The 144,179-nt window shown below is 34.2% G+C and overlaps 5 protein-coding genes across 8 annotated transcripts; 1 reads left to right on the top strand and 4 right to left on the bottom strand.

Annotated features, from left to right (window-relative positions):
• Positions 1–50,695: 50,695 nt before the first annotated feature.
• On the bottom strand, positions 50,696–53,138 carry CYB-1 (cytochrome B561-1). 2 transcript variants are annotated; one of them, XR_005482572.2, is made up of 5 exons: positions 52,728–53,138; positions 52,301–52,349; positions 51,624–51,823; positions 50,893–51,258; positions 50,696–50,804 (listed from the first exon to the last, which is right to left on the bottom strand). XR_005482572.2 is itself a non-coding variant. In XM_039035341.2 (4 exons), the coding sequence occupies exons 1-4, from the start codon at positions 52,869–52,871 to the stop codon at positions 50,953–50,955; spliced, it is 699 nt and encodes a 232-aa protein (XP_038891269.1). In that variant the 5' UTR covers positions 52,872–53,138; the 3' UTR covers positions 50,696–50,952. The 2 variants fall into 2 exon arrangements, 1 of the variants encoding a protein (XP_038891269.1); XM_039035341.2 differs by having other exon boundaries at positions 50,696–51,258.
• A 21,807-nt stretch (positions 53,139–74,945) lies between these two features.
• On the top strand, positions 74,946–81,685 carry LINC1 (little nuclei1). The gene is made up of 8 exons (XM_039035130.2): positions 74,946–75,716; positions 76,200–76,409; positions 77,060–77,313; positions 77,427–77,697; positions 77,778–77,861; positions 78,231–80,362; positions 80,652–80,808; positions 81,067–81,685. The coding sequence occupies exons 1-8, from the start codon at positions 75,435–75,437 to the stop codon at positions 81,313–81,315; spliced, it is 3,639 nt and encodes a 1,212-aa protein (XP_038891058.1). The 5' UTR covers positions 74,946–75,434; the 3' UTR covers positions 81,316–81,685.
• A 1,532-nt stretch (positions 81,686–83,217) lies between these two features.
• LOC120079961 (Proline-rich spliceosome-associated (PSP) family protein / zinc knuckle (CCHC-type) family protein) lies at positions 83,218–97,947 on the bottom strand. Of its 3 annotated transcripts, none has more exons than XM_039034442.2 (9): positions 97,668–97,947; positions 95,961–96,664; positions 95,700–95,781; positions 95,042–95,117; positions 89,186–89,272; positions 88,244–88,377; positions 85,796–86,042; positions 84,495–84,558; positions 83,218–84,230 (listed from the first exon to the last, which is right to left on the bottom strand). In XM_039034442.2, the coding sequence occupies exons 2-9, from the start codon at positions 96,565–96,567 to the stop codon at positions 83,689–83,691; spliced, it is 1,839 nt and encodes a 612-aa protein (XP_038890370.1). In that variant the 5' UTR covers positions 96,568–96,664; positions 97,668–97,947; the 3' UTR covers positions 83,218–83,688. The 3 variants fall into 3 exon arrangements, with proteins under 3 accessions (XP_038890370.1, XP_038890371.1, XP_038890372.1); XM_039034443.2 differs by having other exon boundaries at positions 95,961–96,629; positions 97,668–97,881; XM_039034444.2 differs by having other exon boundaries at positions 95,961–96,591; positions 97,668–97,880.
• An 8,072-nt stretch (positions 97,948–106,019) lies between these two features.
• On the bottom strand, positions 106,020–110,673 carry LOC120080575 (uncharacterized). The gene is made up of 9 exons (XM_039035285.2): positions 110,294–110,673; positions 109,725–109,845; positions 109,502–109,605; positions 108,451–108,576; positions 108,170–108,290; positions 107,923–108,007; positions 107,238–107,351; positions 107,075–107,114; positions 106,020–106,610 (listed from the first exon to the last, which is right to left on the bottom strand). The coding sequence occupies exons 1-9, from the start codon at positions 110,468–110,470 to the stop codon at positions 106,458–106,460; spliced, it is 1,041 nt and encodes a 346-aa protein (XP_038891213.1). The 5' UTR covers positions 110,471–110,673; the 3' UTR covers positions 106,020–106,457.
• An 8,831-nt stretch (positions 110,674–119,504) lies between these two features.
• On the bottom strand, positions 119,505–127,199 carry PERK8 (Protein kinase superfamily protein). Its single transcript, XM_039033985.2, has 8 exons — positions 125,352–127,199; positions 124,136–124,543; positions 123,666–123,752; positions 123,239–123,309; positions 122,724–122,800; positions 121,666–121,813; positions 120,200–120,361; positions 119,505–120,084 (listed from the first exon to the last, which is right to left on the bottom strand). Exons 1-8 carry the CDS (start codon positions 126,427–126,429, stop codon positions 119,815–119,817), a joined length of 2,301 nt encoding a protein of 766 aa, XP_038889913.1. The 5' UTR covers positions 126,430–127,199; the 3' UTR covers positions 119,505–119,814.
• Between the last annotated feature and the right edge of the window lie 16,980 nt (positions 127,200–144,179).

The following is a 144,179-nucleotide window of genomic DNA, read 5'->3' as shown; positions in this document are numbered from 1 at the left end:
ACACATCAAACAGAAGGTGGAAGAGATTGGGAGTTGGCAGGATGCGAGGAATACACCTGGTTATGATCAATGGAAAAGGTGTCGGCAAAGAAGAAGGGTTAGACACCTATAAAAGGGGCAGAGCGCCTCACTTCAACTCACAAATCAGTTAAGTACGTAAAAACCACAAAGAAAGGAAAGAATAAGAGATATTCGTAGAAGGAAGGAAGGCGTTGTTCGGGCGAAGGTACAAGCAAAGGTGCCAAAGGGAGCAAGGTGTATGGATAAACGCCTAGGCTAACTTCAAGCAAGAAGCTTTTCCAAACTACTCGTGTAAATCAGGTGATTTTTAGACCAAGAGTTTCTAAATTAAATGTAGATTCAGTGTGAGGAATGCCTTAATAAAATTCTAACTCTAAAACTGTTAAATTCAAGGAAAATCGAGAGGTGCTCACCAGTAAAGAAGCAGTCGGGCCACAGGAAGTAAACTTGAGACTTCGAACTTTTGCCAAAGAGTTTCAAGGCGAAACTTTAAGGTAACTTAGTTAAGACATTTTCACACATTTTTTAAGAAGGAATTGTCTTGAGATAAGACACGAAAGAGTGAGTAATCTAAGCTTGAAGTTAAATCTGAAATAGGGTCCAGCGAAAGAAAAAGGGAAACTGGAAAAATATTAGTTAATATCATGCCTCTCCTCGGGCTTAGGAGTGCAGGCTCGGGGCGGGGCGTAACAATAACTTCTATAATACGTCCATTATCCATTATATATATATATATGTATGTATGTATGTATGTATGTATGTGTATATATGTATATATGTATGTATGTGTATATATGTATGTATATATATATAAAGATGAAATGTATGTTGAATCCATTTATATGTACTGGATGATGGATGTATTATACAAGTTGATAAGATGAAATATAATCCATTTAGTAATTATACATGATCGCACACAATCGTTTAGTAAATTACTATGCGATCATTTAGTAAATATACACAATCGCTTAGCAAACTATGCGATCGTTTAGTAATTATACACAATCGCACACAATCGCTTAGTAAATAATCCACGATCGTTTAGTAATTATACACGATCATTTAATGCATCATTTGGGAATATTTTATTTAGTAAATTACTATGCGATCGTTTAGTAAATTTTACACGATCGCATACAAACGCTTAGTAATTTATACACGATCGCTTAGTAAACTATACACGAAATCTTCAAAACAACTTGAGTAAATACATTATACTTTTTCCCACCCTCGAAATCTCTAAAACAACTACAAATCTTTAAATACTTTCAAAACAACCATATTTCACTAAATACTTTCCCTAACCACAATATTTTTAAAAAAAATCTCCAAACACGTTAAGAGAAGATACAGATGAATAGGGAAGGAAGATAAAAGAATTTTTTTTTAATTTAAAAATGCCAGTCATAATTAAATTAATAAAAAAAATAGCAATAGATAGAAAAAAGGGGATTCAAATCATCTTGAATAAAAACGTTGAATTTTAATGTTATAGTTTTAGTATTGTTTTTCTTCTCTCTCCAACATGATTTAGAGTCAACACGCCTAGACTAAAACCCATTGGATAAAAGCTACTACTCGAGAATCCTGGAAAGCGGGATTTAAAAAAGTCTGAAAATAGGAAGAAAAAAAAAAAGTACACACCACCAATCAGTCATAATAAAGACTCAAAGAATAAGAACCCAATTGTCAAGTTTTGTTTATTTTAGTACAATTCCAACCACCAATAATAGTATAACTATCCAATCACTTTTTTTTCTTTTCGTTTCTTTTTTTCTTAAAAAAAGTCATTTTCCATCCAATTATCCCAATTCTTGTTTTAACCCCAAACTCCCTTAATTTGCTACTTGTGTTATGTTCACATAACTTTCTTAAAGAACATTTGCAGTCTTCTCTATTGATAGATATATTCAAACTCGCAATACCATCGTAAATTACATTTTGTGGAATTATTCTTCAATGATATTGTTGCCAACAACTTCTTTTTTTCATAAGGAGTTAATTAAGAGGAAAAATTACATTTAATAAAAATAATCTTCCTCAAGCTCTTCTCCCTTTTCCCACTCACTCTTCCTTTCCCCCTCTCCTTCATCATTCCCATCTCTACTTGTTCTCTTCTCCCCATGGTAAACATGGATCTCAGTCTCATCCTCACTAACGCCACGAACGCCATTCTTCATGCCACTACAGTTGTACGTTTCGCAAATAACAATCAACAAATTGAAACAACTGAAGCAGCAACCCAAGCTGATGTTTGTGCCACAAATGCCTCTGAGGCTTCTGACGAAATTAATGTTGTTATGCCTAACACCTCTGATGCCTCTCTCACAATGGCCGCAGCAACACTCAACAGAGCTGCTGCTCAAATTGCCTCCATAGCTTCTAATATGTTTGATATGCTCAATCGGATCCGATGCCAAATGTCGATCCCAATCTCTCCAACCCTATTGATCAAGAGCCAAATGTCGATAAGAATCCCAATGATGATGTCAATCTTCAACTTCAACAAATTTATGTAAACCTTAATGTTGATCCTAATGCTGACATTTACAACTGTGGATGTACAAAATCTTCTTGTAATGATTGACGGTGTGGATGTATACAAAAAAAGGAAAATATGCAACGATGATTGTGCTTGTACGTATTCTACAAAACCGTGCCAGAATAGAAACGCCCCCAGGTGTAATTTCATATATTCTACTAAATTACATTTTGTATCCGTAAAAAAAGAATTTTTAATTTTTAGGTTTAACAAAGAATTAATATATTTTCACATAGTTTAGTTTTTGTGTTTTAATATTATCTCTTTCCCTCCCGCATGATTTACTGTATAAATTCGTTGGGTAACAACTACTACTCTAGACAACTTTTCATGAACCTTGAAAAAGGGCTTCGTGTATATATATATATATATATATGTTATGGAAGAAAAGCCTAAAAATAAGAAAACGTACACACCCCACCCCCCATCATCATGATAAAGAGTCTAAGAATAAGACCTGAGGTGTCAAGCTTTTTTTAGTACAATTCCAACAACTTACCAGACAATTTTAATGTACTCTGAAGGAAATTGATATAACTATTCTATTATTATTTTTTGATGGGACACACTTCGAGTATTTTAGGGTTAGGGTTAAGGTTAAGTTTCCAATTTTATAGCTTCATATTTTAGAATTAGGGTTCGGATCTATTGGTTTATCACTCTTCTTTCTCTTTTAAATACATTGCCTTCATACCATTTCAAGTCTCAAATCTCTCTCATTGCTTTTTCATTTAAGTATACATAATTAAATCAACCATGCCAATTTTTTTAAAAAAGAAAAAAAATATGTTAAGAGAAGATGAAGATGAAGAGGGATGGAAGATAAGAAAGTTTTTATTTTTATTTTTAAATAAAAACGTCAGTCATAGTTAAATTAATAAAAAAAAAATAGCACTAGATGGGAAAAAGGGATTCAAATCACCTTGAGTAAAAATATTGAATTTTAATGTTATGGTTTTAGTATTGTTTTTTTTTTCTCTCTCTCCCACATGAATTAGAGTTAAGACGCCTAGACTAAAAACCAATTGGATAAAAGTTACTACTCGTGAATCTTGGAAAACGGGATTTAAAAAAAGTCTGAAAATAGAAAAAAATACACACTACCAATCAGTCATAATAAATACTCAAAGAATAAGAACTCAATTGTCGAGTTTTGTTTTTTTTAATACAATTCCAACCACCACAAATAGTATAACTATCCAATCACTTTTTTTCTTTTCTTTTCTTTTCTTTTTTAAAAAAGTCATTTTCCATCCAATTATCCCAATTCTTTTTTAACCCCAAACTCCCTTAATTTGCTACTTGTTTTATGTCCACATAACTTTCTTAAAAGAACCTTTGCAGTCTTCTCTATTGATGGATATATTCAAACTCACAATACCATCATAAATTACATTTTGTGGAATTATTATTCAATGAATTTGTTGCCAATAACTTCTTTTTTTCATATTGAGTTAATCAAGAGGAAAAATTACATTTAATAAAACTTCAATATTTTAATTTTAATATTTCTCAACATCTATATATTTTAAAGTTTAAAATACCATTTTGGTTCTCATGCTTGTAGAGTTTGTTTAATTTTAATACTTAAACTTTCAATTGATCAGTTTTAGTCTATGTATTTGTAATTAAGGAACAAAAAAATATTGGCAATAAGAACTTAGTTCAACTTGCACAGACCATGATATAGTGTCAAAACAAATGGGCTAAAAACTATTACTCTAAATATATTATTATTTTTTAAAAAAGTTCAAAAAAGGTCTAAAATTGGGAAAAATTAAGTACACTTCACCACTAAATCATAATAAAGAGGCTGAGAATAAGACCCTAAACAGACATTTGGGACAAGAAATTGGTTATTATAATAGTTTGTGTTTGGGTAGATTATTTTAGTTTGGATTATAATTTATATTAGTATGTGCTTCAAGTGTAAACTATTTTAATTTGAGAAGGAAATAGTAAACACTGTAGCAAAAAATAAAAAAATTGATTAATGTAAATAGTAAAAACTGTAGCAAATAGTATATAGTGTAACAAACGAGGGTTTTGAAATAGTGCTTGAAACTACAAAATAGTACTGTACCAAGAGGAAGTTATTATAGTCTTTAAGATAATTCTCGTCTCAAACACAATCTAAGTGATAAGTGCTTTAATTACAATTCCAACAACTTAAGACAAAATTTAAATATACTCGTAGGAAATAGATACAACTATACTATTTTTTTTTTCCTTTATCCAAACTCCATTAATTTGCTACTTATCAAATCTTTGAATATATGTGTTTGATTATTTTTTAAATGTATAACTTTCTGAAAGAAGTCTGTGCATTTTTCTTTGTTGATGGACACTCTCTCAATATTTTAAGGTTAAGATTTTAATTTTACAGCTTCATATTTTAGAGTATTGTTGTGAGATGCAATCAAATATTAGTAATTAGATAAAATCGAGTATGATATGAAACATTTAAAATGTTATACATAGCAAAGGGGTTGGTGATCCAATCACATTAGTGACCTATCCGATCAATCAAAGTCACAACCTTTTGTAATGATGCACAATTAAACGAAAGTTTCTGAATATCCAAAAATTTAATGTGGTGGAGATTTAGATAATTAAAAAATGTCCAAAGCGTCCAAACCTTCTCCTACCATTGAAGAAAGCAGCTGTAAAGAATGAGATAGACATGAATGAGGAAAAGGGAGAAGACGGAGTGTCAAATTTTCCATTAAGAAACAAAAAGAGAGAGAGATTGCAATGATATATATATTTTATTAAGAATAGATTGGATGAATTGTAGGGTCAATGGAAGAATAATAAATGTGAGAAGAGGTTGCAGAATAAAACTCCTCAAAAGATGAAGTGCAATTGTATGTGATCAATGACAGGTAGGGACAACTTTGGGCTATAAGCTTCATATTTTAAGGTTAGGCTTTGAGCCATTGGTTTTATAATTTTTTTTCCCTTTTAATTACATTATCTTTAGCTTGCCGAAAAAAACTACATTCTCTGCTAACCATTTTAACTCTCTAATCTCTCTTTGCCTCATTTAAATATGCAATCAATGAAATGAATTCGTGTTAACTTTTTAATTTCATCTTAAATCTTCATTTACCTTTCATTGTATCAACACCTCTTATGCCTCTCTCGAAATAGCGGCAGCAACACTCGTCAAAGCAACTGCCCAAATTGCCTCCACAGCTTTTGATATGTTTGATGATGCTCAACCTGATCTGATGCCAAATGTTCATCCCAATCTCGCCCACCCTGTTGATCCAGAGCCAATTGTCAATCAGAATCCCAATGATAATGTCAATCTTCAACTTCAACAATTTATGTAAACCTTAATGTCGATCCTATGGCTGACGTCTACAATTGTGGATGTAAAAAGACTTCTTGTAGTAATCAATGGTGTGGATGTATACAAAGTGGGAAAGATACAATAATGATTGTGCTTGTAACCAACCTCCATTGAAACGCCCCCCACATGTAAGTTCATATATTCTATGAAAATTCATTTTGTATTCGTAAAAAGGGAATTTTTGATTTTAGGTTTAACAAACCAGTAATATATTTTCACATAGTCAACTAATGTATTAAAATTGGCAGAATTGAACATGAAACCAAACTCAAAGAGGACAGCAGAACTACTTAAACTAATGCTTCAAACTATAATTTAAATACAAAAAGATCATATAATTATCTTCACCATTCAGGACTAGTCCAATCGTCATAAGCAAAAAATGGACCTGCAAAACAGGAAAAAGGAGAATTAAAATGAAATATTATGATACTGTAGTCTAGTTTTTGTGTTTTAATATTATCTTTCTCTGCTCGCATGATTTATTGTCAAAACCCATTGAAAAAGAGGATTCAAATCTCATCATAAGAACCATTTTGGTTTAAAACATTTATATATTTTAAATTTTATGAATCTAATAAGAACCAATCAGTCATAATCAGTCATAATCAAAAAGTCATTCCCATTTCTACTTGTTCTCTTCTTCCCATGGCAAACATAAAACTCAATATCATCCTTGCTAATGCCACAGATGCTATTCTTCATGCCACTGTATCTGTACGTTTCGCAAATAACAATCAACAAATTCAAATACTGTAGTAGCTACCAATGCTGGTGTTTGTGCCACAAATGCCTTTAAGGCTTCTAACGCAATCAATGCTGCTATGTCTAACATCTCTGATGCCTCTCTCGCAATGGTCACAGCAACACTCGCTAGGGCAGATTCGAATCTCGCCCACCCTGTTGATCCAGAGCCAAATGACGACCAGAATCCCAATGATGATGTCAATCTTCAACTTCAACAACTTTATGTAAATGTTAATCACAATCCTATGGCTAACGTCAACACCTGTGGATGTGAAAATTCTTCTTGTACCAATCAATGGTGTATACAAAGAGGGAATGATGCAACAATGATTGTGCTTGTAACCAGCCTCCCTCACATGTAATTTCATATATTCTATAAAAATGAATTTTGTATCCGTAAAAAGGGAATTTGTGATTTTGGGTTTAACAAAGCAGTGACATATTTTCACATAGTCAAGTAATGTATTAATTGGCAATATTAAACATCAAACTACCTTCAAAAAAGAGTGCAAAACTACTTAACCTAATGCTTCAAACTATAATTTAAATCCAAAAAGAACTTATAAATTATCTTGATCATTCAGAAGAACCAGTCCAATCATCATATGAATAAAATGGACCTACAAAACAGGAAAAAAAGAAATAAAATGCAATATTACAATACCGTGGTCTAGTTTTTGTGTTTTACTATTATATTTCTCTCTCTGCATGATATAGTGTCAAAACGCATGGGGTAAAAACTATTACTCTATACAAGTTTTCATAAACCTTAAAAGCAGGATTCAAATATATTCTTATTTTTTAAAAAAAAAAATCAAATAAGTTCAAGAATATAGTCAATTTTTAAAATAATGACAAAAATGGGTATATGGGAAAGAATTTTTAAAAATTGGTGAGAATGGAAAGTATTGACAAAAATAGGATAGTTTTGGTGGGGAAGGAAAATCGTGTACCCGGTACACGATTAAGCTTTAGCATCGTGTCAGCACAGTCGGTGGACTGCTCAACCATGTACTCGTGGATCAGGTTCATGATTTTCGTAAATACTCATTTCCTCCAAAATTGACCATCGTTCACATGTTGAATTAGCAATTTTCCAATGTATTTGGGTGAAAATATACCAACTCAAGATCTTGTTCCTCAATTCTATCATTTCCAAAAAGGATATGTTTATAGAAATGGGCAATCAAATCATTTATTTAATCTTCCTCAATCTACTCTTTCACTCTCAAGCCCTTTTCTCTTTTCCCACTCACTCCTTTTACTGCTCCTTTCCCCCTCCCCCATCATTCCCATCTCTACTTGTTCTTTTCTCCCCAAGGCAAATATGGTTCTCTGCCTCATCCTCGCTAATGCCATGAACGCTATTCTTCATGCCACTGCAAGTGTATATTTTGCAAATAAATCAACAAATTGAAACGATGAAGCAGCAGCCAAGGTTGATGTTTATGCCACAAATGCCTCTGAGGCTTCTGACGCAATCAATGCTGCTATGCCTAACATCTTTGATGCCTCTCTCGTAATGGCCACAGCAATACTCGGCAGAGCTATTGCCCAAATTGCCTCCACAACTTTTGATATGTTTGATGATGCTCAACCTAATTCGATCCCTTGATCCCAATCTCGCCCACCTTGTTGATCTAGAGCCAAATGTCGATCGGAATCCCAATGATGATGTCAATCTTCAACTTCAACAACTTTATGTAAACCTTAATGTTGATCATAGGTTCGACGTCTACAATTGTGGATGTGAAAAATCTTCTTGTAGTAATCAATGGTGTGGATGTATACAAAGAGGGAAAGATGCAACAATGATTGTGCTTGTAACCAGCCTCCATTGAAACACCCCCCACAAGTAATTTCATATATTCTATAAAAATGCATTTTGTATCCGTAAAAAGGGAATTTGTGATTTTAGGTTTAACAAATTAGTAACATATTTTCACATAGTCAAGTAATGTATTAATTGGCAATATTGAACATCAAACCACCCTCAACAAATAGTGCAAAACTACTTAACCTAATGCTTCAAAATATAATTTAAATCCAAAAACAACTTATAAATTATCTTGATCATTCAGAAGAACCAGTCCAATCATCATATGAATAAGATGGACCTACAAAATAGAAAAAAAGAAAATTAAAATGCTATAGTCTAGTTTTTGTGTTTTAATATTATATTTCTTTCCCCGCATGATATAGTGTCAAAACGCAAGGGGTAAAAACTATTATTACTCTATAAGTTTTCATAAACCTTAAAAATGGGATTCGAATATATTATTTTTTTTTTAAAAAAAAAGGTTCAAATAAGTTCAAGAATATAGTCAAATTTTAAAATAATGACAAAAATTAGGTATATGGGGAAGAATTTTTAAAAATAGGTGGGAATTGACAGAAATAGGATAGTTTTGGTGGGGAAGGGAAATTGTGTACCCGATACACGATTAAACTTTAATCTAGTCAGCACCACGTCAGCATAGTTGGTGGACTGCTCAACATGTACTCGTGGACCGGGTCCATGATTTTCAAAAATATTCATTTCCTCCAAAATTTACCATTGTTCACATGTTGAATTAGCAATTTTCCAATGTATTTGGGTGAAAATATACCAACTCAAGATCTTGTTCCTCAATTCTATCATTTCCAAAAAGGATATGTTTATAGAAATGGGCAATCAAATCATTTATTTAATCTTCCTCAATCTACTCTTTCACTCTCAAGCCCTTTTCTCTTTTCCCACTCGCTCCTTTTCCTGCTCCTTTCCCCCTCCCCCATCATTCCCATCTCTACTTGTTCTCTTCTCCCCAAGGCAAACATGTTTCTCTGTCTCATCTCGTTAATGCTATGAATGCTATTCTTCATGCCGCTGCAATTGTACGTTTCACAAATAACAATCAACAAATTGAAACGATGAAGCAGCAGCCAAGGTTGATGTTTATGCCACAAATGCCTCTGAGGCTTCTGACGCAATCAATGTTGCTATGCCTAACATCTTTGATGCCTCTCTCGTAATGGCCACAGCAACACTTGGCAGAGCTACTGACCAAATTGCCTCCACAACTTCTAATATGTTTGATAATGCTCAACTAATCCGATCCCTTGATCCCAATCTCGCCCATCCTGTTGATCTAGAGCCAAATGTCGATTGGAATCCCAATGATGATGTCAATCTTCAACTTCAACAACTTTATGTAAACCTTAATGTCGATCCTATGTTCGACGTCTACAATTGTGGATGTGAAAAATCTTCTTGTAGTAATCAATGGTGTGGATGTATACAAAGAGGGAAAGATGCAACAATGTTTGTGCTTGTAACCAGCCTCCATTGAAACGCCCCCCACATGTAATTTCATATATTCTATAAAAATGTATTTCGTAGAATTTGTGATTTTAGGTTTAACAAAGCAGTAACATATTTTCACATAGTCAAGTAATGTATTAATTGGAAATATTGAACATCAAACCACCCTCAAAGAAGAATGCAAAACTACTTAACCTAATGCTTCAAACTATAATTTAAATCCAAAAAGAACTTATAAATTATCTTGATCATTTAAAAGAACCAATCCAATTATCATATGAATAAGATTGTAACAACAAAGTATGTGCATATATTACAAGCTGGAATTTTTTATTTTGTAAGACTTGTTAGAGAAGACCAATTTTAGATTTAATATATAAGGTTAAAAGTTGGTCCATAGATATCCTTGAATAATTGACAAATAAAATCTTAATTATACAAATTTCTAAACAAGTAAATATCTAAGAAATAAATAAAGATGACATAGAAATATTTTTTTAACAAGAACAATCTAGTAAGTTTCTAAAGCAAAATAAATTATTATATGACTATTTTCGGTTAAGTAAATAAATAAATTAAAGGAAATAAAACTATATATGTATACATCTATGTCGGTTAAAGTAAATAATAGTAAGTAAATAATAATAATAATAATAATAAATAATATGTAGAAGGTTTAAGATAATAATGATATATTTAAAAAAAAGAGATAAATATGAAAGAAGATAAACATTAAAAGAGAGAGAGAGATAAATATAAAAGTAGATAAACATTGAAAAAAAAAGATAAATATAAAAGAAGATAAACATAAAAAATAAAAAAATAAAAAAATAAAAGAAGATAAACATTAAAAAAAAAGAGATAAACATAAATAAATAAATATAAAATAAGATAAACATTAAAAAGAAAAGAAAAAAAAAAGAAGAAGAAAAGAAAGAAAGAAAGAAAAGGATAAACATTAAAAATAAAAGAAGATAAACATAAAAAAAAATATATAAAAAAGAAAGAAAAGAAAGGGAGGGGAACAATTAGGATTGTAGTAAAGGTAAGTAGTTTATCTCATATTTTCTTTAAGTGTTTTATGGTAGTATACCTTTGATATGATGCTTTATTATCTTCTTATTGTTATGTTGCATTACATGTTTAAAACTCGTTTCTCTACAAGGGACCCCATGCACTATATTTGTTCACAATTATGTTACAATCAAGTTTTAGTTAGGTATGGGTTATTCTTCCAGGGCTGACAGGGCATGTATGGTTGCACCCTTCTAGGCCCAATCTTATGTCATGTTTATGCTAGGGACTAGCAGGGTATGTATGGTTGCACCCGCTAGTCTAACCTTACGTTTATGCTAATGGTTGATGTTGGATGCAACTTTGGCCCTACTGACTATATGACCCGCTAATCATCAAATGGGTTAGTTTCCGCTTAAGTCCTCATCTTCTTACCAGGGCGGAAGAACTTACGTTGGAAGCATAATCGACCACTTGGGTCCCAATCATATGTTTTCATGACATGTTGCATGCGACTATGCATTTGGTCACTACCTTAAGTGAGAACTACTTACTGGGTATATTATATACTCATCCTATTTTACAGATTTTGTAGGTAAAGACACAATGTAGGTGGCACGATTGGACATCGCTCAAAGGGCCAACCATCAAACTCACTATTTTTGTCATATAGGCACACTATGCTAATGTTAAGGATCTTGATATTTTGTAAAATAAACTTTTGTATATTTTTACTACTTAATTAATAAAATTTTAGATATGTTCTTTTGAATTTTTTTACCAAAACGCATCCCATGATAGAAAATCTAAGTATACATGTCGCAGCGGTCGGACCTTATTATGTAAGGATCTGATCGTTACAGTTTGGTATCAAAGCATTTGGGCCAAATAGGCTATATTATATTAGAAGAGTCGTGATGTTTGATGGTTTGGTCTATTAAGTGATGCCCATAGCTGTGCTCAATACGCTGGTAAGTGAAATTTTCAAATAAGTAATTTAGTAAATAATTAATAAACATAAGTACGAGTAAATAAATAAATAAATAAAAATGTAGGATTAGATTGTTTCCTTGTTATGAAAGAATGTGTGTACCAGATGGTACCACAACGAGTTCCAACACGACAAGGCAGATCTCGAAATGAACTCAGAGGGGATCAAAATCTAGGACATGGACAAATGCCTTATATGTTACTTACAGCAGAAGCACTACAGATACTAATACAAAATATGGGTAATGGAAGCAACCTTGTTAATTGTACCAATAATCAATGATACAAATGACTCGAAAATCATTCGAGAATTCAGGAAGTTTAATCCTTCAATATTTGACGAATCATCCATGGATCCAGCTATAACATAGAATTGAATAAAAAAAAATAGAAATAGAAACTATTTTCCACCACATGTACATCCAGAAGAACAGAAAGTAAATTATGGCACCTTCATGCTAAGAGGTGATGCAAAGTTTTAGTGGGAATCCACACAAAGAACAATCAAAGGTTCAATCTCGTGGTAGCAATTTAGTCAGGCCTTTTACAACAAGTATTTCTTATTGACAGTAAGATACCTGAAGGAGGTGGAATTTCTTAATCTTCATCAAGGGAACATGTCGGTGGCAGAGTATGAACAGAAATTCGATCACCTGTCTCGTTTTGTTCCCGGACTAGTAGACACAAAAGAAAAGAAGGTGGAAAGGTTTATCTGGGGCTTAAGAGAAGGTATTCGAGGCATGGTCATTGCCTTCCGACACAAAGAGTATGCACTTGCCTTCGATTCGGCCTTACTCATGAGCGTAAATCTCGCTATCAAAACCTCTATTCCTGAACGAGGATTAATGCCAAATCAAAAGAGGAAATTCAACCAATAAATCTTCCAACATTCACAACGACAAGCTAAAGATACCCAAGGCACTCAGGGCATACAGTCACAACAGAAGAGCTAAATTTTCTCATATGCTAAGTATGGAAATTGTGGAAAATACCATCAGGGGCAATGTCTCTGAAACTTAGGAGTATATTTTCATTGTGGCCAGACAGGTCACTATGCAAAGGCTTGCCCAAAGCTCGTCACCCAAGTATCAACTGCTCAGACCACCTAGCCTACCAATAATAAGGTTATCCAACAGTAGAAAGGATGGGTGTTTGCTATTACACGTCAAGAGGTAGAGAACCAAGATACAGTTGTTACAGGTATATTACCCATCCTCGGGTATTATGCCTTCACTTTATTTCGGGCTCTAGTCATTCATTCATCTCTACAACATCTGTAAAACATGCTCAACTAACATCAAAGACCTTAGGCTACTTTCTATCCGTAGCTATTCCTGTCGGAGTATCTATGTTGGTCAGCTCACCGGTGGAAAATTGTAAGTTGTCAGCATCAGGAAATAAACTAGGCGTGACTTTTATCATCCTAGACATAAGTGATTTTGACATAATACTAGATATGGTCTGGTTAGCAGCAAACTATGCAAGTATAGATTTCCATAATAAAGAGGTCATTTTCACCTTTCCAATAGGAACCAAATTTAAATTTAAGAGTTCTAATATACAATCAGCCCCAAGAATAATTTCAGCCTTAAAAACTAAGCATTTGCTCAACCATGGGGCTTGGGCATATCTAGCAAGCGTGATGGATTTATGAAAACAAAATGATGAAATTAAGGCCATTCCTGTAATAAAAGAGTTTGAAGATGTATTGCCAGAAGAGCTTCCAGGTTTACCACCTAATCGAGAAATAGAATTCTGTATAAACCTAATTCCTGGAGATGAACCACTATCTAAAGTACCATATAGAATGGCACTTGCAGTGTTAAAAGAACTCAAAATACAATTACAAGAATTGTTAGACAGGGGCTTTATATGCCCTAGCGTGTCTCCATGGGGAGCACCTGTCTTATTTGTTAAGAAAAATGATGGATCAATGCGTTTATGTATAGATTATCGGGAGTTGAATAAGTTGACAATAAAGAATAAGTACCCATTCCCGCACATTGATGACCTATATGACCAATTACAAGGAGCCTCAGTATTCTCCAAAATAGACTTACGATTTGGATATCATCAACTATGAATCAAGGAGTCTGATATACCCAAGACTGCTTTTCGAGCAAGATATTGGCATTATGAATTCGTTGTGATGCTTTTGGGATTAACTAATGCCCCAGCAACCTTCATAGACTTGATAAATAGAATTTTTAAGGACTATCTTGATAACTTCGTGATCGTATTCATATATGATATTCTGGTCTATTCCAAGTCTGAAGCAGAATATGAAAAACATCTTAGGGACATCCTTTCCATATTAAGAAATAAAAAGTTGTATGCCAAATTCTCCAAGTGCGAGTCTTGGGCGCGACAAGTTGCCTACCTAGGGCATATTGTAAAACAAGAAGAAATCTATGTCCGAGTGGCTCAATCACGAATTCCGCTGCGCCATCGCTGGTGCATCCCTATCCTTACTTGAAACATCAACATAAGAAAGAATGAGTATGAAATACTCAGTAAGTAGCCCCAGCACTGGGGTCAGGCTAGGCATCTATGTCCTCTAGATACCCACATATGGCACATAAATACATGTAACAGACAAGAGACTGAGTTCTATCCTATTGTAGTTAAGTATACCCACAAAACTGGTGAATCCCGAAGGAAACACAAAACTGGTGAATCCCGAAGGAACCACAAACTAGTGAATCCCGAAGGAAACACAAAACTGGTGAATCCCGAAGGAAACACAAACTGGTGAATCCCGAAGGAAACACAAACTAGTGAATCCCGAAGGAAACATAAAACTGGTGAATCCCGAAGGAAACAAAAACTGGTGAATCCTGAAGGAAACACAAACTGGTGAGCATCTAACTAATCAATGAGGATATTCAAGCAGTCTTAACGCACTAAGATTCAACATTATACAATTTTAAAACATACATAAAAATCCTTGATACCATGGCTTCATCACATACACATAATTCTTAATAACATATTATACATCATCCATGTATAACTTACAGCATAAATCCACAACATGCAAGTATGCCTCAACACCAGCAAATCAGACATCGACATATGAAAACACATACTATCGATCAAGTACTTAGGTGTGTATGTAAACAAATCATAATTCGTGCCAGAATATACTTTGATTCAGGTCATACTGTCAATCAACATGCTAACATTTACCATAACATACACTTATCATGCTACCATACAACTAAAGCATGACCCGTGGCAGTTTTAGTGGTAAGATTACTTACCTCGGAATCAAATTCCGATTTTAATCCAAGCTAATGATCTCCCACCAAAAACCCCTTAACTAAGTCCCCTAATACAGAACATAACACAAATTTTAAATTCTTGGAACCAAGATCCATACATACAAATTAAATTTAGGGATCACCAATGAACTTACCCAACGAAACTTGATCAACCAACACTCGCGAGATTTCAACTCAAAATTTCCTCTTAGCAAATTTTAGAACCCAAAGGACGACGAGAACCTTTGAGAAACTAAAACCAAACTCTCCATCAGTCCAACAACCAAAAGGTGCCTAACAATCAACAAGGGTCACAACGCTTACCAAAAATACTTGCCGAACGAACTCAAATCCACTAAACAGTACACTGCACACTCTGAAGTACTCCAATCTTGGATCTGGATTCCAAATATAGAGATAACAAATTTTTAACCCAAAATCCAAATGAGTAATCAAACTAGATCAACTAAAATCTTGCCCAAAAATACTCAATCGCTTACTCAAAACATAAGTCTAGTGGAGTAGGCGGGTCCTGACGACAAACAGGGTTGGCGGCGCTAGAAGCAGCCGGCAGCGACACGGTGGGTGGCGGAGGAGAGACTCGGCTTGGATCTGGGCAGAGGAGGATGTCGGTGGCTTGAATCTGGTCGGGCTGAGAGCGGCGGACGTGCGGCAAAGGAGTCGGCTAGGCAGAAGCTTACACGGCGAGTGGCGATGGAGACTAGCTTGGGCTCGGGCGGCGGCAGTCTGGACGAGCGCTCGGCTAGAGAGCTGGGTGACTGGCGGCGTGTCTGACCGGCGGGATCTGGCCAACCGGAACCCACGAACGGCGGTAATTGGATGGCTGAGAGGCGCGACACAGTGAGGCGACGTGGAAGCAGAAAACGGAGGGGGGCTCGCGTGAGGGAGAAAACGTGAGGGGGGGTCCTTTTTATTTTAAAAAAATACTAATACTAATAATAATAATAATAATAATATAAGGAAAATAGTATAACTCTAATTAAATCATTTCCTTAACCCACTTTATACTATTTAATTTCTTTCCTTTTTTAAAAAATAATTAATTCCTGCCATAACTTTTTAAATTGAATAATTTTTTAATAATTTCCACGACAACACTTAAATCTTCGCACTTATACTTTAAATTCAAAATTCCAAACATGTCCTTCAACTAAGGACAATTACTGAAAAAGGAAAAGTTTTACATTATTAATAAATAAATAAAAAGGTGTGGGACGTTACACTTCATGCCACTGCAGTTGTAAGTTTCGCAAATAACAATCAACAAATTGAAACGACTGAAGCAGCAACCAAGGCTGATGTTTGTGCCATAAATGCCTCTGAGGCTTCTGATGCAATCAATGTTGCTATGCCTAACATCTCTGATGCCTCTCTCGCAATAGCCACAGCAACACTCGCTAGAGCTGCTGCCCAAATTGCCTCCATAACTTCTGATATGTTTAATGATGCTCAACCTAATCTGATGCCAAATGTCGATCCCAATCTTGCCCACCTTATTGATCTAGAGCCAAATGTCGATTGGAATCCTAATGATGATGTCAGTCTTCAACTTCAACAACTTTATGTAATCCTTAATGTCGATCCTATGGTTGACATCTACAATTGTGGATGTGAAAAATCTTCTTGTAGTAATCAATGGTGTGGATGTATACAAAGAAGGAAAGATGCAACAATGATTGTGCTTGTAACCAGCCTCCATTGAAACGCCCCTCACATGTAATTTCATATATTCTATAAAAATGCATTTTGTATCCGTAAAAGGGGAATTTGTGATTTTAGGTTTAACAAAGCAGTAACATATTTTCACATAGTCAAGTAATGTATTAATTGGTAATATTGAACATCAAACCACCTTCAAAGAAGAGTGCAAAACTACTTAACCTAATGCTTCAAACTATAATTTAAATCCAAGAAAACTTATAAATTACCTTTACCATTCAGAAGAACCAGTCCAATCATCATAAGAATAAGATGGACCTAAAATACAGGAAAAAAGAGAATTAAAATGCTATATTACGATACGGTAGTCTAGTTTTTGTGTTTTAATATTATATTTCCCTCTCTGCATGATATTGTGTCAAAATGCATGGGAAAAAAACTATTACTCTATAGAAGTTTTCATAAAACTTAAAAGCGGGATTCAAATATATTATTATTTAAAAAAAAGTTCAAATAAATTCAAGAACATAGTCAAAAACCTTTAATTTTATTTTAAAGGTATAACTTTCTAAAGAACATTTGCAATTCTTTTTTCATTGAGATGGACATATGTAACCTTTTTTAAGAACATCACGAAATACATTTTATTGAAATATTATTCAATGAATTTGTCGCAAATAACTTCTTTTCATAATGAGTTAGAAAGATTCAATGAAACTTTAATATTTTAATTATAAATTTTCAAAACAACGAAGTTTTACCAAAATTGATTAAATAATAATAGAAATTTCATGAAAAAATGTATGATTATATGTTTTTAAAATTTATAGTTAAAAAAAATTAAAAATCAACAATATAAACTAGTATTAAAGACTAAATTTAAGATTTATTGAAACTACAAAAACTAAAATTTATAATTAGAAAGCCCCTCAACAAGTTCTTTTCGCCATCGTCGACAATGTTATCCATTCCCTCCCGTTCACTCCTTTATCTCGTCCCTTTCCTCCTCTCTTCTTTCACTCCCATCTCTACGTGTTCTCTTTCCCTTCTGGAAAATTTCAATATTAGCCTCACCATCGCTGTTGTTATTAACACGACACTTCATGCCATTACAGATGTGTCCCGCAATGGTCGCAATATCACTCGTCAAAGCTACTACCCAAATTGCCTCCGCAACTTCCAATATTTTTTATGATGCCCAACCTGTTGATCCGATGCCAAATGTCAATCAAAATCTCACCTAACTTATTGATCGGGTGCCAAACGTAGATTAGCTTCATCAAATTAATGTTGATCCTTTGGCCAACGTCTACAACTGTGGATGTGAAAATTCAAATGGAAGGAAAAAAGAGGGAAATGTGCAGTGATGATTATGGTTGTAACTAGCCTAAATATCCATGCCACAATAGAAAGGATGATGTTTAGATTGTGTCACACCCCACCCCAGATCACCTTCTTAGCCTAGAGAAGGGCGTGACTGCAGTAGTTATCAACCCTTAGGCTGACACTTACTACCTAAAAACTCTTGCGGAATAACTCTGATACCAAATACAAATCATATGCAACGGGAAGGTTGTAGGCCCACAATTTATTAACTTAGAAACTTAATATGTTTAGAATATTTACAACATTGGATTTAAGTCCTCAAACCCACAAACCCTAGTCCCTATATGAACAATAGTAACATGTGTACAATATTAACAGTAACTACCTAGCAAATGGTTACAAGTCTTTTCGTCCTTTAGTAATAGAGCAGATATTGAGCTGTCTTTAGAGGATTTGACCGCTACCTGTGGGGGGAAAAAAACATTTGAAAACGGGGTGAGGTTACACCTAGTGAGTGACCGAGAAAACATAGTAAATTCTCATGCATGATTTCAGTAATGAGTTTTTAACTTAAACATAAACTTTTACAGTACTTGTACTGCAGCATAAACATTTTCCAAGCGTAAAACATGTAAAGCTATTTTAAACATAAAATAATAAAATCATTTCTCAAATCAAAGTACTTTATAACTGGTAAAATAATCCCAACACCAACTACTAGTCCAGAGAGAAACCTTTTGCTCAATCTTTGACTTTATTCACCTGTGGCCACATTAGGTACTACTGCTCAGATCCCTTCTCCTTGTACTTCAGTATCGAGCAACTAGGATACCTTCTCCAACGTACTTCAGTATCCCGTTGGCTTGGTACCTTTCAAACGTCCTTCAGTACCAATAGATACCTTCTCCTTGTACTTCAGTATCTAGTTGGGTGGATGCCTTCTCCTTGTACTTCGGCATCGCATTTTATCAAAATTATTTATAAACAACACTTCTCTTTAAAGCATGTACAGTATAACACATATACAACATGGCTTTAAAGATGGTAACGCATGTTGGATAAAATCAATACATATACATATGTAAATAGTTTTTCAACAATATGCATGCGTTCAAATCACAATTCAAACTTGCTTGGAAACTACTTTATAAAACTAGTAGGCATGAGAATTATTTTCGCAAACAAGCTTTCTGTAAAACGTTTGTAATCAAAACAGTCTAAAAATGTTTTAGTTCGAAAACATTTTAGCCACTCACCTCGAACTCTTAGGAACTTTTCACTCTAGTAGCTTCTCGGGTCCCTTTTTCACCCCTAGAATCCAGATTAAAATTACAACTTAGATTACTCATAGTTTCGAACTTAGTTGGAAATACTTCATTCTACAAACTTATTCTAAAATGTCTTAGTAATCTTATCCTAAACTTTCAGCTTAGAATTCCTCGTGTTTGGCCGGAATCTCAAAATCTTCAAGACTGGCTCAGACTGATGAGACAATTTGACCCTTTTGCCTTCTTCTCAACCTCCAGCCCAGTTCCTTTGAGCCTTTTCCTTCGAAAGCCCTACTCTGAAAACTAGACTTCCAGAGCTTTTAGATGGCTTTGGAATCACTCCAAACGCACGAGTAGATTGGAAGATCTTCTCATCCAAAATTGACACATTCCTCTAAACCCTCACTACCCTCTACTTTCTCTACGAAATTTATGATTTTTGTGTGATTTGAAAATGAAATCCCAACTCCCTATTTATAGGAGTTTAGGATTGACAGCACCTACTTGGCTGTATAGCCAAATGTTTTATCAACGTAAGCTGACTTCACCTTGGTTCAATTGTTCTTCCCAAACGCAATTTCTTAGGGTTTAATAATTTCTTTTAATCGGATACCTAGATTTTAATTGACGTTTGCCCTTACGTCTTCAAGCTTTGTTTGTATTCAAATTAGGGTTTTTAAATGCATAATCCACCCCAACGCGTCAAAATACATCGCCCAGAAGCTTGCTCGGTCGTTCAATGCATAGGCGAGGCGTGGGCGTGACATTCGAATGCAGCACGGACCAGGCGTGGCAGGCGCACAGGCTGCTTTTGCTCTCTCCCACTTTCTCGTTCAAAATCTCGCTCTCTCTACTCTCGCTCTCTCCCTCTTTTTCGCTGGTCTTGCTCTCTCCAATCTCGCTCTCTCCCATTTTCTCTCTAACTTTCTCTCCAATCTCGCTCTCTCCAATCTTTCTTGCTTAAAATCTTGCTCTCAATGATCTCGCTGGTCTCGATCTTAATGATCTCGCTGGTCTCGATCTCAATGATCTCGTTCTCAACGATCTCACCGATCTCACTTTTAGCTACTGCGAACATTGTTTGTCTCCGTGCAATTACTACACGATTGTGCCACTAGTCACTTGCCTTCCAGTGCTTTGTGCACAACACGCATTTCACATAAATTTTCCATACTTAGCTAATTTTTCCCAAATTTCCCAAACTCAATATCTATATTTTTCTTTTCAAATCCTCATTCCTTCTTCACCATTGCACACTAACTTTCTCATCAACCTACTCAACTTATTTATACAAATTTAAATAGGGACACACAATTAAGTGAAAAATTAAAACAGTTTAAATAAGAAAACACACTTAAGTGTAAAATTGGGATTCGGCATTCACAAATTGGTCAGCCTATGTGCTTATTTTATGAATCCTATTCATTACCTATGGAGCAATGTGGGCAGCAGCTTTGACAAATGATGTTGTGGCCAGTGCCAGAAAGGCATTAAATGTGTCAGACATAGCAACAATGACATTAATAGAACCCTGATAGAACCCTGAGAGGTATTTGTGGCACAAATAGTAGCATCCACAGCTCATGTAGTTGTTTCAACCTATTGATTGTTAGCTGCGTAAGATACTAATGCAACGGCATGAAGAACAACATTTAATATCTTTGTTTGTTTCACTTCACATCATTCCACTTTTAAAGTTCAAGATATTATTTTCCATAGAACTTTAAAACCATAGCTTAATTAATTATTAAATTAATATCAAGTATTTATTACTACTAATTTTAATTAATTACTAAATATAAATATATTATTTAGACTTAGTAAAATTCAACTAATATCTTTACCATTAATATTTTATGTTATCTTAACTATTTAATATAAATTATTATGATTAATTATCAAAATTCTAATTAATTAATTAATTAAATTATTTTTAGTTATTAATTTATTTTATTAATTAAATATTTAACTAACATGACAATAAATAAATTAATGTTTAATTTAATTGATCTCTTACATTTAATTAAGTATTGATTTCGATGGATATTTAAAAAAAATAAAAAATTTAAATTAGTAAATGAACATTTTATCATTTTAAAATGAGTAAATATTTCTATTATTTATATTAGTGTCACTATTATGCTTATTTTTTATGTTTTGTAGATTTTTCTATGATATAATGGAAATATCAATTTACCTCTTATATCAATATCGAACTTAAGAAAATTTAAAAACATCGACACGTTAATGAAAATTTAATACTATAATGAAAAAATTACAATATATTCCAAGAAACTTCGGACAAAATTTTAATAAAAAGCGGCAAATAATATTTTCCAATAAGAGGGGAGAAGACCATTTGGGCACTCGTGGTAGAGATTTGTTGTCATTTTCCTTATTCATGTTGAATGAGTTGGCAACTAAATCAAAGGTGTGGGCAAATATGAAATTAAGTTGTCATTTAATAATATTTAAATTTTATAAATATAATAAAAACATAAAAATGTCTTAAAATATGGAAAATACTTTTTTTTAAAAGTTTTATATTTATACAAACCAAGGTTTTCTGTCTTATTGAGATGCCTTATAAAGTAAAGTTGTATGTGATTAGTTTTTATAAAAGTTAAATCCTAATTATTTAAAGGTTTTATATTATTTTAAGCCTGTTTTTAAACCAAATCAAGCTAAATGGGTTAATGATCTCACCTTGGAATAAATCTAAATGAAATCTCACCTTCTTGCATCTTTTACAAAAAAAGTGCTTAGAACGGCGGCCTCTCAATACCTTCTTCAACAATGTTATCCATAAATGGGTTGGTAAAGAGCCAAACCCAAAAAGGAAGATTGTATGCCCATAGAAATGGGCAATCAAATTATTTATTTAATCTTCCTCAATCTTATCCTTCACTCCCAAGCTTTTCTATTCCCTCCCATTCACATCTTTCCCTCGTTCCTTTCCTTCTCTCTTCTTTCACTCGCATCTCTACGTGTTCTCTTTTCTTCATGGAAAACTTCAATATCAGCCTCATCATCTCTGCTGACATTGACGCAGTTCTTCATGCTGTCCCAATTATATCTTACGCAACTAATAAGGAATAGGTTGAAGTAACTACATCAGTTGTGGATGCTAACATTTTGCAACTAATGCCTCTTAGGTTTCTCGCAATGTCATTGTCGATATGCCTAACACTCCTAATGCCTCTCTTGCAATGGTCGCAGGATCATTCGTCAAAGCTGCCTGTACAACTCTTGATTTGATGCCAAATGCCGAACAGAATCTAGCACGATTTGATGCCAAATGTCTATCAGATTCATTAACTTTATATAAACCTTAATGTCGATTCTTTGGCTGACGTCTACGGTTGTGGATGTGAAAATTTAAACGGTAGGAATAAATGGTGTGGATGTAAAAAGAAAATGTGCAACCATGATTGTGGTCGTAACCAACTTAGATATCCGTGCCACAACAAAAACAATGGTGTTTAGATTGTCCAGTTTATGTGTGCTTATTTTATGAATCATATGCATTTGCTGAGCAGGCAATCTAGGCATCTATGGCAAGTGATGTTGTGCTCATTGCGAGAGAGGCATTAGAGGTGTTAGGCATAGTGGCAATGACATTGTTAGAACCTGAAAGGCATCTGTGGCATAAATAGCAGTATCCACAACTCATGTAGTTACTTCAACCTATTGATTGTTAGCTACGTAAGATATAGATGCAACGGCATGAAGAACAGTGTTGGTGGCTACAGCAATGATGAGGTTGGTATTGATGTTTTCCACGAGAGAAAGAGAACACATAGAGATGGGAGTGAAGGGATGATAGAGAGGAAGAAAGGAACGAGAGAAAGGTGTGACTGGGACCTATGTGCTTACTTTATGAACCCCAAATGTAATTTCATATATTCTATAAAATGAATTTCGTTTCCCATAAAATAGATTTTATGATTTTTAGCTTCGGCAAAAGTATTATTGTATTTTCACATAGTCTACGTATTTATTCAAATTGGCAATATAGAACATCAAAGCATCATCGAGGAAGAATGCAAAACTACTTAAACTAATACTTCAAACTATAATTTAAATCCAAAAAAACATATATATTACCTTCACCATTTAGAAGAACTAGTCCAGTCACCATAAGAACAGGATGCAAAATAAACAAGAAAACGAAAGGAAAAAAAAGAGAACTAAAATGTAATGTTCCTACCTTACTATACAAGATCATCATGTATATGTTATTTAAGTTGAGCCCATTCTAACACAATCAAACAAACTCCATTGAGATTGTCATCATAGAGAAAATAAAAGGATACTAAACTAATTTGAAACATACAAATACAAAATTCTAGGCAAAATGGCATGGAAAAATAAGGTTATGTTTGATAACCATTTGGTTTTTTTAATCAAGTCTATTTCATCCATATTTCTTATAATAATTTTCATCTTAAGTACAATGGTTGAATTCTTAGCCAAATTCCAAAAACAAAAATAACTTTTACCATTGATGAAAAGTAGATAAAGAAAAAAGATATTTTGAGACAGAAACATTGTCCATAGGCTTAATTTCAAAAATAAAAAATCAAAAACAAAATAATTACCAAACGGGACCTAAATTAATAGATCTCATTAGCATAAAATACTTATTAAAAAAATAAAAAATAAAAAATCAATAATTGAAACCAAAAATAATAATAATAAGATTAAAATTATTATCAACCCATGCCTTTAATTTTATAAATACACTAATAAGTAATAACCTAGTTATGAATCATTATAATTCTTCATCTCTTCAATTTAAATATAATTACTCTATTATTTCTTTTATGGGACATTCTCTTAGTATTTTAGGGTTAGAGTTAGGTTTTCAATTTTATAGCTTCATATTTTAGAATTAGGGTTTGGATCCATTGATTCATTGAATTTTTATTTTTATTTAAAAATGTCAATTCATAATTAAAGTAATAAAAGATAATAGTAATAGATGAGAAATATTAGAACCAATTGCACCTATTATTCCTTAAAACTCAATGATTAAATAAATATTTATTTTATTTTATTATATTTAGTGTGTTAGTCAAGTTTAGAATGCCGATGTCGATAGAAATATCGAGATTTTAATTTTATAGAAATATAGATAAAATGTTGATGTCGACAAATATTTTTTAGAAAAATTAGGAAATAAAAAAAATTAATTTGTAAATAAATATTTTGTTATTTTTAAATAAGTTAACATGTTTATTATTAGTTTACATTAACGACATCTTTTTATTACTTATTTTTTTTATGTCTCATAGATTTTTTTTTATAGAAAATATCGATTCATCTCTTATATCGATATTGAAGTTATTGAACGACAAATTCTAATATTATAGATTTAGTATCGTTTTTCACTCTCCCACATGATTTAAGGTCAAAACCACTTAGTAAAAATCCATTGGGTAAAAGCTACTACTCATGAATCTTTTAAAAAATGGATTCAAATCTATTCGTTGTTAAAAAGAAAATGTCAAAAGAGTACACACCACCACAAAGAATCATAATATTTAACCCTTTTTATATTTAGTAAAATAATAATAATAATAATAATGGTTAATGCCTCATAATTTGCATGAGCAACACCAACCACCTCCTCTCGCACCCGCCTTCGACTATCGTTATCGGTCAACTTTATTTAATCGTGTTGGCCAATCACCAACCACCATTTTTTAGAGACGGGCGTCGGCCAACCTCCAACCACCGCTTCCAATGACCTTTGTCGACCACCTCTGACCACCATCCCTAACAACGTCAACCAATTTCGACCGTCACTTCCATAAGAAAATTCTTTTATAGTAGCTTGAAATTAATAAAAATACTTTTAATATATAACAAACCAAACAAACTTCTACATAAAAACATTTTTTAAAAAGAATTATCGAATACATATGTGTTTTTATCAAAAGTGTTCAAATGAAAATGCATTTTTAACAACATTTTTTTCCTAACTCATTCCAAACCAACTCTAAAAGATGAGATTTGATCACCTAAAAAGACAAGATTTAAAAGTTAAAAAAAAATACTATTGTTCATAATGGAAAAATAATAAAATGTAAGTTAAAATGTCTATATCAATGCAAATAATTTAATGTTGTTCATTCATTTTTTTTTAAAAAAAAAAATCAATGTATCCCGTAAGGCAGACATTGTCTTCTATTATTTAATATTGATAACAATGAATTAATTAAGAATATATAATAATTTTAATTATAAATATTTAAAAATTGAGTATCATCCCACATCATGGAGATTGGCTAACAATGGCAGTTGAAAAGATCAAATCTTTAGTGGAAATGTATGATTACTTTTGTTTTGGTTTTGAGTCGGCGGCTCGGGTCATTCTCACCCATGCATCATCATCCTAATTATTTAATTAATTGATCTCGAATCATTAGATCTAGATCCATTAGGTCCCCTACTAGCTCATTAATGGGTTAAAATAAGGATCAAAAGTTTGGAATAATTTGAATTGTTCAAATTGTATGAAAGGAATATGGATTAGTTGTACAATATTCCATTAATATACATAGAAATATTATAAAGTTAATTATGGAACTTTGATGAAGCTAATTATTTGTGACCGTCGTGAAATGATTCCTCGGTTTGTTTTTCGGATCTACCAGATACTGCCCTAATATTTGTCTGCAATTGTAGAAAAAAGAAATAGCTAAATGGAAAGCAATGACATTAGCTTAAAAAATAAATAAATTCAAAAGATAATGATTTATAGATTAAAGAGTATTAAGGCTTTAAAGAAAAAACAACATCTAAAATATATAAATGAATATTAAATATAATTAAGGGCAAGAAAAAAAAAAGGAAAAAAATTCATATTCATGCAATTGAATGGCAAAAATTGTAGAAAATAACAAGGTATTTAAGTGGGTTTTATTGGGTTTTTTGGAAATTTAAAGGCCCAATGACATTCTTGTAAATAATAAGCAGTGGCATTCTTGTAATTATCCCTTTCTTCTCCAAAATTAGGGGATTGTCGTGTAATCTTTTAATAGGAGAGAAAGGCAGCCGCAAGCGAGAAACAAAACCGGAAAACAGCCGCCTGAGGTTTTTTGTTGAAGCCGAAATCGTGCCCCTTGGTTGGCTTGTAGATGAAAGCAGCTGCTTGTAGCTCAGTTCCATCTGACGAGTTTGTCAGAGAGACAGGTGTTCTCGGTTCCGGCGAGATTGAAGGCAGTAGCTGCGGCATGAGCGTGGGTGACGGGTTGGAGATCGTATCGATCTGGGCAGTCCGGTTCTGAGCAAGTGGTCGGACAGTTTCGGTTCAGCGTGGGTTTGCTGCAGATCTAGTTTGGTGGTTCACCGGTCAGAGGTGGGTAGCACATAGTTTTGGGCTGTTTTACAGCGGGTTGTTCTCAGTTTTCAGAGGCGACGTTGTGTCAGATCTCTCGGTATCAGTAGATACTGAAATTACAGATTGGTGAATTTGTTGATTGTCTGTAATTTATAAAATTCTTTTATTGCTCATTAATAAATTAATTCAAGCTGGTTCTCAAAGTGGATGTAGACCAAAGTGGTCGAACCACTATATATCTTGGTGTTCTTTAGTGCTTTCGATTTATTTCTGCTGATTGTTTGCGTTCTGTTTGGCCATCTAAGTTAGGTTCAAAAACTCTCACAAGTGGTATCAGAGCTCCAGTTTATCCAAAGAGGTTGTGCGGTAGTGTGTGCTGACATATTCTTTGTTCAGGTTTTTTTTTGTTGGATTTAGTTTGACGAATGGCTTCGATGTCTATACAGTTCGAAGTTGTTAAATTTGATGGGAAAAGCGATTTCGGGTTATGGAGGAAAAAGATTAAGGCTATTCTGGTACAAAAAAAGATAGCCAAAATCTTAGACGAAGATAACCTTCCACCAACAATTACAGAAGCTGAAAAAAGGGATATGGATGAGATGGCCTATTCAACAATAATTCTGTATCTGTCAGATGGAATGCTTAGGCTAGTAGATGAGGCCACTACTACAACAGAGTTGTGGAAAAAATTGGAAAGTCTTTATTTGACTAAGTCCTTGCCAAATAAATTATATCTAAAGGAAAATTTTTTTGGATATAAAATGGACTCAAGTAAAGGCTTAAAAGAGAACCTAGATGAGTTTCAGAAGATTATAGTTGATCTCAATAACATCGGTGAGAAGATGTCGGATGAAACTCAAGCAGTTATTCTTCTAAATTCTTTGCCAGAATCGTATCGAGAAGTTAAGGTAGCTATTAAATATGGACAGGATTCATTGTCCATGGATATAGTGTTAGATGCCTTGAGAACAAGAAATCTCAAGATTAAAAAGGAACGCAAGGATGGAGAGTTACTCATGGCCAGAGGCAGAAATGAGAAAAAGAATGGAAAAGGAAAAGGGTCGAGATCCAGGTCGAAATCAAAGGGGAAAAGCAAAAAGTGTTTCCTATGTCATAAAGAAGGACACTTTAGAAAGAATTGCCCTTTGAATAAGAGCAAGGAAGCATCAAGTAGCAAGCATACAGGGGATTCTAGTGCAACAAATATTACTGATGGGTATGATTCAGTAGAGGTTTGGATGGTGTCTAGCAAGGACATTCAGAATGCTTGGATCATGGATTCAGGGTGCACGTTTCACATGACTCCTAATCGGGATTTCTTGATTGACTTTCAGGAAAATGATGGAGGGTCAGTTCTGCTTGGTGATAATGGTGCTTGTGATGTAAAAGGAATTGGGTCAGTTCGAATTGCAACACATGATGGTATGATCAGAATTCTTACAAATGTAAGGTATGTTCCAGAACTTAAACGAAATCTAATTTCTTTGGGCAAATTAGATAGAGCAAGTTATTCTTATAAATCTGAGAATGGAGTTCTGAAGGTTATCAAGGGTTCTTTGGTCAAGCTAAAGAGGACCTTGAGAAATGGTCTTTATGTGTTGGAAGGTACTACAGTTTCAGGTAGTGCTGCTATTGCATCTGGGAAAGAAACAGATAAATCTATGTTATGGCATAACAGATTGGCTCATGTGAATGAAAGAGGTCTACAAGCTCTTTCACAACAAGGTTTGCTTGGAGGAGTTAAAGACATTGAACTCCCATTTTGTGAACATTGCATAATGGGAAAGTCTACCAGAGTGAAGTTTGGGAAATGGAAGCATTCTACTAAAGGGATTTTAGATTATATTCATTCAGATTTGTGGGGTCCTACAAAGGTACCTTCTATGGGAGGTTCAAGATACTTTATATCAATCATTGATGATTTTTCAAGAAAGGTGTGGATGTATCCACTAAAACAAAAGGATGAAGCTTTTGGGAAATTTCTTGAATGGAAAAGGTAGGTTGAGAACAAGACAGGCAGGAAAGTAAAATATCTGAGGACAGACAATGGTTTAGAATTTTTGAATCACAAATTTGATAAATTTTTCAAATCTGAGAGAATTACGAGGCATTTCACTGTTACGTACACTCCTCAGCAGAATGGTTTAGTTGAGAGGTTTAACAGAACAATTATGGAGCGTACTAGATGTCTCTTAATAAATGTTTCATTATCCTTGAAATTTTGGGGGGAAGCTGCCCAAATAGCTTGTTATCTTATCAATAGGAGTTCGTCTTCCGCTTTAGGCCTAAACACTCCTCAGAAGATATGGACAGGAAAAGCTCCAAGCTTGGATCATCTCAGAGTGTTTGGATGTTCAGCTTATGCTCACATTAAGGAAGGGAAGTTGAACAAGAGGGCACTGAAATGTATGTTTATTGGCTATCCTCAGAGTGTTAAAGGATATAAACTTTGGTGCTTGGAAGAGGGCAGAAATAAATGCATTATCAGCAGAGATGTGACCTTTAATGAAACCGAGATGCCATTTTGTGTCAAAGAGCAGCAAAAACAGCAAACGGTTGATCATGTTGAGGTAGAGGTTAGAATTGATTCTAAAGCACAACCATCAGTTAGTTCAGGTGATTACAATGATCAATCATCCAGTTCTGATGGTAGACAGCCTCAACTGCAGAGAACTTTGATTGATGAGGGAGCTTTTGGTGAAGAAAGCTCAAGTGGCAGTGACCTACAGAACTATCAGCTTACACGTGACAGGCCTCAACGGGTGAGGCAAGCTCCTACGAGGTATGGTTATCCTGATTTAGTTGCTTATGCTCTTACTTGTGCAGCTGACAGTATTGAAGCAGAGCCTCTTACTTTTGAGGAGGCTATTGTATCTGATTCGAAAGAACAGTGGAAAGCTGCTATGGAAGCAGAGTTTTTCTCGTTGCAAAAGAATCAGACATGGTCATTGGTTCCAAAGCCTCCTAATCAGAAACTCATTCAGTAAAAATGGATTTATAAAATCAAGCCAAGTACAAGAGGTGATAGCAAGCCTAGGTATAAGGCTAGACTGGTAGCCAAGGGCTACACTCAAAAGAAGGGAGTTGACTTTCATGAGATTTTCTCTCTGGTGGTGAGGCATTCGTCCATTCGATTAATTTTGTCTATTACTGTTCACTTTGATATGTTTGTTGAACAGATGGACGTTACCACAGCTTTCCTTCATGGTGAATTGGAGGAAGTGATCTACATGGCTCAACCTAAGGGCTTTGAGGTGAAAGGAAAGGAAGACATGGTTTGTCGTCAGATCCATCTATGGACTGAAGCAATCGCCGAGACAATGGTATATCAGGTTTGACACCTTTATTCTGAAGCAGGGGTTTCACAATAGCTCTTATGATGCCTGCGTGTACTAGAAACTATCTCAGAAAGGTACATATACTTATCTACTTTTGTATGTAGATGATATGATTCTAGTGTCTAAGGATTATTTTGAAATCTGTGATCTCAAAAAACGATTGAGTAGTGAATTTGAGATGAAAGATTTAGGTGAACTGAAAAGGATCCTTGGCATAGATGTGAAAAGAGATAGGGAGAAAGGTTTGTTGACCATTTCGCAGGAGAGTTATGTGCATAAACTACTTGAGAAGTATAATATGTCTGGTTGTAAGGCAGTTTCGACACCCGTAGCATCTCATTTTAGGCTTTCTTTATCTCAGTGTTCTGTTATTGAACAAGAAAGGTTAGAGATGGCTAATATTCCCTATTGTAATGTTGTTGGAAGTATTATGTATTTGATGATTTGCACTAGGCCTAACTTGGGATATGTTATGAGTATGATAAGTAGGTTTATGTCAAATCCTAGGAAGGAGCATTGGAATGCAGTTAAATGGGTGCTTCGATATTTGAAAGGTAGTGCCAGTATATCATTGTGTTTTAGCAGGGATTGTGATAAATCAGCACTGTTGGAAGGCTTCACAGATGCAGATTATGCTACAGACCTTGACAAAAGAAGGTTCTATCAGGTCACATTTTTCGTTTGTTTGGTAATGTGGTCAGTTGGAAGGTTGCTCTACGGTCAGTTGTTGCCTTGTCTATTACTGATTCAGGGTATATTTCAGTGGGTGAAGCTATGAAAGAGGCAGTGTGGTTGAAAAGAATAATTAGTGAGTTGTTGTCGCAGGAGTTCATTCCTATCGTCCGTTGTGATAGCCAGAGTGCTATTCATCTTGTGAAGAATCCATCTCATCACGAACGGTCTAAGCATATCGATGTCAAATTTCATTTTATCAGAGAAGTTGTTGCCCAGAAAGATGTTGAACCGATCGAGGTTCATACAGTTGAAAATTTGTCAGATATGTTAACTAAGGTTCTTCCAACCCATAGATTCAAATACCTATTAGATAGGCTGAATATTAAATCTAGATGATAGAAATATTGGAGAATCAGCTTGACACTTAAATATTCTTGTTATGAGGGAGACTTGTAGAAAATAACAAGGTATTTAAGTGGGTTTTATTGGGTTTTTTGGAAATTTAAAGGCCCAATGGCATTCTTGTAAATAATGAGCAGTGGCATTCTTGTAATTATCCCTTTCTTCTCCAAAATTAGGGGATTTTCGTGTAACTCTTTTAGTAGGAGAGAAAGGCAGCCACAAGCGAGAAACAAAACCGAAAAACAACCGCCTGAGAAGAAAAAACCGAAGCAGTTGCCTGAGGTTTTTTGCTGAAACCGAAATCGTGCCCCTTGGTTGGCTTATAAACGAAAGCAGCCGCTTGTAGCTCAGTTCCATACGACGAGTTTGTCAGAGAGACAGGTGGTCTTGGTTCCGGCGAGATTGAAGACAGTAGCTGCGGCGTAAGCGTGGGTGACGAGTTGAAGATCGTATCGATCTGGGCAGTCCGGTTCCAAGCAAGTGGTCGGACAGTTCCGGTTCAGCGTGGGTTTGCTGCAGATCTGGTTTTGGTAGTTCGCCGGTCAGAGGCGGGTAGCACACAGTTTTGGGCTGTTTTGCAGCGGGTTGTTCTCAGTTTTCAAAGGCAACGTTGTGTGCAGATCTGCAACATTGTGTGCGGATCTGCAACGTTGTGTGCGGATCTTTTGGTATCAGTGGATACTAAAATTACAGATTGGTGAATTTGTTGACTATCTGTAATTTGTAGAATTTCTTTATTGCTCATTAATAAATTAATTCAAGTTGGTTCTCAAAGTAGATGTAGACCAAACTGGTCGAACCACTATATATCTTGGTGTTCTTTACTGCTTTCGATTTATTTCTGTTGATTGTTTGTGTTCTGTTTGGCCATCTAAGTTAGGTTCAAAAACTCTCACAACAACAATCACAAATAATACTAGTAGGGACAACTTTTAGGGATTGGGTTTTCAATTAATTTCATAGCTTCATATTTTAGGGTTAGGGTTTTAGTTGTTGGTCATCACTCTTCTTTCTCTTTTAAGTGCATTTGTCTTCAAACCATTTCAAATTCTAATCTCTTTCACTTTTCCTTTTCATCTAAGTATACAATAAATGAAATCAAAATCAAGTATTAAATTATCGGTATCAATATCGATATTGAAATTTTAAATTTATATGTATAGCGACGAATATATTGATTAAAAAAAATATCAATATAGATGGATATTTCTGAAAGTCATGAAATTTAATAAATTTTATATAGATTAATAATTAAATTATTTTTACTCCCACATTAAGTTATAGATATTGCTATTAGTATCTCCATTCATATTGGACTAAAAAGATGATATATTTTGTATTTTACAAGCACTTATATATAATAGATGTTGGAGATATCCATGAATTATCAATATTGAACTTTTGGATTTACAGATATCTTCATGAATATATCGATGGATATTTTAATTCTTGATCAAAATTATGTTAATTATTCTTTTTTTTTTTTTTAAATATGTTAAGAGGAGGGGGAAAGGAAGAAGAGGGAAGTTTGAGGGAGTAGAGAAATGATAGAAGAACAATGGGAGATGACAGAGAATTTTTATTTCAAATAGAAAATATGAAAATTTCCCCTACTAATGATGCCATATACATCACTGAAACAATGAAATATACTCATGTGCCACTAAATGAAATCTCGCCTTATTGCATCTATTTATAAGAAGAAAGGCCTCTCAACCTTAATGTTCTTTTCACCCTCTTCAACAATGTTATCCATAAATGGGTTGACGAAGAGCCAAAGCCAAAAAGGAAGATTGTATGCCCATAAAAATGTGCAGTTGAATTCTTTATTTAATCTTCCACAATCTTTTCCTTCACTTCTAAGCTTTTCTATTCCCTCCCATTCACTCATTTCTCTCGTCCCTTTCCTCCTCTCTTTTTTCACTCCCATCTCTACGTGTTTCTTTCCCTCATGGAAAACTTCAATATCAGCCTCACCATCGTTTTTGTTACTAGCGTGGTTCTTCATGTCGTCGTAGTTGTATCTTATACGCAACTAACAATCAATAGGTTGAAGCAACTACATCAGTTGTGGACGCTAACATTTTTGCCACAAAGTTGCTGCCCAGAGATTGCCTCCACAGCTTCCAATATTTTTTATATTGCCCAACCTATTGATTTGATGCCAAATATTGATCAAAATCTCACCCAACTTGTTGATCTGGTGCCAAATGTCGATCAGCTTCAGCGACTTTATATAAACCTTAATTTTGATCTTTTGGCCAATATCTACAGCTGTGGATGTGAAAATTAAAACCGTAAGAATAAATTGTGTTGATGTTTAGATTCACCCGACTTATGTGCTTACTTTATGAATCGTATGTGTTAGTTGTGGAGGCAATCTAGGTAGCAGCTCTGGCGGCAATGACATTGTTAGAAGCCTGAGAGGCATTTGTGGGACAAATATTAGCATCCACAGTTGATGTAGATTCTTCAACCTGTTACTGTTAGATGCGTAAGATACAGCTGCAATGACATGAAGAACATAACAATCATTGTCTGGCACGACGACAGTTTCAGTAGTAAAATTACTTACCTCTAATCGCAACTTTTAGAAACTCTCAAGCTTAATCTCTTCCTTGCCCAACGAAACCTCGAATCAAAACAAAGTAGCAAACAAACAAATATGAAATTTCAATATCTAAGCACAGTCTCCAAAACCACCAATCCTAAACCACAAGCTTTTCAACAACTTAACGAAAACCCACGAGATCAAACTTAAATCACCCACACCGAAAACACCAGGAAACCTCAAGATTCTCCCCGAAACTTGAATCTGAACATCTAAACATAATGGGTAAGTGTGAAACGGAATCAATAGTTTGATTGGCTTTCAACGAAAACCCCACACACTTACAAAATCTTATAGAAAATGACGATGACGACACTGACTCTACGGCAACAGCGCTTAGGATGGGGCGAAGGAGCGGCAGCGGATGACTGGAACTTGTCGGTAGATGTCAGACCATTTACAAACTATAGGACCCTACGAGATTTAGGGCATCAACCCCAACAATAATCTTCCACTTAACCTAAAGCTAGTGGAGTGTACAATATAGTCAAAATACAAATTACACAAACAATAAACTAGTGCATAAACACACTCCCACTAGACTCATACTCTGTAGGTGACCCTAAAAAACCTTAGTTATAAAGGCTTTTATTAACGGATCAGTAACGTTGTGCTCTAAAGCTATCTGCGTGATGATCATGTCTCCTCGATGCATAATCTCTCGAATGAGATGATACTTTTGCTCTATATGCTTCCCGCGTTTGTGACTCCTAGGCTTTCAGTGAAGGAATGCTTAACGAAGAGCATCCGTGAGTGCGTTCGGATCTTTTCGATTTCATTGTGACCGAAATACCACACACACAATCTAATACACAGTTATGCGATTTAACACTAATTAATAACATGCTTTCACAAATAAAATACAAAAGATTGAGTTCACATACTAGTTGAAGACTCTCTTGACTTCGAACTCAATGTAGCGGAAGCAACCTCTACGTTCTTTATTGCCCAGAAAACAGTCGGCTACGGCAACACGATTGTCTACACGAACAACAGCAACATGAATAAGCACGAGCAAGCAGGAACGGGGATGACACCAACACTTAGAGCACTTCGTATTCTTGGAGTGAGAATCCAAAGAGTGGTCTTTGTTGAATTTGGTAGAGGAAGGAGAAACAAGCTGATCGTGTAGAACGATAAGCAAGTGGGAGAAGGATATTGTATAATAGGGATGCATATCATTTAGATAAAGCTACACGATCGTGTAGGTTTTACTAAGCAATCGTCTAGTAATAGGTAAACGATCGTTTAGAAAACACGGCACACTAAGTGATCATATAGAAAAGCTAAGCGATCGTTTAGAGACTCTGAGCGATCGTTTAGAGACTGCGTGTGATCATTTAGACGCGAGGTGTGTAATCGTTTAGACGATAGGGCGCTATCGTATAGGCTCTCAGCTAAGCGATCGAAACGTTTTCACACCATGAGCAATTTTTTCGAACTCCTTGCAAAATGAAACAAATTTTCATTTTATTATTTAGTTACGATAACCGAATAAGGATTCTCCCACTAACGCATGATTGAGGAGAGGTTTTCGGCTAATTATCACATAATTAACAAATTTAATTAATAAATGAATATAATCATATTATATTCTTATCCTATAGTTTGATATCATATATCTACTATAGTGATTTCTCCTCCACTTGATATAAATCATATTTATATCTAATTTCCTCCAAAATAATGTATCTCATACATTTAGCCAATTATATCATATATAATTAACATATATAACCGAACTCCCTCTTGTCAATTTGAATATTTCAAACTGACCATTCTCGACTTTATCCAAGCTACCTAGGGGACCTTATGGACCTGTCGCTCGAAGCTCCAACAGTACATGAATAGCTAACTAAACTCTTTAGCCACGAGATCCACCATCCGTTAACTGCTAGGCATTCCACTAAAGACATAGCTGAACTCTTCTTACCACAAATATATTTTTGTGTCCATCGAATATAACCAATCATAAGTACGAAGACCCTTTACAGATGCTCGTAAGTACAGCTAGGCCAATTTATCATTTTGCCCATGTAAGTACATCTCACTCCTTAAGTACCACTGATTCATCTAATGAACAATACAACATAGTCCAACTATGTGTGAACACCTCTCGGGCCAAGAGAAGGTGTGTGGCGCCACATCGTTCAAGCCTTGAACATTCATCTAATTAAAATATTATATATTTTAATATTATATTGACTAAATTAAAAGAACTTTATGTAATTTTTCATCTAATTACCTATTTTTCAACTCTTTGTTGTATACTTTGTGAACCACTGTGTGATATACATTCAATTTAGAACAGTTCTTTTGGTTTCTTTCACACATCTCCTATATTCCAAAAGTAGAGTATGAGCATCAATAGAAAAATTACAATAAGTACAATTTTTTTTTATGTACAAGAAAAAGATATTAGAATACAACTTGATATTCAGTTGACTTCCACAACTTCGAAAGATATTCTGCATCTTCTCTTGTAATTCCTGGTGGAATATTTACTAAAGCTTTTGCAGCTGTATCATATTTGTACAACTATTTTTTCTTTAAATTGTCTCTCAAATTATTATAAGATCGGTGAATTTAAAGCAATACTGAAGCCTCATGATCTTCAACTTTAAATCGTTCCTACAAAAAAATGGTAGTTGTAATCTAATTATGTAGAAAGTAAATTAAAGGGGGAAAATTATTATTTTTTCATATACCAATGTAAGCTCAAATAGTTTTCTTTTTTTTATTGTATCAATATCTCTCTAACTTTTTACTTGTAAAGGAGTAAAGTTGACTTGTCTAGCTAAGATAGTGCATTGGCTTTTAAAGATATCAACATTATCTCCAACGGGTCGTTTCTTCCTCCATGATACTTCAAATCTAATCCCATGAGGTAGTTTAACTAGTTTGAGATTACATGTGGGACCACGTACTTTTCTTACTTTAAAGAAGATTCTAAAGTAAAAAGAAAGAAAATAAAGTAATTTACTAACAAATCAAAAACAAATAATATATATTATAAAAAACATGTTACCTCTATTAAGAAAATTTTCATGACTAGTAGTTGATCTAATTTCTCCTGTAAACGATGAAGCTTCTAAACCAACTTTAGATTTTGTTGAAGATTGTTGATCTTCACCTATTTGGTTAGATGTAGATGCAATCATAGTATTCTCATGACTATCTATACTATTATTGTTTTTGAATCTGCTTCTTACTTTTTTCATCCTTTACAAAAATAATGAACTTGTTGGAAAAAAAACAAGTTAGATAAATAACATAATAAAAATTGAGAATTATTTTAAGAAATAATAGATCATATATTATAAAGTTAAAAAGAGATTACCTAACATAAATGATAGACAAAAAAAAATTAAGAATTAAATTGCTCTATTTACATCTTCTTCGTCATCTTCTTCTTGACAATCTTCATCTATGATCAAAGGGATATTGTAATCTCTTGGCTCAACTTTCAAGATAAAATACCAAATCGGGTTTCTTCTATCTTCAAGGTAAAAAACTTGTTCAGATTGGCATGCTAATACAAATGGCTCATTTGTAGCCAATGTGTACATTATATTCACATTAGTTAGTCCATGATCATCAATTCTAATTCCTTTACCAAAACCGTTGATATTCCACCATTTGCATTTAAACAAAACGACCTTGTTTCCACCCATATATTGCAATTCAATAATATCATGCAATACACTAAAGTACTCTTGATCATCAGTTCTTCTCACTACTATCCCACTATTTTGTGTTTTTCTTAAATCATCGACATCCTTGATACGAAATCTAAATCCATTAACAATGTACCCTTTGTAGCATGTTACTTCTTGTGATGGACCTCGAGATAAATCTAATAACTGTTTGTCAACTTTATTGCTTCCATTGATATATAATTTAGTAACCTACATAGAAAATAGTACCAAATTTTAAAATGAATAAAAATAGTATAGATGAATAAATATCATAACTGTTGTCTTTTCTCACTTACATGATCTTCAAACCATTCTACAAACTCTTTGTCATGCTTTTTTTTTGTGCGTTTCTAGGGTCAAGATGTTGTAATCCTTGTATGTGCTCACTAAAAAATTAAAAAGTTACTTTAGATTCTATTTAAAAATATTTACTGCCTAAAGACCACCCTCTTAGCCTAGAGAAGGGCGTGACTACAGCAGTTATCAACCCTTAGGCTGACACTTATTGCCTAAAAACTCTTGCGGAATAACTCTGATATCAAATACAAATTATATGCAATGGGACGGTTGTAGGCCCACAATTTATTAACTTAGAAACTTAATATGTTTAGAGTATTTATAACATTAGATTTACAAGTCCCAAAACCCACAAACCCTAGTCCCTATATGAACAATAGTAACATGTGTACAATATTAACAATAACCACCTAGCAAACGGTTACATCTTTTGGTCCTTTAGTGGCAGACAGATACTGATCTGTCTTCAGAGGATTTGACCGCTACCTGTGGGGGGGAGGGGGGGGGGGAACAAAAATATTTGAAAACGGGGTGAGCTTACACCCAGTGAGTGACCGAGAAAACATAGTAAATTCTCGTGCATAATTTCAGAAAATAGTTTTATCTGAAATATAAACTTTTGCAGCATAAATATTTTCCAAGCGTAAATATATAAAGTTGTTTTAAACATAAAACAGTAAAATCATATCTCAAATCAAAGTACCGTATAATTGGTAAAATAATCCCAACACCAACTACTAGTCCAAAGAGAACCCTTTTGCTCAATCTCTGACTTTATTCACCTGTGGCCACATTAGGTACTACTGCTCAGATACCTTCTCCTTGTACTTCAGTATTGAGCTACTAGGATACCTTCTCCAACGTACTTCAGTATCCCGTTGGCTTGGTACCTTCTCAAACGTACTTCAGTACCAATAGATACCTTCTCCTTGTACTTCAGTATCTAGTTGGGTGGATGCCTTCTCCTTGTACTTCGGCATCGCATTTTACCAAAACTATTTATAAACAACTTTTCTCTTTAAAGCATGTACAGTATAACACATATACAACATGGCTTTAAAGATGGTAACGCATGCTGGATAAAATCAACATATGTAAATAGTTTTTCAACAATAGGCATGCGTTCACAATCACAATTCAGATCTTGCTTGGAAACCACTTTATAAAACTAGTAGGCATGAGAATTATTTTCGCAAACATGCTTTCTGTAAAACGTTTGTAATCAAAACAGTTTAAAACGTTTTAGTTCAAAAACATTTTAGCCACTCACCTTGAACTCTTAGGAACTTTTCACTCTAGTAGCTCCTCGGGTCCCTTTTTCACCCCTAGAATTCAGATTCGACTTACAACTTAGATTACTCATAGTTCCGAATCTTAGGGTTTAAGAATTTCTCTTAATTGGACATCTAAATTTTAATTGACGTTTGTCCTTACGTCTTCAAGCTTTGTTTGTATTCAAATTAGGGTTTTTAAATGCATAATCCACCCCAACGCGTCCAAATACATCACCCAGAAGCTTGCTCGGCCGTTCAATGCATATGCGAGGCGTAGGCGTGACGCTTGAATGCAACACCGGACAAGGCGTTGTTGACGCACATAGGCTGCTCTCGCTCTCTCCTAGTTTCTTGCTGATCTCGTTCTCTCTACTCTCGCTCTCTCCCACTTTCCTGCTCAAAATCTCGCTCTCTCCAACTTTCTGGCTCAAAATCTCGCTCTCTCTACTCTCGCTCTCTCCAACTTCCTAGCTCAAAATCTCGCTCTCTATACTCTCGCTCTTTCCAGCTTTCCCTTCAACTTTCTTTCCAAACTTTCTCTCCAATCTCACTCTCTCCAACTATCTTTCTCTCCAAATTTTCTCTCCAATCTCGCTCTCTCCATCTTTCTCTCCAACTTTTCTCTTCAATCTTTCTCTCCAACTGTTCTCTCCAATCTTTCTAGCTCAAAATCTTGCTCTCAATGATCTCGCTCTCAACGTTCTCGCTCTTAGCTACTGCGAATTGTCTGTCTCCGTGCAACTTCTACACATTTTTTTTCCAGATTTTCCCCAAAATAATTTCCCATATTTTTTTCAGTTCTTCAATCCTTTCTTCATCCATAACGCATTTCATATAACTTCCCTATACTTAGCCGAAATTTCCCAAACTCAATTTCCATATTTTTCTCTTTCAAATCTCTATTCCTTCTTCACCATTTCACACTAACTTTCTCATCAACCTACTCAACTTATTTATACAAATTTAAATAGAGACACACAATTAAGTGGAAAATTAAGACAATTTAAATAAGAATACACACTTAAGTGTAAAATTGGGATTCGGGGTTCACATTTACCTCCTTCTTATAAAAATTTCGTCCTCGAAATTTCGCCACAAGTCCGTCAGTTAAACAACTGCGGATACTTATTTCTGATTTGCTCCTCAACTTCCCATGTTGCTTCTTCTATAGTATGATTCCGCCATAGCACCTTTACTAATGGGATTGTCTTATTCCTCAAGACTTATTCCTTTCTGTCTAAAATCTCCACTGGTTCCTCCTTATATGACAACTTTCAACTGTACTGGTTGCTCAGATAATATATGAGTAGGATCTAGCACATACTTTCTAAGCATTTCCACATGAAACACATCATGAACACGAGATAATTCCGGAGGTAAATCCAATCGATATGCCATTGGACCAATTCTTTCTATTATCTTATAGGGTCCAATATATCTTGGGCTTAACTTCCCTTTTTCTATCGAACCTGAGTATTCCTTTCAACGGAGATAGTTTCAGAAATACTTTATCACCCATTTCAAACTCTAATTCTCTTCTCCGCTTATCAACATAACTTTTCTGCCTATCTCGAGCCGTCTTAAGATTATCTCTTATAATCTTAATGTTATCTGATGTCTGTTGTACAAGTTCTGGACCTAGTAATTTCCTTTCACCAACTTCATTCCAGCATATCGGAGTTCTACATGGTCTTCCGTATAGGGCTTCATATGGTGCCATTCCGATACTCGAATGGTAGCTGTTGTTATACGCAAATTCAATTAACAACAGATGCGTATCCCGACTTCCTTTGAATTGTAACACACATGCCCTCAGCATGTCTTCCAATGTCTGGATTGTCCGCTCAGACTGACCATCCGTCTGTGGATGAAAAGCGGTACTGAAATATAACTTGGTCCCCATAGCTTTCTGCAAACTAGGCCAAAACTTTGATGTAAATCTGGAGTCTCGATCTGATACAATTGAAATTGGAGCTCCAAACTAACTTATGACTCGATCAACATATAGCTTAGCTAGTTGGTCCTGGGTATAAGTGGCTTCAATAGGTAAAAACTTAGTTGTTTTTGTCAATCTATCCATAATTACCCATATACCATCATAGCTTGCTATGTCTTAGGTAATCCATACAAGAAATCCATTGTAATATGTTCTCACTTCCATTCTGGTACTGGGAGTGGATTAAGTAATCCTGCTAGTTTCTGTCTCTCTAGTTTAACTTGTTGACATATTAGACACTTGTTAACATACTTCGCTATTTCTTTTTTCATACTCAGCCACCAATACGATTTCTTTAATGATCTGAACATCTTCGTACTGCCTGGGTGCATAGCATATGCCAAACTATGTGCTTCTTCTAGGATAGCTTGCTAAGAGTTAAGTCCTTAGGTATGCAAATCCTACCCTCCTTTAGTAGCACTTTGTCTGTTCTTAGTTGATAGTCCGTTCTCAATCCTTTATCCACTTCTTCAGCTACTTCTTCAGATCAGAATCCTTTAATTATTCACGTAAAATATTTTCTACAAGAGTAGGGCGCACTTGAAATGAATCTAGTAACCCTCCTATTTGACCGACTGATAATGCTGCCCTAGCATTATACAACTCATGAATCAGTGTACCCTTCACTAAATTGATATTAGCTCTAACTGATCTAGTTTTTCGACTTAAGGCATCAGCTACCACATTTTCTTTACCTGGGTGATAGTCAATTGTACAATCATAATCTTTAATCAATTCAAGCCATCTTCTCTGTCTTAGGTTTAGTTCCTTTTGATCAAAGATATGCTTTAGACTCTTATGGTTTGTAAATATATAACATCGCTCATAAAACAGGTAATGTCTCAACAATTTTAGAGCTAACACAACTGCTGCTAATTCTAAGTCGTGTGTAGGGTAATTACATTCATGCTTCTTTAACTGTCGCGAAGCATAGGCTACTATTTTTCCCTCCTACATCAGCACACATCCTAATCCTTGTCGGGATGAATCACAATAAACTTCAAACCCCTTACTTGGTGTAGGTAGAGTTAATACTAGTGCTAATACTAACCTTTATTTCAGCACTTGGAAACTATGCTCGCATTCTGGCGACCATTCAAACTTCACATCTTTTCTGGTCAGGTTTGTCGATGGAAGGGCTATCTTAGAGAAACCCTCCACGAATCTCCTATAATAACCTGCTAAACCAAGAAACTACGTACTTCGGTTACATTCAGGGGTCGTTCCCATTTAACTACTGCTTCTATCTTTTGGGAATCAACACTAACTCCGTCAGCTGAAACTATATGCCCAAGAAATATGACTTGATTTAACCAAAAATCACACTTACTAAATTTGGCATATAACTTCTTTTCTCTTAAAGTTTGTAATACCATCCTTAGATGTTCTTTGTGTTTTTCCGCACTACTGGAATACACTAGTATGTCATCTATGAATACTATCACAAACTGATCCAGATAAGAATGGAATATCCTATTCATCAAGTCCATAAATACCGCAGGAGCATTTTTCAATCCAAACGGCATTACTAGGAACTCAAAATATCCGTATCTATTTCTGAATGCAGTTTTAGGAACATCTGTGTCTTTCACCTTCAACTGTGAGAGCCTGGCCTCGAATCTATTTTAGAGAACATCGTTGCTCCCTTTAACTAATTGAAGAGATCATCTATACGAGGCAATGGGTATTTATTCTTAATGGTCACTTTATTCAACTGTCTATAGTCTATGCATAATCTAAGAGTACCGTCTTTCTTCCTAACAAACAAGACTGGCGCTCCCCAATGTGATACACTGGGTCTAATGTACCCCTTATCCACAAGTTCCTGTAATTGAACTTTTAACTCTTTCAACCCCATTGGGGCCATCCTATATGGTGCTTAGGATATAGGTGCAGTACCAGGAATTAACTCAATAGTAAATTCCACTTCCCTATCAAGTGGTAAGCCTAGTAATTCTTCAGGGAACACATCTAAGAATTCTTGTACTACAGGTACATCCTCAGGTTTTAATTTCTTATCTTGGAAAACTACTACAGATGCTAAATAGGCTTCACATTCTTTACTCAACAGTTTTCTAGCTTTACTGCTGATATTAAACTTCCTGGGAGTTCTTTTACTTCCTACCAAAGTTATTTCTTTTTCACCGGATTTTCTAAACACTATTTCTCTTCTAAAGCAATCCATAGTGGAATAGTGTTTACTTAGGAAATCCATACCTAAGATAACATCAAATTCTAGTAATTCTAATGGAATCAAGTTGACCCAAAAAATTTGGTTTCCAAGAATTACTTCGCAATTCCTATAATACTCATGTACCACTAGAGTATCTTCTACTAGCATAGAGATAAATAATTCCTCATCCATACGTTCAGGTATTTTATCTATATGTAATGCACATATACTAAATATGAATGAGTGTGTAGCACCAGGATCAAATAATGCATAAGCGGATTGATTACATAAAGTTTTCGTACCAGTTATGACATCTGAAGCCTCTTCCGCTTCCTGGTGTGTCATAGCGTACATTCTACCCTGCTGCTGCTGCGATTGTTATTGGGGTCGTCCAGCTACCCCTTTCTGCTTAGCTACACTGGATCCCTCACCTCCAGTTCCGATCCTTCTAGGTTGGTTTACAGTCTGGGTAACTCCTCTTTGCTCATTCTGTGCTCCATGACCTAGCTGAGGACAATCTCTTTTGAAATGCCCAGCTTGTCCGCATTGGAAACACACATTCCTATTACCGTAGCATACCCCTGTATGAGGTTTACCATAGTTTACACACAGCGGTTTCCTCCCCGTACTAGCCACCGACTCACTAGCATGACCTGATACCGATCTACCACTTTGTTTAGCTACAGGTCTGGACTTCTTTCGACTCAAACTTTGTTGGCTCATGACCCCAAATGTCCTTATCCCCGACTGTCCAGAGAACGAGGATCTAAATTTTTTACTTCTTGTTTCTTCAGGCACTCTAAACTGTCCTTCTCCTGGTTGAAGTTCATCATCCTTCGCTACACTCCACTCTACCCGGATAGCGGTCTCAACTAACTGAGTGAAATTCACTCAATTAGATGTAGAGGTAACAAGTGTACATATTTTTCTTCTTAAGCCACTCTCAAATCTCCTACACCTCTCCTTCTTTTCCGCGATGATCGGAAGGGCATACTGAGATAACTCAGTAAATTTTTGTTCATACTCAAGAATCATCATCACTCCTTAAGTTAGTCTAAGGAATTCGTTCCTTTCGCATCTCTAAAAGAACTAGGGTAGTATTTATCCTCAAATACTTGTCTAAACTTAGACCAAGTCATAGTTTCTGAACTACCCCTGCTAGCCTCTATCACTTTCCACCACTTCTCAGCCCCTTTTTGCAGCAAGAATGACACTAACTCGACCTTACGATCCTCAGGGCATCTAATAACTTTAAAACACTTCTCAATCAAATCCAACCAGATTTCAGCATCTACTGGATCTGTGGCTCTATCGAACGTCGTGGCTCCTAAAGCTTTCAGCCTCTCGACGCCGAACTTCTTTTTTCTAGATCGTTTTGGATCGATCCTACACTCGCCGCTAATTTTTGAGTGATTCTATCGAACACTCGATCCTCCATCTGAGGATCTACACCTACCTTTGGTGTACTAAACTCGTTTTTAGAGATTTCCTCCTGTTCTACTGAGTCTCTAACTCTTTTCCCCTTCGGATCTGGGTCTGACAATACCTCAGGACCTCCACTAGTAGGGTCAATATTCCTCTTCTCAGTCTGCTTGCTTGGTCTGCCTCTTTTCCTCAGCATCTTTGCTTAGTTATTAAGTACACATGTTAGGGACTTATCTATGGGACTTAATCTAATGCATGAACTCTCTCTTTCACCCAAAGTCTTATGTTTTAGTACTAAGCTAGCTTAAATCTTTCCCAAACTTACGTATAACCCATCCTTTAATACCAAGTTGGTATCAACTAATTTTTCAATTGTCCCAAAAACTTATGCTCTAATACCAAGCTGTCACACCCCGCCCCAGACCACCCTCTTAGCCTAGAGAAGGGTGTGACTGCAACAGTTATCAACCCTTAGGCTGACACTTACTGTCTAAAAACTCTTGCGGAATAACTCTGATACCAAATACAAATTATATGCAACGGGACGGCTGTAGGCCCACAATTTATTAACTTAGAAACTTAATATGTTTAGAGTATTTACAACATTAGATTTACAAGTCCCAAAACCCACAAACCCTAGTTCCTATATGAACAATAGTAACATGTGTACAATATTAACATTAACCACCTAGCAAACGGTTACAAGTCTTTTGGTCCTTTAATGGCAGAGCAGATATTGAGCTGTCTTCAGAGGATTTGACCGCTACCTGTGGGGGGGGAGGGGAACAAAAACATTTGAAAATGGGGTGAGCTTACACCCAGTGAGAGACCAAGAAAACATAGTAAATTCTCATGCATAATTTCAAAAAATAGTTTTATTTGAAATATAAACTTTTGCAGCATAAATATTTTCAAACGTAAATTATATAAAGTTGTTTTAAACATAAAACAGTAAAATCATTTCTCAAATCAAAAAATAGTTTTAGGCATGCGTTCACAACACAACTCAGATCTTGCTTGGAAACCACTTTATAAAACTAGTAGGCATGAGAATTATTTTCGCAAACATGCTTTCTGTAAAACGTTTGTAATCAAAACAGTTTAAAACGTTTTAGTTCGAAAACATTTTAGCCACTCACCTTGAACTCTTAGGAACTTTTCACTCTAGTAGCTCCTCGGGTCCCTTTTTCATCTTTAGAATCCATATTCAACTTACAACTTAAATTACTCATAATTCCAAACCTTATTTGGAAATACTTCCTTCTACAAACTTGTTCTAAAATGTCTCAGGAATCTTACCTAAACTTTCAGCTCAGAATTCCTCGTGGTTTGGCCGGAATCTCAAAATATTCAAGACTGGCCCAGACTGATCCGACAGTCTGACCCTTCTGTATTCTTCTCAACCTCCAGCCTAGTTCCTTTGAGCCTTTTCCTCTGGCAGCTCTACTCTGAAAACTATACTTCTAGAGCTTTCAGATGGTTTTGAAATCACTCCAAACGCACGAGTAGAATGGAAGATCTCCTCGTCCAAAATTGACACATTCCTCTAAACCCTCACTGCCCTCTACTTTCTCTACGAAATTTATGATTTTTATGTGATTTGAAAATGAAATCCCAACTCCCTAATTATAGGTGTTCAAATTGCTCATGGGATTGACAGCACCTACTTGGCTATATGGTCAAATGTTTAATCCTCCCTTTATCAACGTAAGCTGACTTCACCTTGGTTCAATGTGTTCTTCCCAAACGCATCCAACACAATTTTTTAGGGTTTAAGAATTTCTCTTAATCAAACATCTAAATTTTAATTGACGTTTGTCCTTATGTCTTCAAGCTTTATTTGTATTCAAATTAGGGTTTTTAAATGCATAATCCACCCCAACGCGTCCAAATACATCACCCAGAAGCTTGCTAGGCCGTTCAATGCATAGGCGAGATGTGGGCGTGATGCTCGAGTGCAGCACCGGACAAGGCGTTGCTGACGCGCATAGGCTACTCTCGCTCTCTCTCATTTTCTCGCTGATCTCGCTCTCTCCCACTTTCTCGCTCAAAATCTCGCTCTCTCCAACTTTCTCGCTTAAATTCTCGCTTTCTCCAACTTTCTGGCTCAAAATCTCGCTCTCTCTACTCTCGCTCTCTCCAACTTCCTAGCTCAAAATCTCGCTCTCTCTACTCTCGCTCTTTCCAGCTTTCCCTCCAACTTTCTCTCCAAACTTTCTCTCCAATCTCGCTCTCTCCAACTACTTTCTCTCCAAATTTTCTCTCCAGTCTCGCTCTTTTCATCTTTCTCTCCAAGTGTTCTCTCCAATCTTTCTAGCTCAAAATCTTGCTCTCAATGATCTCGCTCTCAACGATCTCGCTCTTAGCTACTGCGAATTGTTTGTCTCTGTGCAACTTCTACACGTTTTTTCCAGATTTTCCCCAAAATAATTTCCCATATTTTTCTTAGTTCTTCAATCCTTTCTTCATCCATAACGCATTTCACATAACTTCCCTATGCTTAGTCGAAATTTCCCAAACTCAATTTCCATATTTTTCTCTTTCAAATCCTCATTCCTTCTTCACCACTTCACACTAACTTTCTCATCAACCTACTCAACTTATTTATACAAATTTAAATAGGGACACACAATTAAGTGAAAAATTAAGACAATTTAAATAAGAAAACACACTTAAGTGTAAAATTGGGATTCGGGGTTCAAAATGTGCCTTTCTCATCAACCAAAAACAATGAAGAACCACGAAATCAATCGTAGCAAGATGAAGAACCAAAAACAATGGCGAAATCTGGATATGAGGTTTTTTTATGTTCACAAATACATATTTTTCTCAAAGGCTTCTACTAACCTTTGATAAAAGTAAGTATTTCCAAAGGTATTTTAACGACCTTTGATAAATGTTAATATATATTTTTTATTAAAATAAATCTCATCTTTAATAATTTTATTAAGAATAAATTTTTTCAAAGGTTTTCTGAAATCCTTTGATAAATGATAACATTGTTATATTTTTCAACGGTATTTTTATTAACCTTCAATAAAAAGTACATATTTCTCAAAGGTTTTTTCAATACCTTCAATAAATATCTCAAAGGTTTTTACTAACTTTCGATAAAAACTACATATTTCTCAAAGGTTTTTTCAAAAACTCCAATAAATATATATCTTTTTCAAAGGTTTTTATTAACCTTCAATAAAAAGTACATACTTCTCAAAAGTTTCTCCAATACCTTCAATAAATGTAAATCTTTCTCAAAGGTTTTTATTAACCTTCAATAAAATGTGCATATTTTTCAAAGGACTTATCAAAGCCTTCGATAAATGTATGTCTTTCTCAAAGGTTTTTGTTACCCTTCGATAAAAACTACATATTTCTCAAAGGTTTTTTCAAAACCTCCAATAAATATATATCTTTTTCAAAGGTTTTTATTAACCTTCAATAAAAAGTACATATTTCTCAAAGGTTTTTCCAATACCTTCAATAAATGTAATCTTTTTCGAATTTTTTTTTTATAGCCTCCGATAAAAGATGGTCGAAATAGCTCAATTTTCTTGTAGTGTATTCGAAAGGTTTGGTCTTTACATGCATTGCTGAAATTTTTAAATACACTTTATAGGATCACGTGGATAAGGTGTGTGATGGGTGCATGGTTGTCTTGATAAGTGGCTAGTGGTTTTGGAAAATAAAAAATATATATATAATAAAAAAAATTAAAAAAAATGGATAAAAATGGACACTTGAGGATGGCAGCTTATAAATAATTGATGGTTGAAGCTAAATTGGTAAGTATAGTTAAGTTGAAATTGCTTAAATGGTGATTATGGTTTTAACAATTGAAAAGGGAAGATTTTTATTTTATTTTATTTTATTTTAAAAAAAAACCATGAAATCTAATGGGTTTACTTTAATTGAAAAAGAGTTATGGGTTTGTATTTTTAATTGTGTTTGTTTTTTACACAAAGATGCCTTCAAATATCTTAAGAGAGAGATTAAGGTTTTGTTTTTATATCAATGTGTTAGTAGAAATAAAAGGGAAATTAGGTTTCAAGAATTGTTTGGGTTAATAAGAGGAAATGAAAGTTTAACCAAATTTTGAATTTGTAATGGTTGAGTATATTTTTCTATTAGAAAAATTAAGGGAAAGAAGTTGTTGGAGAGTCACATGAATTGTATATATTGAGAGAATGTGTAAAAAGAAGAAGAAAATGGTGGTGGTTCTCTGGAAAAGAAAGAAGAAGAGAGAAAAATAAAGCGAGATTTACAAAAGTGACAAGTTTTATGTATTAAGTTTGAAGTGGTTTTCAAATCACTAGATTGATGTATCCATCGTGAATGTATTTCCATAGTATAGTCATGATATACATGAGGTCTTAAGGACCCACTTTGATACACAAATAGGCTTTGGGCCAAGGAACGGACTAATACAACTGTCCTGCCCAACTGGCACTCTTGACGTACTTGTGAAGTCACTTTGATAGCTCAATTTTAATAAGGGACATTGCAGGACTCCAATACAGGATCTCCCTGAACCACTTGCTCGATACCATATTAGATAACATAGAATTTCATCTCAAAACTAATTGGCAAGGACTAGCTCATCTATCTTATGAGAGTGAAGTCCCTTGATTTTTTTTCCAATGTGAGATTCTGAATAGTTAGCCATTCTATCGTGGCTCTAGTTCGAATCTGGTAATCGATATGGGGTTCAAGGTTTCATTGAATGTTTATTGATTCCAAATATTTGGATAATTAAAAAAAAAAAATTAAAATTGGCATACTGGCAAATCAAATATGAAGCCATCTTCCACACTGCATTTCAGTTATGTTACCCACTGGTTTTGCCCTATTTTTGTTATATTCCCTCTCTTGAATCAATGAACATATGGTTTTTATTAAAAAAAATTCGACACCTCATACATCTATGTTTTTATCTTTTCCATGTCATATAAACAGATGTAAGTTAAAAGTCAATGCCTACCTCAGCATTTAAGAGCATTTGAAAACTATCTATCTTATAAGTTTGTTTAATTAACAGCGAGGATAGTTTTGAACAGATTTGGAAAGTTCTAACGGAATTTTTTAAACCGAACTTAAAGTTCAAGAGCATTTTTTATTATATAATTTAGTCTTATATTTGAAACTAGTTTTTAAGTAATAATTACAAAGAATTAAAACTAAAATAATTTAAAGAGACCGAAGATTAGTTGTCATTTATCCTAATGAAACTTAAAGAACGTTGCGATTCAAATAAATGAAAATTTTATGGGTTAGATTCGTTCGTGGGTTCACCTAATATAACTCAAACCAACCCGAATTTATTATTAACTTTAAAAGATATTTTTTTATTACTTGTAATACAATTGTTTATACATATATTATTTTTATTTTTATTTAATTCTAATATATAAAAATAATTAAATTAGACTTTTACATATATACGTTTTTTTTTTAAACAAAATTTTAAATAAATGATCCGATCAACCTGACCAATCCAATCTAAATATTTCATGGTTAGGTTGTTGGATTCATTTTTTAATAAGAATTATTTGGGTCGGATTAAAAAGACTTTCAACTCGATCTAACCCAACCCATGAACGTCCCTAGTTGGGAGAAATACTTATGCCAAGGCAGAAAATTTTGGTTTTTATTTTCATTCTTTCTGGATGCTTTTTAGTGTATTGAGAGATGATTACCTTTTGCCAGTTATTTGCCACCGAATAAAGCATCGGAGATGGATAGACTTTTCCTACGTTTAATTAGTTGACGATACAATGACAGTCAAAGTTCCTATAAAAAGGGTGAGAGAAATCAAGAAATAAAAGTTGACCAAAAAAATACGGTGTGGGAGCTCCGTATTTTATTTCATCAGCTTGTACAATGCATTCTTATTTGACTCTGCCCACGGCTTGATTCTGTTTGGTAGACGAACTGAACCAAATCGAAAATTTTCAATTAAAACTGTTTACTTCTTATGGCACTGAAGTCATAAAATCGGTTCCAATCCACAAACATGACCATCTTATTTTCAACTAAAGAATCCGTTTGCTTCTCAACCTATAATGTGATTTCTATGTTAAGGATGAATCAACAGTCTCGAGTAAAAATAAAGGCAAGTTTGATTTTGAGCAATTGACATGCTTACAAGTTACAACAAGATCTGTCTCGCTGATGTTCCATTTCAAAGCAGCATCATGTTTTCATCCTATTCTGCTAGCCCTCTGTTAATATCACCTTTGGCATTCGACGGAGCGATAACCGCCAGAATTACGAGACCACCCAAGAGAACAATGAGGACACCCAATGAATTTATCAGCAAAGCCTCGTTCGAATAGCGTAATATTACCTTGCTGGTTTGAAGAAATGTAGCTTTTTCCAACAATCCAGTTACAGTTGTAGCGACAGAAAGGCCATATATGTAAACGCCAAAGAAAACATGCCATGGCAACAGAGTAGCTCTGCTGTTTCTAGACCCACCTGGGTACCAAAAGGTTACAAAACCTGCAGACCACTGTTCGAATGGAGTCGTCCTAATGAATTAGAATCATGTAGCTCAACAGGCAGGCTAGAAAGTAAATCATACAATAAAATATTATGATTTAAAAAAAAAATAGAATGAAAAGAGACTACTACTCAAAATACAATGAGACATAATAAGCATAGAAACTCAAATACTAAGAAGCTAAGAATCAGCAGTTGCACTCGGATATCTAAAGTAGACCAATACACTCATAGTACCCTCATCGCATCCAAATACAAAATACAACTATTCATGAGCTACAAAATGTCATGACTACATGATTAAACTGAAGAAATAAAAACATTCCGATTAAGACAAGTATTACGATTTATGAGCAGATATTGCGATTTACGAACCTGGATGCCAAACAGAAAGATAGAAACTAAGCCCAACCATGAATGAAGACTGTAAAAGTTATCGATTCCTTTGTCATTGTGGAACTTCAGGGCAGCCCATATGCCAATCAGGCTTAAAAAGAATGCCACAAATTGGAGTGCAAGATGAACTAGTTTTTTGAAGTTTTTGGTTCCTGAAACTGTCTTGTATGCTAACATTGCTGCATCAATATATCTAAGAATGGTGAACAAAATCATTGAAAGCACCAGCATAGTGGGAGAATAACTTAAAACTAAGTTTGCAAATGATTTCAGAATACATATTTCATAAATGATTCGAAACCATAGCTTTAGCTGGTTTTGTATAATAACACATTTGCTGGACAAAACCTAAAACCTACATGATGAACGCCAGGAAATGTTTCATACTGTTAAAGAAAACCTTGCCCACTATCCTCGTTTTCTTAAAGATTGTAAACCACAAATATTAAATCCAGCTGCATTCTCCCTCTTTTGTTTCCATTATCATCAATATATAGTTTCTTTTAAGTATAATAGGGATGGGGGATTGAAACCACAAATCAATCCATCGCTAACAGATGTTATGTGTTAATTGAATAAATTACACACACATATATATACAAACCCCTCAATAGTATAGTAACTACGAATTAAATACAAAGAGAACGTATAATTACCTTCACCATTTAGAAGAATAAGTCCAATCACCATAAGAACTGGATGGACCTACAAAACAGGAGCAAGAGCAACTTCACCAAAAAAACAGGACAACAAAAAGGAAAATGGAGAATTAAAAGGCAATATTTCTATCTCCATATACAAGATCATCAAGTATGTTATTTAAGTTGAGCCCAATTCCGAGACAAACAAACAAACTTCAATGAGATTGCCATCATATAGAAACTAAAACAATACAAAATTTATTTCAAACACGCAAATTCAAAATCCAAAGCAGAACGACGAAAAACTAAATTAGTAGATCCAGTGAAGACTCGTGAGCATCTATAAACTCAAGCCCCATCAAAAATGCGTATCAATTCATAAAAGAAAAAAAAACAGACAATAGCAGAATCATTTGCGAAAATAAAGGAAGTAGGTAATTACATTGAAGATATGATCCTTGTTATCTGAGATAAGTGCCAATCCTCCACGGAAATGCAAGGTCCAAATGAAAAGAAGAGCTGCCACGAGCATTCCGAGAACTCTGACAGCCATGAAGATCGGGAACTGAACCACGGGAACCGCCATTGATTCTTCAGCGGAAGAGACGATGGAGGAAAGAATTGGGGTTTTAGGATCTTCAATGGTGGAAATCGTAGCGAAATTTGAGAGGAATTTCAGCCGAGTTAAAGAGAAATACTGATCTTCCAATGGAGTTTCAGACGTGGATCTCCGTCATCGCCATGGAGAGTTGAAATGGAAAATTTAAGCTTAATTTTTCATTACAGAATATTTGGAAATTAAGACGTAAGAGAGATGCCTTTTTCTTTTTCTTTTACTTTGACTTAGGGTTTCGCTTTGGAATCATGGAATCGGGATTTTTCTTAGGAGACGTTTGGCACGCAAGGTTGAATTGATTTGAATAAACAATGCGAGAAATATGAGTTAATGCAAATAACGAGGTAATAAATCTCTTTAATAATTGGTAAACCAAACGATTAGTGGGTTTTTTTTACCCATCCAACCCAACCCAATCCAACTTGGGGGCCAAACATCCCTTAATGATATTTATACAAGGTTACAATGATAAATCTAATCACGAAAGCTAAGGGCATGTAGAAAATCCAAAAATATAAATTTGAAAACAAATTATTAAAATTTCATTTGATAATTAGCCTATTTTATCTATATTTCTTACAATGATTTGCATCTTTCTTAAGCACAATAAATAGTTGAATTCTTAGTCAAATTCCAAAAATAAAAATAACTTTTTGAATGTTACTTTTTTTTTAATTCTCAAATTTTGGCTTGGTTTTTTAAACTATGGATGAAAAATAGATAACAATGACAAAATTTGAAGATAGAAGTAGTGTCCATAGACTTAATTTTCAAAAACAAAAACAAAAAACAAGATGGTTATCAAACGGGGCCTAAATGAAAGTAGAGTTGTAGTTTATATTTTTAGATATGTGTTTAGTGGCAGAATTCAGAAATTTGATTTTAATTTAAACAATTACAAACTAGTTATAGTTACCCACTACATATTAGTTGACAACAAACTATTACTATTTATTTATGAACATGATTTTATGTTTAAAAAATTGCATAATTATTATTTTGCAAGACTATATAATTTATAGAATAAATTGAAATTTTTGCTTCTATGATTAGGAAAAAGTTAAAAGGTAGGTATTATGGTTTATAACTATAATTTACCCTCCATGGTTTGATAGAAGGTTCATAAATAGTGAGTTCCTTGTATGGATGGCCTTTTTTTAGGTGTCCACTTAAAATTTGGCATCACTTTAAAAAATGCTCGAAATTTGGCCTTCTGCTTATATTAGTCACGTGCGAAAGTACCGTTTTAACCCCAATAAGTACGAGAGGCCAAAAGCAACCCAGATTTCTTGCTATTTCCTCTCGTTCTGCGATTCACGTTGCTCTCCTTGATTTTTTTCCTTGATTTTTTCCCTTCTTTTGAATTCTTCCTCTTACTTCTTCCTCTCGCCTCTTACTCTACTTTCTTCCTTGTAAATTTTTTAGTTTTTTTTCCTTTGAATTTTTCCTTCATTTGGATTCTTCCTCTAGCTTCTTCCTCTAGTTTCTTCCTTGTCAATTTTTTAGCTTTTTCGTTTGAATTCTCATCCTCACTTCTTTCTCCCCCACATCTTGATCTAGCTCCTCTCTTCCCTCACGATTTGGTCTAGTTCCAATATTTGATTTAAGATGAGAGAAGAAGAAGAATAGAATAAGTCGGGTGGGAAAAAAACACAAAGAAGAAGAAGACAATAAAGGCAAAAGAAAGAAGAAAAAAGAAAGAAGAAAAAGAAAATGCGGGAGAAAGAAGAAGAAGAAATGAGAAGAATAAGGTGGAAGAAGAAGAAGCTGGTGGAGGAAGAAGAAGAAGTAGGCGGGGGAAGAAGAACGTGAAAAAAAAAAAAAAAAAAAAAAAAAAAAAAAAAAAAAAAGAAAAAGAAGAAAAAACTGGAAAATGAAGAAGAAAGAAGGAGAAGGAAGAAGTCTATTATAGGTTAAAATGGTAATTTCACGAATGGATGACGCAAACAAAAGGTCATTTTTCATTTGGGCCTAATATTTTATGTCATCCATCCTAATTTCCCATAAATAGTCTCATTGACTTTCTAGTGCTCTTCCTTTTAAGAAAGCGTAATCTGACCTAACTAGATTATGAGTACAGGAGAAATAATGAATAAGAAACTTACAGACAATTGTTCGTACCGGTTACCCATAGGTATTATATTAGAGTCTAAAAATGTTGAATGGATTTTATCCTTCTTCTCTTGATAAAACCGAAGATTGTCTTTCCTTTCTTCTTGAGGACCTAAGCAAAGGAATAGTATAAGTCCCTACGCTAAGCACTATTTAAGAGAATTTAACAAACCATAAAGACTATATATGAAGTTGTATCAAATCATAGGAATTAATTTCTAAAATTTAAAACCATGTGAACAACTTTTAACTTTATCCAAACCACTGAGACCAAATTAGAATTTAACCTAATTTATAATACATTACATAATACATATTTATAAAAAAAAAAAATGAATTGAGATTATAACATGTCGTACTATATTCCTAAGCGTTTTTATTTCTATTTAATATAATTATCATTTTAATTTTTAAAATTCAAATTCTTAATACAATAAAAATGTAACAATGTTGTTTTTAGAATTTACATTATTTAGATCACATAATCTAAAAACTGTTTTCAAAAACAGAATTTGGGTTATTTATCAAACACATATTTGATGAACTTAGTGAATCTGAAAACATAAAACATGATGGAACACAAGACATATGCAGCGGAATAAGGATCTAATTACACTCTAATTGCTTCTAATCAAAAGGAAATTAGCATGCAAAATGAAGGAAAAACAGTAAATAAAAGTGGATAGGAAACAACCTTTGTAGCTCCCGAACAACGTTTTTTCCTCGTTGAATCTCGACCCGAACTCTTCCAGACCACCACTGGAGTTAACCTACTATCCTCTGGACTCAGAACCGGGTTATGGGACCCGATGGATGAAGAAAACCGAGAGAGAGAAAGAGATGGAAAAATAAGAATGAATTTAGGTTTGGGTTTTTAATTTTTCAGCCCATTTATGAAAACTTATTTTTTCAAAAATGGCAAAAGTCTTTAATCTAAATTCAAAAGCTCATTTTATGAAAAAAACCGTGCAACATTTGCATGAAACAAATCCATAAAAACCCAACACCTATAATCCACTCTCTTAGTGGGCTTAATGTCTCCACTATAAGTCAACACCTAGCCCACTATTTTGTTAGTGGAATTATCCAATAAAAGTTTGGATTTTCCCACTAACTTTAGTCAAAGGGCAAAATAGTATCTGGTTAAAATCAAACTTTGACCAAAAAGTCAACATTTTGACTTTTCATAATTTTTTCCGTGTTGACTAATTTTGACCTCCCGAACAAGAATCCACATTCATTTTCTCGAAATTCAAATCACATTTGAATATAAGGTCGGTCAAAGTTTGACTTTTCAAAGTCAAAAGTCAACTATTTGACTTTTTACATTTTTTACCATTTCCATTATTTCCGAACTTACGAATATGAACATATTCATATTCTTGATATTTAAATCACATTTAAATATTAAAACTGTATCTCTAAACTAAAAAATCAACTACTATATTACATATACTTGTCGGTTTCTCTCTTTTCACCTAATTCGAACAATTCGAATCATTCTATCATACCGTTCTAAGTCTATTCCATATGAGCTAGTAGGGGAACCTAATGAACCTATAGATCATGGGCTCCAACGATCTGAGATTAGCTGGTTAAACACTTTAGACGGATCTAACCAACATTCGTTAACTAACAGGTCATTCCACTATAGTCCCGTAGTTGCACTCCCCTCACTATAGATATATTTGTGTTCATTTGATATAACCATGATTAGTAAGTTAATCCTTCACAAGTTGTTTGTAATCTCGACTGGGTCATAAAAACCGTTTTACCCCCAAGACTATATCTTGTTTCTTAAGTTCCACTAATCCTCTAATGAACAATTGGTTTAAGGTCCAACCTATAAACCGAACCCCTCTCAGGCCAAGAAGATGGTGGGACCCCTTGTTCAAGACCTGGATTCAGTACTAAAGGGAACAACCTATCTACTATCCCTATAATGGGTAGAAGTGAATTTCATCTTGCACCCTATGTTCCCAACTATCCACCTTATCTTACCCCTGAAATGGGAGGCTTATTGGACCAGCGATGATGAGCTGCCCTTACCTATGTAGATCTAAGGATAATTTTGAGTAAACAGGAGTTCATAGTTAGCTCAGGATTAAGATTAAGTTACCTAGGTCATCAATTAACGAAATAGCCAATTTTATACATGAAACGACATTTAGAACGTAAAAAGTGACTATTTCATGGTTCGGTCTTATGCAAACTCATTGCATAGGATGCCCCCACTCACATATATCTATATGAACGATTCAGGATCACATTGTTTGTACTAACTACAAAGTGGGTTGCATCCATAGTGTCCCCAGAATAAGGTGCCCAACCTTATTCATATACTATAGACCATTTTGGCTATATATTTGAACTCGATCCACATTTATGTCACTACATAAAGTTCAAACTGCATTAAATAGCCTCAGAACCTTAGTTTATTGGATTCAAGATTACTATTTCAATAACAACTTTATCGAAAAACAAAACAGAATATGTTTATTAATTTACAAACTACGAGTTTTAGGACATAAAATCCAACAAAGTCCCACTTGGATTAAAACTACTAACGGAGTATCACAATGTTGATTAAGTGAGAAACATTGTACAATAAACATATGAATACAATAAACTAGGGCATATACCCAAAAGTTCTCCCACTTGTCCTAGTTTATAAACTTCGTAGACCTAAACTCTGTAGGTGACCTTCAAACACTTTAGCCGTGAGGGCCTTTGTAAAAAGATCGGCAATATTTTGCTCAGAAGATATCTGAGTTACTACAATGTCTCCACGATGTACAATCTCCCGGATCAGATGGTATTTGTGCTCAATATGCTTGTCGCGCTTGTGGCTTATTGGTTCTCTTGAATTTGCAACTACACCACTATTATCACAATATAGGGTGATATGTAGATGCATATTTGGAACGACCTCCAAACCTGTCAAGAATTTCCTCAACCATACTACTTCTTTTGCTGCTTCGCAAGCAACTACGTATTCAGCTTCCATTGTGGATTCAGCTATACAGGTTTGTTTTACGCTTCTCCATACTACTACTCCTCCGTTAAGAGTGAACACTGATCCAGATGTACACTTTCTAGCATCTTCATCAGTTTGAAAATCAGATTCAGTGTATCCAGTAAGGATTAAATCCTTAGTACCATACATGAGCATGTAGCTCCTCGTTCTCCTAAGATACTTGAGGATATTCTTAACGGCAGTCCAATGATCATATCCAGGATTGGACTGATACCTATTGACTATCTCTACTGCGTAGCATATGTCAGGTCTAGTACATAACATTGCATACATCAGGCTCCCTACTGCAGAAGCATAGGGAATGCGTCTTATTTTCTCAACCTCTTGAGGTGTCTTAGGACATTGATCCTTTGACAAATGAATTTCATATCTGTAAGGTAACTTGGAATTCTACATCTTATACCTAGATAACATTTTGTCTATATAAGTTGCTTGAGACATGGCTAGTATTCTGTTCTTAAGGTTCCGAATAATCTGAATCCCGAGAACATACTGCGCATTTCCCAAATCTTTCATTTGGGACTGCGTTGCTAGCCATTTCTTAATGTCAGTTAGGTAACCTACCTCATTCCCAATGAGTAGAATATCGTCAACATATAAAACTAAGAACGCTATAGTAGAATTAACGATCTTCTTGTAAACACAAGGCTCGTCAACATTCTGTTCAAAGTCATAAGATTTGATCTTATATTCCAAGATCTAGAAGCTTGTTTCAATCCATAAATGGATTTTTGAAGCTTACAAACCTTTTGTTCTTGATCTTGTGTAATAAACATCTCTGGTTGAATCATATAGATACTCTCCTCAAAATCGTCATCTAAAAAGGTTGTCTTGACATCCATCTGCCAAATTTCATAGTTATAAAAGGTGGCGATGGATAAGAGTATTCTAATCGACTTAAGCATGGCAACGGGAGAGAAAGTTTCTTCATAGTCCACTCCCTCTCTCTAAGTATAACCCTTTGCCACAAGTCGAGCCTTAAAAGTCTGTACTTTACCGGCTTGATCTTGTTTTCTCTTGTAGATCCACTTACAACCAATTGGTTTTACATCATTTGGTCGGTCTACAAGTTCCCAGATAGAATTGAAGTACATAGACTCCATTTCAAGGTCCATGGCTTTGACCCACTCATCACGATCCACATCTTTTATCACCTATTTATAAGTCGATGGATCCTCTATGTTGTCATCAAGTATGACGATTTGTGTTTCTGTTAAACCCAAGTAATGGTCAGGCTGATGAACAACCCTCCCACTACGTCGAGGCATTCTCAACTCTTGAGAAGGATGTGACTGATCAGATGTACTAATTTTATCTACTACTTTAGTAGATGAACTAGTTCTATTTGTAGCGTCTTTAGAAATTTCATTCAATACTAGTCTACTGCAAGGTTGATGACTTCTTATGTGGTCTTCCTCTAAGAATGTGAAATTTTTCGATACAAATACCTTATTCTCTTGAGGATCGTAAAATAAACCATCTTTTGTTTCTTTTAGATAATCTACAAATAGGCATAGTTTTAAACGACATTCCAATTTTTTAGGATTTTGCACCAACATGTGTGTCGGACATCCTCAAATCCTAAAGTGACGTAAATTACCTTTACGCCCTTTTCATAGCTCGTAAGGTATTTCTGAAACACTTTTAGAAGGAACGTTATTCAAAATATAGACAGCAGTCTCTAATGTATGTCCCCAAAAGGAATCAGGTAACTCAGCAAAGCTCATCATCGAGCGAACCATGTCCAACAAGGTTCTGTTTCTTCTTTCAGATACACCGTTCTGCTAAGGCATATTAGGTACAAAGAGTTATGACTTGATTCCGTGTTCTATCATATAATCTTGGAATCTTAAGTCCATGTACTCCTCACCTCGATCTGATCATAGTGTCTTAATTGTTTTACCTAACTAGTTCTAAACCTCAACCTTATATTCTTTGAACTTTTCAAAAGAACCAGACTTGTGATGCATTAGGTAAATATTACCATACCTTGAATAATCATCAATAAAACTGATGAAATATTCATACCCACCTCGAGCTTTGACATTCATCGGTCCACAGATGTCCGAATGTACGAACTCTAAAGGTATTGTGGCTCTGAGACCTTTTCCAATAAAAGATCTCTTAGTCATTTTTCCCTCAAGACAAGACTCATATGGAGGTAAAGAATTGTCTTCTAACTGATTTAGAAGTCCATTCTTAACCAATTTCTCGATCCTATTGAGATTTATGTGACTAAGTCTTAAGTGCCATAGATAGATATTAGAAGAAACTTTTTATCTTTTATTCTGAGTTTCGACTGTTCTAAACATCTCGGTATTTAAGACAAATTTTTCTTTAGTTGGTCTTAACTTATATAAGTTGTTTTCAAGTATAGCAGAACAAATTTGAATACCTTTTCTGAAAATGAATGCTTCATTAACTTTAAAAGATATTTTATACATTTGTTCCAATATACATGTGATAGATATTAAATTTTGTCTCATTTTAGGAGCATACAAAACATCTTTAAGTATGATATATCTATCAATGAAAAAAAACTTCAAGTCTCCCACTGCTTTGGCCGAGACGACCTCTCCTGTTCCAACCTTGAGGGTGATCTCACCTTCTTCTAGCTTTTTCCAGTAACTAGTTTCCTGAAAAGAGAAGAAAATATGATTAGTGGCTCATGAATCCAATATCCAGGTTGAAATATCATACTCCACTAAACATGATTCAGCAACTAGTAAATCATATTTACCTTGTGCTTCTTTCGAGACAAAGGCCTGAGAACATTCCTCAGTTAAGACAAATCTCAGGTCATCTATTACTAGTGTTGAATTCAGATTATTTTTCCATGTTGAGTAATTATCGTCGTTTAGTTTCTTGGAAGCTAAGAGTTGATCTAAAGAGCTAGTCATGCTAAAAAGAAAAAACATATCCTTTTTAGTAAAAAAAAACATTAATCTTTTAAATCCAATCAAGTTTAGCAAAAAAATCTAATAATGTACCCTTCATTATTATATTTTGCAACGATATTTCAATGGTTTAGAATAACCTTCACCAAGGGGTGATCGACTATTCCTCCGTTGAACCAAGACTATCTTGACTAGATACTATCACCAGAATAACTCTTATTCCTATAGTAACTTAGTTATTGCTACTTTGGTCAAGAATTTAATAAGACTTAGTAATTCTCGTAAGTGTGGCCCTCCATTTTCAGACCTCAAATATCGGAATCATTATGCTCCTGAAGTTAGAAAGACAAGAATGAAAACGGACCTGAGAGACCTTATCAATTTCTAGAGTTCGCGAAGTTCCGAATCCTATAATACAGCCTTCCGATTAGTAAGGTCGCTCCAAGACAGACATGCAGGCGCATTATAGGAATCTCACGATGCGACCTAATGGAAGAGACCATAGGATGTGGTGACACACTTCTCCCACTTACTATGAATAACTTCCCCTATTCACCTTGGTATTGACTCATGCAAACACTCTTCGAATGGAGTCCGCTACCAGGGTGACCCAAAGCCAAGTATGAATCTCACGGTGTGAACTCTTAGGGATGCTAGAGCTAAAAGTACATTACTTCTTTCCAGTTGAAGTGTTCTAGACGGTTAGGGTATAAAATGTTTAGCGATATATTTCGGCTAACTAAACATATCCTAAGTCTAGGTGATTCATCCGAGTATAACTTTTATACTGGATTTTTAACCTTCGATGTTTAGGTGATAAACAAATTTTATTACCTCACACCGCTCACGCATGCTCATAAAACCGGTTTAACCTAACTCAGATGCCAGCTCGATCTCCAGGTAGTAGGTGTTCCGTGAATCGTCAACTTAAAAACCTTCAACCTTAGTCATCTTATCTGACTTTTTGCCAAGATCTTGCTGGGTGAGTTTTCTTGTAACTTCGGTTTTACAAGATATCGACCTATTTTCTATGAAAATTGGATTGCTCGATGGTTAACCCTAAATGAGCATGCATCTTATCTTTGTTATAGATTTTAGAAGTCTAGATTATTTTATAACAATTACAACCCTAGAGTATTCATCTATAACATGCTTCCTTCAATCAAACATGTTTTAATATAACACTTATATTAAAACTAAGCATGCATAGTATATATTTTACAACACTTATAACATATAACAAATGCATGTCACATGTTTTTCCTATGGTGGGGTTTTAAAACTATATGACATACTATATGCACACATAATCAAACAACATTATACATCACATGCATAATAGGTAAACAACACTAAAGTGGACCGATTTCGGCATTAAAAACAAAACAAATAACTAATTTATTACACAAATCAGCAATCAGCTCCTCCAAACCGGCTTCAAACATTTTGAACCATTTGGAACCACTCAGAAACCACTCGAACCAACCCAAAAATACCAAAAACCAAGTTGAACCGGTCAAACCGGCTCAACCATGTCAAATAGACCGGTTGGACCGGATGGTCAACGCTCGCTGGCACAGTCAACGGAAGCGCAGGCGGGTTGGATCCAGGCGGGGCAGGCATGCGGGGCTTCTCCGAACCGAGTCAGATCGCTGCTCGGGTCGGGTCTGGGAGCAGTCTCTTGGGTCTGAAAGCTAATTCTAGGTTTGTGATCAATTTTTCTCCATTTTTGCTGCTATCCTCTCTCTTGGAATCAAGCAATTACAACCTAATTTTAACTCTAATGACTCCAACAAATTTACGAACCCTTTTTCACACATTAATGCTCATAAACATGTGAGCAATTACAAATTTCCACAAGAAATTTAAAGAAAAACAATGCTAAAATCATAATAAATCCACTTTAGTGCACATTTCATTCAACATTTGAATAGAAAAGAAAAAAACACCCACCAAAAGTAATTGAGCATAATTAAAGCATGCTCTGATACCACATGATGGAACACGAGACATACGCAGCGGAATAAGGATCTAATTACATTCTAATTGTTTCTAATCAAAAGGAAATTAGCATGCAAATGAAGGAAAAGACAGTAAATAAAAGTGGATAGGAACAACCTTTGTAGCTCTCAAACAACGTTTTTCCTCACTGAATCTCGACCTGAACTCTTCCGGACCACCACTAGAGTTGACCTACTATCCTCTGGACTCAAAACTGAGTTGTGGGACCCAATGGATGAAGAAAACCGAGAGAGAGAAAGAGATGAAAAAATAAGAATGAATTTGGGTTTGGGTTTGGGTTTTTAATTTTTCAGTCCATTTATGAAAACTAATTTTTGCAAAAATGGCAAAAGTATTTAATCTAAATTCAAAAGCTCATTTTATAGGAAAAAACCGTGCAACATTTGCATAAAACAAATCCATAAAAATCCAACACCTATAATCCACTCTCTTAGTGAGCTTAATGTCTCCACTATAAGTCAACACCTAGCCCACCATTTTGTTAGTGGAATTATCCAACAAAAGTTTGGATTTTTCCACTAACTTTAGTCAAAGGGCAAAATAGTCATCTGGTTAAAATCAAACTTTGACCAAAAAGTCAACATTTTGACTTTTCATAATTTTTTTCCGTGTTGACTAATTTTGACCTCCCGAACAAGAATCAACATTCATTTTCTCGAAATTCAAATCACATTTGAATATAAGGTCGGACAAAGTTTGACTTTTCAAAGTCAAAAGTTAACTATTTGGCTTTTTACATTTTTTACCATTTCCATTATTTCCGAACTTCCGAATATGAACATATTCATATTCTTGATATTTAGATCACATTTAAATATTAAAATTGTATCTCTAAACTAAAAAATCAACTACTATATCACATATACTTGTCGGTTTCTCTCTCTTCACCTAATTCGAACAATTCAAATCATTCTATCATACCGTTCTAAGTCTATTCCATATGAGCTAGTAGGGGAACCTAATGGACCTATAGATCATGGGCTCCAACGATCCGAGATTAGCTGGTTAAACTCTTTAGACGGATCTAACCAACATTCGTTAACTAACAGGTCATTCCACTATAGTCCCGTAGTTGCACTCCCCTTACTATAGATATATTTGTGTCCATTTGATATAACCATGATTAGTAAGTTAATCCTTCACAAGTTGTTTGTAATCTCGACTGGGTCATAAAAATCGTTTTACCCCCAAGACTACATCTTGTTCCTTAAGTTCCACTAATCTTCTAATGAACAATTGGTTTAAGGTCCAACCTATAAACCGAACCCCTCTCAGGCCAAGAAGATGGTGGGACCCCTTGTTCAAGACCTGGATTCAGTACTAAAGGGAACAACCTATCTACTATCCCTATAATGGGTAGAAGTGAATTTCATCTTGCACCCTATGTTCCCAACTATCCACCTTATCTTACCCCTGAAATGGGAGGCTTATTGGACCAGCGATGATGAGCTGCCCTTACCTATGTAGATCTAAGGATAATTTCGAGTGAACAGGAGTTCATAGTTAGCTCAAGATTAAGATTAAGTTACCTAGGTCATCAATTAACGAAATAGCCAGTTTTATACATAAAACGACATTTAGAACGTAAAAAGTGACTATTTCATGGTTCAGTCTTATGCAAACTCACTGCATAGGATGCCCCCACTCACATATATCTATATGAACGATTCAGGATCACATTGTTTGTACTAACTACAAAGTGGGTTGCATCCATAGTGTCCCAGAATAAGGCATCCAACCTTATTCATGTACTATAGACCATTTTGGCTATATATTTGAACTTGATCCACATTTATGTCATTACATAAAGTTCAAACTACATTAAATAGCTTCAGAACCTTAGTTTATTGGATTCAAGATTACTATTTCAATAATAACTTTATCGAAAAATAAAACAGAATATGTTTATTAATTTACAAACTACGAGTTTTATGACATAAAATCCAACAAAACAGAATCCAGACTGCGAACCAAACAGACCTGTGTCTATTTGATTTGCAATACGAATTCTATTTTTATGTTTCCATATTCACTTAATTCAACCTTAAAACAGTTATTTTTTTTTTTTTAAAAAAAAAAATTATAGTCCAAATAATGCCAATTTTGAAAACAACGTTTTTATATTTTCATTGTATTCGGATTTTAAATTTTGAATTTTAAAATGTTAAACTATATTAAATAAAGCATTTAGAAATACTGGATGTCATGTTATAACTTCGACTTTTAATTTTTTTTTTTTTTTTTAACATTAGAATATGTATTATATTATATAAATTATATAATCTTTAAAAAAAAAAACAATTGTTCGAGTTTCTTTTAACATAAAACACATTCATAAATAAATTAATGATAGTGTATCATCCACTAGTATTTAGTTGAAAACTACAACTAGTTTTATAATTTATAAATATAATATCAAACATATTTTAAACCATCGTTTAAATTAGAATATAGTTTTTGAATCGTCTACCAAATAAACGCCTATTTTAAAAATATGAAATACAACTATTTTTTTAAAACTTATCTCACTCTTATTTATCTTATTTATTGTACTAATTTGTAAATTAATCTGAATTATAACTTAAGCCCTTTTTTTTCTTTTTTTCTTTTTTCCCTTTTTGTACAAATATTTCTGTCTCTTATATATTTTTTTTTTAAAAAAAGTGAAACAAAATTTTGGCGTTGATGTGTAGTTTGAATTATCTCACCCCATTGTACTGGAAAAAAAAAATCATCTCTCCTTTGTACTAAAAAATTATCAATTAATCTATATTCTAATTTAAGCACTTTTTTCCAAAATATTTTTTAATACAAACATTTTTATTATTTCTTACGTTTTTAAAAAGGAAAAAAAGAAAGAGAAAAACAAATTTCGGCCCGTAGTTCAATTCTGTCACTCCCTGTCGTGCTAAAAAGAGTTCATAAATGTAATATACATTCTAATTTAAGCCTTTTTTTTTTCTAAAGCATTTTCTATAGAAATATTTATTTCTAACATTTAAAATAAAAACAAAATTCCTTTGTCGGTTATAAAGGATTTGTTTGATTTTCAACTTCACTAAGTTAAACAAATATGTATTTGATAATTAATCCAATTAATTATTTCTAAAACTGTTTTCGGATTTTTTATCTAACCAGTACATTTTATTATATCAAGATTTTGAATTTTAAATTTTAAAATACATAATTATATTAAATAAAGATAATAATATATAGAAATATAGTATGTCATGTTGACTCAAATCATTTTTTCAAAATTAAAATGTGTATAATATAATGTATTATAAATTATATAAAATATTACGAAATAATAATCATATTCTTTTTAACATAAAATATGTTCATAAATAAATTCATAATAATTTATTTTTAACTAATATTTAATAAATAATTACAACTAGTTTTAAGATTTATAAATATAGTATCAATACATTTTAAATAATTGTTTAAATTAAAAATCAATTTTTGAATGGCACGTGTTTGAAAATATAGATTTAATTTAACATTTTTCATTGAATTCCTTGTATTTCAAATTTCTATCAGATTCTCTACCGAATAGGTCTTATGTATTTGGGTTGAGTTAGGTAGGTAACAAGGACTACACTAGATTTTTAACATTTATTGGAAGCTAAATTAAGATTTATTATAGAGATTAAATTTGAACTACCGTTTGAAAATACATAGACTAAAATGGAATAAAACTAAGTATTGGGCCAAAATAGTGTTTAACTATACTTTCATATTCAAATGTTGCATAATAAAGGAAACCTTGTTGGAGGGGAAAAAATTAACCTAAAATGTACCAATAATTTATTTTAAAAATATATATATTTTTTGTCTCTGGGTCTTGAATCTAGTTTCCATTATGTTCTTAAATTTTAAAATGTTATATTTTTAACCTTGTATTTGAGTTCAATTTTCATTTGGTTCTTACGTTTCAATATTTTATATTTTTGCTCCCAGGTTTTTCTAATGCTCGATTACTTTGATATTTGGTATTAACTTTTGAGTAATTAATTTAAAATAATTATGATGTGAAAATATTTGATTGATTTCTACTTATGAGAAATTAGTGAAAACTAAATTAATTATAATTATTTGAAATTAATTAATAGACATTAACACCAATGTCTAAGAGCAAGTACTTAATAAAATTATTAATACCAAACGTGTAAATCTTAAAGCCTAGGTACTAAATAGAAAAAAAAAAAAAAAAAAAAAAAAAAAACTCAAAATTAAGTGTAAAAATGCAATATTTTGATATCTAAGAACCAAATATCGATTAAACTAAAAAATTAGGGGTAAAAGTGCAACGTTCTAAAACATATGGATTAAATGAAAACTAGATGAAAAATTTAGGAATATATATATATTTTCCTTTCTTTTAACAATGATTCAACTTTTTAAGTAATAATAAATCTATTTTCTACCTTATATTTGCATGAAATGTAAAGCTTTTATTTATAAGTAAAAATTTGTGTCTACTTTATCTCTAATCAACTACACAAATTATCCACGTATCTTTAATCCTTCGTCATAATGTGAAAGTGCATCATTTTAACAAAATCATCAACATTAAGTACTTTTTTTTTTTAAAAAAAAAAAAACACTTGCATATTTCAATTTCAATATTCCTAACCTTCTAATATATATATATATATATATATATATATTCAGATAAATTCATGAAATTATAAATTTAGGTTTTTATTAGATAAATTTCCATATATAGAAAAACTGTCAAACTATTTACAGAAAAAAAAAATCTTATAGATACTTATAAACTTCTATCAGTTTCCATTTATAAATTTTTATCAGTTTCTATCACGATAAATACTTATAAACTTCTATCAAGCCTCTATCGACTTTTAAAAAGAACCAGTAATTTTTTTGTTATTTCGTGTAAATAGTTTTTCTTTCCTATTTTTGAAATTCTCCTTTTTTATTACAATATATATATATTCAACAACTCTAGGATTGGAGGATTTAATCAATTGACTTTTAAGATGATGATTTATGTCATAAAATGACACTACCGATTGTGACCTAAAAAACTTTGACACAAACATTAATAACCCATAAAATACAACAATATATTAAAAGCTTTTTACGGAAAAATCAACATAATTGCACTACATGGGAGATATAATTATCTTTTTTAACGTCTTAGTCAGAACAACCTAAAATTTTTCATGTTAATTACGATAACGTTGTCAAACTTTCCATATTCATTATAATCTCAATTAATTTAGAAGTCAAAACCTGCAAACTACCAAAAAAAGTAACAATAATAATTTGGATTGTACCGTATTCATTAAAAACATTTTTAATTATATATAATAATTTGGATTGTTACCAAAAAAAAAGTAACATATATATATATATATATATATTTATATATATATATATATATTATATATATATTATTTATTATGTGGTGTCAACACTAAGATTGTTCAAATAACCTAACAATCCAAACAATTAAGATTACCTAACTCAATTTATTAGAGTTGGATTGAGTTAGTTTTGTTTTTGGATTGAGCTGAGTCTAGAGTTGAATAAAAAAATTGGATTAACCTAACCCAATCCGAATTACATATATGTTAATGATATATATATTTAAAATTGATGAATTGATGAATTCTTTATGTTTTTTTCTTTTAAGAATATTCGTTTTTGCATAAAGCTCGTAATAGACATTTGTTACATAAGAAATTAGTTTTATGAGATTTTAATTATTAGATGGGTTATAAATAAATTTAAATATTTTAAATTAAGAAGAAAAATAATAATAACCTGATAACCTAACCCAATTGAACTCGAATTTTGAGGATTTGATTGGAAACCATGTGTTGGGTGTTTAAATTGACCAAGTCGATTTTTTGGGTTGGTCCAAAAAACACCACAATTCAATCCAACTCGATCCATCTACCCTTTGTCATACTATGCTAAATAATATATGTTTTACTTTATATTTTTTTTTGGGAGATATTCAAATATATATATATTCACACAAAATAGTAAAATTTAATCATTTTAGATTTCTATATGTTTTTATCACTAACCGACACTTAAGAGATTTCTGTTATGCTTTATCAATCATAAACTTCTATCGGTCCCTAATATTCTTTTTACTATTTTAGTAAATAGTTTGACTTTTTCTTTTTCATTGAAAATTTTCAATTTTTTTTAACAATTATTTTAACTTATTTTATTCAACCCATTTATCAATATATATATATATATATATATAATTTTAATCAAATTTCTATTATGTAAGCTGGTTTTTGGAACACGTGTTAAGATCTTATTGGCTTTATTGTTATTGTTATTATTTCTTGAGCTTGGATTTTGATGATTCGATGACTCTGACATTACTGGTTGAATGTTTTTTTAAAAAAGTTGTGTAATATAAATAGAAATAATTTAAAATGATGATTTCACAATCGTACAGCTGCCATTTTTTTAATTATTGTTTTGGAGAAAATTTCTTATATTGAAGTATTTTCCACCTCTATCTCACCATATCCTGTATAATTTAACCTTAACTAAACAGCAGCAAATAATAATAACATTAATAATAATTAAGATGGGATTACTAAGTAATATATACAAATTAATAAATTGTGTGACTATATTAAAATAGAAAACATTTTGGTCCATTGAATTTGGTTTTTATTCGTCTGTAGATTTCAAAATTTGACATTTCCAATTTCAGTTTTGAGTTTATATTCCATTTAACTCTTATATTTCGAAATGTTATTATTTTATTATTGAATTTAAATTTTATTTTAATTTAATCTCAATATTTCAAGTTTTATATTTTAATTTCAATTTTGGCGTTAGTGTATATTTATTAATGTAAAATAGTTATAAAGTAAAATTTTGAATTTAATTTTAATATGGATGAAAAATAATAAAATTTAATTTAATTATAACTATTTTAATATAAATGACTATTTAGTGAAAAATAGAGGTCAAAAGTATAAATTTTAAAACTTAGGATTACGTTGAAAAAAACCCAAATTTCAAAGACATAATTATAACATTTTGAAATTGGATGACTAAATTGAAATCAAACTGAAAACTTTATGACTAAAAGTATAACCTTTTTAACCCAGACAAATAATTTGGTAATTTTGCGAGTGCTCTCCCATTCTTCGAAGTTAATAATACGCAAAATGAGAGAGATTCGATTTTTCCTCTTTGTATATTGTAAAAATGAACTTTTAAATAAAAATAGAAATACATAAACACGTAATATAGATGTTTAAATTTACAGAAAAGAATAATATTAAGGATGACAAATTTGTATGCATAGAATGGGTCATAAATAATCATAATTATGAGGTGAAGTACGTCTAATTTGACCTAAAATAGGGTCATAGATATGTCAACTTTTTTTAATTAATGTGAGACATAATGAAAATATGTAGCTGCCTCTCTTGACCGAATCAATTTCCGCCTTTTTAAATTAATAGCTGTTTTGAAGTTATAACTTGAAATTTGGATTTTTTTTTTTAAAAAAAAAAATTGTGTTTTTGTTGGATTTGTTTAAGGAAAAATTTCGTATCCTAGTACTTATAATGGTAGGATAGTTAATCATAATTTAGGTTTGGTTTAATAATAATTTTGACTTTGTTTAGTAATCATTTTGATTTTTATTTTAGATTTTTGGTTTTTTTTTTTTTAAAACAAGTCTATTTTCTCATCATTTCTTATTATGAGTTGTATCTTTTTCAAGTAAAATGGTTGAATTATTAGCCAAATTACATAAACAAAACAAATTTTTAAAAGCTACTTTTGTAGTTTCCAAATTTTTGCTTAGTTCTTTAAACAATTGATAAAAAATATATAACAAATGAAGAAATTTAATGGTGAAAATGGTTACCAAACGAGGACTTTGTTTTTTGTTTTCGGTTTTTGAAAATTAAGCTTATATTCTCTCTTTTTTTTTTTACCCTGGTTTGCATTAAGTACAAAATTTGAATTAGTAGCCACATTTAAAAAACAAAAACAATATTCTAAAAACTTTTTTTTTAATTTTCAAATTTTGGCTTCGTTTTTTAAAACACGTGTAAGAAGTAGGCAATAAAACAAGAAAATTAGATGTGAACGATATGTTTGTAGGCTAAATTTTCAAAAACTAAAAACCAAAACCCCATTAGTAACCATTTTTTTAAAAAAACCTATAGACATTACTTTCACATCAAAGTTTAATTTCTTTATTATCTACTTTTTACCAATAGTTTAAAAAACCAAACCAAGTTTTGAAAACTAAAAAAGTAGTTTTTTTAAAAAAATAAAAAACTTATTTTTGTTTTTAAAATTTGGCTAAAAACCAATTATTGTATTTAAGATATAAGCAAACAACTACAAGAAATAAGGAGAAAATATGTTTAATTTTCAAAAACAAAAAATGAAAACGAAATTATTACAAACAGGTCTCAAATAGTTACAACACAAGCTTAGTTTTTTGGTTTTTTGAAAATTGTGTTTGAATTTTTTAAAAAGATTTATAGTTTCATCCCCTGACTAAATACTAAACACTTGAATCCGGCAATATTCTAAGAACAAAATTGATTTTTAAAAAATTACTTTTTTTTAACTTTTAAAATTTACTCGTATTTTAAGAATATTTCTAAATAATAGATAACAAAATATTCATATATTTAATTTACATAAACTAAAAATCAAAAATAAAAAATTAAATAGTTTCCAGATAGGATGTAGGATTCTCGTATTTATTTTGGCACGAAAAATGTACAACATTAGCATCTAGTAATTGTTTTCAGCTTTTTTTTTTTTTTCATTCATTTTTAACTAATAGCTTTTTAATTGGGATTCTATACTATTCGTGTGTATGAAGGTAAATCAAACTTTGGACAAAGCATCTTCATGGCTAAGTCTTCTTTTAAGAAAAATTGTTTATTTTATTAAAATTTTCTAAATGTCTTACTTCAAACTTAAAAATTATTAATTACATGACTAAATATATTATATTCGATACCATTCTACAACTACAAGTATAAATACTTTTTGTAGCCTCATAAAAAATTTACCGGGTCCATAAAATTTAACTAAAAAAAGTACTTATTTTAATTGATAAAGTTGTTAAAAATGTTTTCAAATGTAACAAAATATTATTATTTATGAATGATAAATATTGTATCAGATAGACTATTTATCACTGATATATAATAATACTTTACAATATTTATAAATAAATTGACTAATTTTTATATGTCCGAAAATAGAAAAAAAAAATCCTAAGATCGTCCACGCTGAACCATAAAGATTATAGAATAAACCCACAATAAAATATGTAGAATAATAATAACAATAACCAATTAAAAATGAAATGCACAAACCCAACTAAAAATTCTCCAACAAAATAATTATATAATTATTGGTCACGAAAAATTATATATATAAGGTTTCCCTTAAAACTGATTTCTCAATTTTTTTAATTTGAGAAATGATTTCCCTTAAAACCATAAAGATAATAGAAAAACAATAGTCAAATTACAAATTTAATATTTCTTCCAAATTTGCCTCTAATATTTTTTTAAATTTTTTTTAAAAAATATAATAATACATTTACAAACTTTCATTTGTATGTTTAACAAGTTTTAAAACTTTAAAATTATAACTATTTCTAAATTCTCGATTTTGTGTCTAATTTATTTAACGTTATGCTTAAAAAAATCATAGACCTGATTGGCATTTTTTGCATAAAATTCACGTACTTAATTAGACCTAATATTAGATGTTTAAATACATATTACATGCTTTTAATATCCTGAAATCGTTTTTTAATTTAGGTTAAAATACTATTTTTATCCTTATGTCTTGAGTTTGTTCAATTTTAATTAAATGTTTGATTTTAGTCCACATACTTTCAATATATCTTAAAGTTAGTTCATACAATTACTTTATTGTAAAATTTTTATTATATATCAATAAAAATAAAATTAATTTAAATGGTAAAACTGCTAAAAATATTTTTAAATATAACAAAAATGTCACTGTTTATTACTATTAGACACTGATAGATTTTCTATCGCGATCTATATCTGATAGATAGTGATATTCTATAATATTTATAAATAGTTTATCCAGTTTTCTAAATTTATTAAAAAATACCTCTTAATAAAAATTAATTTTGAATGACTAAATTTAAGATTTATCGAAAACACAGATTAAAATTTGGTATTAAAAATAAATGGATTAAAATTGAACAAATTTTAAAATATAAAAACATAAATTCTGATCGATATCGATATTCTCATGAAATTGAACAAACTCAGATATTTAGATTTCTAAACAATAAAGTTGACTGAGCACATCCAAACTCCAACTCATAAACTAGAAAAAAAAAAAAAGTGAAGAAAGAGAAATGGAGAATGATGGCTAAGAACATGAAAAAGAAAGGCAATCACATGGGGACAAAAATATATTTATTATATGATTTGTTCTTAATTCTTATCTTCCTTCCCATTCAATAACTCTTTTTTTCCAACTTTTTTCAAACTCCTTCTCTCTTAGTACACCGTGGAATTCCCATTCTCTTTCTCTCTTTTATTTCCCCCCTTTTTCTACTTGCCACGTGTATATTTCTCCGTTTCCTGTTTTACCCCTTACCTTTCCTTCTATTTACTACTCCTTTCTCACTCAACGGTCATTTTATCCTCCAAGGGTACTTTCGTCAGCGCGCACCATGCACTGAAACTCGCACGCTCCGAACTGAAAAAGGCAGCGGCGTCTTTCATACAAATTTTTTCCGTCTGTGAAATTCCCAAACTGCCCCTGGCGGCGTGGAGGAAAAATTCTCACTTATATATCATCTATATTACTACAACAACCTTCGATCTCTTGAGAGAAAATTTATGTCAATTATTATTGAACTAAACTCATATTGATATTTTTATTCATCGTTAATGCTAAATAAAAGGTATATGCATTACCGTAGTATTAGAAGTTTTTTTTCAAAAATTCTTGATCTTGGAGAGCTAATTCTCTTAATTTTTTTCCTCATTAAAAGTTTGACAAATACTTTTTATTTTCCCACAAATATAAATAATATGTATTTTCTCTCTCCCATTTTGGATTCCAACGACTTAATGGGGGACAAACTTAGTAGTATGCATGTATGTATTTGAAAGATATAAAAATATATATTCTCTCTCTTTCTTTTATATTATCTTATTTTATTGGTAAGATACTTAATAATGATTAAGGCTAACCCGTTAGTAGAATAAGTATTTATTTTCATCCATGATAAATTTAGAATGCTTTTAATTTTGTGTTTTTTAAGCAAGGAATTTATTTTGAATTGCCCTTCAAATTTTAACCTAATTCTGTTTTTTCAGTACAATGACAGTAGAGTAGGAGATTAAACTTTCGACCTCCAAGTACAAATGTCATATCAATACTATTGAGCCAAACTCACTTTAGATATATGTTTAAGGCATGATAATTAAATCTTTCTAAAAAATAACACAATATTTAAATTTGATCTTTTAAGCCTCGTTTAATAACAATTAATTTTTTTGCTATTGTTTTTTAAAATTAAGCTTATAAACACTATCTATACTTCCCAATTTATTCTTTAGTTATTTACTTTTACCAATAATTTAAAAACTAAGTCAAAATTTGAAAATGAAAAAAAATAGTTTTTAATTATTATTATTATTATTTTAAAATTTGATTAAGAATTCAACTCCTGTACTATATAAAGATGTAAATCGTTATAAAAAATGAAAAAAAGAAATCCGACTTAATTTTAAAAGATAAAAATAAAAGATAAAATAGGTTTACAAACGGGACTTAATTTTTTTAGAGTTTAAAATTGTCAGCTACATTGTTCCAATCGCTCAAATAATGTATGGAGTAAGGTAAGGGTAAAATGGTAATTTTGGGGGTGGAGTTTGCGGTTGGGGCCCGTAGAAATTAACAAGTGGTCCGCAAAAAAGCGCACAAAAGGAGGCTGTAGATAAAATAGAAAGATTAGAGAGAGAGAGAGAGGGAGGGGGATCGGTTCGATTTGTGAGACGTTGTCGGATTTCAAATCTTCATTTCGCCTGAATTTGGGAATTCCGTTCACGTCCGACCTAGGGTTCTCTTAATAGAACTGGAAATCACGAGAAACTTGATAGGTTTGATTTCAAGTTCGTTTGATTTTGGAACTTCCTTCTTCTTCTTTTCTTTATTTTTTCACGGAATTCTGTGGCTTCCGATTGCGCTGGGTTAGGGCTAACTGAATATTCGGTACATATCTTGTTTAAATCTCCTTGTGGGTGTTTTTGTTTGTTTGGGTTGAGGGGTTAGTAGTTCTTGGGGAGTTGCAAGGGTTTTTCTACCCACCCACCGCTGAATTTTGGGCTTTCGCATGCTTATGAAGTTGAATTCACGATCTGTGGAATTGGGTTTAGTTCCGAGGTTGATTTTGTTGAGAGTTTCGTGATGTTTACGCCGCAGAAGGTTTGGTCTGGTTGGCCCCTCACGCCTAAAACCGGGACCCAGAAGACTGGAGCCGGTTCTGCTTCGAATCCCAACTCTGTTACTCCTAATTTGAGTCGCAGGGGTGATGGGATCAAGGGGAAGACTGTTGCTTTTGGTGAAACTGCAACGCCTCTTTCGGGTACTTTAGTTGAAAATGGAGGAGAGATGTTTGTGGGGTCGGCTGAGGCGGCCGCCTTGGACCAAGAAGGGTTGGCTGAGAAGATCTCGAGACTTGAAAACGAGGTTAGTTGATTTTTTTCACGATTTTGTCGAGTATTCATGTTCTTGCCTCTTTAAGTGGATTGTTTTCGTTAATTTGGATAAGTTTGGAGCATCTGGCTCACAATGTCGTTCGGAGTTGAAGTGGTTTGTTCTTATGGTCATTTACTCGACTTATGCTAGCAATTGCAAACCAATATTACAGTTACAGCAGAGGAAATGATCGAATGAGATGTTGAACGCGTGTGAATTGTGGAAGTTGCAGGCCCTAGAATAGGATTATGCTGCTAAGTTGGTTTATGTAGTATAATGGGCTAATAGTTTCTGTTTTTTAAAAGTTTTTGGTGGAAGATGGAGTTCCTGATCTGTTCAAGTATCTTAATTTTTCAAGCTCAGCTTTTTTCTTTTTGCGCCAAGTGTTTGGAAGCAGTGTAGTTTTACATACCCATGCTACAGGTGTACTGTTTTTAGTTATTAACTATTTTCCAATTTATTCTCATTAAACAGCTGTTTGAGTACCAGTACAACATGGGGCTTCTCTTGATTGAGAAAAAGGATTGGACTTTAAAATATGAAGAGCTTAAACAAGCGTTGGCTGACGCAAAAGACACTCTCAAAAGAGAACAAATGGCCCATATGATTGCAATATCTGATGCTGAGAAGCAAGAGGAAAATTTAAAGAAGGCATTGGGTGTTGAGAAGGAGTGCGTTCTTGATGTAAGGCTCCAGCTTTCTATATCTTGTTTACTGATACTGACATATCGTTAATTCTCTCTGGCATTCCTCTCACAGATTTTATTTATAGGTCTTATTATAATCTCCTGCCTTCTGGCATGTTTGCTATTTGGTTCTTGTTAATGGGACTATGCGATGTATGACTTTGGAGATTATGTGTATTAAATAACAGCAGAACTGCAAATTGGATATTTTCGTAGTGTAGGTTTCAGTTAGGACATATTACTGTCTTTGAGTCTTTTTGGGCATTCAAATGAGATACCTTGGTTTCTGCCTTCTGGAATGCTGGTTTTTAAGGTACTGATTGGGTTATATCGAGTTTTGCTTTTGACATATTTATTGGTTAGGATAGATGACTATATGAAGAGGAGTGTTCCATTCAGTTTAATAAAATGCATATTTACTGTTTTACTTTAAGACCATTTGAATTAGCGGGTTTTCATTCAAGTTCTCTCCTTTTCTCTCTGTTTAGTAAAACCTAGGTCTTGAGGTTGAGGGCTTGAATTTTTTGAACCTACTTTTTCTTCTCTAGTTCCATTAAATGTTCCTTGCCACCCGCATATCTTCCCAAGTCTTCTTTTCTTGGGTTACTTTTTGATTAAACTGCTGTTACGTGGGATGTTGACATGCAGCTGGAGAAGGCTCTTCATGAGATGCGTGCAGAAAATGCTGAAATTAAGTTTACTGGTGATTCAAAGTTAGCTGAAGCCAATGCTTTAGTAGCTAGCATTGAAGAAAAATCTTTGGAAGTGGAGGCAAAACTGCGTGCTGCTGACGCAAAACTTGCCGAGGTGAGCAGGAAGAATTCTGAGGTGGAGAGGAAGCTGCAAGATCTGGAGGCTCGGGAAGGTGCACTTAGGAGGGATCGTCTATCCTTCAATGCGGAGTATGCATTCCTCTTGGATAGTTGTCTTAATTCTTATTGGCTTCTTGTAACTGTTCTCTAGAGCCAAAAAAATATAAGTTTAAAATGGTGTTTTTAATGTTGACTTTTGTTAGACGGGAAGCTCATGAGGCTACCATGTCTAAGCAACGCGATGAGTTGCGGGAATGGGAAAGAAAGTTGCAAGATGCAGAAGAGAGACTTGCCAAGGGTCAAACAATTCTTAATCAGCGAGAGGAGAGGGCAAATGAGAATGACAGGATGGTGAAACAGAAAGAGAAAGATCTTGAAGAGCTTCAGAAGAAAATTGACTCTGCTAATTTAGCTCTGAAAAGGAAAGAAGAGGATATAAGTAGTAGGCTAGCTAACATAGCTTTGAAAGAGCAGGCGAGTATCTTTCTTCAAGCAACAGATATGCAGAGAATTATATTTACTGGTTTTAAAATTACAGTTTCTTCTGGATGCAGGAATCCGATTCCTTGAAAGTTTCCTTAGAGATAAAAGAGAAGGAGTTACTTGTGCTGGAGGAAAAGCTCAGTGCTCGTGAAAGGGTAAGTTTCTTAACCCACTTGCCATATAGTACCTGAGAACACAGTTTTAATGGCAGTTTCTTAATGCATCCCATTTACAATCAAACTGGTCATATCTTCATTTTAGTCATTAAATAGTTGATCTCCTATAAAAAATTGATAGTTGTTGAAGTTTTCATATTTTGCAGAACCGGTTTTAATTCTCTTCAGATTAGTTTGATTATATGTTTGATATCAACTGAATTGGTATGAGTTGCCTTTTTTTTTTACTCTTCTCAGTGTCTTCTTTGATGTCAAATTTTATTTCCAAAGAAATTCAGCACCTACCTTTTAAATAGTCTAGTTATTTATTTATATATTTATTTATTTTACCCAATCCGATGTCAACAGGTTGAGATTCAAAAGCTTCTCGATGAACATAATGCCATTCTAGATGCAAAGAAGGTTGAGTTTGAGCTAGAAATTGATCAAAAGAGAAAATCTTTGGATGAAGAATTGAAAAACAAAGTGTCTGAAGTAGAGAAAAAGGAAGCTGAAATCAAGCACATGGAGGAAAAGGTTGGGAAAAGAGAGCAGGCACTGGAAAAGAGAACAGAGAAATTCAAGGAGAAAGAGGCAGACTATGATACGAAGTTCAAAGCTTTGAAACAAAGAGAGAAGTCTATGAAATCCGAGGAAAAGAATCTTGAGGCAGAGAAGAAACTATTGCTTGCTGATAAAGAGGATCTGATCAGTTTAAAGGCTGAAGTGGAGAAGATTAGAGCCGAGAATGAAGCACAACTGTTGAAATTACATGAAGAGAGGGAAAGTCTTAAAGTGAGTGAGACAGAAAGGTCTGATTTTCTCCGTTTGCAGTCAGAATTGAAACAAGAGATAGAGAAATATAGGCAACAAAAAGAACTACTACTGAAGGAAGCAGAGGATTTGAAGCAACAGAAAGAAACTTTTGAAAGAGAATGGGAAGAGCTGGATGAAAAAAGAGTTCAGGTTGAGAAAGAGCAGAAGAATCTTTTACTGCAAAAGGAAGAATTTGAAAAAAGGATATTCTCCGAGGAGGAAAGGTTGAAAAATGAGAGAACAGAAACTGAAGCTTATATCCATAGAGAGCAGGACAATCTGAAGTTAGCTCAAGAATCCTTTGCAGCTAGCATGGAGCATGAGAAATCAGCCGTTGCCGAAAAAGCTCAAAGTGAGAGAAGTAAAATGATGCATGATTTTGAACTACAGAAAAGAGAGCTTGAATCTGCCATGCAGATTCGGGTGGAAGAAATGGAAAGAGAATTCCGTGAGAAAGAGAAGTCATTCAAGGAAGAGAAGGAGAGAGAATTGGAGAATATTAAGTTTTTGAGAGATGTTGCTAGAAGAGAAATGGACGAGCTGAAACTTGAGAGACTTAAAACTGAGAAAGAAAAGCAGGAAGCTGAAGCTAATAAAGAACATTTGGAAAGGCAGAGAATTGAAATACGCAAGGACATTGAAGAGCTTTTTGAACTAAGCAACAAGTTGAAAGACCAGCGAGAACGACTTGTTGCGGAGAGAGATCGATTTATTTCATATGTTGACAAACACATGACCTGCAAGAACTGTGGGGAAATAGCATCTGAGTTTGTGCTTTCAGATTTACAATCTTTGGATGGTATTGAAAATGCTTATGTCCTTGGACTGCCTGACAGATATATGGAGATTCAAGGACTCCAGGTATCTCCTGGTGGAAATCTGGGTATTTCTGATGTGCGAAATGGTGAACAGACTCCAGGCATAGCTGGTCAAAAATCTCCTATATCTGCTGGAACCATTTCTTGGCTTCGTAAGTGCACTTCTAAGATTTTTAGGTTCTCCCCAGGTAAAAAGATTGCATCTCCAGCATTTGAGAAACAGGATGATGAAGCGCCAGCACCAGCATCAGATGAACATGATGATCTGGCAGAACCCTCCAAGAGAATGTCTGCAGGTGAAGATGAGGCAGAATTATCTCTTGCAATTGCAAGTGATTCTCTTGATGACAAGAGAATTCAGTCTGATGTTAGTGGTAGGGAAGTAGAACCGAGTCAGAACTTTTCAACTGATAATCTAAGTAACATTAATAGTAAGGCACCAGAAATTGCAGTTGATTCCCGACCTTCTGATGCAAGGGAGAAGCAGCGAAAACCACGTCCCAAGAGAGGACAGCCTAAAATCAATAGAACTCGGTCTGTTAAGGCAGTTGTTGAAGATGCTAAGGCTATTATTGGGGAGCTTCAGGAAACTCAACAAGTTGATTATCCAAATGGAAATGCTGCTGAGGATTCTAGTCAGCTGAATAATGAGAGTCGTGATGAATCTAGTCTTGCTGGCAAGGGCAGACAAAGGAATTTACGGAAGAGGACACGTGCTAATTCATCTCAAATTATGGGTGAGAATGATAACGATGACAGTGAGGTACGCTCTGGCAGTGTTGTGGAAGGCCAACCACGGAAAAGACGACAGAGGGCTGTCCCAGCTGCAGTTCCTGAAAAACGATACAATCTCCGGCGGACTAAAGTGTAAGATTCTGATCGTTAAGGTTGGGAAAACTGGGGTAAAAATAACTGAGGCATAGGTTGTTACACTACGTCACCCTTCCCATGGCCCTTCAGTCTATATGGATAAAAATTATTATGAAAAAGAGAGAAATGAAATATAAGCGTGCGGAGCATGTGCGTGGTTACTGGCACCCGCATTTGTCTCCCAACCCAACCCTTTGAAGAATCACTTTCTAATTTTAATTTCGTGATAAATTTTCAGCCAAGTTATGATTTATCTTAATCTGATTTTTTTTTGCTACTTATTTAGTGTAGGTGCTTCTAAAGACCCTTCTAACGTTAGTAAAGAAAATGAAGAAGATGCTCCTGTGAATCGTACAGAGGAAGACGCTCACTATTCAAGAGTTCGTCCTACACCATCAATGGGGGTTGCTAGCGACAATGCTGGAAGTACTCACCTTGTAAGGGTACGGTTTAATCCTAATTTCTAGTTGAGCTTCATGATTTTATAACTGTATTTATTTTAATGTTTGTCTTAACTCTGAATAGGAGACGGGGTGTGTTATTTTATTTAATTATTTTTTTTATGTCTCAACTTCGGATGGTTTTGACCTTCCCTCCTACATTCAATGTTGTGTCTATCATGGTCCATGATGCAGCAATGTGAATGTTGATTAAACTCTGGTGATTGATACGTTAATGTCATGGTCTTTTATTGTGTGCAGTGTGGTACAGTTGGAGATAATCAAGATGATGGTATTGCTGGCACGTCGAAAATCTCAATTGATATGGTATCTCTGAGTGAGGAAGTGAATGGATCACCTGAAAACGCAAGCAAGTATGGGGGTCGCAGCGAATACAGAAGTGAGTCTTGTGAGGAAGTTGAAAATGAAGATGAGGATGATGATGAAGAGTCAGAACATCCAGGTGAAGTTTCAATAGGGAAGAAGCTCTGGACCTTTTTCACAACGTGACCATTACTAAACCCTTCTCAATAATGTTGACTGTTGATCGCTAAGTGGGGGGTCAACTTGTGTAGTATTGATTAATGGTAGAGAGAAGGTTTAGATGTGTAACAAGAATTCAAATGTAGTTAGAACCATGAATTGTTCATCAGGCCAGAGGGATTTGCTTTTTGTTTCCCCTCTTTTTCTTTTAGGATTCAGGATTATCCAGCCATTTTATATATGTATTTTTTTTTTCTTCTTGACGACGGTCCTTGTCCTTAGCTAGATATTTGACGTTGCAGTAGCCGCTGACCGTGGATTCTCGGCTACTCATCAAAATTTGTTTGTATCAAAATGTTTGCAGCTTTGTTAGTTCTTGAATGATTGTTTTAACTTATTGATTCTATCTCTCACTATTCTGCAATAAATGTGTTTGGTAGTCGGTTTTTGAAGATAATATATTTAACATTTTACTCTCTTCTTTGCTTCTCTCTCATCTGATGCAGTCTCGTGCTTACTTTCTGTTACAATTGTTTGATTGGAAAGACGACGTTATGATTAGGAGATTCAAAAGTGAATTATACTTTGGGCAACAAGCAAGTACGATGCTTTGTGTAATTGTTTTCCCTCTTTTGAATGGTTAAAAAGTGAAGAGAGTTCTGTATGTTCATCATTTACCAGCTTTTTAAATTAAAACTACAGGAAATCCTGCTCATAGCACATAATTCTTTTTTAACTTTTAAAATGATTGTCTTGGGCCTTCTATTCCAAATTTATGCTATTTTGTCTTTAAACTTCAAAATAGTCTTTGAACTTAAAAAAAAAAAAAAAAAACCCTACAGTTTTAGTTCTTATCTTTATTACATTTTTAACAAATTAAGGGCAATGTACTCAATACTAGTATGTAAAATGAGTATGATTTCAAATTGTATAGGTTAGAGAGTAACATTTGACGAGTGGATATTAGATTAAATGATAATATAACGATGATTTTTCTTTTGTTTAGAAATCATTTCATCGATAGATGAAATATCTAAAGATCACAATAATGACGACAAAAACCCAAATACAAGATGAAACAACGAAGCAGTCTTGACAGTAGAAGAGGACAAAGAAGCCCGAGGGAAAGGGGAAGATAATAATAATAAAAAAAAATCTTTATACCAAATATTAAAACTAAATTGTAAAACTAATTATAGTTTATTAATTATTAGGTTGAATATAAACCATTATTAAATTAAGTTCTAATATAAATTTGGGGGTGGGTAGACTCGAAGGGCTAAATATTAGTTTGAATATACTCTCCTAAATCAATTTTTAGTACAAATTTGGAGGTGAGATTTAAACCACGAACCTCTTAGTCCTCAATACATGCCAATTGAGCACTATTGTTGGCTATCACTAAATTAATTTATGAATTTGTTTTATATTGAAATTTTTATATAATAATAATTATTTTGTACTATCATGTAATATATACTATGTTATATAATACATGTTCTAATTTTATATAAGTAATTGAGTTTATACATAAAATACTATATTTATTATTGATTTTATTCTTTTTAATATAATTATATATTTTAAATTTCAATTTCAAAATCTGGGTACACAAGGAAAACATAAAAATGATGTTTTCAAAATTTTGTTTGATCACAGAATCTGAAAACAATTTTTAAAACATAATCTAAAATGCTTGCACCGAACTCATTGGATCTGAAAATAAAACGTAATGTAGATTGCTTACTAAATGCATTCTTACATTTCTTAAAATAGGAAGAGTTAATACTGAAACCAAAACAATTATACTCTTGTCCTGATGATCGACTTTTCTCCCATTTGTGCCTCGCTGATGATGAGTTGCTTCATCAAGAACCCCTGACAGGATAATTGAAGATCCACCTGAAAACAACAAAATAAGATAAATGATACTACAAATTATTCTTTTGATTATACAAAAATCCACTCTTTTTTTTCCCAATGAAATAAACAATCCTAGTGTTTTCCTTGACCTAAAATCATATTAGTCATACAAACAACATTTTCTTCTGATCTGACGTATTGTTCAGCCAGTCAATCAAATTCCTTAATAATGATTGAGCGACCTTGCTTCTTCGACTCGAACTCAAGAATCACTCTAAAATATTCACTGATCTCTTAGCTCTACTGCTGAAAAACTTCTAAAGTGAATAACTCATAATATACAACAGAAGGTGCAAATTCATCAACTAATAATTCAGATACACCAAACTATGATTCTTTTATACAGAGGCTTCTATCTCTCGTCCGTCATCTGCAAAGTTAATAATATTCTTCACCAGCTTTGAAATAAATATTATTTCACAGCCTCAACTCATTCAGAATGTTTTTGTTTCTACAAAGGCTGTTAATCTCCAAATATTAGCGTCTTCTTGGTGGTGAAAACAGGGAAGAACTGTAAGAAGAGCCATATCTTGAGTAATCATCATCAAGCAGTGGGCTTCTTCTACCTCTATCTGAATGGGGCCTCCCCAAATTAGGGCTCCTTGATGTTGAAAAATTACCTCTTGGAGTTTGAGAGTCATAACTAAAATCATGACTACCATATCTTGGAGTGAATGTGGGAGGACTTTTTACCGAGTCAACACCGGGTGGTCTGTCGTCTCTGTAATCCCGGGACCATCGTTGTTGATGGTGATCATTTCCTCTTGCATCATATTCTGTGTAATGGTTCAAGCGCTGGTTCGACCGATTTCGAGGGAGACCTGGACTCGAAGGTTCGGGGGCCCAGAGTCTTTCATCTGCATTTTCTGGGATGGGAGCATTTATGCCAGGGAATCCGACACTCATTTTCTTTCTTGGTTTACGGTACTCTGCCTCAGTAATTTCCCCATCTTCTTGTTCATCGGTCTTCTCATCAGCATATATAGTAATCCCTGATGGCTGATCCTCATCTTCCGGATCTGAAAGATAAATACGTTTTTTTACTGCTATTAAATAGTGAACAGAACACTACAGAATAGATATCTTAGATAATAATAGATTTCTCTCTTCTTTTTTTGTTTTTTTATAATGGTTAAAGTAATAATTTTTCTAGCAGGCAATTCTTTTTACCATAAAAAATTTGAACTAGATTCAGGACATGTACGGAAGTGATTTTGAAACAATTAAAATGGCTATATTAGTGAAGAGAAAGCACACAAATAACAATAACGTAATGTAATTACCTAAATATCCCGGTGGGTATCCCAACTCTCGCATTCTGTTAAGCCAAGGGGGCGGATCAAGCTCCTGAATGGTGAAAAGAATATCAAAACTTTAGCCACATACGAATTCTCGTGAAGTTTGTAAGTAAATCAAAATTTGCTATTTGTAAAATAATGACTGAATTATGCATTTGATTTTCAAAACATAGGCCAATCTTCATTAATTCTAAACTTTTATTTGAATCTATTTAAATCCAAAATAATGACTGAATTATGCATTTGATTTTCAAAACATAGGCCAATCTTCATTAATTCTAAACTTTTATTTGAATCTATTTAAATCCAAAATGACTGTTTATTTGTGGCAGATGACAGTCAAGAGCCAAACAGACCAAGAGATAAATTAATTCCCCAAATTTGGAATTCATAATTTTCCATAATCAGTAGGAAACTCCTAATATCCAAAAGGACAAACCATCAGCAAGACAAAAGAGAATAGAAACTCAGAAAGGTGTAAATCTACATCATTTGACGACTTTCAAATTATATTAAATTGCCAGTTCAGAACTTCAAATGGCTATGCACGTTTTGCCCTTCTTCTATAGGAGTATTCTGTTACACTAACAACAAATTTCTACGAAAACCATGAGCTGAGAAAAACGCAAGCTGTTACTTTCATAGAGAAAAGTCCAACAACGGATTCCATTGAGTGAATAATTGCTTATCAATAATATTCGATTTATAATCTATCGATGTGATGTGATAGGGCCCATTTGTTTTTCTTTGTGATGATAAATGACCAAGCCCACAAAAAAGGGAGACTCCCTCTCCGAGAAGAGACTCCAACGGTACAAAATCATGTCTAGAAGATAATTACAAAAAGCCTTCGAATTGAAGCCCAGTGAGAGGCATGAAAACGAACAAGAGACTATATTTCTCTAGCATCCCTCTCAATCCCCCTAAACACCCTGCTATTCCTCTCACCCCACAGCACCCAAATAATAGCACAAACACTAGCACGCCAAAGAAAACGGCCCCTCTCTCCAAACAGCGGATTGAGGATCTCCTCGATCATATCTCTAACATCTTTGTGACGAGCACATATCATGTCAAACGCGTTTGGAAAAAGAATCCCAAACAAGGCTCGCAAAATGCAAGCTGTCCTCAATATGCTCTTGGGAGACAAAATATGCAAACAAATGCAACCAAATTGAAGTCCAAGTTACTAATTGTGATGCTGCGTTCAGTTTTAAATTTCTATTTGCTTTATTATTTGCAAGCCATGAATGAAATCATTCTCAAGAACAAGATAGCTATAATACCTTGAGACCTAACAGTTGCCGTGTTTCAGGATCAAGAGCTCCTGGCCTCAAATCATCATATTTCCCTCCACGAGAATTCTGATAATATCGAGTTGAATTGCGGGAGCCAGAACTATGCTGTTTTTTATACTTGTTGCGAGCATTATTAACAGCAGCATTATCTCGAGGCTTTCGACAATCCTTTAAGGAATGATTATAAGAACCACAATTGAAACAACGGCTAGCATCATCAATTATCTTCTGGCCTCTAGAAAATTTTAAAAGAAAATTATAAAAAAAACTTGTTCAAATTGTTGTAGTAACAAAGCAGGCACTAATGGAAAGGCACATAAACTAGCAAAACCAAGTATATGCCTGTATTCCTTCCCAAAAAAAAAAAAGTATATGCCTGTATTAATATTTACGTTCTTTGCCAAACTAAAAAGATAAGAGCTATTATGAAGATTCCTTTCATTTCCATTGCAATGAAAAACAAGGAAATCAAGGACTGGATTTCATTTTTAATATAAAGATGCCTCTTTCTCTTTGCTTGGCCCCTGCTGTTAACTTGAATCATCAATTGAAATTAAAAGTGTAAATTAGTCTCTGAGTCACTAAAAAAGATAACAAGTATTTTAATCAGCCATAAATTCGCTGCAAGACTAATGCAAGTGTTCCTTGTGTGGCATTTGGGAGGATTTTCTAATCCGTCAAACTTCATATGGTGGATCCCGATTACCTGATTACCAGGCAACAGCAGAAAATGAAGAGAAATACTAAATGACATCCACTAATTGCACTCTAAGCAACATATTTATGAATATTGCTCTTAAATAGAACCATCAGTACAAGGCATTTTATAATTAGGCATAAAGAAATCAATATTTGATGGATCTCTACCAATGGGTTGCCTAGATAGGAGACCTTCATCAGTATGTGGATCAAAGGATTTGAAGCTCCAAGTGTCTGGGAGATTTATTCAACCCTTTTCACACTGACACTTGGCTACTGCGCTACTCCAACCAGCATTCCAAGAAAGTTATATAAGAGAAAAGTCCCTAAAAATGAGTTTCTTCTTTTGATCCTTGGGTTTGGGGTTTGGGATCGTCAACACTAACGAGAGGATCAAAATGAAGTATCAAAAAGGTGCCACATTAGCGAAAGACAGCAAACCAAGAGGAACCAAGCCACTACCAATACAAAAAAAGCCATTGTACACTTGCCACTTGTATCTTTCACTTGCTTAATGAAAAGTATGGTTCTCCAAAATAAAAAATTAAACTATTTTTAGAAAGAAAAAAGTTACCTAAAGAGAAAAATGTGAGACAATCGGCCCTTATTAAACACTACAGGGAAGAGGCAAGAAGAGAGGATGGGAGGCGAACAGTGAGGAAAGACCTAAAGAGAGAATCCATTCCCTTCTTTGAATGGTTGGGAACCATCCTATTAATGGGAAAAATAAAAGACTTAGCGAACTATGGGGCAGTTTCTTAATTACTTTTCAGCTTACTGTTTTGTAATAATTCACTTTCAACTAATTGCTTAGTGCACTGCCAATAGCATCTCATACTTGTAGTGAAGAACTCGGGAACTTTGAAATTGGATAAAGATTTACTTTTGAGTTTTCTAGGAATTTTATGTAAGGTTGCACCAATTGAACAGTGTTTTTTCTTAGGCCGCCAATGGCTCAAAAATTGCTGCCACCAATAGAGGCTGAGATAACAATGTTAATACAGATTGCAAGAGCTTCCTGATGTTGAGTTTGATATTCAACCACACACAAGTTGCAAGAGACTACGTAATAACAAACATAACCTTTTTGTAACTTGTAAAAAAGAAAGAAGAACTTAATTGAACCACGATTACTCTCAAAGGCAACTCTGCCGAACTATCTGAACAAATTAAAACTACAAGATAAACAGACCCTTTGGTGGAATTCAACATATATTGGAAGAAAGAGACTTTTTTTTTTTTTAACGGAAACAAATTTCATTGATATAAAGAAAAGAGACTAATGCTCAAAACCCATTGTAATGGGAGTAGACCATATATCTTTTAAAGATTGTGAGGTCTCCATCTTTCCAATACAAGATCTTCAACATGTCCCCTCAAGATAGCCTTTTTGGGTACACCATTCTTGGGTGGGATACTACTTCGTTTAATTTGGACAAATACTTGTTTAGGCTTCATGGGTTGTTACCACATTAGATAACTCGTAACATGAGATTCCATCTTAAACCAATTAGCGATGGGAAGAGTAGCCCATAGCCCATGTATCTTTTAAAGATTGTGAAGTCTCGTGTATCTTTTAAAGATTGTGAAGTCTCTGCATCTTTCTAATATGAAATCCTCTACGTTTAGCAAAAGTTCTACCACTATTTATCCTGAATTTACATGCAATAGTTCAAAACTAGGAAGGGTGACCCACTAAAATATTTCATCAGACTGTGGCAAACAAAGAGTACTTACCCTTCCACATTACTCGAATCACTGGCTGAAGTCAATCCCAAAGTGAATCCCCGATCATATAGTGGCACAGAATTATCATCTATAGGAACAAAATTCTGCTGCTGTTCACTTCTTTGGTTGTCAATCCAGAAAGTCTGCAGTTAAACAATAATTAAGAAGGAAACACAGAAAGTAGCTAAGAAAACAAGGGAGGAAAAAAAACTAATAAAGGATTCACAAATTCTTTAATGCAAAATACAATAATAGAAAGAACCATAAAGGGAAAATAGGTTTAGTTTTTGCCTCCAGCATCAGACTGAATAAAGGATAATAAGGTAAACAAAAAGAAAGTCTATCAACATGTTTTCATATTGTGAATCGAAACGTCCTCATGTTGTTAATTGCATTAGCTTTATGTGTAGTCAAGTCATACACCAATTGGTCCACAAAGTTTTCAGTTTCTTTGCTTCCACATACTGCTCACATGTTAACTAAGAGCAAACCAACTGGCATAGTTTGCCAAATATACACCTGCTTTTAATTGCTACCAGTAATCCAAATTTTCTAACACGATGGTCTGTGGTCATGCAAACACAAACCAAGTTTTGAATATTGAGCTCCAAGAAGAACTGCTATATTTTTTCCCACATGGGGTGGATAAAAAAAATGAAAAAGAGAAGGCCAAATTGTAACTTTTCCTCTTAACTTAAGATTTACCACAAAAGATAATAAGTAGAAAAAAATGAAAAAGAGAAGGCCAAATTGTAACTTTTCCTCTTAACTTAAGATTTACCAAAAAAGATACAAGTAGAAGCTAAGTAAAAGAACAGGAAACAATGATCCAAGGCCAATGACAACTGCTGCTAACTAAACCCAAAAATAGAAAAGCCACTCAAATTGAGATAAACATAGGTCAACAATTTCAAATATATACATTTATGGACAAAAAGACAGGAAAGTCACCACTGCTGAAGTCTTCTTTGTGCCGACACAGAGAGCAGGGAAGAAGGTCTCTTCTCCAGATTCTAGGTTTTCAGAGTCTTTATCATCCTGAACAGAGAAACAGGCAAGTTCAATTAGCTACTTCACCTCCACCCCGCTCCCCTCCCCCAACACACAGAGAAGGACAGAAAAAGTACTCATCCAATGAACAAAAGGAGAACACATTTTTTACCCACTGCAAGGGCTTTATACGGAATTTTCAAGAAATGTTAAAAAGAAAAAAGGTACGAAATTTTCAAGAAACGTTAAAAAGAAAAAAAAAGTACCAAACTTTCAAGAAATGTTAAAAAGAAAAAGGGATTTGAGAAGGGAACACTACACACTAGAAAATAAGGTCCAGTAATACAAACGATTACCATTGTAAAATCTAATTCACCCCTGATGTTTAAGTTAATTGTCCAAACAGCATACATGGTCTTCACACATCACACTCAATCAGGAGTTCGTTGTCCACAATAAACACTCTAATAGTATCACTTCCGTTCAAATTAACGTGATAGTTTATTTTACAAGCATCCAGGCAGTTGAGAAACCAGTCCTTCCTAGACTTAGCTACACCTTGGAATCCTTAGAAAAAACATATTATGCCAATCAGTATTACATGATCTCCATAAGAGTTTTGCTTCCATCGCTTGATCACTTGGATGAGGTCAGCCAAGCAAAGATAAAGTAGTTTACTAGAATTATGAATGCCCAGAGCCAGTGTTATCTCACTACCACGCCATTGATCTTATATGAACAGATGACAACCCCATACACAGTAATTATTGTTGAAACGTTTGTCATTATTAAACTTTATTTGTGGCATTTAGTGTGACTTTTGGGTTTTGTAACTTTTAGTTTTTTTGTAATCAATAGTGATTTTTAAGTTATAGGAGTTACGTGAGTTATGAGCATTTGATGACATTTTTAAGTTATAGGGGTTATGTGAGTTATGAGACTTTTGTAACCATTGGCATTCCTATGGTTATGTTTGTAAGCCTATATAAAGGCATCCTTAGTTCAATGGAAAATATATCTCTCATTTTTCATATTTGTCCACGTTTTTTCTAACATAGTGGTATCAGAGCTAGTAGAGAATATTGAGAGAAAAATGGCCAACAGTGGGATAGGTTCACTTTAACTACCAATGCTTACCAAGCTCAACTATGACAATTGGAGCATCAAGATAAAAGCGTTGCTAGGAGCACAAACACAAGACGTGTGGGAGATCGTGGAGAACGGTTTCCAAGAGGTAGAAGCTGGAGCCAATCAAGCGCAAAGAGATGGGTTAAAGGAGACAAGAAAGAAGGACAAGAAGGCCTTTTATATCTTGTATCAATCGGTGGACAAAGATACGTTTGAGACCATCGCCAATGCGAAGACGTCAAAGGCGGCATGGGACAAGCTCCAATCGACTCATAGAGGAGCCGATTGTGTGAAAAAGGTACGGTTGCAGACCTTACGTGGTGAGTTTGAATCGTTACAAATAAAGGAGACAGAGGTGATAGCGGAATATCGTACAAAAGTAATGGTTGTCGTCAACCAATTGAGACGGAATGGTGAAGAAATCACCGATGTTCGTGTCATGGAGAAGGTTCTACGAAGCCTAAATACAAAGTTCGAGATTATCGCCACGACGATCGAGGAGACACAGGATCTCGAGAACATGACAATTGAACAATTTATAGGCTCGTTACAAGCCTATGAGGAGAAAAAGAAAAGGAGGATGAAGCAAACAGAGACCGTTGAACAACTTCTCCAACTCAAAATCAAGGAAAAGAATAGTCGTGGACGTGGAAGAGGTCGTGGTGATCGAGGCCATGGTGAAAGAGGTGAAGCCAACACCAATGTTTCTCAAAACTCGTCTGAATCCTCGAGGAAGAGGAGGCCGAGGTCGTGGAAGACGTGGTGGAAGGTCCGGGAGAGAGAAATCTCAGGTAAAATGTTATAATTGTAACAAATATGGACATTATGCGAATGAGTGTTACTCATCTCAAACAGAGTCGATCGATCGAAAGTATCAGGACCGATCAACCGCTAGCACATCAAAAGCCCATCAAGGGCAATCCAATTATGCAGAGGAGAATGGAACCTTATTTATGGTTTCAAAGGGAGAAAAAGAGAGTCAAGATAGTATGTGGTATCTTGACACAGGAGCCTCGAATCACATGTGTGGAAAACGCGAGATGTTTATAGAGTTGAACGAGATGGAGAAAGGTAATATTGCCTTTGGAGACAATTCTTTGGCCGCCATCAAAGGAATAGGTAAAATTCTCATTCGGTTAAAAAATGGAGAAAATCAATATATCACAAATGTTTATTACATTCCCAATGTAAAAAACAATATATTGAGTGTAGGACAATTGTTAGAGAAAGGTTTTGAAGTTCAAATGAAAAACAATTGTTTGTATTTGAGAGATAATCATGAGAGACTTATTGCGAAAGTCTCCATGACCAAAAACTGAATGTTTCCTTTGAATATATGTAATGATGTTCCAAAATGCTTGAAAACGTGTTATGAAGATCTCTCTTGGCTATGGCATCTACGGTTCGGGTACCTCAATTTTGGAAGTCTAGAAGATTTGTCGAAGAAGAAGATGGTGTGAGGTTTACCACACATTCACAAGCCAAACCAAGTGTGTGAAGGGTGTTTGCTTGGCAAACATCATCGAAGTAGTTTTCCGAAGGAGTCTATGACAAGAGCAAAGAAGCCTTTAGAACTCATCCATGCCGATGTGTGTGGAAAGATCAAACCAGAGTCTCATGGTAAAAGTAAATATTTCTTTCTCTTTATTGATGATTTTTCTAGAAAAAAATGGGTGTACTTTTTGAAGGAAAAATCAGAAGTATTTGAAATCTTCAAGAGATTTAAGGCACGTGTGGAGAATGAAAGCAAGCTTACAATCAAGGCCATGAGAACCGATCGAGGTGGTGAATTCACATCAAATGAGTTCAAACAATTTGGACACCGCAACAAAATGGCGTGGTGGAGAGGAAGAATCGGACAATCTTGAACATGGCAAGAAGCATGATAAAGACAAAGAAGATGCCGAGGGAATTTTGGGCGGAGGCCGTAGCTTGTGCGGTTTATTTGACAAATCGAGCACCAACCAAAAGTGTGCTTGACAAGATGCCTCAAGAAGCATGGAACGGAAGAAAGCCCGGGATTGGTCACTTCAAGGTGTTTGGGAGTGTTGCATATGCTCATGTGTTGGAAGAAAAAAAGGACCAAGCTCGATGATCGAAGCGAGAAACTCATTTTCATCGGTTATGATGCAAGTTCAAAGGGTTATCGTCTTTACAATCCTTTGAATGGGAAGGTAATTATTAGTCGTGATGTTGTTTTTGATGAGGAAGCCTCTTGGGATTGGAATATACAAAAGGAGGAGTATGATTTCCTTCCATATTTTGAAGAAGACGATGAAAATGAGCCGACCAAGGATGAAATGGGTGAAGGTTTGTCCATTTCAGTGCCACCTCATTCGACCGATTGATCATCATCGGAAGGTTCATCCAGCGATTCGGAGAACGAAATTGGCCCAAGAGGAACTTGAAGTCTACGGGAACTTAATGAGGTAAATGAAAATTAAAATGACATAATTCTCTATTGTCTTTTTGGTGATAGTGAGCCTATTAGTTTCCAAGAAGCCATTGCAAGCAAGAAATGGAAGGATGCAATGGATGAAGAAATTCGAGCGATAAAGAAAAATGACACATGGGACTTGACCAAGCTTCCAAAAGGGCACAAACCGATCAGAGTGAAGTGGGTATACAAGACAAAGAGAAAAGTCAATGGCGATGTTGAGAGGCACAAGGCGAGACTAGGGGTGAAAGGGTATAGCCAACGACATGACATCGACTATGATGAGGTATTTGCCCCTGTTGTTTGAAACTATTCGTTTGATTATTGCTTTGGCAGCCCATAATCATTGGAAGATACATCAAATGGATGTCAAATCGGCATTCTTGAACGGAATTCTTGAGGAAGAGGTCTATGTGGAACAACCATTGGGTTATGAAGTCAAGGGTGAAGAAGATAAAGTGCTTCGATTGAAGAAGGTACTTTATGGTTTAAAGCAAGCACCAAGAGCATGGAATTCGAAAATTGACAAGTACTTTCAAGAGAAGAAGTATATGAAGTGTCTTTATGAGCATGCCCTCTACATCAAAATGCAAGGTGAAAGCATACTAATCATTTGTTTATATGTTGATGATTTAGTATTTACTGGAAACAATCCTAGCATGTTTGATGAGTTCAAAAGAGAGATGACAAAGAAGTTTGAAATGACGAACATTGGTCTCACGAGTTACTATATTGGGATCGAGGTCAAACAAGGTGAAGATGGGATTTTTATATCCCAAGAGGGCTAGGCTAAAGAAGTGCTCAAGAAGTTCAATATGAATGATGCTAATCCAGTTGGAACACCGATGGAATGTGGAGTCAAAATCACCTAGAAAGATGGAGGAGAGAAGGTAAATTCTACATATTTCAAAAGCTTGGTTGAAAGTTTGAGATACTTGACATGTACAAGACCAGATATTCTTTATTTGGTTGGAATTATTAGTCGATTTATGGAGGAACCGACAACAACACATTGCAAAATGGCAAAAAGGATACTTCGCTACATCAAAGGGACGATTGGGTATGGTCTTTCCTATGTCTCTTCTAGCAATTTTGATATTGTTGGTTATTGTGATAGTGATTGGAGTAGTGATTTGGATGATCGAAAGAGCACTACGGGGTTTGTGTTTTTTATTGGTGAAACGGCGTCCACATGGATGTCAAAAAAGCAACCCATAGTCACATTATCAACATGCGAGGCAGAGTACGTCGCAGCAACTTCATGTGTATGTCATGCAATTTGGCTAAGAAACTTAGTGAAGGAGCTGAAGTTTCAAATGGAAGGTCCAATGGAGATTTTTATTGACAACAAATCGGTCATTGCCTTAGCCAAAAATCCGGTATTTCATGGGAGGAGCAAGCACATTAATACCCGATTTCACTATATTCGGGATTGCATTACGAAGAAAGAAGTGGAACTCAAATATATCAAGTCACAAGACCAAGCGGTGGACATTTTCACAAAGCCCCTCAAGTTGAGACTTTTATCAAAATGAGGAGTTTACTTGGTGTAACAAATCAAGTTTAAGAGGGGGTGTTGAAACGTTTGTCATTATTAAACTTTATTTGTGGCATTTAGTGTGACTTTTGGGTTTTGTAACTTTTAGTTTTTTGTAACCAATAGTGATTTTTAAGTTATAGGAGTCATGTGAGTTATGAGACTTTTGTAACCATTGGCATTCTTATGGTTATGTTTGTAAGCCTATATAAAGGCATCCTTAGTTGAATGGAAAATATATCTCTCATTTTTCATATTTGTCCTCCACGTTTTTTTCTAACAATTATAAGGCACACCACAGAGGAATTTCATTATTCTATAAGAATAGTTAGAGGATAACCACCTCATCAACCTACAGGCTACAACTTAGCCCTTTGAACACTGGCCAATCATTGGTGGCTTGCTTGCTTCTTCATTCGAAGTTAAAGATAATAAAATAACCTCATTTTGTGAAACTTGAGGCAAGAACAAAACATTGTCCAAAAAATAACTAAAGATAGCGAACCTTAAATTTAGAAAATATCATTTGTGAAGAAAAACATTAACAGCAGAACACTCGCGTACAGATGGGTACACCTCAATTTAACAATTCAACAAAATCAGATAAAAAAAAAAGTCAATTCTAAATTCCACAAGAGTGTACAAAGCAACGTCTTGAACAATAAAACAGAGAATATAGCTGCAAAACCAAGCAGCACTAATGAATGAGGCTTACATGTGATAGAGAACCACGTTGAGCATGCCATTCAGACCACTGCTTTAATAATTCATCAAGCTTTTGTTTACTATCTCTGAAAATAAGAAACTGAATCTAGTTAGGAACTTACAAAATCTGATATTGAACATAGTTCTTTATAAGTTGTTCAACCAACATTAAATTTGAATTTTTTTAATAATAAAAAAAGTTCAAACGTATAAGTTGTTCAACCAACATTTTGAATTTTTTTAAATAAGAGAATCAGCTTCCAATAGGATAATTAAATTTAAAAATTAAAAGAAAAAACGTGGTATAACAATTGCATATTTTGAAGGAAAGGAAGAAACCATCGTACGGGGATGCCAAATAAGAGAAAACGCAGTATTACAGTTAACAATTTTAAATTTATATGGGCTTCAATGACAAATCAATTTCAGAAAATTGTTTCGTATCACTAATGATTGTCATATGGTTGTATCAAATTCAAATGATGATAGTTTTCTATCCAGTACCACTGGTGGCACTCTAATCCCTTAAAAACCCTAATGTAATCAATATCACTAAGTTCTACACATTTTGGCAACGATACATGTTTCTCAATTATAACAAGCAATTATTTTTTTATTAAATTGAAGAAATAGGCTAGTTTTTGCAGAAACAGTTGCACAATGCCAACCTTGTTAAAGAAGTATACACGATGTGCACTGAAGGTTGTTGCTCATCCATGGCCATCCTTGGTCTTTTAACACCTGATATTGCTGGATACATAGAAAAATAATTTGTAGTATCACAATTAGAACCTTGTAAATTGTAGAAAAAGAAAACTTAACACAATTAAAATGGGATATGCCTTTAAAAAAAGGTTTAAGAGCCCATTTATTAGTTTTTGAAAGTAAATCATAAAAGGAGAAAGAATCAGGGGGGGAAGTCCAACTACCATCACTCTTGTGAATCTTACTGGGGCCTCCATGTTGATGGGATGAGGCCAAACCATTCTCAATGGGAACTCCAGAGTTTAATCTGTTGAACTCAATTGAAACTCCATTCGTTACAGTCAATTGACAACCAGTTTTCAAGAAGGATGAATTATCAACCAAATCCTTCTGAAAATTTCTGCTTTCAACATGACAAACATCTTCATATCTCGTATGAAGCTCATTCTGCTGCAAGGGCTCACTGCTTGGTAGTATATTCTCATCTGCAGAGTTGACTGGCAGGTACTCAGCTTCACTCAGTATTTTATTATTCTCACTTCTACTTCTAGTCTTATTAAAATCTGGGAGGTTATTCAAATCTTCAATTTCCATATCTGAATCAGAACGTTGTGTTTCATCAATAAGGTCAGATTGAGGTATGGAATGCATATCTTCCGACGGTACATCATCTGCAAGCTCAACCTTCTCCGTGCTTGCATCATCGTCCTTGCACTTCAAAACACTTGATTGAGAATCTCTTGTTTCATGAAAACTAAGAGACTCATTACTTTCAGTTTCATTTCCAGAATCACCAGAAGCTGGCAATGCAATGAAATCCTCGGTCCCCATCAAGTGGAGATAAAATGGACAATTCTGTAGCAAAAAGTCCACTCAGCAACTGTAAATTTGATCTGCAGGAATAAACAGCATACCAGGTAGAAATCACCTATCAATGAAAAGTGGCAATGGCACATGTTAATGCCATAACAACACTAAGAACACTTCAAGTAAAAGTAGACCGGGAACTTAACTAATTACATACAAATTAATTATACAGGTCAATAAAACTATAAAGAATCCAAAAAGTAATTCATAATGTATCTATGACTTATGACACTTTCAGAATCCAAAACTTTCAAATTAACCTCACGCCTTAAATATAGAAACAACTGAGCACATCAAATACCTAGTTTCAAACTCCCCAAGAACCCCAACTTAGGATATTAACCATCAACAGGTGTCTTCATTACATAACATTGTAGGGTTAGAAACTGGCGTCTAAAAATTCTGAATATGATATGAATAAAACTACATATCTAAGTCATGCTAAAACCAAAAACAGTATCATCAGGTCGAAGTTGATTCTTCTTTTGGTCCAACAAATGGGGGGTGGCGATTTGAACTTCTTCTTTAATTCCCTGCAGTAGCACTTTTTCCCAAATTTCTCGATCACAAATTATTACTCAAGCTCCAAAGTATGGTATCAACAACATCAAAGCCTTAAAACAAATGGTACACTTGGATGTAGATGATGATAATGGAAGCCGAAAACTTGGCAGCAAACATTCGAACTTCCAGAAATAACAATGCACAAACGTCTGTTTACAACATAGTATTTAAATGGGTGTGAAAAAACTCAAGCATCCCATTTGAGGCAAACCCAGTTACTAAAGTTACCAAGAAATCGTTTTAAAGCACCAACCAACTCTTCAAATTCTAAGATTTCGAAAGATTAAAAAAAAGAAAACAAAGATTAATCAAACTTTGCATTGAGAAAAGCAAATTCAGACTCAATTGTCAAATGGGGCATTGAAAATACGCTTGAAAATTTCCTAATTCGAATACATTCTAGTTTAGTTAAGCGTAGACTGTAATCAACCAAATAAGGAATGAGAAGAAGCTTATAGTATGAGGGAAAAAAGAGAAATTTAGGGTTGTGAAGAAGGTACCGTCAGTAAAATTGGGAGCCTGAATTGGAAAAAAGGGGAAGCGGAAGAAGGGAAAGTCCGAGTGAAGGAGAGATCTGTCGGAGCCGGAATTGGGAAAAGATCAGACAGAGCAATGACGAGGAGCGAGTGAGGTCAAATGATGATCTGGGCGGCGTAGTAGATGGATGAGTGCTTGCCGTACGATTCAGATTCTTCATTCTTCTTCTTCTTTTCTTTCTTTCTTTATTTTATTTCCTTTTTTAAAAAAAAACATAATCTTTTTAGGATTGAAACATAATTTTGGTTAATGTTCTTTGAGATTTGTTTAAGGTCACCTCTATTTGGAATGAAAAATTATATAATTTGGATTGATTCTAATTAGACCACCAATCGAAATGGGTCTTAATTATAAACAGTGTGATTGTGATTATTGGGGTTTAACTCAATGTAATTTTTCAAAAGCAATATGATTGTGAATGAGTCTGTTTATTTCAAATGTGGAACAAAAGATGACAAAACTACCCTCATCATTCCATTCCTGATTGACAACATTGAATAGGGTCATTCACTCCATTTCAAACAGTTTGTCAATCGTTTTAACCCACTATTTTTTACTTCCTCACGATTCATCTTCCGATTTCCATTTTCCAGATTTCATCGATCATTTGTTAGCTCGTCCTCATGCAAGTGTAACATATTCTGCCTCTTACTTCGATTCTTTACTTAGTATCAATCGACAATCGTCTTCGATTAATTGCTCGTAATACATACAACTAGGGCTGTGAGGAATATATACATCTAAATTCTCAATGTTGTTTGAAACTGGAAATTGCATGTTTGGTGCCATTACTTTTCAAGTGGCGCGAAGTTGCCATTAATTTGACCACACTGTTTTATTTAGTAGTACATTCGTTCATTGGTAGTCATATTTGTTGGGAATGTCCTAAACTCGCAGTTCGTAAATATTGTTAACATATTCTATTTATTAATAAAAGTATTATTGAGTATTTTATTCAATAAGTTGTTGTTGTTGACATTGCATTCTTTTATAAAAATTCAATAAACAAATTCATGGCTATAATATGAATACTTTAATTTTATGTGACAACATAAAAGAGGATCAAGTTTTAGTATATAACCAAAATGGTCTATAAATATATGGATGAGATTGGGTAGGTGACACTATTGGATGCGACCCATTTTGTATACTAATACAAATGATGTGATAAAAAAATCATTCATGTGGAGACATCATCTTGTGCAATGAGTTTGCACAAGACCAAACCTCGAAATAGTCACCTTTCTTTATAAACTGACTATTTCAAATTCAATGACCTAGGGTAACTCGATTTTATCCTGAGCTAACTGTGAACTCATGTTTATTTGGGATTATCCTTTGATCTACATAGGTGAGAGTAGTCCAACAATCCTGCTCAACAGGTCTTCCATTTTGGGGATAAGACCGGATAGATAGCTGGGAATATAGCTTTGCAAGATGGACTTCACTCTTACTCGACTTAGGGTTAGCAGATAGGTTGTTCTCTTAAGCATTGATGCCTAGTCTTGAACAATGGGGCCTCACCCTCTCGTGATTGAGAGGGTCATGATTTATAAGTTTGACTATAAATCAATTGTTCAATGGAGGATCAGTGGGAGCTTAAGGAGCAAGATGTATTTATAAGGATAAAACGGTAATTTTGACCTAACTGTAAATACGAACGACCTGTGAATGATCGAATTATCGATTATAGTTAAAATAGACAAAAATATATCTACAGTGAGGAGAGTGCAACTATCGAGCTATAGTGGTATGTCTTGGTAGTTAACGAATAGTGATTAATTCGGTTTAAAGAGTTTAACCAATTAAATGCAAATCGTTGGAGCTGAATTGTAGGTCCATAAGGTCTCCCTATTAACTTGTAAATTGGATTAGTGAATTGAGTGAATTTGATGAGATTTGAAATTAGAATTTAGAATTTGAAATGTTCAAATTCAATTAGGGTTTCTGTTAATTGTATTTGATAAAATTGAAATGTTTGATTTTATCGAAATTAAATGAAATTGGAGAGTTCAAAATATTTAAATATTGATTTAAATATTAGATGAGGTGTAATATAATATTTAATATTTGATATTAAATTTAATTAATTAAAATTAGTTTAATTAATTATCCAATTTTATTCAATTTTTGAAATGGTTCAAAATTATAAATTTGATTAATTAAAATTTGAATTGATTGAAATTCAAAATTTAAAATTAAAACTGAATTTTATTTTTTTGAAAATCAAATTTTAATTAAATTAAATTAATCAAATTTTGAAGAATTAAAATTGAATTTAAAATTAAAAGTGGGAAAATCCAATATTGGATCTTCCCACTCAATTTTACACTTCATGCCACTTCAATTTCAGGCATGTTAAGTTTTATTGCATGTTTTTCATGTATAAATTGGAGTTTTGAACTTCAATTTAGACTTGATGTAATCTGATTAAACCCAGAAAATTCTGCAGAAATGATCCATATACAAACTCTCTTCTTTTTCATAAAAAACCAGCTCAATTCAGTGTTTTTACCACACAATCCAAGCAAGATATTAGTAAAGAAGATCTATGTGGTGGTCTATTGTAAGTTTGAAGCATCAATTCGTGGAATTTAGCTAAAATTGAAGAGTGTTCATCAAAGCTATTGTGTTAAAGAAACCCTCTTCTGAAATTGTTTTTCAAATACATGTTTTAAACTCAAATTAATTGTAATTAGAGTGCTTATTGATTCTGCTTTTTTCTACTGCTTGTTAGTTTATTGTTTTTCAAATACATGTTTTAAACTCAAATTAAGTGTAATTAGAGTGCTTATTGATTCTGTTTTTTTCTACTGCTTGTTAGTTTACTCTATCAATATCGACTCTATATGATTTTTTATATCTTCTGTTTATACTTATCAACGTAGAAATTGACTTCCTTATCATCTATCGGTATGGTTGTTTGCTTCACTAATGGTCATGTTGATTAGGTCATATAGCAGTAAGTCGATATGAAGAAGGATATATTGGTACATTGATAACGATTAATCGGTATCAATCAAACTTCAGTATAGTCGATATCGATAAATGCAGTAAAGTGAGTGAAGGTGTTGTTTGCTAACTGAATTTCCATGAAAATAAATTTTTTTAGATAGGCAACCTCATTATAGTAGGGTTCTTCTTCTTGTGGTGGGGCTGGGGGTTGGGGTTTGGATTTTCTTTTTTTTGGTTTGGTGAATGGCGAACCCCGACCCTATTAATTCTCTTTTCTATGATCATCTTCTCCATTGTATAAACTTTTTCTCTACAAATGAATGAATATTTCCGCTTTCATCGTTTGCTATTCGTTCTTTCTTTTGTTCATCAATATCTGGTTGTTGGGATTGTATGAGTATGAATGAACTGGTAAATCCATATGCACGAGACTTAATCAGACAACCACGTTATACAACAAACTTTTTCTATTGACGAAACATTGTAGCGGTAGATCGATAATCGTAGCATGAATGTGGTATCGACTTTACCATAGTAACAGGTAAATCGGTAAGACGAAGAAAGGGTGTTATAAAATGTTAAAGAAATCAAAATCAATACTGATAATTCCATCTGTAAACTGATATCTCTTTATTTTAAATGACAAATGATGGAAATTGAGACACAAATGTTCGTACCAAATATGTGGGTCCCACTACATATTTAAATGTAATTGGATTGAGGACCTTCCTAAGCTCAATCAGATTATAAGATTTCATTACGGATGGCAGATGAACCCCACTTTTAATTACGATTACGGATGGACGTGTAAACAAAAGCTAAAGTAATCCATAGGGCCCACGAACCAAATTGAGATTAATTTATACTCATTCCCCCGATGTAAACGTGACCTAAATTTAGTCTATCTAATTTCATATGTCTAATTATTATTTATTAGGATTTTCATAAACTGGAAACATATTTATATATAGAAGGGTTTGAATACTTCGATCTTGCAGCGGGAGTCATGAGATCGCACGCTTTGATTTCTAAAACAGTAGAAGGATTAGGCATAGGAGAATTATACCTTTGTAGAAACATAACCCAGTGAAATCAATTTTCCTCCAAAGGTCTTTGGAAAATTGGAGGACTTTTTCTGTGTCTTTTTAGAGTTTTAAAGAAAATAGTGAACTTATTTTCTATCATCCCTCTATAAGGTCCTATGTATAGAACTTAATTAGAGAAATCCTATGATAATTATAATTATCTATTTTAATATTTCATATTAAAATGATTTAGATAATTAGATTAATCCTAATCATAATGATAATTGTAATTTCTATTTTAATATATCATCCTAAGATGATTTAGATAATCAGGTTAATTCTAATGATAGTTATGATTATCCTCATATTAAAATGATTAATTATTTGAATAATAACTAAATACATTAATTCTTCCATATTATCTAGTTTTAATTTGAATCTTATTTTTGTATGAATAATATATCATAATACATTAATACTTATATCAATTTGATTCCTACCAGTTCATTGTGAACTAGTAATGGACCTTATGAACCCACCGATTATAAGTACAAATGATACAAGATTAATTAACTATAAGATACCCCATTCACATGTATCCACATGAACGATCTTGATTAAATTGTTTGTAACAAGGGATAACACATAAGGCCCTAATAAAGACCCCATGATACATTTATGTCCAACTTTTCCATTATTTACAAGAATGTCAAAGTAAATTTCTTAATTACACAAATATTAGGGCCCAATTACTTTTTTTCCTAACCTACCATCAATTATACGTATTTCAATTGCACGTGTTTCAAAAAAGAAAACTCAAAGGTCTATTGATTCATGCAGAATCTTTAATTAAATCAAAAAAAAAATTTGGGCTGTTTTTAAATATAGAAAAAAAAACCAAAATATTTACAATATATAATAAAATTTTAAAACTATCAATGACAGATGCTGATAGACATTGATAGATATCAGTGTCTATCAGCATCTGTCATTGATAGTTTTAAAATTTTGCTATATCTTGTAAATATTTTCAACAGTTAATTTCCCAATTTTGTTTTCCAAATATTTCAATTAACCCAAAATCTTAGTTTTTCTCTACCTTTCTTCTCCATCTTCTCATATCTCACCTACGACCTTTGATGCTCCGATTTGTTGCAAAACGAAAACCCACAACATAAATCCTCACTAGTGACCACACTGGCGAGCGACGGACGATGCACGAGTGGCTGTGGCGAGTGACGGGTGACAACACCATCCTGCAGACGATTGGCAGACAAGTTGGATGGTGGTTTCTTCATGGAGGGAGACAGAGAGAGTTGACTTGGACAATATTGACATAACTCATTGACGACGAATGGTGACGCGACCATCCATTTCTTCGATGACGTTCGACCTAGCAAACAATGGTTTCTTCATGCAGACATTCGACCGCATGTTTCATCATTGACGGTGAATGGTGATGCGACTCAGATGATGGTGGACGTGCGACGGACAGTGGAACAACAGATGGGGATAAACGACGATGGCAAGGGCTTCACAAAGAAAAAAAGATTAAGATAGGGAGGGTTCTTACGCATGCAAACCAAGGAACACTTTTTCTCTTCTGTTTTTTTAACCATAAATATACAAATTTATTATTGTTTATTTGATATAAATGAGGTGTGAAAGATCGTTCTTTTTTATTTAAACTTCCTATTATATATATGTATGTATGTATGTGTTCTATGTTGAACATTGAGTCAATCAGTAATTTACATACTGTCTTTGTTTATTTGAAAATTAATTTGAAGTTATTAAATTAATTGTAAATTATGTTAAATTTTTATTTATTGAGATATCTGATTACTTAAATGGAATTTATGACATATGCTTTATGACATATGCTGTTATTTATGTTGAATGTTGAGTGATTTATATAATGTGGTATAATTGATAAAAAAACTTTGGTTAAACAATATATTCTTAATTTAGATATTGTACCGTCATATGAATACTATTATATCAAGTCGATACAACCATCTAAGTATATTTCAAATATATTTACGAATGGAGTAGTGCTAAACAAACATATGTTTTATAGTATATTCATTATATAATAAATCTTAATATATTCTATATATTGGTTAGTATATTTTCAAACATCTAATATAGTATTCTAATGTATATTTAAAAATAGCCGCTAATCCGTCATAAAAGAAGATAAACCAATTGTTGTTAAACCAACAAGCTCACACACCATAAAAAAAATGCTTGATACATGAAATGGAAAAAGAGTTTCATATGGAAAGATTTTCCTAATAAATTGGCACAAATATTCCAAACATATTTTCCCTGCATCTATGACGAATTAACAATGCCAGTTGAGTTACACTCTTGTTGGTATGACCATTTGAATTTTCAAACTACAATCATTCATTCTACCAACTGAGCTAAAGTCGGTTGTTAAAATATAAAATGTTTTTTTTTTTAAAAAAAAAATTAAATTTAAGGTAAATTAGAGATCCCACTGTACGTGTGAATGTAAAAAAGAAAAAAAAAGATTCTTCTCATCTGTGTAAACTCCAAAAATAATAATGAATTTTTTAATTGTTTTTTAATTCATTGTGTGAAGGCCAAAAATAGAGAGAAATCATTTTTTTAATTTTTAATTTTAATTATTTTAGGTGAAGTAAAAATTATTAGAGACAAAATCTAATTTTTAAAAAAGTAATTTTGTAAATTAGAGATTAGAGAATAAAATGTGATTATATATTTAAAAAAAAATCTCTTTATTTAAATATTGTTTAATTTTTTTGTTGCAAATATTATTTAACTCAATAAATAAAAGAAGTAATTAAAATTATTTAATTTATTTAGTTCAAAATATTTTTTTAATCAAATAATAAAATAATTCAAATACAACGTCAATGTTTCAAGCCAAATACATGAAGTTTTAGAACTTTTGTGATGGAGTCACTAAAAATGAAGGTGTATCTTGTTGGTATAAGTAGTAGTTATCACTTCTTTTAAGCTTTTCTTAGGCCTACTTTCATATCCTCAAGATCTCTCTTAATCTCATTCATTCATGTACGAGGGATATCCCTCCTGAATTCAAACATTACAATTAAACTTATTGCTTTTTTAGATAAAGGCAAAGTTTGACCCAAGATGACATTCCTCTAAATCCAAAGAGGAAACCCTAGATCATTCCACCTTTATATACATTATTGTAACCTCACAAATTATAAGTTCATTCTAACTATCAGTTCAACAACATTACAGTTGAAATCTATGCAATTCAGTGAGATGTCTCTCGGTTCAATTTATGCATCAACCATAAACTCAAACCAAACACATTACAAATATTTAGATTCTCATCACTAACAATTTGAATCGTTCAAAATATTTGATAGAACTCATTCTTCATAAACCTAAACTTATTAAAATCACGAGTCAAACATCTATTCACTATCTATATTTCATTTAATGCAATCATTTTTATTGTTTACAATATTAATCTTCATATTTCTACTGAGATCAATTATGTAGAGTGTATAATTTTAAGGTAAAGTAATGGCCTGACGCGAACTTAGATATAAAATATACCACATTTTTCAAAATTGAGGTCTTTTGACTCCGCATGCAAATTGGTCTCTCCCTCTTGCTCTCTGTTGTCTCGCTCTCCTCTCTCTCTCTCACTCATCATTCTCTTACTCTTCACGCTCTCTCTCCAGTCGCTCGATGGCAACACCTAACCTCGATCTCCTCATCTCTACAACGTTTTTATGGATGGCGGCACCTAACCCCGATCTCCTCATCTCTACAACAAATGGAGAAAGGGAAAATGAAGACTGGTTGGCACAAATGAAGGAAAACTGTGAAGAAGAAGACAAAGAGGAGAAAATAAAATTAAAGGTAATTTTGTGATTTGGGTTGATGATGATGTAAGCAAGAGGGAAAATTTCTTTAAATTTAAAAAGGCGAGACAAAAATCATTTTGAGCTTCAAAATTGGATCTATTATACAATTATCTCTTAAAACAATATTATGAGTTTAACTTTGAAATTGATACAGTTGCAACAGTTAATTTATCGGTTTCTTAAGAAAGTTGACCATTTTATTCACCATTGACGTGATTGTCAAAAGAGAACGTTGGCCTCAAATATATGAATGAACCATATTTACAAATAACAATAATCCAACCAAAAAATAAAAAATAATAATAAAATGTACATAGACAAGAATTGAAAAAAGAAAAAGAAAAAAAGTAATACCTCGGTTAATATAAAAGTTCAATATCATCATATATATGTGTATATAAATGTATGTATTATATATGAGATAATAGTGCAATTATTTATTGGAGATGTATAATATTTCCTTTTAATTGTGATCCAAAGATCTATTTCTAGAAGCTCATTAGATATTAAATGTTAGACATGAAGTCTACAAAATGAAAGAAATAATGAACCTTCCCTCCATCACCATGAACAGAGTGCATATAGCCACGACCATGAGCAACCTTCAGGCAGGATAGAAAACCCACACATTCCAAACATAACAATCTCCTAACAAGTAGAATGTATATCAATACTAAACATATAAGAAGTTGCATTTGGAAGCCAAACTTGATCCATAGACCCAAGTGAGAATGTCATCCATTCCATGTTATAGAGATGCTTTTCAAGACATTGTGACACCAATTTTTAGCTTGAAAAAGTGGGAGAGTCACTACTGGGATTAGTCTAACACTTTTCATACATCAGACTCGCATCTTCTTCCTCTATTTAGCTTCTACCTGAACCACCATCTTTGCGCCATTGAAAGAGGAGTATTGAGGAATGGAGCATAACGGTAGATCAACGGAGAAACAACCCTCCCAATATTGGACCAGGCGCTACGATGATACCCAGAAGTGACAGGAGCATGATACATGAGCTTTAGCAGCTGTTTTGCAATTGTCCAGAACCAAAAAAAAAGAAAGAAAAAAAAAAGTGAGTCAGAAACTCTATTCTTTGATTATGAAAACAAAATATAAAGTTTCAACAAGAGAAACACCCTAAAAGATCGTCATCAGTCTATTCAGGAGTTAAAACATCGAAATGAGATCATATTAGAAACAACATAGCATTTGTTTGGTTAAAAATCCAAGAGAATTGTTCTTGAGTTACTGGTTCTCAATAGAAGCCCAAACATTTAAGAAGTGGCAGCATTTCAGGTTTAAAAGCTCATTTATTTTACAGTTAATAACCCCACACACACATTTAGGATGGTAAAGTCATCTTCTATGCTTTCTAATATTGTGCGTGTGCCTGAATCCCTATTATGTTATACAAAAAATAAATAAATAAAATAAATAATAAGAATTAAGAAAGAACATGCTATTATGTTAAGATTACAAGAAAACGCACCTGCCAGTACATGAATGTATGTAAGAAGTTGCGTTGCCACCTGTAGAACATAAGTTTGAGGAGATCATTGAAGAGAAATAACCATTGAAAAGTGTATGTGTCGGTGGGGGGCAGGGGGTCGATTTAGAAGAAGTTAGACAGGCAAAAGGGAGTAAAAACTAACGAGAGCAAAGAGATGATTAGAACGAAGCCAAGTCCAATCTCAGCCTGTGAAGATAGGATGCTAAGAGTAGTTGAATTTGACTCCACCCATACGCAAGGCTCTTCCAAATATTTCCTGCAAAAAATTGAAGAAAGCATAAACGCATAAGAAACTTGCACAGAGAAAACCTGATATGTTATTATTGTTATAAAAGAAGTCAACAAGCAGATTTTAAGCACACGAGAAAAGTAAGAGGCAATACACAGTCACATTCATCTATTCTTCCTGCAGGTAGACAGACAGGAGAGCGACAGGAGAGCTCACCACCTGATTTCTCCTATATCCTTGAACACCCATTTATTCCCTCAAGAACACATAAAGCATCTCTTATTGATAATATTCACCTTCCAAATTTGAAATTAAAGGAACTTTAATCCGATCTATTCCCTCTTTTCTGTTCGTACACCACTTTACTTTTTTTTTTTGAAAAGAATACTTTAACTTTTCATTAAGGAATGTTCGTAAACCACTTAATTTTCTCCCAAGAAGTATATCCTTCTCTAGGTGCAACATGAAAGAAACTGTGGTGGGCACCCATTTTCCTTTTTTTTTTTTTTTTTTTTTTGGGGGGGGGGGGGGGGGGGTGGTGTTGGATATATATTTCATACAACAAGTAAACTGAACTGAAAAATTGACAACAGACTACCTGTATAAGGATGAACGTGCAAAATTACGCCTAAGAAACTTTGCAACATGTTCAAGTGCCCGACATAGGATAGGAATTAAAGCAACTGCATTAACAATTAAAACAAATTAAAAATCTCAACGCAGAGGCATGAAATGATAAAAAAAAAAACATCATATTAACAAAGTCATGTTTCAATGAATGAATACAGTGATATCATAAGGAGATTAATAAGTAAACAAAAGTTGATCACTGAAGCTATGCTTACATTTAAGACAAATATTTGAAGTCACAAAGGTGATACAGTAAGTGAAGTAAATGAAATCTTTTGTTGCAATTATGGACTGGAAATAAGCTTGCAGTGCTTGCAAATTCCACGCCCTGGGCTTCTGCCAATGTTAAAAAATTAATAAATCAAGATAGGAAGATAATATAGAGAAATAGATGAACATAAACGAGCAGTTTTCTTTTCTCTTCTTAAGATTGGAAGAAACCAAAAGTTTTCATAGAATTGGAAATGAGGCTGTTAAATTAGTATGCAGGACTTACTCCATACAACGAGTACAAAGAATATAAGGAAGAACAAGTTGTGCCCATAAAAGATAGCCTGTATGCCCTCTGCGAAAGATTTTTGGGTATTAGGGGGAAAATTGCTAGGACAGCCACAATAAACACCTGCACAAGAAAAGGAAATTAGCTTTTCAGGATAGAGCCCAAATTGAAAAAAATATATTAAGAAAATGGAAGAAAAACCGAAAGATCCATACCACGAGCCAATACTGAAGATGACCAATAGTTTTTTTTTTTATGAAAATACCCTTAGTATATGACTTTCATGCTTAAAATGAAATTTTAATTATTGTTCATAAATTTTCTAATAAAGATTTTTCTTGGAGGTTTCAAGTTTCCACGAAGGAAAAGAGGCCCATGGACAATGGCCACATATAACCTCTAAAAATTTGATGACCCAAATCTGCTATGAATGAGCTTTCAATCCTCCAGAATATAACTAGAATGTCTTTTGTTTGCAGTTTACCCAAAAAGGGACAGTTGAGGATCTCAATTGTGGTAAAATGAACAGGACTTGAATTAATAGAGAAAACCTGGCGGTAAATCTTGGAGAAAGATCCGGCACTATCAAATATGAACTTTCAAAGTAGAAGAGATGTGTGCATCTTACTCTCTATATCTAGGGATTGAAGTGCATAACAGGCGTACACATGCACACACAAACAGAAGACAGTTTTGGCAATGAAGGGGATAGTTCCACAAAGAGAAGAAAAAGCATTTCAGATACAATTAGGGTATGGAAATATGAACAAAAAAATTCAACAAAACCTATGAGAATTACATTTCATCTATCAGAAATGATGGAATATTTGTAATTTTCTTTTTTTGTTTTTTGGATAAGAAACAATTTCATTGACGAATAAAATAATCCAAGTGCGTGACTGAAAACTTCATACAAGCTTTCAGGAAACCAGCACCTCAAATTTAAGAAAAAAATAAATACATAAATGACGTTGTGTAGCCCTCAAACATTCTGTAGTTATACCAACTTTGCAACATCATATAAGCAAGCATGAACTAAACTACCTACCCATGCATTGACAGAAAACTGAATTGTTTGTCGATCCCAGCGCAACGGAGTTGGATTAGCATCTGCACTTGCAGATGTACCTGAAGTCCTAGTCGTCGTTGATCCTGCTTCATCACAAGCAATGCGTTATGGAAATACAATCAGGTAAATTCAACATGCACATAAAAGAAATGTCTAGATCTTGATGTCTAGCATTAAGAGGGGGAAAAAACAGAACTTCTACCTGAACTCCGTGGTCGACTTCGATCATTAGTAGGAGGGGGTGCTGCGGAAGATGTTGCTGAAGGTCTAGATGACTGAGTTGAACTACTTGAAGACATGGCCTCTACTACAAGTTCGGGATCCTGTTTTGAAAAACCAAGTAAGGAAAAGAAGCATAAAGTAATTATTTAAAACAAACGCAAGAAGACACTTGAATAACCAAAAAGCACAAATTCTATAAAAGAGGACAGTTAAACAAACGCCCTATTTCGCAGCTTAAACAAAACAAGTCCAAGATTTTAACTGATTGCCTTGTAATTGAACTTGAATATCTTCTCTCGACTCCAAGAACCCAAAATCACAAGAAATCTCAAAATCTAAAAATGAAAATTCCCAATAAAAATTGCACTAACACTAACCCTCTACATAACAGAAATTAGCGAGAACCAAATTATATAATGCGAAAACAAGAAAGAGAATAAAAATCTAATAGAAAGAAAACAACCCCAACAAACGATTAGTGAGTACGGAGTCTAATTGAGGAAAATAGCGACACCCAAATCGAAAACAATGAAAAGGGAGAGAACCCACGATGTATCTTTGGTAGAACTTGCGCTTGTAATGGTCAACAACATCGGGGCGAGAAGCCATATGAGGAGGGATCAGAATGTTGGACCAGTAATCAGCCCATCTGGGATCGTTCTCGTAGTCGTATGCTGCCGCCGCTGCTCTCTTCAGCCTCTGTGAATCCTCTTGTTCTTCTCCCATTTCTGAAGTTCTTCGTTCTGAGCTCTCTCTCCTTCACTATTTGATGATTCTGTTCTTGTTCTTGAAACCAAGATTTCTCTCGGCGAGAAAGTAGAGAGAAATTATGTGCCGATTTACCAAAGAGGATAGATTCTCCTTCCCATTAGCTTAAGAAACGATGTCGTTTTAGTCCTGAATTAATTGAAATATAACAAAATATCCTCAATTCGGATTCTAGTTTTCACTTCGTTCCTAATCTTAAAAAATGGTATACAATCACCCGAGTTTTGAGTTTAATTTTTATTTCGTACCTAGATTTCATAACGTTACATTTTTTCTTTTACTGTTGAACTTTTAAATAGATTTTCATTTAATTGTTAAGTTTCAACTCCCAAATGCATACGTTGATATTTGATTTTAACTTTTAGTTAATTAATTAAAAATAATTATGATGTGATTTTTTTACTAATTTAATAGTGATGAAATGAGTGAAAGCTAATTTAATTAATACTATTTTAATTCTTTTTAAATTAATTTATAGACATTAACATCACATATTTGAAAACTAAAAATTCAAAGGATAAAAATATAATATTTTGAAACATAGAAGTTAAAAAAAAATTAAACTCGATACTCAAAGGTAAAAGTGTAATATTTTAAAACTTAGAGACTAAATGAAAACTAAACCTAAAAGATAAAAACCAAAAAGGTGTTTCTTCCTAGATTTTATAATTTTAACCCTAGTTATATACCAATAATTATTGTACTTCGTCTCTTATAATATGTTTTCTTTATCATATGTGGTGTAAATGAATCAAACTTCTAACTTTAAAGTTGGTAGTACAAACACAATATGAATTGAACTATGCTCATTTTGGACATCTCTGGTTACAAGTAAATTATAGAAAACGTAAAAGAATGGAGAAGATTGCCACACAAATTTACATAATTAACTAACAATGTGTTAGCTACGTCCATGAGGCAAAAGGAGAAGAATTTTATTAGAGAGAATGTTACAGAATACATAATATTGACGCCTCTAAAGTTATAGAGTTTATATAGTGTACTTCTCTAAACTCTAGAATTATAATCATAAATAAACCATAAATAATTAAATATGTCAAGTACGATTTTAATCTTGCATCATTCGAAGTGCTATATATGTAGGAATGTATCAGCAACAACGGAAGCACAAGGATCATCTAAGCACTCTAATTCACAAATTTTGGCAAAAATATAAAGTATGCTCTTGCAGAAAACAAGTGAGTTTCAAGACATACCTCTTGTAGAACTTTTTTAAAGATCTTACTCCAGTTGCTATCTTATTCGAATCTTGTTGCAGACCACCTCAAGATCTTCCCCACTATTCTCTTGGTGCTCTAGATTGAATTGTGGGACTCAAAACAAGCTTGAACCAAGGGTTGAAGGAGAAAAGCTCACACCAATAATCTTGGTGAAGAACCAATTCTTTAACCCGAATTTTCTCTGAAATTCTCTATAGATTGCATGCCCGAATTTCACTCCAAACTCTTCAATATATTGCAGATCAACATGCAAAAGAAAGAGTTGCATGAGTTACAGCTCATGCTTGGAGAAAGACAAGGCAAAGAAGATGCTTTTATGTGAACACGTTGAAAGATGGATAATGGAAAATCAACCTTTTCCATTTGTGTTTCGTTTTTCATAAATTTTTAATTTTATCATAAAATAAAAAATGATATTTCCAAAATCCATTTTGATTTTAAAAATTGAAAAATGAAATTAATTTCATAAACTAATTTTTAAATAAAACTAATTAATTTAATATCAAATATTAAATTAATTCTTACACATATCCATCTTTATATATTTAAATCATATTTAAATATATAAATTCTCCTATTCCGTTTAATTCTCAAATTACACATAATTATATCTTATATAATTACCAATTCCCTTAATTCTAATTTGAACGTTTCAAATTAACTTATCACACTATTCTAGAGCTAGTTCGTTACGAGCTAGTAGGGGGACCTCGCGGACATACAGATCATGGGCTCCAACGATCCGAGATTAATTAGCTAAACTCATTATACCAGATTAATCCTCATTCGTTAACTAATGGGTCACTCCACTAAAGTCCATAGTTACACTCTCTATATATATTATGTCCACATGATTTAACTATAATCAGCAAGTCGACCATTCACAGGTTGTTCGTAATAACGACTAGGTCAAATATCTGTTTTACCCCCGAGATTACGTCTTATTCCTCAAGTCCCTACTGATCCTTTAATGAACAACTGGTTTGTGATCCAATCACTAAACCAAACTTTCTCAACCCAATGAGAAGGTGGGACCCCTTGTTCAAGACCTGGATTCAGTACTTGAGAGAACAACCCTTCTCCTATCCTTACATTAAGTAGGCGTGAACTCTGTCTTGCACCCTATGTCCCCAACTATCTATTCGGTCTTACCCCTGAAATGAGAGTTTTATTGAGCCGGCGCTGTTGAGCCAACCCTCGCCTATGCAAATCTAAGGGCAATCCCGAATAAACAGAAGTTCATAGTTAGCTCAGGATTAAGATCGAGTTACCTAGGTCATCTAAGTGAAATAGTTAGTCTTATACAGTAAACAACGTTATAAAGTAAGAGTGACTTATTTCTTGGTTCTGATCTTATACAAATTCATCACATAGGACACCCTCATTCCTCATGTCATAACATGTACGAATTAGGATCACATTGTATGTAGCACTTTACGACTCTTTGTAACAACTACAGAGTAGAGCGCATCCAGTGGTATTACCAGAATAAGGTACCCAACCTTATTTATGTACCATAGATCATTTTGACTATTTACTCAAACCTGGTCGACTCTTATGTCTCCACATAAAGTTCAAGTACTCATATAATAGTCATGGGTCTTAGTTTATTGGATTTAGACTCTCATACAATTTATGAAATCAATAAAAAGTTTATTAATTATAGAAGATGCTTATCATTTTACAAACTGCGAATTTTAGGACATAAAACCCAACAATATAACAGATTCAAGACATTCCAACATCTCTTATAATATTTTTTGTGCTTTTACATTATTTATAATCATTATGTCTTCGTAAATATAATGTGCTTCATTTCTTATAGTAGTTTAGCTTTTATACCTTCATAAATATAATGACAAGCCAAGTTAAAAGTTCCTTAGTTTGATCCCTACCCTATAATGGTTTAATCTTGTTGAAAATGTTGTTTAGCCCTAGGGGCATTTTAGTCTTTTTATGTGGTATCTACAGTCTAGGGTTTCATCCCTTTGATTATTTATACATGTCCCTGTATTGTGTACTGTGTATCAGAAATTAATAAAAAAAAAAAACTCTTATCGTAGTTTTTTCTCTCTGGTCTAGGGGTTTCCACGTGACTCTGGTGTTTTTTCTCTTCTACCCTTACTTTTCAATATGATATCAGAGCATGGTGATGAGACTGTAGCTGGAATAGAAGAGATTCAGTCGTCGACCCTAGCAGGGGATGGAACTCTAATGGAAAATTCCTAAAGTGCTGAAATTAGGGCCGCCATCGACCAATATTTACGCTAGACCAATACAGATCCAACCGTTCGTAGGGCAGACAGCCGCCACTCGAACAGACCTGATCGACCATGCTTCTTCACTAAACAATCACGCATCCATTTAGATCTAACACATGGGACAGCAGTCGTTCGTCGATCCAACAGTGGAGCGCTAAACGATCTCTCCAGCCACTGATTACTCTAGTGGCCGTCGAAGGTCTTCCATCGCAGCCGTCGACTTTGCCCGGTCACAGCCAGGTCACCGATCGCAGCCCAGATGTCGTCAGCCTCCCTTCATCTTCATCACAGAAGTTTTTTCTAGGCCAGGATTTCCCTTTCGTCTCTTCCTCTTTGCCATCCTTTCTACCCGATCCTTCGAGCTACCAGACCCAGCCGATCTAGCCGGTCCAACCAAACTCATTCCACCAAGTATTTTTTTCCCACGTTCTTTCCTCTGGTCAGCCGACTCATCAAGCCTCTCTTCCCATTCCAGCAGAAACCAATTTTTCAGGGGTTTATGGGCAGAAACAACCTACAACGGGTTTTAGTGGGACCATTGGGTTTCAACAGCAACTAAAAAAATTGCAGCAACATATTTCTGCCTTAGGGCAGCCATTAGATTCAAAGCCAATCCGTCGACTAACTTTCATCCAGATACATATCCAAGATTTCAGTTATGTTCAGAAACTCCGGTAACTGCTTACCCTACTTTACCTTTTGCAGACATTATGTCCGGTTCTGTGGGTAATTCTGCAGGAATATCTATTGACGAAAAACTTAATGGCTAGAACTAATTTTCTTGGTCACAATCTGTGAGAATGGTACTCAAGGGATGACATAAGTTCAAATATCTAACCGGGGAGATACCTAGACCGAGCCTTGGGGATCCTCAGGAACGTATATGGAAGGGGGAGGATTCTCTCCTCCACTCGATTTTAATAAATAGTATGGAACCCAAATCGAGAAGACACTCCTTTACTTAGCATCGACTTGGGATATCTGGGAAGTTGTCCAGAAACTATATTCGAAGAGGCAAAATGCTTCACGACTTTACACATTGAGGAAACAGGTGCATGAGTGCAAGCAGGGGACTCTTGATGTAACATTCTATTTCAATAAATTATCACTATTGTGGCAAGAAATGGATTTGTGTCGGGAATAGTTGGGAGTTGCCTAGTCAACGAGGTTCAATATTCAAAGATTGAGGAGGCTGACCGTGTATATGATTTTCTGACTGGCTTAAACTCGAAATTTGATGGTGTTCGGAGCTGAATTTTGGGACAAAAACCAATGTCGTCCCTGATGAAAGTTTGCTCAGAAGCCAGATTGGAAGAGGATCGAACAAGAACTATGAATGGTACAACAACCACCGCCTTAGACTCTGCTGCGTTTGGAGTTAAGTCATCTAGATCAGAGAATGACAAACAGAATGGAAAGACCCCTCTAATTTGTGAACATTGTACGAAACCATGGCATACAAAAGACCAATGCTGGAAATTACATGGTCAACCACCAAATGGCAAGCGACGCCTTCCAAACAATAAATCTAAGTCCAGTCGAGCCTTCGTTGGTGAAACAGTTGATGGTGCTCCTCAAGGGCTCAGCCAGGTGGATCCAGGTACAGTTGGAACTGGCAATATTATCCAATCAGGTACTCCTCAGTCTTTTAGTTTCTTTGTTGAGGGGGATGAATCCTGGATCCTTGACTCTGGAGCAACTGACCACTTAACTGGATCATCTGATCAATTTCTCTCCTATTATCCAAGCGTTGGAAATGAGAGAATACGAATTGCAAATGGGTATTTTGCTCATGTTACTGGAAAAAGTCACTTATCTCCGATTCAGGGATTGGTTTTACAGAATGTTTTACATGTGGCAAAGATATCTTATAATTTGCTATCGATCAGTAAAATAACCAGAGATTTGAACTGCAAAGTCGTTTTCTCAGCAAATTATGTTTTATTTTGGGACCTGAGCTCGGGGAAGATGATTGGCACTGCCCGGCACAATAGGGGGCTCTATTTCCTCTCTGATGATGCTTCTTCTAGGAGTTTGTCTAGGATTAGTTTATTGTCTTCTCTTACTATTTCTGAAACTGGTTTTTTATTATGGCACTTTCGGCTTAGACATCTAAACTTTCATTATATGAAATATCTGTTTCCCCCACTTATTTCATAATGTGACTGTGTCTTCTTTATCTTGTGATGTTTATATTTATGCAAAGCAGCCCAGAGCCTCCTTTACTTCACAACTCTATAAACCTTCCCGACCCTTCCATTTAATACATAGTGACGTTTGGAGTCTGTCTAATGTCACAAATGTGTCGGAAAAACGGTGGTTTGTCACCTTCATAGATGATCACACCCGTCTTACATGGGTGTTTCTTCTTACAGACAAATCTGAAGTGACGGTGGTATTTCAACAGTTCTATACTACCGTCGAAACTCAGTTCAATACCAAAATTATCATTCTTCGGAATGACAATGGATGTAAATTTATTAATCAGCCCCTCCACGAGTTTTTAACATCTAAAGGTATCATCCACCAGAATTCCTGTGCCTATACCCCTTAGCAAAATGGGATGATTGAGCGAAAAATTGTCACCTTATTGAAGTAGCCCATTCTCTCATGATACCTGCTTCCCTACCATCGTATATGTGGGGAGATGTTGTACTTACTGCAGCTCATCTCATAAATCGGATGCCCTCCTATGTGCTCAAATTCCAAACCCCTTTAGAGTGTTTTAAAGAGTTTTTTTTTCTTTTTCTAGTCGTCTTTTCCCAGATGTTCCTCTTCGAGTGTTTGGCTGTATTGTTTTTATTCATAATCACGGTTCTCACTAGAGCAAATTTGCTCCTTGGGCCCAAAAATGTGTGTTTGTTGGGTATCCACTCCATCAATGGGGATACGAGTGTTTTCAACCTTCCTCTCGAAAGTATTTTGTCACCATGGATGTCACCTTTCAAGAGGACAAGCCCTTTTTTCCCGTTAGTCCTCTTCAGGGGGAGACTACAAGTGAAGAGGCTAACATATCTACCTACTCTATTCCTTTATATCTGTTTCCAGAGCCTATTCCTGAAACAAATGATCCTGTCCTCCCTACAAAACAAGTACCTTAGGTAACCTACTCTAGGAAAAATCTCCGAAAGGAAATAGTTCCCCCAGTTGCTCTGTCGGAAGGTGTTCGAGAGTCAGAACCAGAACCGGCTCAAAGACCTCTATTTCTGATGATAATGAATGTGTTGAAGGTGATGTAGTGACCTCTGACGAAGTCAAGATTGATGGTAATGGTGAATTGCCCAGAGATAAACAGGAAACTGAAAATGTGCAACCAGTGGGTACAGATGAATAAGTAGACAAGACCAGTGAGCTTGATGCTACCTTGGATTTACTGATTGCCCTACGGACGAGGTTGTGCACCAAGCACTCTATGAAAAGCTTCTTGTCCTACAGTAACCTGTCTACGAGATTTCAAGTTTACACTACCAGCCTGGACACCGTGATGATTCCAGGCAATGTGCACAAGGCTCTGGAAGTTCCTGAATGGCGAGCCGCAATTATGGAGGAGATGCGGGCCATTGAGACAAACAGAACATGGGATCTAGCAGTTCTTCTGAAAAGTCACAAAACAATAGGATGCAAAAGGTGTTCACTGTCAAATACAAGTCTGATAGGACTCTCGATAGATATAAGGCCAGGTTAGTTGCAAAAGGATTCATTCAGACATATGGGGTGGATTACTCAGAAAACTTCTCACCTGTGGCAAAACTTAACACTATTCGTGTTATTCTCTCCGTCGACGTTAATTAAGACTGGCCCTTACACCAGTTGGATGTGAAAAATGCGTTTTTGAATGGTGAGTTGGAAGAAGAGGTCTATATGAACCCACCTTCGAGTTTTGAAGCACGGTTTGCCAATCAGGTTTGCAAATTAAAGAAATCTTTGTATAGCTTGAAGTAGTCTTCTAGAACTTGGTTTGATAAGTTCACTACTTTTGTCAAGTTCCAGGGGTTTGTTCAAGGACATTCTGATCATACCTTGTTCACTAAGAGGTTAACATTAGAGAAAATAGTTGTTCTAATTGTCTATGTTGATGATATTATCTTGTCAGGGGATAATTCAACTGAGATTGGCATGTTGAAACAGAGGATGGCAGATGAGTTCGAGATTAAAGATCTTGGTGACTTGAGATATTTCCTAGGTATGGAGGTAGCAATATCAAAGGAAGGGATCTCAGAGACTCAGAGTAAATACACTAGACTTGTTAAGAAAAACAGGAATGACAGGGTGCAAACCTACAAATACGCCAGTAGAAGTCAATAGTAATATGGTAGAATCAGTAGATGATGTTCCGGTTAACAAGGAAAGATATCAACAGCTTGTGGGGAAGCTTATCTATCTTTCGCATCCAGACCTGATATATCATATGCAATTAGTTTGGTCAGTTAGTTTATGCAGGCTTCTTATGAAAGACACATGGAAGCAGTTACGCAGATTCTGAGATATCTAAAGTCTACATCTGGAAAAGGCTTGGTATTCAAAAAATATGACAAAAGATGCATTGAGGCTTACACAGATTCAGACTGGGTTAGTTCTATTACTAATAGGAAGTCTACCTCTGGATATTGTAATTTTGTGTGGGAAAATTTAGTTATCTAGCGAAGTAAGAAGCAAGGTGTCGTGGCTAGGAGCAGTGCTGAAGCAGAGTACAGAGCTATGAGCCTTGGTATTTGTGAAGAACTTTGGTTGAGAAAGGTTCTGATAGATCTCCATCAGGAGAGTCATGACCCAATAAGACTTTATTGTGATAATAAGTCTGCCATTAATATTGCTAACAATCCTGTTCAACATGACAAAACCAAACATATTGAGATCGACCGACACTTCATCAAAGATAAACTAGATAACGGTAGTATCTGTATTCCTTATGTTCCATCCAGTCAACAAATTGCGGATGTCCTCATCGACGGGTTGCCGAGACAAACATTTGATACCTGTGTTAGCAAGTTGGGTCTCATTGATATCTATGCCCCATCTTGAGGGAGAGTGTTGAAAATGTTGTTTAGCCCTAAGGGCATTTTAGTCTTTTTATGTGGTGCCTACAATCTAGGGTTTCATTCCTTTGGTTATTTATATATGTCCTTGTATTGTGTATTGTGTATCATAAATTAATAAAAAATCTCTCATCGTGGTTTTTTTCTCCCTAGTTTAGGGTTTTCCATGTAACTCTAGTGTTTTTTCTCTTCTACCCTTAATTTTCAATAAATTTAAAGGAAGAAAAGTTCAAAATTAAATAGAAGGACCTCATATGTCTCAAATATAATCTATATTTTTTAAAGTACCAAAATCAAAATATAAAAAATTTACTACATTAGGTCATAAAATAAATTAGTTTCAGACTCAAATCTCTCTACCCTTATCCCGGTAAAAAGGGAAGATACGTACAAAGAATTAAACAAGATATGGCCAAGTAAATTCATCCCAAAAATCAGACTCGATGCCAAGTCATTCTTCAAAATTCATGTACTTACCCATTACCACTGAGAATAATTGTAATAATTGTGCAAAGAATAGTACATACATTTGTAGTTGTTCCTGAAAATTGAAAAATACAATGAAATGGTGTAGCATTTTCAGCCTCAAATTGTAAGAATACAATATCAAGCAGCTTTATCATGGCAAAACCTTGTTAGCAGAGAGGAGAACAGGAACAAAAAAAAATTGAGATGAGAAAAATTAAGCAGAGATTTACAAAGAATTGAATGGTAGGACCTGACTCCAGCTCCAAAATCTGCCAGAGATGTAAAATAAACACATATCAGATGTTCCATTGCCGGGATCGATTCATAGGCACCGAGGGACTTTGATCTCTGGATTCTCTACTCCAGCTACTCTGACTTTGACTATAACTTCGGCTTCGATCTCGATCGGAATAACCATAACTGTAATCTTGACTTCCAAAAGCCATTCTCTGAAACATTCTAATCTGAGCAGAATGTTCAGCTGAATCAAACACTCCACTCTTCCCAGGCTTCACCCCATTTGCAAGATCTGACATTTCATCTAAAGAGTCTAGAGCTCTCACCACCTGATGTCAAAACAATACGTTTCATCTTACTTTTTCCCCCTAAGTTGGAATATGTTTATATGGGAGGTTTTTTTCATTTAGTTGGAACTTTTATATATGATATGAAGATACTAACCTGACTCATTCTTGGCCTCTTTACTGCTGAATGACGAACGCAAGCGGCGGCTGCTTCGATCATCCGAAACATTTCTCTGTCTACATAATTGTTGTCTAGCCGTGGATCCACCAATTCTTCAAAATTCTCATCCTCAATCGCTTGTGCAAGCAATGGTCGAGCCTGAAGTTTCCATGGAGGTTAATGTACAAATGAATTTTAAAGCAAACGGATCTAAAAATAAGAATGATTTAAGTGGCAAAATATGAGCAAAATCAACAGCCCCATTCATTCAGTCGAACAGTTTCAACCTAGATCTAAGAGTGTTGAGATTAATGTAAGAATCTACTCAAACCGCAGAAGATGAAAAAGAGGTTTCCTTCTTTAAAATTCCTGCTACCAGTTGTAAGGTTAGTTTAGCCCTGTATAGAAGAAATCCCCCATAAATTACCAAGATGAGGAAGGTAGGCCTGGCCCTTAAATATTTGGCAAATAGGCAATATTAAGCCTCTGGTAACAGCTTGATAAATTTCCTACTGCATTGGCTTTGCATAGAAATCAGTAGTGCACTAAAAGGGAGAATTATTATGTAATGCATTAACATCACCAACAGAATTGCTCTTGTCGATTCACTCCAAACGAGCAATCCTTTCAACTATTGTCAGATCGTCCTCAGTGTTCATGAAACTGAATGCAACAGGACCAAGCATAACTTTTTACCATACATTCCATTTTCAGATATAGTACGCTTAAATTGCCTCATCTTTGCTTGTTTTTTATGATTGAAATAATATGAGCAAAATTATAAGATGGAAAAGTAATGTGCACTTCCCATCATTAAAGTATGGAAGGTGATAGATAGAAAAACTCCAATGATGAGGAAATTCTTCAAATGTGAAATACATTCGCACTTCGAGGGTACTTTCTTTGACAAGGAAAAATATTTGAAAGGCTAGATTTCAAGCTACATGATTTATTTGATTCTTCCAAACAGTTGTAATATTATGAGTTACTTTACCTCACCGGCTCAACCAAACTTACAAATTCCTTTTTCATGGCTTCCATTTCACCTTCATAATTATGTTTTCCTTTACATTTTCTTGATGTTCTAAGTTTCTTGTATTGTTTTAAGTACCTTTTTTCATCTTTGAGCATTAGTCTCTTGTCATTCCCTTACTGAAAAGTTTTGTGCCCTTTTAGGAAATATATATATAGATATAGATATAGATATATATTTGTCAGTTTTTCTTATGTGTTTACTTGCAGGTTCCCACCAGAATACTATTCAACGGAGAGAACTAAAATCAGGTTAAAGTTTTGAAAGAGTTTCAGATTTTTTTTTTATTGCTTTATTTCTTTTTTCTTTCTTTCTTTCTTTTTTATTCTTCTAAAGAAGCAAAGATAGAACACATAAAACGGAGGCTTCAGTTTTGCAAATACCTCGCCTGGTTAATAGCAAGAAAGAAGTTAAGATAGAGAGGGCTTACCCATTCAACTAAGCTCTCATCCCCTAGAGGCTGAGAAGAATCTACAGGCTTGCGACCAGTAATTAACTCCAAAAGTACAACCCCAAAAGAGAAAACATCAGATTTATCTGTCAATTTCCCACTTGTTGCATACTCTGGAGCCATGTATCTGAAGATTGCAGATAGTAACTTTTACATTTAGCAAGTGCAGAAACATGAACATAAAAATGCATATTGCATATTGAGTTATACAATTAGAACTGAACAGGCCATTTGCAATTCCTGAAGTAAAAAGCAGAGAAGCACCATGCAGGGCTGTATTATTGAAATAGCCCTTAGGATCAAATATATATCATGCAGAAATGCCATTGCTTCCCAGGTTGAGGTCTTCCCCTCCCTCTTTTCTTCGGTTTAGTGAAATGTTTGTTTGTTTCTTTTCTTTTGTTTAATGAAATGTTTCCTTCTTATTATTATCTTTTTTTAGAAAAAACTACTTCTATAGTAAAGAAATCTAACCTTAGTTTAATTTCATTAGATTGAATCATAAAATTAAATAAGTGAAATTAATATCATTCAGTTGTTGAATCTCTATTCTTTGAAAGTTCATGACTAATTGTAAATGTTGTTGTTTGGACTAGGGCTCTTCTTTCTTAATTTTTAATTTTTATGGATATTGGTTCTCATAGTCCTGTTGAATGCTTCTTAGTTGGGTTTGGCCATTTTGATGTTGAATTTGGACTTTTTCCCCCCTGTTTGATTTGTAGCTAGGTTTGGGTATCTCTAGATGGTTAGAGCATTTTAGATCTGGACATTTAGTTAATTGAATTTTGTGTGATTTATTACTTGATTTATAGATAACTTTCTAATCTGGTTTTGAAATTTTTTCATTTTAATCCTATTATTTGCGTAGTTTAAGGTTCGTGTTCCTGAAATTGAAAGTTGTAAAAAAGCTTCACCGAGTAAGCAAGTATACACCGGCACCGTATTACTCAAACCATGGTCATCGTGAAAAGAGAAAGTGCATAAATATAGCAACTTGCTCTTGAGAAAACTAAACATAAGTACTCTTAGTGACATACCCAAAGGTTCCCATAACACGAGTTGTTACATGAGTATGTGAATCCAATGCCAACTTAGCAAGCCCAAAATCTGCAACCTGTTAGTTGTAGAGCACAGAATATCAGAAGCAAACGAAGAATAACTAAAAGTTCACAGAGTTGGAAAAACATCGGACTATACATATCATGATCTTATGTTATTCCTTAAGAAGTTTGATCAAATCAGTGATAGCAATCACTAAATAAAAGTGCTTCCAGCTCGATTTCTGATGATATTAAAAAATTTGGGAGGGCATGTGATTGATGGGGTATATATTCTTTTCTCCTGTTCAATGAAAATCTATGTTTTGTACTGAAAATGTGAAAAGTACAAAGACAAGTGGTATCAAAAGCCCTCAAATTGCCTACAGCTTAAAAATCTTCTAATCTCTATGTTTATCATAGAAAGTCCTTTGGTTTTTTCTAACCATCATTCCCAAACTATAGTTTTAGTGTCAACAATTGCCACTGCAGTTCAAAAGAATATAGCAAATTACCTGAGCTTCAAAATTGACATCAAGCAAAATGTTAGATGATTTAATATCCCTGTGAATAATGCGTGGATGACCTGGTAAGAATCACCATAATACTGAGGGGGATAGTTGAAAATATTTAGAAAAGTCAAAGCAGAAATCAAACGCTTGGAGACAAGACTGGAGATTACTAATATCTAACTAGATTTCCATAAAATGGAAGAACCATAACAATGGATGTATGATGAGAATGAAGAATTAATGAAACAACATGTATAACAAGCGGAAGCACCACCAAAATTGAGCATTATAGAGTCACTTGTTATTTGTTATAACACATATGCCGTCAAACTTCACCCGACTTTATGCGCATCCCAACTAATTCCAAAGACTTACTACCTAGCCCACGGTGAATATACTTTACTAACAATGTCCAAAGAGAGAAACTTACAATCTTCATGTAGATAAGCAATTCCACGAGCTGCACCAGCAGCAATTCGAACACGTGTAGCCCAAGCCAAAACTGGCCTGTTCTCCCCTGAAATTAAAATTTTCCACAGGTATTATTGTCGTTTTTCTTAAGAGTTAAAATCAAAATGATAGTTTATGCAGCAATCCTATGCAGAAAAAAATTGAGAAGTCCCAAAATGGGCATGGCATTTTCCATTTAGAGGGGGAACAAAAAAGATGAAGGCTTCTCAGGAATGTTTATAAAGTGCAATACAATCGAAAGAGGTTATAAAATTGAAATTTAAAAAAAAAAAAAAAAAAAAAAAAAAAAAAAAAAAAAAAAAAAAAAAAAACCTACTTTATAAACTAGATAATATTGCATAAATGTTGCATGCTTATAAAAAAGTATGATAACAGAATATGTAAGAATTCTCTAGACATTTTCATCAGAATTCATAAAGTACATCTTACCGTGCAAATGGTAATGAAGGGTATTGTTTGGAACATAATCGTAGACGAGCAATCTTTGATAATCAGAGATACAGTAACCAACCAGGGAAACCAAATGGCGATGGTGTACTCGGCTAATAATCTCAACTTCGGCTCTGAACTCTCGTTCTCCCTGTCCACCACCTGCTTTAAGTTGTTTAACAGCTACGTCTCTTCCATCTGCAAGGGTGCCTTTGTACACACAACCAAATCCACCTTCCCCCAAAAGATTGTTTGATGAAAACCCACTTGTTGCCTGGTATAGGTCATCATAAGCAAATGATCTGGAATTAACTACTCCACCTCCTTCCGACGATGAATACTTGAAATCACTATCAGTACGACTTCCTACTACGGGAGTTGAAGAATGGGGCCTTAGGAAAAGGGAATCTGGAGAATACATGAATATTCATTAGTATTCATAATTATGAAACACTCCAAATAATTCTTCATGTATCCTAAATGGAAATAGAAATAATACACCCCCCCCCCCCCCCCCAAAAAAAAAAAAAAAAACCTCCTCCAGTTTCCAAGCTAATTGATGTTCTGGTGCCATGTAGCTCAGGCCAAGTACAACAGAAACAGTTAAAATAATAAATATTTAAAATCCCAAATGTAAACACGAAACTAAACCCACACTGTAACTAATCTTTTCTGAATAGAGCATCTAATATCATATGGAATCTACTTTTGTGGGGGAGCCATGGATATCTTTGAAATTTCTAGGTAGGGATGAAAGTAGCTTTAGTTTATCAACCACAAATTATATCCTTGGGGACTTTAGATGTACCTAGATTGAAAACTTCAATTAATATATAAATTCCAATGACAATCACATGAAATCAAGACTAAAGGTCCATACTGCCATGTAGTATGTCATCCTCAATGACTCGATCAACCATGAGGCCACGTCAGTTCTTTTTCTTCTTAAATTTCTAAGACTATAGAAACAAAGAATATTTCCCTTGAAATTGAAAACTGGCTTAAATTAATACAATACAAAAAAAAAAATCTCATATAATTAATGAAACATATGGGGTCCCCTTCACCAAATAACCAAACAAGCCTCCCTCCATGGCTCTCTCTCTCCATATAATTCATATGTGTTACTCAAAATCCTCTACATTAAATCAGACAATTCTTTTATCAATCATTATAAAAGAAAATACATTTACGATTCAGTGTTCAAATACAGTACCTGAGTTTTGAGAGGAAAAAGGAGAAGCCATGGTATAAGGGATATTCTTCTTTCTTCTCTTCCGTTTCTGAACAAGCCACAGAGCCATGATAACAAGACTCAGCACTAGAACACCAACCACACTGCCAACTGCCACAGATGTTCCAGTGCTGAAACCCCCTTTACTAGTGGTTGTGTTATTTGCCACATTGGTACCATTGATTGTTGGAATTGGTTGTTCTGGTGTAACAGAAGTTGGAGGGGTAACAGGACTTCCACCAGATGAATTGGTTGGAGAACCAGGATCACTAACTGGAGGAGGAGCAGACGATGAAGGGACTGAAGGAGGAGCTGATGGTACTGTGGACCTTGGTGCAGGGGAGTTATCTGAAGGTGGAGATTGAGACTCAGAAGGAGGAGGAGAAGTCTTGTGGGATGGGGGAGATACTTTAGGTGATTCTCCGGTTGATGAAGGTGGTGTTGGGACATTAGTTGGTGGAGGTGGAGAAGGCGAAATTGTATCGGGGGGAGGGGGAGAAGGAGTGGAAGATGGAGGTCTAGGATTGGATGGAGGAGGTGGAGAACCATCTTCTGCTGCTGGTGGTGGCGGAGGTGATAAGTCAGGAGGGGGAGGTGAAGCTTCAGGAGGAGGAGAGGTACTGGATCGCTCCGGAGGAGGTGGTGATGGAGAGGAAGGTGGTGGTGATGTTGTTGAAGGTGGTGGTGGTGGTGGTGGGGAAGATGGTGGTGAAGGTGGCGGCGGTGAGGGCGAAGATTGCGGAGGTGAAGGTGGGGAACCATCAGCAGGGGGAGAAGGAGGTGGGGATGCTGGTGGTGCAGGTGGTGATGCTGTCAATGGAGGAGGAGACAATGGAGGAGAAGGAGGAGGAGCATCAGGAACAGCTGGTGGTGATTGAGGAGGTGGAGCTGAAGAACTAGGAGGTGATGTAGGAGGTTCACCAGTCTGATTAGGCTCAGAAGATGTAGGAGATGAGGGAGAGGTTGCAGATTCCGCCGGAGGAGAAGGAGAAGGAGGTGAAAAAACCGAAGAATCTGATGGATTCTCAGGAGGAGAAATACTTGGAGAAGGTGAAGCCATAATCCAATTCACAGACCCTTAAACAAGTACAAAATCCAACACTACACTTCCATTTCCCATTAGAAAATCATTGACACATAAACTTCACAATGTAATCTCAACCCACATACCCTTCTCAATCAATGTATCACCAATCTCATCCAAATCGCTCCAAATTAACAAAGAATATACAGCAAAAACACTGATTCAGTATACCCTACAACGAAGAAACTTCAAAGAATGCCCAACAAAACCCCCCATCGCAAAACTGCCCAGAACTCAAACCATGAAAACAAAAGAACCTCAAATCTACCAGATCAACAAAGAGCAGTGCAATTTCAGCAAAACTAAAACAACCCAAATGCTGTAATCGACAAAATGAGGCAACCCCACATCAGTAAATGGGCTGAAACTGGAAAAACAGAGCTCGTACCTCTCGCTGAACCGATGGAAATTCCCCTCCGGTGACCAAATCCTGAAGGTCGAAAATGGAATCTCTCAAGTCCACTCGGTAAACCCAGAAAACATCCTTCGGTGGATAATGGTGGGGGCGGTTTTACAAAACGTGGGGGCGACTTGCTGGAGCCAATCTTCAGCTCGCACATGCAGAGCGAAGCCAACGATCGAGTTTAAGCATTGTAATTAAACCCAAATAAAAAAAATTCTCTGCTTTTTCAGTAGCATCATCACTGATTTTAACCATTTGCTTCTTTTGTTACTGTAGACATTTTTTTTTCTATCTAATTTCCTTCTTTTCCTCTTCCTTCTTTGTCACAAACCAACAAACTTTGTCATTTCATTCACAAAAAATTTGCTTTTTGAGAGGTTTCTCTTTTTTGCTTTAATTTTTATGAAACAAGTCAATTATTGTCTTGTTCTTGGTCATTTGTTGTTCTAAAAACAGTCTTCATGCAAGGATTGTTTAAATTTAAACCACTATTTTGAAAAATAATCTTAGTAATTAGAATTACGTTGAATTGCAAATTTATAACTTGGTCTCTAAACTTTCAAAATTATCTAATATATCTCTAAATTATCAATTTTATAACTAATAAATTCCTGACAAGGTCGAGTTTTTTTTAAGATTGATTAAACTATTAAATGTAAATTTGAATTTTTTATGTAAACAATTAGATGTAAATTAGAATTTTTTATCTAATTGAACCCCAAATTTTAAATCTCCTCTTAAAATAGATTAGGAATATTTTAAAAGAATTTGAATGTTAGTGGACTAAATTTATAATTTTGAAAATCAAAGATTAGATAAACCCACGATGAACGTTCATGAATTAAATTTGTAATTTAATTTAAAAATATTTATTTAATGTTAGTTTTTGGAAATTAGTCTACCCACCAACTTTTTTGTAGGAAAAAACAAAATTTTCTTTTTTTGCCAATTTTTTAAAATGGCAAAAATATATTCCTATTCATGCTAGTAGGTGGAAAAGAAGCGGTGAAATATGGTGTTCCGAATAAGTTGTAAGCCTTTCTAAATTATTCTAATAATTATTATTTATTTCTTAGATATAAAAAAAGAGATTTTTAAAAATAGAAAAATAAGAGAAATTATTTATACAAAATAGTAAAAATTTAATCTTCTTTAAGAGAGATTGATAGAAGTCTATCAGTAATAAAAACTTATACAAGTTTATACGTTGATAAAAGGCTATCAATATTCATTAGTATTTTTTTTCTATTTCTGTTTAAGTTTGATATTTTTTCTATGGGTGAAAATTTTTCAAACGGTAATTTATTTATTTTTTTTACAAAGTATATTCAGAAATACATGAAATTTTAAAAATAAATAATAGAAGTTGCCAATATGCTCACTTTACTTAATCGTGAAGTAAATTAACAAATTTTTTAGAAAACAAAATTAAACATATATTTTGTAATTAATTACATGGCATTAATTTTTTATGGGTCTAATATGGAAGACAAAGAAATCAAAACAAGCTGTGTTGGAGCCTTCTGTTCAACCAATTTTTGAATGAATAAATATATTATTTTGTTGGATATATTATTACAATTATGATTTATTGATTTAAAATATTTATAAGTGAGATCTCATAGATAGCCAATGACATTTTATTTGAATATTGCAATGTTTTGTTCAGCTGCCATTGGAAATATGAGGTTTTCTTGTGGGGCTAACTTTTTCTTTTTCTTTTTTTAATATTATTTTTAATTACTCATTTCTTGTTTTGTCTATTTCTTCAAGCAACATAAAATTCTACTCTTTGTTCAATTGTGTTTTTAGCCTTTCTTTTTAAGTTGGCTAAATTATAACAAATAACCCCTATTCTTTTTTTCTTTTCTTTTTTTTTTTTAAATACATCTATAGTTACAATATTATTCCTCAACTTTCATAAACGTTTCAAAACTATCATTGGAGCATAAAGTCTTTAGAATTTCGAATAAAAATCGAAATTTAGAACCACGTGAGAATGACCTAAAACGATGTAGCGGTTCAAATTTTCGTTCTGTTACCTATACACTATTTCACATCCCAATTTCCATTCAAATTCTAACACAATTCTATTTCAAGAGTATTTTTGAAAGAGTTATGAAAGTTCAAGTATAATATTATAACTTTTGAAAGTATAAAAATATTTTTAAAACATATAATAAAGTTTAAGGGTATTTTTTTATAATTTATCCTTTTTAAGTTTATCCTAAAATTTTTTTTATGCCCCATACAAAAAAGATGGAGTTTGGATTTATGTCGTATTATTCAAGGTGTTTGTTTAAAGATATCAATTAAAGAAAATTAGTGAAAAATATTAGTTATCTTAATTATCAAAACAAGAATTAAATAAAAGTCATCTATAATGACTAATATTTTAAATTACAAATCTGATCTCTAAGAGTTTTATGTTTGTGTTTAATAAATCTTTAAACTTTAAAAAATATCTAAAAAAAATATATGAAATTTTGATTTTGTGTCTAATAGATCCTTGACATTTTATATGTTTATTTTTATTTATAAATATATTGTGCATAAATTGAATCTTGTTATAATGAATTACTTCACTTTTAATTATCTATCCATAGATTTGTGATTTTTTTTTTAAAAAAAATATATATATTTTTAAATATAAAATTAAAATTTTAATAATTTATTAGATACAAAATTGAAAAATTTAAGGATTTATTAGAGATAAACTTTATGGTTAAAAGATGTATTAGTATTAAACAAATTTAAATTTTTGGAGATCTAGTAACAACTTTTTAAAGTTGTTTATCAACCTATTTAACATAAATGAAAAGTTGGGATCTAAATTTGAAATTAACCTAATTAATATTAAATTCTATGATGGTATTATGAACTAATTCTTTAAAACAAAAAACCACGATTGACTTAAACTCATGCACTTGGTTACTCAAAAACAAATTATTATTTTTGAATAGTTATATTTAGCATGTATATTAAACAATATCAAGTTGGTTTGACTTGTTTAGTTCTTTTATAAAAGTTAATGTCAAGTTACCTCTCATTTAATAACAATCATGTATTAACTTTCTATACCTTTTTTTTTAGAAGAAATAAAGTAAAGTTTGAAAATTTGGACATGGCTTTGAGAGGAGGAGTCCATTCCGATTGAACTATATGTTCACTTTAGCTCATCTCCTAATAATATATTTGTTCGGTTTTATTTTCTAATGTTATTTTTTGAGTAAAAAAGAATATGGTTCAATTGGCATCAAGTATATACTATCAATTTAGAGGTAAAAGGTTCAAATCACTCACCCCACATATTGTAAAAAAAAAAAAAAAAAAAAAAATTCAAGCTCATATCTAAATGTTCGATTGAAAATCAGGTGAATCACAATAATACCACAAGCTAGAAAAAATGTTATAGTTTGGTGTAATCACACCTATGTCTGAGAGTCTTTTCGCCTAGGTGAAAAAAGGTCCACTAGAATGTAGCTTAGTTTTTACAACATACACTTCAACTAAGATTACATAAAATCAGTCTACTCATAACTAAATATTGATGAGCAAGTTAGGCTCCCCCTAATACTGATACTGCCAACGACTTCACCCCTTTTTTACCTATTAGTTAAAAGAACACTCAACAAGCACTACAGAGAATCTACTTGGTCAGACCAAGCTTTAAAAAAACCGCATGACTTTTGATTGTCACACTGATTATGTAGCCACACAACACGACAAAAATACAACTTACCTTAAAATGACAGAGAAGACACAAATAAATACAATTCTCATCAAGCAAGAAAACCATCAACGACAACAATTCAAACAAAGAAAAGATCACCCAAGCAAATATATGTCACCAATAAGGAAAGAATACCAACACCAAGTCAAAGATCAAATATCCAACATAATAAAAGAAAATATTATCAACCAACCAAACCATAAACAAGCTCCACCTTTGACATAAGATTTTCTTTTATTGGCAAGCCAACCAGACACACCGGAGCGAGAGGGAAAAAAAACACACACCATCTCATATAAATCAAAATAAATTTCAATATAGCCCGAGCAACAACAACAATCAGAGAGAAGGATGATTCATGTTATAAATTGCATGTTTTCAAGCCATTTTTATGCACCTTTTACAAGAAAAAATGAATTATCACATGAGTTTTCTCTTGAATTTTTGCTTAATCCACAAAATTTAGCTCTTGAAGGTTAATTATGACATTTGATAATTTGGAGCTAATTTAGTGAGCTTTGACAGTTTTTGGTAGCTTTTGTAGGATTTTAATTTGGTGCGCCCGCAAAAATCCGATGTGGTCGCAGTATTGGGCCCTGAAATTCCAAATTTCGTATCAGTCAAGATTAGTTCCATTTTACTAAGTATATCAGTTGTTCAGTTCCAATTTTACCTAGAAGTCGCTCAGACCTTGAATTTCGAATTTCCCCAACCACTTAAGGACTTATAAAAGAGATAGAAGCCCTCCAAATGGAGATCATCAACTCCTTCGTTGAACCCACTTTATTCATTATTGTTTCTGTCATTTTTCAGCAATCACCTTGGGTTCATTTTAATATTTTAAGTTAGAACCTTACGAATAGAAGTTTCTCTAAGGTTAGGATTTCTCATCCCAGGGAAGTGAGTTCTAAGAAATAATTTTCACCTTGGAAAATGGGAGATTATCCTAGGGAAAGACTTGGAACTTGAAAATTTATCTCAAGTTCATTGAAGTTGCAATTTTCTAGCATTTCTTTTCTTTTATTTATTCCTTGTAATTATTTTTATTCCTTTATTTTCTTTCCTATCAAACTACATTGTAGCAATGACTTTTGATCTGATAAAAATATTTATTCTATCATTTATCATGAGCTAAATTCCTTTAGGGGTCAACAATGTAGATGCCATATGGTCTTTATAGCTTAAGTAATATTGCACTTCCCACCAACTTGATTTATGCATTCTCTTTGTTGAAATTAAAGTTAATATTGCACTTTCCACCAACTTGATTTATGCATTCTCTTTGTTGAAATAAAATTGGTCACTTGATTTAACAATCCAATGGAATTTTAGTGTTGAGAAGGTTAGAGCGTAAACAGATTTTACGAAAGGATATGGAACCAAAAGGCTAGGAATAGGAGGGTCACGTCACCTTAGGAATAAAGGACACCATAGGGTAAAAAAACTGAACTTAAATTAACCTGGGGTTCAACTACCCATGGTAACATTCGGTAGTAACTGCTTAAAACTTCTAAAGGAACTGGACATCAGACCAGGTGTAGATTTATGCCCATGATATTTCACTGTCCTGGTGTGATGCATTGCATAACTTTTGACATATAGTCCAAAAGGTTCAAGCATTGTTAGCCCTGTTCGATTACCATTATTTATTACCTCAATTTGTACTAATTCACAACACAATCATTCTGGTTACCTTCGATTGCATTAAATTATAGTCTTGATCAAATAAAAGCTACTGCTAGTCTTGTGGGTTTGTTACTCGGAATACTCCTAGATTATTACTTCTTCGACAGTGTATGCTTGCACTTAGACCTTGCTTTTCTGAAATATTTTACTTCGCATAGATTTGGTTTATCAAAGGAGAAGGACAATCACAAATAAAAATGGTCTAAAACCATAAAAACCAACCCATTCAATCTTGTTCAATCATCTCCCCTTTTGGTAAGAAGAAAATCAATCAGACGGCGGAGGTTGAGAAGATGAAGCATCATCAGAATGTGGAAGTGACACACTTAAGAGATGGATCAATGCATCAATTTAGCCTGACAATCAGTCAAATTACGAATAACAGAGCTCGAAGTACGAGACTCAAAAGCCAAAATGCGAAAGATGCGAGTCCAAAGCTCAATAGAAATCAGTAAACTACCTTCTGGAACTTGGAAATCCTCAGGGAGAGGAATGTTAGAAGCCTTGGAAGGGCGGATGCCATGCACAATGTCAGGGACATGAGAATCCTGAAAAATCTTGTAACTCAGACTAAGAAACTTGGGATCAAGGCCAGGGGCATAATTCAAATAGAAAAAAATGGTAGGGCACTGAGACAACAAGATACCAGTGAATAAGTATAGTAAACAGACAGGTAGCTTGATAGCAAAGGAGTCAACGTATCGAAGAAGCTAATTATACACAAAAAAACCAGAATCGAAAGTAGATAGAGTTTCAATATGATACAAAAGATTGATCAGAGAAAGAGATAGACTAGACCTATAAGTCGAAGGGCACCAATTAGCAATGCCAATTTGAAACAAAATAGCATACTTCACATTGAGGGTAGAGGCAGATAATTGACCAGACGAAGGCCACTCAGACCAAGTACCACCTATAAGGTTAGCAATAAGATTCACAATGAAGGGATGAGATTCGCCAAAAGAAGGGGAATCAACATGCCCAAGATAAGCATTAATAACAACAGGAGAAATTGTGAAACATGTGCCTCTAATATGGACCTTTTGATAATCAGAACAACTGGGATCATTGAACTTAGAAGGAAGATTGACAATAAACGCTCTCATCAACGAAGGATAAAAGGGACCCAGGTTTACAATAGTCTTGAGAAGTCCATCGTGCTGAAGAAGGTCCATAATTTCCAAATAGGACTTGGTCTGGTCAAACAAAACCTTCTCATCAGCAATGCGTCGCTGCACCACATACTTCCATCTCTGAACATTGTCCTCACAATGAAAAGATATCACATCAATACGAATTGGAGGAACATTAGGAGGAATTTTACGATAAACAACTCTTGTGTGAGGCTTGTCCTTGACAAAAGCAATGTCTTCTTCATTGCTAGAGTCAGAGATTTGCATAGAAGATTCTGATTTAAAGTCATGCTCTTCTTCTTAGAGGGGAGTTCCTTTTAAGCGAGTACAAGTATAGGGACCACAATCAGTAGATACATTCACAGAGGCCCTCTTCTTTAGCTTGCCCAACTAGGCAAGAGGAATATTATCATCAAAGGAAATTGACACAGTCCCCCTAGAGGAACTCGGGCCAGAAATAGATTGACCGACGTCATAATTAATAGAGGAGGAAGAAGCCACAACCTGATCACCTATATTAGAAGCAGTGGCAACCGGACAAGACCCCCTAGGACTATGCTTGAAGCGAACAACAGAATCCCCCATGTTAAGAAGAATGTTAATAACTTATGGGATAACATCAAAATCCTTCTCATTGGCAGCATAAGAGAGAGGGACAGTAGGAACTATTGAACCTTCTTTGATAGCAGAGGTACTTAACAGAGTCTAGTCATTAGTATAACTCATGGGAGACTGAACATCAACAAGAGAAGCATCCATATCGACAAAGGTAGAGGGAATAAAGATGTCACTTTTCAGAACAGACTCGACTTCTAAGGAAGAAACAAACATGGGCACAGAGGTAGTACCATCTGACTCCCTATGCACGATAAGAGGAAAGTCAATTTTAGGCATGAACGAAGATAGAGAACGAATCTTAGTCGCGTCATCGTCAACATTTTCACAGTAGAGCCATCCCACAAGACCATAGTAAGAGGTCGAATGTCACAAGGCTCTGACTGACTGAAATCTCTAACATGCAAGGGGGGTTGAATAACAAACACATCTTTAGCAGAATTGATAGCGCCGTAAAAATGTTATCTTCCTTAGCTTAATTTGAGCTCGTTTGTGGAATTTTATGTGTTGTTATGCTATTTTGTAGCCTTTAAGTAAATATGAGGTATAACAGACGTTCGAAGCCAAAACGGGACTTAAACGAACCAAATTGAAGCTTCGTACTAGAATTACCAAAATGTCCCTAGAAAGCGTTGCTACCCTCCATGCGAGTGAAACACTACGCTGTAAGAAAGAAGCATCAAGATCGCTTGTAGCGTTGCGATGTTGGAGTTATGCTAGTGCGCTAGGCTGTAGACCCGAGAGCCCTCTTTCTGAAAGCGTCATAACCCTGCATCTAGCATTGTGATGCTACAAACTACAACGAAGTATCCACACGCGCTTGGGCTGAGGGCAACATTGCTACGATGCATACAACGTTGCAACTTTATGATTAAATTTCTTTAAAATTGACCTAATCGCTCACTTTTCGAGAAGGACGATTAGACATAATTTGGGAGCAGGATTCTCACCATTCTCTGATATTTTTCCATATCTCTTCTTCCCCACTCACTTGAGACTTTGGTAGGTTGTTATTTGGTTGATTCAAGGATGTATCAAGGCTAAGGTACTATTGTCTAGCTTGAGATTTAAGATTTATATTTTAATTTGTTTTCTCATGAGGTTATGAACAATTGTGGTCTGTAATTTTAACTGTTTACTGAATTTTCTCCTTGATCTTATCAAGTTGGTTGAATGTGTTTGAAATAATCTGACAAATTTATCAAGCACATTTAATTCATAGTTATAGGTTTATGCCTAATTCCTAATTGTTAGGTTCTTAGACCGCCAAGTAATGGAAGTTAAGTTAAAGTTACGTATTGATTTGGATTTTCTATCGAATACCTAATTAGGCCATTCTTAATTATTTTGTTCGGCTTAGCAATTGTCCTATATCTTAACACCAATCAGTTTGCATGTTTAGGAGGCTTTCCTTTAAGCCTAAAAATTAATTTGATTAGTCGGATTTCCTTCTAGCTTTTTTAGAAGATATTGGCGAAGTTAAAACTAATTGAAATAACGAGGCACTTTTCTGATTAATCGATAATTGAGTAGCAAATTAGGAATAAATTCAATCTACCCTGAGCTAGGCTTTGTCTCATCAATAGTTTCCATTTACTTAAGCATCAAAATTTGTATTCAATCGTTACTATTTTATTTTTTTTTTATTTTATTGCAATCGAAATCAACTCATCAAACTTCCCCTTTTGGTTACTCATAACAAGTAATTTAGTAGGAAAATTAATCGACTCTCTATGGTTTGACCCATTACTACCTTTAATACTACGAAATTATAGTAAGAAACTAAATAGTTATTCGATTGAGCTGAAAGTCTCAAAAAAAATTTGAACTGCCAAGAGTCCCTCAATCCTTGGTATGAGATAACAAAATGAGACGAGTCCAAGCGAGTTCTCTTGGAAGAGGATTTTTCAATATAAGCATGGGGAATGACTACCCTAGCCGACGAAACATCCAAACTGACATGTCATTTTCGATTAACTTTTTTCTTCATTCCAACCATTCTCTTGCTGGAAGTGTGAGTACTACTCCAAGTGTTCACCATGAGGTACTGCAGAACTAAAGGAAGAAATATAGGGTGACAGGTGAACTCGACTTGATCGAAAAAATAAGGCAAAATCCATCACCACAATCGTTTGAAAATTGAACTGCTAGTGGAGAGACAAAAAATTGAATTTAAAGAGAAAACCGCATTAAATGAAATATAGTAAGTGGGCTGGCAAATTTGAATTTTGGCCTAAATCTCTCCATTTACCAAAATAGCATTTAATTGCTCTAAATCAATTTTGCAAAGCCCAAAGCAGCACGCAAGGATTCAAACTGGAAAGTATCCAATGGTTTGGTGAAAATATCAGCACTTTGTTTATCAGTACTGACATGTTCAAGAGATATAACCTTAGATTCAATAAGCTCTCTGATGAAGTGGTGCCTGATAACAATGTGCTTAATCCTGCTATGCTGAATAGGATTTTTGAAAATGTTGATAGCACTCATGTTGTTGCAAAACAAGGTCATGACATCCTGGGCAACATCGTACTCCTGAAGCATCGGTTTCGTCCATAGAAGTTGGATGCAACTACTACCAACAACTATATATTCAGATTTGACAGTAAACAATGAAACACAATTCTGCTTCTTGCTGAACCATAATATTGGATTGTTTCCTAGGAAGAAACATCCTCAAGAGGTGTTTTTTTTATCTTCTAAATTTTCAATCCAATCAGCATCACAATATCCTACGAGAACATCATTAGTATCAGAGGTATAAAGAAGACCATAGCCTACTGTACCATTGATGTATTTGAGAATCCGTTTAATACTTGTCAGATGACTTATCTTTGAATTAAACTGATATCTAGCACAAACTCCCACTGCATAAGCAATATCTGAACGACTAGCTGTCAAATAAAGAAAACTTCCAATCATGCTCATGTATAAGCTCTTTTCAACATTTGCACCATCGGATTCTTTGGTAAGTTTTACATGACTTAGGGCTGGAGTGCATTTGGGATTAACTTTTTTCAAGGCTAGACTTTTGAAGAATATTTTTGGAATACTTACTTTGGGATATAAATATCCCATCAGAAAGTTGCTTAACTTAAAAAACCAAGAAAATACATTAGCTCTCCCACCATGCTCATCTCAAAGTCAACTTTCATCTGATCAACAAAATAATTTATTAGAGACCATGGTGATCCGCCAAACACAATGTCATCAAATATATTTGGGCGATTATAAAATTCCCTCTTGTTCTTTTTATGAACAGGGTTTTGTCCTAATTGTCTCGAGAATATCCCCTCTGTATAAAAAGTTTTGCTAATCTCTTAAACCAAGCCCTTGGGGCTTACTTTAAACCATACAAGGCTTTCCGAAGTTTGTACACTTGTTGAGGACAATACGAGTCTGTAAAACCCTTTGGTTGTTCAACATAAACCTCATCATTCAAAACACCATTCAAAAAGACGTTTTTTTTACATGCCTCTGGTACAATTTGAATTTGAGCAGACAAGATATTCCAAGAAGAAGACGAATACCCTCCAACCGAGTTGTAGGGGCAAAGGTCTCATTAAAGTCAACACCTTCTACTTGAGTGTATCCTTAAGCAACAAGTCAATCCTTATTGTCAGTAACAGTTCCATGTTTATAAGATTTATTTTCGAAGACCCATTTTGTTCCAATGACATTTGCAGACTCTGGATGAGGAACTAATTCCCATACCTCATTTCGTTGAAATTGACTTAACTCATCATGCATAGAATTCATCCAATGCTTTTCTTTCAGAGCCTCATTGATATTTTTAGGCTCGATGGGAGAGGTGAAACAAACATTCTCGATCAGTTTGAGATAGTCCAATTTCTTCTTTTTGCGAGTATGGACACCGGTATTTAACTCACCAATTATATTACTGAGATGGTGATTCTTTTGAGCACGACTAGATATAAGAAGCATTTCATTCTCAAGAACAACCGGGTCAATATTACCACTTTCACACATATTGTTGCAAGATGAAATGGGGGAACCGATGTCACTAGCATCAGGTGCAACATAAGGAGTAAAACAATGATGCTCAGTATTTTGCAAGTCATCAACAATGACATTGATGGATTCCATCACATTTCGAGTGCGCTTGTTAAAGACACGATAAGCACGACTGTTAGAAGAGTACCTAAGAAAGATACCTTCATCTACTTTGGTATCTCGTTTCTTTCTAGAATCTCGATCTATGAGAATATAGCAGGTTCCCAAACACATGAAATTATTTAAAATTTGGCTTGCTTTTCTAGATTTCATAGTTTGTGCTTAGGATGCTAGAGCAAAGAGAAATTCGGTTGTGGATGTGACAAGCTATATTCAAGGATTCTGCCCAAAAGTGCAGAGGCACACGTTTTGCATGCAACATAGTGAAAGGATCGAATTCTGCAGCAGAAGCGTTTTGTTAGAACGACTTGCATCTCGCAATTCAATTTTATATTAAATAAAACCAATTTACTAAACAGAATATATAAACATATAAATTAGCATGCATTAAGAAAAAGATTAGAACGATTCTTATCTTTGTAAATTCCCAAGTGCCATGAATAATCATCTCCTAGTTTCAACGAACGGATCTCCAACGATCTTGATCACAAACAATTTCTTGAACAATCTCGAACACTACCACGAGAGTAACCTTGTTATTCTCGGAGATTCTAATAGATGGATAGGTGATATCCAACTATTTGGAGAGGGAGAGGAGAAAAGAGGTTTTGGAGAGTATAGAGGATTTTCTTTATGGCTTAGAGAAAATTCTGCACGATAACACTTTAGTTTTGTGTATTGTGTTCTGTGTGTTTTAGTGTATTCCCAAAGAGCCATAAATAGGTATTTATATAGAGAATGGCCAAATCTTTTTCCTAATATGTTTCTTTTCTATAATTAATTAAATAACACTTATTTAATTTTAATTTGCACAATAATAAAATAGCTATTTATACATTAAACTAAATCTAATGTATATATTTAATTATCATATACATCACATGTATATGTGCAAAACCTCTTTATTAATTAATTCTTTGTGAATCTAATTCACTTGAATTAATTAATTTGAGTCTTATTCAAATATCACTTTCCAATTTAATTATAGATCATATCCATAATTAATTATATATTAACCATATTAATATATAGTTTCCTGAAATTAATTTGAATAATTCAAATTATTCCTCTTAAGTATCCTCTAGTGAGCTAACGAGGGTGGACCTGTAGATCAAAAGCGCCAACGACATGAGATTAATTGACTAAACTTATTAACCAAATTAATCAATATTTGTTAACTGTGGGTACACTCCACTAAAGACCCACAACTGCACTCTTCTCACTACAGATATATTTCTATGTCCACAGATATAGACCAATACCAGCAAGTTAGTCCTTCACAAGCGTGCGTAATTCCAACTGGATCAAATTACCGTTTTACCTCTGGGTTACCTTTGACTTCTTAAGTACTAGTACTCCTCTTATGAATAACCTGTTTATGGTCCAACCAATAAACAGAAACCCCTTTCAGGCCAACGAGAGGGTAGGACCCTTTGTTCAAGTCTCGGAGACACCACTTAAGGGAACACTCAACCCTTAAGGCGGGAAGGAGTGAATTCCATCTTGTACTATTATGTTCCTAGCTCCTAACTCAGTCTTGTTCCAAAATGGTAGGCATATTAGGCCGGCGAACTGGTCACCCTCACCCATTCAAATCAAAGAACAATCCTTCGTGAACAGGAGTTCATAATATACTTAGGATTAAGACTAAGTCGCCTTGGTCATTCTATTGAAATAGGAACCTATCTAGTCAACGGTGTTACATTTAGTTGTTACTATTTCGCAGTCCAGTCTTATGAAAACTTATTACATAGGATACCCCCCCCCTCGCGTGTCACCTACACGAATGCGCTGGATCATTATGTTTTTATCAAATACAAAGTGGGTTGTATCCATAGTGTTACGAGGATAAGGTACGTGACCTTATCCATATACTATAGACCCTTTAGGTCGTATCTTGAATATTGATTCTTGTATGTCTCCACAGACATTTCAAGACTCATAAAACATCTTTGCATTTTAGTTTATTGGATTTAGGTTATTAAGACAGAATATACAATAATATAAGCAATAACATTTATTGAATTAACATCTATAACTCTTTATTGATGACGGTCAATTAATAATATTTACTATCTACGTGTTTTAGGACATAAAACCCAATAAACTCCCACTTGAACTAAAACTCTAGTCAATGAGTTGTACACAATCCAAAAGGCAGGATAATGCTAAATACAATAAACTAGGGCATCCATATACCCATTACATATCTCCCGCTTGTCCTAGATTATAAAATGTACATGTCTCATAGACCTAGATTCTCTAGATGACTCTCGAACACTTTAGTCAAGAGAGCCTTCATAAATGGATCAACAATGTTGTGCTCTGGGGCAATCTTTGTGATGATCACACACTTAGGGGGAGCCTAAGTGTTACATCACTAATATTCACTTACTTAGGGGAGCCTAAGTCAGAAGGAGTCTCACATCTAGGGGGAGCCTAGGTGACTAGTTAAGTTAGGTTCTATGTGTGTTGTTGTAATACACTAGTGAATCATCTTTCATGGGCACCATCTCCCCTAGATGTAGATGGTCTATCACCAAATTATTGGGGTTGAGGCCCTAAAGTCTCATGTCCTGTAGTTTGTAAACAGTTTGTACGAACGCTTGTGTTGTTAATATATGATATTTACTTCACATCTTGTATTTTACTCATTTACTTGTTTTATTTGCTTTACCATAAACCAATAAACATAAAATCTTTGGTTATCTGTATGTGACTCAAGCATGTATGTGGTGACATACAAGTAGATCATGTCTTGAGTGATAACCAAAATGGTCTGTAGTATATGGATATAGAAGGGAAACCTTATCCTGGTAACGTTACGGATGCGGCCCGCTTTGTGGAATGGTCACAAGTGTTGTGACTTGTCACAAATGGTCTGATCCTGATCATTCGTGTTGGGGACATGCGAGCAGGGGCGTCCTACACAAAGAGTTTGTATAAGACCTGACCACGAAATGTTAACGTCTCGTTATATAACACCGTTCATGACAGAGACTTCACTTCACTAGGATGACCATGGGTAACATGACCTCAATCCTGAGTGAGTTGGGAACTCCTGCCATTGAGGGTGGTTCTTTGATTTGTATGAGTGCGAGTGGCCAGGTCGCCGATTCGAACCTACCATTTTGGGGATTCCTCTGATTTAGAAGCTGGGAACTCAGCTATACAAGATGAAATTCACTCCTTCCCCGAGGCAGGGGTAAGTAGATAGATAGCTCCCTCAAGGGCTGATTCAGGGGCTTGAACGATGTGGTGCCACACACCTTCTCTTGGCCCGAGAGGTGTTCACACATAGTTGGACTATGTTGTATTGTTCATTAGAGGAATCAATGGTACTTAAGGAGTGAGATGTAACTATAGGGGCACAACGATAATTTGGCCCAACTGTACTTATGAGCATCTGTGAAGGGTCATCGTACTCATGATCGGTTATATCCGATGGACACAAAAATATATATGTGGTAAGAAGAGTCCAGCTGTTGGTCTTTAATGGAATGCCTGACAGTTAATGGACAGTGGATCTCATGGCTAAAGAGTTTAGTCAGCTATTCACGGACCGTTGGAGCTTCGAGCCACAGGTCCATTAGGTCCACTGGGTAGCTTGGTTAAAGTTAAGAACCAGCATTTGGGTTAATTTGAAATGTTCAAATTGACAAAAAGAAGTTCAATTATATATGATATAATTGGATTGATTAATTATATATGATATAATTGGCTAAATGTATGAGATACATTATTTTTTAGGAAATTAGATATAAATATGATTTATATCAAGTAGAGGAGAAAATATTATAGTAGATATGTGATATCAGACTATAGGATAAAAATATAATATGATTATATTTATTAATTAATTAGTTGATTAATTATATGATAATTAATCCAAAATTCACGTTCGGACGTGGGTTAGTGGGATTCTTCGATTATTGTAACCGATGAATTAAAATAAAAAATGTTTTCATTTTGAATCGCCCGAAGTTTAATCGCCCAAAAGAATTTGCAAGCGCGCACTGGTGAAAAGATAAAACGATCGCTTAAGATTTTCAAGAGCCTATATGATAGTTGCCTCGCGCCTAAACAATCATCCACCTCGTGCCTAAATGATCGCACGCTATTTCCTACACGATCGCATAGCTTCTCTAAACGATCATATAGTGTGCGGATTTTGCTAAACGATCGTATACCTTTTTCTAAACAATCGTTCAGTAAAATCTACACGATTTTGTAGCTTCTCCTAAACGATAAGCATTTTGCTATGCGATAGCATCTTCTTCTCTCCTATTTGCTTATTGCCTACACGATTTAGTTTTCCTCCTTCCTCTACCAAATTCACCAAAGACCACCCTTTGGGTTTTCACTCTGAGAATACCCGGGCTTTTTACTGGTGGTGTCGTACCCATTGTGGTCGTGAGTTTGCGGTTGTTCGTACTGCTATTGTTGACGTTGCTGTTGGGCGTTGGTAGATCGCTTGGAGGGTTCCGCTGCATTGAGTTCCGAAGTTTAAAGATTGTTTTCAACTGGTATGGAACTCTCTTTCTTGTTATTTTGTTGTTCATAGCATGTCGATAATTAGTGTTTGTTTGCATAATTGTATGTGTTAAATGTATATTGTTGTATTTTCGTCATTGTGAAATCGAAGCGATCCAAACGCGCTCATGGAACTCTTCGGTAAGAGATCCTTCAATTTTCTTCACTATTGTCTATGTAACATAAAATGTTTTATTTGCTTTACCACAAACCAATAAACTAAGATCCCTGGTTGTCGTTGTAACTTAAGCATGTATGTAGTGACATACAGGTGGATCATACCTTAAGTGATAACCATAATGGTATGTAGTATATGTATATATAAGGGAAACCTTATCCTGGTGACACTATGGATGCGGCCCGCTTTATAAAAGAGTTACAAGTGTTGTGACTTGCTACAGATGGTCTAATCCTGATCATTCATGTGGAGACATGCTAGCGAGGACGTTCTATACAAAGGAGTTTGTATAAGACTGGACCACGAAGTGTTATCGTCTCGTTATATAATGATTCATGATAGAGACTTTACTTCACTAGGATAACCATAGGTAACATGATCATAATCCTGAGTGAGTTGGGAACTCCTGCCTTTGAAGGTGGTCCTTTGATTGCACGGGTGCGAGTGGCCAGATTGCCAACTCAAACCTACCACTTTGAGGATTTGTCTGATTTGGAACTGGGAACTCAGCTTCACAAGATGTAATTCACTCCTTCCTCGATAGATAGATTACTAAGGGTTGATTCCGAGGCTTGAACGATGTGGCGCCACAGACCTTCTCATGGCCCAAGAGATGTTCACACATAATAAGACTATGTTGTATTGTTCATTAGAGGGATCGGTGGTACTTAAGGAGTTAGATGTAACTATAGGGGCAAAACGGTAAATTGGCCCAACCGTACTTACAAGTATCTGTGAAGGGTTATTGTACTGTTGATTGGTTATATCCGATGGACACAGAAATATATCTGTGGTGAGAAGAGTGCAGCTGTCGATCTTTAGTGAAGTGTCTGACAGTTAACGGATGGTGGATCTCGTGGCTAAAAAGTTTCGTAACTATTCATGTACCGTTGGAGCTTCAAGCCACAGGTCCATAAGGTCCCCTTCATAGCTCAATGGATTCGAGTTGAGAATCAGTTTTTGGGTCAGTTTGAAGATTGGCAAGAGGGAGTTTGATTATATATGATATGATTAAATTGGTCAAGTATATATGATATAGTTGACATGATGTATGAGATACATTAATTGGAGGAAAAGGATATAAATATGATTTATATATAGTAGAGGAGAAAAGGACTATGGTTTATATGTTGCATATGTTATGATATTAAAACTATAGGTTATAAATATAATATGATTATATTTATTTATAATTAAACAATTATGAGATAATTGTTGGTAGTTTTCTCTATAACCGTACGTGAAAGTGGGAGATTGCATTCAGTTTTCATAACTGAATGATAAAATGAAAATAGTTTTAATTGTCAAAGA

Source organism: Benincasa hispida, chromosome 6 (genome assembly GCF_027475165.1).
Source record: "Benincasa hispida cultivar pf3 chromosome 6, pf3_genome.v1.1, whole genome shotgun sequence".
Lineage (NCBI taxonomy): Eukaryota > Viridiplantae > Streptophyta > Magnoliopsida > Cucurbitales > Cucurbitaceae > Benincasa > Benincasa hispida.
This window is presented reverse-complemented; position numbering and strand designations above follow the sequence as displayed.

What these genes read in the sequence shown, in the direction of transcription:
- CYB-1 (XM_039035341.2), bottom strand. Translation starts at nt 52,871, where the DNA reads ATGGCGGTTCCCGTGGTTCAGTTCCCGATCTTCATGGCTGTCAGAGTT. An exon ending in ACAAGGATCATATCTTCAAT is followed by an intron (nt 52,350 to 52,727) that starts GTAATTACCTAC and finishes CCTGTTTTGTAG; the next exon opens with GTCCATCCAGTTCTTATGGT. An exon ending in TATTCTTCTAAATGGTGAAG is followed by an intron (nt 51,824 to 52,300) that starts GTAATTATACGT and finishes ATATTGATGCAG; the next exon opens with CAATGTTAGCATACAAGACA.
- LINC1 (XM_039035130.2), top strand. Translation starts at nt 75,435, where the DNA reads ATGTTTACGCCGCAGAAGGTTTGGTCTGGTTGGCCCCTCACGCCTAAA. An exon ending in AGAAGGAGTGCGTTCTTGAT is followed by an intron (nt 76,410 to 77,059) that starts GTAAGGCTCCAG and finishes GTTGACATGCAG; the next exon opens with CTGGAGAAGGCTCTTCATGA. An exon ending in ACATAGCTTTGAAAGAGCAG is followed by an intron (nt 77,698 to 77,777) that starts GCGAGTATCTTT and finishes TTCTGGATGCAG; the next exon opens with GAATCCGATTCCTTGAAAGT.
- LOC120079961 (XM_039034442.2), bottom strand. Translation starts at nt 96,567, where the DNA reads ATGGGGACCGAGGATTTCATTGCATTGCCAGCTTCTGGTGATTCTGGA. An exon ending in TAAGATTCACAAGAGTGATG is followed by an intron (nt 95,782 to 95,960) that starts GTAGTTGGACTT and finishes CTATGTATCCAG; the next exon opens with CAATATCAGGTGTTAAAAGA. An exon ending in CAAAGAAGACTTCAGCAGTG is followed by an intron (nt 88,378 to 89,185) that starts GTGACTTTCCTG and finishes GTTTAACTGCAG; the next exon opens with ACTTTCTGGATTGACAACCA.
- LOC120080575 (XM_039035285.2), bottom strand. Translation starts at nt 110,470, where the DNA reads ATGGGAGAAGAACAAGAGGATTCACAGAGGCTGAAGAGAGCAGCGGCG. An exon ending in AGTTCTACCAAAGATACATC is followed by an intron (nt 109,846 to 110,293) that starts GTGGGTTCTCTC and finishes TTTTCAAAACAG; the next exon opens with GATCCCGAACTTGTAGTAGA. An exon ending in AGTTTTCTGTCAATGCATGG is followed by an intron (nt 108,577 to 109,501) that starts GTAGGTAGTTTA and finishes TTTCTTGTGCAG; the next exon opens with GTGTTTATTGTGGCTGTCCT.
- PERK8 (XM_039033985.2), bottom strand. Translation starts at nt 126,429, where the DNA reads ATGGCTTCACCTTCTCCAAGTATTTCTCCTCCTGAGAATCCATCAGAT. An exon ending in CCTTCATTACCATTTGCACG is followed by an intron (nt 123,753 to 124,135) that starts GTAAGATGTACT and finishes TTTTAATTTCAG; the next exon opens with GGGAGAACAGGCCAGTTTTG. An exon ending in ATGAGAGCTTAGTTGAATGG is followed by an intron (nt 120,362 to 121,665) that starts GTAAGCCCTCTC and finishes TGGAAACTTCAG; the next exon opens with GCTCGACCATTGCTTGCACA.